The sequence below is a fragment of the Erinaceus europaeus genome, chromosome 23 (genome assembly GCF_950295315.1).
Source record: "Erinaceus europaeus chromosome 23, mEriEur2.1, whole genome shotgun sequence".
In the NCBI taxonomy this organism is placed as follows: domain Eukaryota; kingdom Metazoa; phylum Chordata; class Mammalia; order Eulipotyphla; family Erinaceidae; genus Erinaceus; species Erinaceus europaeus.
The window spans coordinates 20,844-157,580 of record NC_080184.1 but is presented as its reverse complement, the minus strand read 5'-3'; the positions used below and the strand labels follow the sequence as shown (position 1 = coordinate 157,580).

The 136,737-nt window shown below is 55.1% G+C and overlaps 6 protein-coding genes and 1 long non-coding RNA gene across 13 annotated transcripts; 6 read left to right on the top strand and 1 right to left on the bottom strand.

Moving 5' to 3' along the window:
- Positions 1–12,138: 12,138 nt before the first annotated feature.
- On the top strand, positions 12,139–14,652 carry CIMAP1D (CIMAP1 family member D). Its single transcript, XM_007524843.2, has 3 exons — positions 12,139–12,828; positions 13,257–13,370; positions 13,901–14,652. Exons 2-3 carry the CDS (start codon positions 13,346–13,348, stop codon positions 14,380–14,382), a joined length of 507 nt encoding a protein of 168 aa, XP_007524905.2. The 5' UTR covers positions 12,139–12,828; positions 13,257–13,345; the 3' UTR covers positions 14,383–14,652.
- Positions 14,653–15,532: 880 nt separating this feature from the next.
- On the top strand, positions 15,533–31,161 carry SHC2 (SHC adaptor protein 2). 2 transcript variants are annotated; one of them, XM_060181426.1, is made up of 13 exons: positions 15,533–16,374; positions 18,646–18,716; positions 19,274–19,334; positions 19,784–19,903; positions 21,247–21,300; positions 21,395–21,446; positions 21,533–21,659; positions 21,890–22,031; positions 23,326–23,383; positions 24,924–25,058; positions 25,377–25,678; positions 28,758–28,891; positions 30,495–31,161. In XM_060181426.1, the coding sequence occupies exons 1-12, from the start codon at positions 15,844–15,846 to the stop codon at positions 28,884–28,886; spliced, it is 1,782 nt and encodes a 593-aa protein (XP_060037409.1). In that variant the 5' UTR covers positions 15,533–15,843; the 3' UTR covers positions 28,887–28,891; positions 30,495–31,161. The 2 variants fall into 2 exon arrangements, with proteins under 2 accessions (XP_060037409.1, XP_060037410.1); XM_060181427.1 differs by having other exon boundaries at positions 16,262–16,374; positions 18,587–18,716.
- Positions 31,162–31,240: 79 nt separating this feature from the next.
- On the bottom strand, positions 31,241–36,091 carry LOC132535510 (uncharacterized). The gene is made up of 3 exons (XR_009547297.1): positions 35,961–36,091; positions 33,925–34,165; positions 31,241–31,361 (listed from the first exon to the last, which is right to left on the bottom strand). It is a non-coding gene; the product is annotated as an uncharacterized LOC132535510 (long non-coding RNA).
- Positions 35,378–38,943, top strand: C2CD4C (C2 calcium dependent domain containing 4C). 2 transcript variants are annotated; one of them, XM_060181428.1, is made up of 2 exons: positions 35,378–35,745; positions 37,338–38,943. In XM_060181428.1, exon 2 carries the CDS (start codon positions 37,348–37,350, stop codon positions 38,467–38,469), a length of 1,122 nt encoding a protein of 373 aa, XP_060037411.1. In that variant the 5' UTR covers positions 35,378–35,745; positions 37,338–37,347; the 3' UTR covers positions 38,470–38,943. The 2 variants fall into 2 exon arrangements, with proteins under 2 accessions (XP_060037411.1, XP_060037412.1); XM_060181429.1 differs by lacking the exon at positions 35,378–35,745 and adding an exon at positions 35,808–36,014.
- A 6,112-nt stretch (positions 38,944–45,055) lies between these two features.
- SPMAP2 (sperm microtubule associated protein 2) lies at positions 45,056–51,684 on the top strand. Of its 3 annotated transcripts, XM_060181380.1 has the most exons (8): positions 45,058–45,644; positions 45,872–45,964; positions 46,059–46,166; positions 46,281–46,342; positions 46,675–46,744; positions 47,163–47,280; positions 48,454–48,613; positions 51,403–51,684. In XM_060181380.1, the coding sequence occupies exons 1-8, from the start codon at positions 45,118–45,120 to the stop codon at positions 51,639–51,641; spliced, it is 1,377 nt and encodes a 458-aa protein (XP_060037363.1). In that variant the 5' UTR covers positions 45,058–45,117; the 3' UTR covers positions 51,642–51,684. The 3 variants fall into 3 exon arrangements, with proteins under 3 accessions (XP_060037364.1, XP_060037363.1, XP_007524903.2); XM_007524841.2 differs by lacking the exon at positions 46,059–46,166 and having other exon boundaries at positions 45,059–45,644; XM_060181381.1 differs by lacking the exons at positions 46,281–46,342; positions 48,454–48,613 and having other exon boundaries at positions 45,056–45,644.
- Positions 51,685–53,062: 1,378 nt separating this feature from the next.
- Positions 53,063–69,979, top strand: MIER2 (MIER family member 2). Of its 3 annotated transcripts, none has more exons than XM_060181424.1 (14): positions 53,063–53,129; positions 56,310–56,400; positions 57,958–58,103; positions 58,455–58,580; positions 58,669–58,777; positions 59,019–59,089; positions 65,149–65,218; positions 65,433–65,584; positions 65,701–65,782; positions 66,371–66,465; positions 67,896–68,020; positions 68,226–68,353; positions 68,454–68,805; positions 68,890–69,979. In XM_060181424.1, exons 1-14 carry the CDS (start codon positions 53,121–53,123, stop codon positions 68,909–68,911), a joined length of 1,578 nt encoding a protein of 525 aa, XP_060037407.1. In that variant the 5' UTR covers positions 53,063–53,120; the 3' UTR covers positions 68,912–69,979. The 3 variants fall into 3 exon arrangements, with proteins under 3 accessions (XP_060037407.1, XP_060037406.1, XP_060037408.1); XM_060181423.1 differs by having other exon boundaries at positions 58,663–58,777; XM_060181425.1 differs by having other exon boundaries at positions 53,108–53,239; positions 58,663–58,777.
- Positions 69,980–70,096: 117 nt separating this feature from the next.
- On the top strand, positions 70,097–79,956 carry PLPP2 (phospholipid phosphatase 2). The gene is made up of 6 exons (XM_007524839.3): positions 70,097–70,778; positions 72,753–72,904; positions 73,127–73,404; positions 74,836–74,893; positions 78,440–78,616; positions 78,836–79,956. The coding sequence occupies exons 1-6, from the start codon at positions 70,106–70,108 to the stop codon at positions 78,980–78,982; spliced, it is 1,485 nt and encodes a 494-aa protein (XP_007524901.2). The 5' UTR covers positions 70,097–70,105; the 3' UTR covers positions 78,983–79,956.
- Positions 79,957–136,737: the final 56,781 nt, after the last annotated feature.

The window sequence follows — 136,737 nt, the reverse complement described above, 5'->3', positions numbered from 1 at the left end:
GTGGAAGGAGGCAGGGAATGATCGGAGTGCAGTGCGGGGGTGCAAGGAGGATGGGGGGGGGGACGGCGGGTGCTGGCGCACCTGGTTGGGTGCACATGTTACAATGCGCAAGGACCTGGGTTTGAGTCCCGGGTCCCCACCTGCAGGTGGAAAGCTTTGCAAGTGGTGAAGCAGTGTTGCAGGTATCTCTCTGTCTCTCCCTATCACCCCCTTTCCTCTTTTTTTTTTAAATTTATGTGCCCTTTTATTGCCCTTGTTGTTTTACTGTTGTAGTTATTGATGTCATTGTTAGATATGACAGAGAGAAATGGAGAGAGGAGGGGAAGACAGAGAGGGGGAGAGAAAGACAGACACCTGCAGACCTGACCTGCTGCACGGCCTGTGAAGCGACTCCCCTGCAGGTGGGGACCCGGGGGCTCGAACTGGGATTCTTACGCTGGTCCTTGTGCTTTGCGCCACCTGCGCTTAACCCGCTGCGCTACCGCCCTTTCCTCTTGATTTCGGGCTGTCTCTATCCAATAAAAAAGAAGAGCAGAGGGGCCTGGTCCCCCTCCCCCCCACACACACACCAGGTGTGCTGCCTTTGAAGTCTTGGAGCAACAGCCTGGATGAGATGGTGTCTCATCCTGGGGAGGGAAACTGAGGCCGGGTGTGTGCTCCCTCCCCCCAGGCCCTGCCGGGAAGGCCTGGGCGGAAAGCAGTGAGGTGCGGCGGGAAGCTGGCCCTTGACCCGGGCTGGGGGCAGAGGGCTGCTGGCCATAGATTAGCTTCCCGCCCAACCCTGCCTCCCGCCCGTCACAGTGCCCACAGTGGGAGGCAGGCAGAGTCGGGGGGGACAGGTATGCCCTTAGAAGGTTCTGGCCTGAAGGTGGCACCTGGGGCAGGGGCATTGGGACCCCAGGGCTGATGGGTGGATCAGAATGGAGGCTCACACCCTAGGCCCCCAACCTCATTTCCTGAATGTCTGGTCATCCTGGGAGTTGGAGGCTAGGGGGTAGGGGTGGGATTGGGGGTGAGGTCGCCTCCACCTCCACCTCCACCCCCAGCCATCAGCCCCACCCCCTTCCTGGCACCCTTCTTCCAGGAGGAAGTGCATGGGCTGGCAGGAAGCCTCCTTCCCCTCCCCCAGGGACCCAGCCCCCAAGTCCCAACATCCTGTCTGCTGGCACCTTCCCTGAGTGGGGGCTCCGCCTTGGGCCAGGAGGTGTGGAGGGAAGTCAGCTTGGAAGACTGGTCACTCCTTGGCTCAGTAGGTCTCAGGGATGAGGGGGGCAATGGGACCCAGAGTAAGCAGGGGCCCTTCCACTCTGTCCATCACCTGTCTGTCTTCTGCCTCTGCTTCCCCCTCTCCCCAGCTGCCATCCCCCTGCCGCTCCCACTTCCTTCAGAGCTGGGGCTCCACACCAGGAGTCCCTGACCAGTGTGTGTGTGGGTCCCCAGATGGGCCAGAATGGCCTGGGACACAGGAGCTCAGCTCTGGGCTCAATTTTGTCTTTGTCTTACCAGAGCCCTACTCAGGTCTGGCTGAAGGTGATACCAGGGATTGAACCTGGGACCTCAGAGCCTCAGGTTTGAGAGGCTTTTGCATCACTCCTGTGCTGTCTCCCTGGCCCCCAGTGTTCAATTACTTATTCACGTATTCATGTGAGAGACAGAGATAGGAGCTTCCTGCAGTGCCGTAGCGCCTTGCATGCTGTGCCAGGGCTCAAGCCCAGGTGGCTCCCACAGCTGAGAGATGGCTCACTCTGAACAGAATTTACTAGGCTTGTGGACCTGGGTTCAAGTCCCAGCATCACATGGGAGCACCTACATTTTGGAAGCTTCATGAGCAGTGGAGTGGCGTTGCGGTGTCCCTTTCTATCCCCCCTTTGTCTATCTGTCTCTTGCCCTCTACCTGGAAAAATTTTTTTAAAAAAAAGTCTGCTGGGAATGGTGGAATGTGCAGGTGCGGGGCTTGAGGAAAGCCCTGATGACAAAGAAATAAATCCAAAAGTTGACGCGGTGTGGGGGAGAGACAGCATAAAGGTTATGCCTGTCTAGGCTCTGAAGTCCCAGGTTCAGTCCCCCACACCACCATAAACCAGAGCTGATCAGTGCTCTGGCAAAATAAATGAGAAAGAGAGAGAGGGAGAGGGAGAGGGAGAGGAGAGGGAGAGAGAGAGAGAGAGAATTTAGCTCTCTGAGCACAAACCCATTGCCAGGCACGCCCAGAAAGTGGATGGCATCCGTAAGTGTGGGGCCGCAATGGTGCCTCCCTCCAGAAGATGGTAGAGAGTTGAGACCAGCCAGCACGCCAAGCACACCTGCTCCTGCTGTGGCAACACCAACGAGAGGACGTGAGCTGTGGTGTCTGCAACTGTGGGTCCTGCATGAACATCGAAGCTGGTGGTGTCCAGACTCACAGCGCCACTCTGCTGTGACAGTGAATTCTGCCAGCAGACTGCAGAAATCAGACTGGTAGACGCTACCATTTGAGCATCGCTAGCCTGTGATAAATGTCGGTTTATGTAAAAAAAAAAAAAGACAAGGAAAAAATCAATGCAAAAATGGTCTCATTCAGGCTGGCAAAAGTGCACTGCTTTGCCATGTACAAGATCTCGACTTGAGCCCCCAAATATAACAAAATAAAATAAAAACAAAAACGTGGTTGAGGAAGGGGTGCAGTGGTAAAGGGTCGGACTTTCAAGCCTGAAGTCCTAAGTATGATGCCCAACAGGCCGTGTGCCAGCTGGTATCTGGTTCTCTTTTTCTCTCTCCTCTTATCTCTCATAAATAAAAATTAAAAAGCTTAAAAAATACACATTATCGGGAGTCGGGCGGTAGCGCAGCGGGTTAAGTGCAGGTGGCGCAAAGTGCAAGGACGGCGTTTGGATCCCGGTTCGAGCCCCCGGCTCCCCACCTGCAGGGAAGTCGCTTTCCCCACCTGCAGGGTCTTTCTCCTCCCCCCCCCTTTGTCTTCCCCTCCTCTCTCCATTTCTCTATCTTATCCAACAACGACGACATCAATAACAACAACAATAATAACTACAACAATAAAACAAGGGCAACAAAAGGGAATAAATATTTAAAAATACACATTATCTTATTTTAAAGATGGAGACCAGAGCTCTCTGGCTGATGGTGGTGCTGGGGGTTGAACTTCCTAGCCTCAGGAATGAGAATCTTTTGCAGAACCATTATGTCATCTCCCCAGCCCATTAAATAAAATTTCTTTTTGTTTTAAAGCGTTATACACGCCGCCTGTTCCTTTCCCAGCATTCAGCGCCACCGAATCCAGGATGGAACTACGGCCAGTGCGGAGCTTAGGGCTGCCCAGCCCCCCTCACTGGGCAATGTCCAGGGTGGATGGGGACGCTGAGAGGTAGTGGGGGTCCTCGGGGCAGGCCCGGGGCCAGGAACTGTCGGGGGGGGGGCAGGGGGCCACCGTCAGTGCCCCTACCAGACAGCCGCCCAGCGCACTGGGGTGGTCGTGGGGAAGCAGGGTGCAGGCCTACGCCTGGGGCGTCTGGAGGCGGGGTCTTGGGCAGGGGTCACGGGCAGGGGTCTCGGATCTAGAGCAGGGCAGGGGTCTCGGGCAGGGCAGGGGTCACGGGCAGGGCAGGGGTCTCGGGTCTAGGGCAGGGCAGGGGTCTCGGGTAGAGGTTATGGGCAGGGGTCTCGGGTCTAGGGCAGGACAGGGGTCTTGGGTAGAGGTTATGGGCAGGGGTCTCGGGTCTAGGGCAGGGCAGGGGTCTCAGGTCTAGGGCAGGGCAGGGGTCTTGGGCAGGGGTCTCAGGTCTAGAGCAGGGCAGGGCTCACGAGCAGGGCTCTCGGGTCTAGAGCAGGGCAGGGGTCTCGGGCAGGGCAGGAGTCTCGGGTCTAGGGCAGGGCAGGGGTCTCGGGTAGAGGTTATGGGCAGGGGTCTCGGGTCTAGGGCAGGGCAGGGGTCTCGGGTAGGGCTCTCGGGTCTAGAGCAGGGCAGGGGTCACAGGCAGGCCTCTCGGGTCTAGAACAGGGCAGGGGTCACGAGCTGGGCTCCCGGGTCTAGAGCAGGGCAGGACTCTCGGGTCTAGAGCAGGGCAGGGCTCACGAGCTGGCCTCTCGGTTCTAGAGCAGGGCAGGGGTCACAGGCAGGGATCTCGGGTCTAGAACAGGGCAGGGGTCACGGCCAGGCCTCTCGGGTCTAGAACAGGGCAGGGGTCATGGGCAGGGCCCTTGGGTCTAGAGCAGAGCAGGGGTCACGGGCAGGCCTTTCAGGTCTAAGGCAGGGCAGGGGTCTCAGGTCTAGGGCAGGGCAGGGGTCTCGGGCAGGGGTCTCAGGTCTATAGCAGGGCAGGGCTCACGAGCAGGGCTCTCAGGTCTAGAGCAGGGCAGGGGTCACGGGCAGGGCTCTCGGGTCTAGAGCAGGGCAGGGGTCACGGGCAGGCCTCTCGGTCTATTGCAGGGCAGGGCTCACGGGCAGGCCTCTCGGGTCTAGAGCAGGGCAGGGGTCACGGGCAGGGCCCTCGGGTCTAGAGCAGGGCAGGGGTCACGGGCAGGCCTTTCAGTTCTAAGGCAGGGCAGGGGTCTCAGGTCTAGGGCAGGGCAGGGGTCTCAGGTCTAGAGCAGGGCAGGGGTCACGGGCAGGGCTCTCGGGTCTAGGGCAGGGGTCTCGGGTAGAGGTTATGGGCAGGGGTCTCGGGTCTAGGGCAGGGCAGGGCTCACGGGCAGGCCTCTCGGGTCTAGGGCAGGGCAGGGGTCTCAGGTCTAGAGCAGGGCAGTGGTCTCAGGTCTAGGGCAGGGCTGGGGTCTCGGGCAGGGAGACTGCTAGGTGCAGAGACCAGGACATCTCCGCGGGTCGCGTCCTGGAGCTGTGTCAGGCGTCATCTGGGCGGGCTCCAGGTGGAGGAAGAGGATGGCCCCCAATGCTGGCGGCAGGGATGCAGGCTCCTCCCCGCTCTGAGGTTCCGGATTGTGGCGGCGGGCGCTTGCTCCACCCTTCCCTGTGCCTGCAGGGACTACACCTCCCGGCACACCGCGGCCTGCTGTTCCCACGCACCGATGCCCCCCCCCCCCGGCTGCCGCGTGAAAACTCCATCTTCCTGCCGAGAGAGAGTGCGGGGGGCCAGGGGTTGGAGCCCCAGCCCTACATGGGCGTTCTGTGAGCAACCCCCACAGAGGCTCGCTACAGCTTGTTTGGCCAGGGAGGGGGGGGGGGGCGCAGGGGTTGTGACCAGGACCGGCAGGGGATTCCAAGATGCTGTGGGGGCAGTCTCCTTTGCTACACATCCCGAACCCTGCGTGTGTCGGGGACGGGGGTCCCCAGCTCCTGCTGCCACTGGGAGCTGGGCTGCACCTGCTGTCACTGCCAGTGCCGTCCCTGCTCAGTGATCACTGCGGGCATGTGACATTTCTGATGTGTGACATTCTCACAGGAGTGAAGTGATATCTCATTGTTGTCTTGATTTGCATTTCTCTGACAATCAGAGACTTGGAGCATTTTTTCATGTGTTTCTCAGCCTTTTGGATCTCTTCTGTGGTGAATATTCTGTCCAAGTCGTCCCCCACTTTTTGGATGGGGTTATTTGTTGTCTTGTTGTTGAGTCTGGCAAGCTCTTTATATATGTTGGTTATTAAACTCTTATCTGATGTATGACATGTAAAGATCTTCTCCCATTCTGTGAGGGGTCTCTTGGTTTGGGTAGTGGTTTCTTTTGCTGTGAAGCTTTTTAATTTGATGTAGTCCCATAGGTTTATACTTGCCTTAGTCTTCTTTGTAATTGGATTCGTTTCATTGAAAATGTCTTTAAAATTTATGCGGAAAAGAGTTCTGCCAATATTTTCCTCTAAGTATTTGATAGTTTGTGGTCTAACATCCAAGTCCTTGATCCACTTGGAATTTACTTTTGTATTCGGTGAAATACAGTGATTCAGTTTCATTCTTCTGCATGTTTCAACCCATTGTTTCCAACACCATTTGTTGAAGAGACTCTGCTTTCCCCATGTAATAGTCTGGGCCCCTTTAAGGGTCAAAGATTAGATGTCCATACGTGTGGGGACTCATTTCTGGGCTCTCAATTCTATTCCACTGGTCAGTGTGTCTGTTCATGTTCCAGTACCAAGCAGTTTTGATGACAATGGCCCTATAATACACTTTGAGATCTGGGAGTGTGATGACTCCAGTTCTGTTCTTTTTTCTCAAGATTGTTTTGGCAATTCTAGGTCTTTTCTGGTTCCAGATAAACATTTGTAGCATTTTTTTCTATTCTCCTAAAAAATGTGCTTGGGATCTTGATGGGGATAGCATTAAATTTGTAGATGGCTCTGGGTAATATATTCATTTTGAGGATGTTAATTCTTCCAACCCACAAACATGGAATATCTTTCCACTTCGTGTCTTTTTCAATTTGAGTAGTGACTCATAATTTTCAGTATACAAGTCTTTCACTTCTTTGGTTAGGTTTACTCCTAGATATTTTATTGTTTTTGTTGCTATAGAAAAAGGAACTGATTTCTGGATTTCAATTTCTTCTAACTTAGTGTTTGCATAGAGGAATGCCACTGACTTTTGAATGTTAATTTTGTAGCCTGACACCTTACTGTATTGCCTGATGATTTCCAAAAGCTTCTTGCTGGATTCCTTAGGTTTTTCCATGTATACTATCATGTCATCTGCAAATAAGGAGAGTTTAACTTCTCTTCCAATCTGTATCCCTTTAATTCCTTGATCCTGCCTGACTGCTATGGCAAGAACTTCCAACACTATGTTGAATAGTAATGGTGATAGTGGGCAGCCCTGTCTAGTACCTGATCTGAGGGGAAATGCTTCCAGTTTTTCACTATTGAGTATGATGTTGGCTGTAGGTTTGCTATATATAGACTCCACTAGCTTCAGGAATTTTCCATCTATTCCCATTTTTTGTAGTGTTTTGATCATAAAGGGATGTTGTATTTTGTCAAAGACTTTCTCTGCATCTATTGATATGACCATGTGGTTTTTGGTCTTGCTTTTGTTGATGTGGTGGATCACATTGATTGATTTACGTATATTAAACCAACCTTGCATGCCTGGGATAAACCCCACTTGGTCATGATGAACAATCTTTTTGATATACTGCTGTATCTGGTTGGCTAGAATTTTGTTCAATATTTTCGCATCTATGTTCAACAGAGATATTGGTCTGTAGTTTTCTTTTTTGGTTGTGTCCCTGTCTGCTTTTGGTATCAGAGTGATGTTGGCTTCATAGAAGCTGGCAGGGAGTATTCCAGTGTCTTCAGTCTTCTGGAAGACTTTTAAAAGTAGAGGTATTAGTTCTTCTTTGAAGGTTTTGTAGAATTCATTTGTAAAACCATCTGGTCCAGGACTTTTATTTTTGGGAAGATTTTTGATAACTGTTTCAATTTCATTAGCTGTGATAGGCCTGTTCATGTTATCCACTTCCTCTTTACTTAGTTTTGGAAGTTGGTAGGTATCTAGGAAATCGTCCATTTCTTCCAGGTTCTCTAGCTTGGTGGCATATAGTTGTTCATAGAAGCCTCGCATGATATGTTGAATTTCTGCGGTGTCTGTTGTGATATCTCCTCTTTCATTTACTATCCAATTTATTTGGGTCTTCTCCCTTTTTTGTTTTGTGAGTCTGGCTAAAGGTTTGTCGGTTTTGTTTACTCTTTCGAAGAACCAACATTTACTTTCGTTCATCTTTTGTATGGTTTTCCTATTCTCAATGTTATTTATTTCTGCCCTAACTTTAGTGATTTCTGTCCTTCTGGTTGCTTTAGGGTTCCTTTGTTGTTCTTCTTCTAGGTCTTTAAGATGTGCAATCAGGCTGTTCGTGCTTTTTCTTGTTTCCTAATGTGTACTTGTATAGCTATGAACTTCCCTCTTAGGACTGCTTTAGCTGTGTCCCAAATATTTTGATAGCTTGTGTCTTCATTTTCATTGAACTCTCGAAACACTTTGGTTTCTTCCTTGATTTCCTCTTTGACCCAGTAGTTGTTAAGAAGTGTACTGTTGAGCTTCCACATTTTGGCAGTGTTACTAATCTTTTGTTGATTGTTAAGTGTTAGTTTAATTCCACTGTGGTCTGAGAAGATGCTTGGGATGATTTCAATGCTCTTGAATTGGCTGATGCTGTCTTTGTGGTCTATCCTTGAGAATGACCCATGTGGATTTGAGTAAAATGTGTATTCCAGTTTCATGGGATGAATGACTCTGAAAATGTCCAATAGTTCTAGTTTATCTATCTCTTCATTTAGCTCCCTTATGTCTTTATTGATTTTCTGCCTGGATGATCTGTCAAGTTGAGAGAGTGGGGTGTTGAAGTCCCCTACTATGATTGTGTTACTGTTAATATATTGCTGTAGCTCTTTCAGTAGAAGTTTGATGTATTTAGATGGCTTCTCATTGGGTGCATAGATGTTAATAATAGTTAAGTCCTCTTGATTGACTGATCCTCTGAGCATTAAGTAGTGTCCATTCCTATCTTTTTTAATCTTATGTATTTTAAAGTCTATCATGTCAGATATGAGAATAGCTGTTCCTGCCCCTTTTTGTGGGCCATTGGCTTGTATGATAGTTTTCCATCCTTTCACTTTAAGTCTGTGTTTGTCTTGTTGAGTTAGGTGGGTTACCTGTAGACAGCATATTGTTGGGTTGTGTTTTCTGATCCATCTTCCTACTCTGTGTCTTTTAATAGGTGAATTCAGGCCACCGACATTTATTGATATCAAAGATTGAAGATATTTTAACGCCATTCTTGTAGAGTTTTAGAGTGTTTTGATATATGTCCTATTTGTGGTGATCTGGTTGTTTATAGGAGACCTTTCAGAACTTCTTTCAGGGCAGGCTTGGTGATGGTTGATTCCTTCAACTGTTGCTTGTCTGAGAAGGTTTTGATGCCTCCATCTAGTCTGCATGACAGTCTAGCAGGATATAGTATTCTTGGCTGAAAGCCTTTCTCATTGAGCACTCGATAGATATCTTGCCATTCTCTTCTGGCCTGTAGTGTTTGTATGGAGAAGTCTGCTGCTAATCTTATGGGTTTTCCTTTGTAGGTGACTCTTTGTTTTTCTCTTGCAGCCTTCAGGATCCTTTCTTTATCCTTATTCCTTTCCATTCTAAGTATGATATGTCTTGGTGTCTTTAGGTCTGGGTTAATTCTGTTTGGGACCCTCTGGGTTTCTTGAATCTGTATGTCTTTGATGTTGTCTAGACTAGAGAAGTTTTCAGCTACTATGGCTGAATGCTTTCTACTATGGAGAATGCTTTCTTCCTCTCCTTCTCTTTCTTCCTCTGGTATGCCAATAATGCGTATATTGTTTCTTTTGAAGTCATCCCATAGGACTCTGTTGTTGTTTTCAGCATCTCTTAATCTCTTTTTGAGATCTCTTACTTCTTTTTTAGTTGTCTCTAATTCATCCTCAATCTTGCTAATTCTGTCTTCAGCCTCATTGATTCTATTCTCTCTGCCCTGTACTGTTTTCTGGAGTTTATCTATTTTGTTGCCCTGCTCTGATACTGTTTTAGCTTGTTCAGCTAGTTGCATTCTTAGCTCAGTGATTTCAGCTTTCAGCTCTCTAATAACCATGCGATAATTAGTATTTTCTTCCATATTCTCATTTGTTGTTCCTGCATTTCTGATTACAATTTTTTCAAATTCTTTACTCACTCCTGTTATTATTTCCTTAGCTAATGTTTGGATGTTGAACTCGTTATTTTGTGCTTCACCCTCTGGAGGACTTTTAGCTGGACTCTTGTCCTGGTTCGATTCTCCAATATTTTTTCTTGTTGTTTTAACCATTTTGTATATTATGTTATGAGTTCCCTTTATCAGTACTTTCCAAATTATTGATCACTATTGCCTGGATTGACTTGTGTCTAAGTAAGTTAATTAAAGGGTTCACAGTGGTAGAAGTTAACAGTTATTTCAGTCCCTGAGTTGGAGCTCAGTGGTGTAAAAGCCTCTTTTTTTTTTTTCTTCCCTGTAGGCTATGGGAGCCTGAGGGCTTTTCAGCTACCAATAGGCTTCTTAGCTTAATCTTGGACTCCTGACCAAGAGATAAAGCAGGGTGAGGCAGAGATAATCCAGTGGTTATGCAAAGAGACTTTCACAGCCCCTCAGCTATGCCACAGAGGTATAGGTCTTCTCCTGAGTTTCCTGGTTAGATCTCTGTCCCCTGGTGTCCCTCCCTGTCGCTGCTCCAGATTCTGAGGGCAGTAGCAATGGAGACTCAGAGTTGCACTTGGTGAGTCTCTGGGGAGTCCTTTCCTCCCTTCAGCTGTCCCCTTGTTGGTGGAGCAGACTGGAGGTGGTGTCTCCACTGATAAACTGCTGAACTGTTAGCAGTCACTGAATCTCTTCTTAGGCCTCTCTCTCCTCTCTGTCACCAGCCACACGTGCTTGTACTCACGGGTGATTTAATGGGTTCCTGTGGTCATTTCTAGTCCTGTCTTGTTTCAGTCCGGGTGGTCTCCATTGGTATTCCTAGTTGATCCGGGAGAGGAGAGGAGAGGAGAGAAAGCAATCTCTTTCTTTCTTTTTTGTATTTTTAAAAAGTCTACTTACTGGGTAGCCAGAACTGGAGAGGGAAGGGGAAGATAGAGAGGGAGAGCCAGACGGACCCTCCACTTGCAAAGTTTTGCCCCTGCAGGTGGGAGGACCAGGGGGCGCTAGCCAGGGTCCTTGCATACTGTAGTGTGTGCTCAACCAGGTGTGCCACCTGTCCCCTCCCTCCTTCCATTTTCTTTTCTTTCTTTCTTCCTTTCTTTCTCTTACTAGAGCCCTGTTCAGTTTGATGTTGGTGCTGAGGATTGAACCTGGGACCTCATATCCTCAAGAAAGATTTTTTTCCCCCTCTATAGCTGTTATGCTATTTCCTCAGCAGGCAGCCCTAACACTTTCACTTAAAGGTTATAACAAAAAAGCAGGACCATTCACCAGCTCACCAGGTAGGGCACCGGCTTGCCATGTGCATAGCTCAGGTTCAAACCCTGGCACTGCTCAGGAGGTGCCACAGCACCAGAGGAAGCTGTGGTGCTGTGATATCTTTCTTTCACTTTGAGTAAAAACATGGCCCTTAGAGACAGTGTCATCACACATGCACTGGGCCCCTACTAGTCAAAATGAAGTAATGATCCAAATAAGTCAACGATGCCATAAAATCAGACGCGCCACTGGGCAGGCAGCCTGGGAGGTGGAGAACCTGACCTGGGAGCAGGAGGTCCTGAGTCCCGTCCCCAGCATTGCAGGCGGCAAAGTGGCGCTCTGCTCCTCTCTTTCTCTGTCTCTCTCTCTTTTTCTTTTGCCTCCAGGGTTATTGCTGGGACTCAAACCCACCATGAATCCACTGCTCCTAGATGCCCTTTTTTCTCTTTTGTTGCCCTTGTTGTTTATCATTGTTGTGGTTATTGCTGTCATTACTGTTGGATAGGACAGAGAAATGGACAGAGGAGAGGAAGACAGAGAGGGGGAGAGAAAGACACCTGCAGACCTCCTTCACCGCCTGTGATGCAAGCTCCCTGCAGGTGGGGAGCTGGGGGCTCGAACCGGGATCCTTCTGCCGGTCCTTGCGCTTCGTGCCACATGCGCTTAACCCGCTGTGCTACCGCCCGGCCTCCCACTTCTCTCTCTCTCTCTCTCTCTCTCTCTCTCAGTAATAAACAGCAGCTGGGTGGGGATGCAGTGAAGGGTCAGGGAGTGGGAGAGGCACCTGGCCTGCCTCAGTTTCCCTGCTGAGGAACTAGCTGTGACCTTACCCGTCCCAGCTGCCAAAGGATGTGAGCCTGGTGCCCAGCTGGGACGGCTCCCTGGGGACTGGGGACACCTGATCTCCCCCGTGTCCTGGATCAGGCCTCCCAGTGACACTCCTGGAGGAGCAGCCGAGGACGGCACAGCCGGCTGGGGATTTGGGACATGGGCACACTGAGCTGCGACTCACCGGGCAGGCTGAGTCGGAGCCCGGAGGGGGCCAAGAAGACCTGCAGGATGGCTGCCCTGGACGGTAGGCTCCTGGGGTGGGGGGCTGTCCAGCTGCTCATCCCTGTCTGGGTTTTCTTGAGGCTTCCAGACCCTTCTGGAACCCTTGTCCTCTCCGTCTCTGGCTCCCCAGGTGGAGGGAAGTGAGCACAGTGGTTCTGGGGCCTTAGGCTATTTGGGGGACAGATGGCATTTGGGGTGCTGAGAGAAGCAGAGAAGGTGCACCTGTGCTAGCTAGACTCTGTCCCTGCCTCGGTTTCCCTGATGGGTCTGAGTGTGCTGGCCTGGGTTGTCCCAGTGTGAGGGTAGGCTCTGCCCCCGCCCCACCCTGTGACCCCGGTCTAGCTCACAATGCCCTCACCTCGCCACTCACAAAGTCCAGAGGCCCAGGCCAGCTGCCAGAGCCCCAGCAGGTCCTGGGGCCCCACTCTTAGGGTACCCTTGGGTCCCCCCACTCTCAGAACCCCTGACCCTGCTGCTCCCACTCTCAAGGACCCTTGACCTGGGCCCTCCACTCTCAGAGCCCCCTCTCACTCTGAGGCAGGCTTGGGCTCTCCTCCCAGGTTATCCCAGGGCCCCCTGCCTTGGCTGACTGTGATGGGGCTCTGGGCACGTTTGGGGTCCCCCCTGGCCCCACATCTCAGGCTGGCTATGATGGAGTTCTGAGCAGGCTTCCCGCCCTCCTCCCAGGATCCCCTCTTGGGCCGGAAGTGATGGGGCTCAGGGCAGGCTCAGGGTCCCTCCCTCAGGCCCTCCATTTCTTGGATTTGCTGTGACGGGGCTCTGGGCAGGCCCTGGGCTGGCCTGCACCTGCTCCCCTCAGTGGGCTTCATCTAACAAGATCTCCCTGGGCTGGCTGGCCCTGCCTTCAAGCTGCTGCATAGGCCCAGCCAGGGTAAGGCAGTGTGGGTGGGTGTCCCTGCTCTCGCCCCAGTCCCCTCAGTGCAAGCACAGGCAGTGGACCGCCCCCTCACTGCCTGTGTGTGGCCTGAAAATGTGGCTGGGGGCCTGTCAGGGACACTCAGGCTGGTGGGGGTCAGGCTGGTGCACATGGTCTGAGCATCCAGGGAAGGCTTCCTGGAGGCAGGGGCCTGGGACCCAGGGATTTGTGGGGCGAGTAGGAGTTGGATGACGACCCCATAGAAGGAGAGGACTCCAGGTGAGGCTCCTGTCCCAGAGCAGCTGAACTGTTCCCTGGGGACAGCTCCGCAAGAGCAGTGACCCTGGGTCACCCCAATTGCGTCCTCAAAGGAGGACAGGAGGCCGCCCCAGGTCACAAGCACAGGAGACCATGCAGTCACCTCAGCTCACTCCTCTCGCCAGCATCTCCGGGGGATGACAGCCCCGGGCCCATCTACTTCCTGGACCCCAAGGTTACCCGCTTTGGCCGCAGCTGTACCCCTGCCTTCTCCATGCAGGGCCGGGGCAAGTCTCGGGGTGAGTGACGGGTGGCCAGAAGCAGTTACCCTGCCGTGCACCCCCACTCACACCCAAATTCCCCCTTGGCCTACCCCCACCCAACCCCCAATTCACATTCACCCCTTGGCCCGCTCATCCCACAATTCGCCCATCCATCCTCTATCACCATCTAATCCATCTATCCATCCATCTACCCCCGCCCCCCCCCCCACAGTCACCCATCATCCACCATCCACCCACTCACCCACCCACCCTCTTATCTATATACCTGAGTCTATCACCCCCTCGCACTCCCAAGTGCCCCCAGCAGGTGCGCCCCCCCCACCCTGAGGCTGGGATAGCAGGTGGGGGAGTTGAGAGCTGGTGGCCTGGAGAGCACATGGCTGCAGAAGGGGGACCAAGGGAGGACATGGGACACTGCTTCACTCAGGCTCCCACTCCCAAGCTCCCAAGCTTCCAAGCTCCCAAGCTCCCAAGGGTGGAATGGGGACCTTTGAGCTGGGGAGGGGCTGGGCTCCCCAGACTCGTCCCCCCTTCTTCCCGCGCAGGCCTGGAGGTGACACCGGGCCCCGGGACTTACAGTCCTGAGAAGGTGGCCCCCATGCGCCAGCGGACGCCACCCGCCTTCAGCTTGGGCCCGCGCCTGTGCCCCCCGCTCCCCGCCAGCCCGGCACCAGCACCCAACGCCTACACGCTGCCGCCGCTCTGGGGTTCCCAGGTCTTCACGAAGCCCTGCAGCCCCAGCTTCACGGTGGGCGGCCGCTCGGCCTCCTCCCGGCCCCCGCAGGCCCCCACGGACACGCCCGGGCCGGGCCAGTATGAGTGCCCTGACCCCAACGCCTACCGGCCGCGACCGCCCGCCTTCAGCATGCAGGGCCGGACCCGCGCCCCGCCGTCCCCCGGCCGCACCCCCGGGCCCGCTGCGCCCCCGGGGCACCCCTGCGCACCGTCTCCTGAGCGGGGCGCGGCTCCGGCCCCGGCAGGCGGGGGGCTCCGGAGGCGGGGCCAGCGCACCCCCTTTCCCGGCTGACCCTCCAACACCCTTCCCTCGGGCTCTGTGGTGATCGGCGAACCGCCAGCGCCCCACTTCTGTCCGGGTCACCCCAGGCGCTGAAAGGGAGACTTTGCCGGCAGGTTTCCTGTGTCCCAGAACGTTGCGTCCTCCAGGCCGAAGCTCCGGTTTCTGCCAAACCGGGCCTCCAACCGCGCCCCGCCCGCACTGACCCCCGCCTCGGGAGACCTCCATCTGAGAATCCCCCTCCGTCTCGGGAGATGCGCCCCCAATAAACGCGCTGTCCCCCTGTCCCTTCTGTCCTCACGCAGGACCCCCCCCCATCCCCAATAAACGCGCTGTCCCCTGTCCCTATCTGTTCTCACGCAGGACCCCGCCCCCAATAAACGCGATGTCGTCCCCTGTCCCCTCTGTCCTCACGCAGGAGGACCCCGCCAATAAACGCTATGTCCCCTGTCCCCCTCTGTTCTCACGCAGGAGGACCCCGCCATACATTCTCGGCCCAGGGGACAGGGACCCACCCAGGGCTGTCAGTGGGCGGCGGAGGGCACACTGGGCTGAGTTTTGAAGGATGTCCAGGAGTCCCACCAGCCCCTCACAAGGGCCCACCCTATATACAGCCATCCACAGCAGACACAGCACCCCCAGGTTCTGAACGGTGCCCACCTCCCAACCATCGCGTTCAGAGGCCACGCCCAACGGACTCTAACAGTGTCCGGGCCGAACTGGTTCCCAGGACGACCCCCAAGACACCCCCTCCTCTCCTTGCCCCTCCGAGCTCAGCTCCCCTCACTCCTCACCCAGGGTTTCCACCCCTGCCCAGGTCCCCCAAAGCCCCTCCCCTCCTAGTCTTGTCTCCCGCCTCTCCCAGCCCACCCCCACGCCCCTCCTGGCCCAGTTCCTCCTCCCAGCGCCGCCCAGGGCCCCCACGCTGTCCCTCACCCAGCCCCCCCCAACCCCTTCTCGCCTTGCTCCCTCGCCCCAAGCCGGACCTCTCCGCCCCCCCCCCCCCCAGCTGATCGGCCCCTCGACCGCCCCTGTTTCGCCCCGGCCCCTCCCTTTGTTCTGGCGAGGCTGGGGGAGGGGTGCGGTAACCGCGCCCCCTGGCAGGACCCCCCACCCCCTCACCCCGAGGCCGGGTGGGGCTAACGGACCCCGAGTTCTCGACGTGCACGTGGGGTCGCGGAAACCGAAGCCAGGGAGAGGCCCCGGCCCATGGATCCCGTCGCGCGCCCCGTAGCACCCCCGCCCCCCAACAGAGCCTCGGTTTCCCAGGCTAGAGATCAACGGGAGCCTGGCTCCCCGGCCCCGGGCGGGTCGGGGGCCCCCTAGGGTGGGGCTCCATAGGGTGGAGACTCACTGGCCGCCGCCCGCCCACGACCCCGCCGGTTAGAAGCGGGGCGGCGGGCGGGTGCTGCCCCTCCCGCGGCCGGCCGGGGTCCCCGGGGCGCTGCCCCCCGCGGCTGCGCGCTGGGCGAGATGACATCACCGGGGCGGGGAGGCGGGGAGGCGGCCATGACGCAGGGTCCGGGCGCGCGCGCGCCCCCCGCGCCCCCCGCGCCCCCCGCGGCCCCCGCGGCCCCCGCGCCCCCTGAGCCCCCTGAGCCCCCTGAGCCCGAGGCGCCCCCTGAGCCCGAGGCGCCCACCACCTTTTGCGCGCTGCTGCCGCGGATGCCTCAGTGGAAGTTCGCCGCCCCCGCCGGGCTGCTGGGACGCGGGCCGGGGCGTGCGGGAGGCGCGGGGGGCGCACACCCCCAGCCCGAGCCCGCGCGCCCGCCCGGGGTCCCCGCGCTGGCAGCCGCGGTGCTGGCCGCCTGTGAGCCTCGCTGCTCCGCGCCCTGCCCCCTGCCCGCGCTCGGCCGCTGCCGGGGGCCGCGGGGAGCTCGGGGGACGCCCCCGGACGCCGCGGACGAGTGGACCCGCAAGGGCAGCTTTATCCACCGGCCGGCGCACGGCTGGCTGCACCCCGACGCCAGGGTCCTGGGGCCTGGGGTTTCATACATCGTGCGGGTGAGTGCGCTCCTAACCCCAGCCCGGGGAGAAGCTCCCCGCCTGCTTCCTGGGCACCCGGGGACACCTGTGAGTGACCTCTCAGCATCCACCCCCTCCTGGACCCCGCCTCTTAGCCAGTGTCCAGTGTCCCCTCTCTATCATGACCCCCAGCCAGTGTCCAGTATCCCCTCTCCATCAGGCCCGCCTCAGCTGATGTCCGGTGTCCCCTCTCTATCATGACCCCCAGCCAGTGTCCAGCATCCCCTCTCCATCAGGCCCGCCTCAGCTGATGTCCGGTGTCCCCTCTCCATCATGACCCCCAGCCAGTGTCCAGCATCCCCTCTCCATCAGGCCCGCCTCAGCTGATGTCCGGTGTCCCCTCTCTATCATGACCCCCAGCCAGTGTCCAGCATCCCCTCTGCATCAGGCCCGCCTCAGCTGATGTCCGGTGTCCCCTCTCCATCCCTCCTCTCCTCCAGGACCCCCCTCCAGCCAGTGTCCGGTGTCCCCTCTCCATCATGACCCCCAGCCTGTGTCCAGTGTCCCCTCTCCATCAGGCCCGCCTCAGCTGATGTCCAGTGTCCAGCATATCCTCTCCATCACGCCCATGACCAGCACCTCCAGCCCAGTTTCTTTCTTTCTTTTTTTATATTTATTTAATTTATTTATTCCCTTTTGTTGCCCTTTTTTTTTTTTTATTGTTGTAGTTGTTGTTGGATAGGACAGAGAGAAATGGAGAGAGGAGGGGAAGACAGAGAGGAGGAGAGAAAGACAGACACCTGCAGACCTGCTTCATCACCTGTGAAGCGACTCCCCTGCTGGTGGGGAGCCAGGGTTCAAACCGGGATCCTTACGCCGGTCCTTGTGTTTTGCGCCACCTGCGCTTAACTTGCTGCGCTACAGCCCGGCTCCCTCTTTTTTTTAAAAAAGAATTTATTTATTCATGAGGGAGATAGGAGGAGAGAAAGAACCAGACCTCACTCTGGCACATGTGCTGCCGGGGACCGAACTTGGGGCCTCATGGTTGAGAATCCAATCAATGCTTTATCCACTGTGCCACCTCCTGGACCACTCCAGCCCAGTTTCTATTCCACATCTTGAGAGACAGACAGGGGTAGGAGAGACACCTTAGCCCAGCTCCATCAGCTCTGGAGCTTCCCCAGTGCCATCCAGGGTGCTCCCATGTAGTGCCTGAGTTGGGACTAGGGCAGCACATGGTAAGGCATGCACTCTGTTGGGTGAGCTACCTCGAGACCCCTGGGCACTTTTTAAGTAAAATACTAATTGCAGTGTGGGAAGGGGCACAGTGGATAAAGCACTGGGCTCTCAGATGTGAGGTCCCAAGCTCCATCCTGGCATCACATGTGCCAGAGAGAGGCTTTGCTTCTCTCTTCTCCTGTCTCTCGTGAATAAGTAAATACAGCTTTAAAATATTAAATTATTCATGAGCACAAGGGGCATCACTCTGGCGCACTCGATGCCAGGGATCAAACTCCGCACCTAGAACCCTGAAGTCCTGCATTCTCATCTCTGTACCCTGCCTGGGCTGCCCTAGGATGATGAGTTCTTTTCACTTTGTGCTCACCCTCAGGTCTGGGGCTTTGACCCAGCTACCACTAAGCTGCTTCCTGGACAGACCTCTTGTTTTTACAGTGAGGGAGAGATGAAGAGGGAGAGGGGGAGGGAGGGAGTGGGAGAGCCCCCCACCCCACTTTTCCAAGCTTGTTAAGTGTTCCCTGTGCAGGTGCTCCCACATGTCTGCTGGGGGCTCAAACCCGGGTCCTCAGTTCTAGAAACCTCGGCTTCTTGCCTCTTCAGTTCTCTGCACAGTGGTGCCCTTCCTGGTGAGCCAGCTCTGCACTGCATTAACTGTTTTTCTCCCAGAGACCTTGTTCGAGTCTGACTACCTGGGAGCCTCAGGCAGGAAAGTCTTTTGCAGAGTCACTGCTATTTCCCCAGCACCCTGAATACATTTTAATTCCAGAACATTCCAGCATGCTCCCAGACAGAAGCCCCATTCCCATCAATAGCTCCCGCTGCTGGCCCATTCATGGTGGGATCATACTACTAGGGGCCTGGGCTGGGGGGAGGGTGGTCCTGGCTTCTGAGGCGGGGGTCCCTGGCCCTTGTCCTGGGTCTCTCTGTGAAGGCCTGTTCAGAGATTTCCGCCAGCCGGGCCCTGGAGTGGGGAGAGGACAGGAGCCACACCCTGTGTTCCCCTGTCCTGGAGGGAGGACAGATGGACCCAGCCTCGCAGGGGAGGAGGCTCCTGACAGCTGTTTCCCCCAGTACATGGGCTGCATCGAGGTGCTCCGCTCAATGCGCTCCCTGGACTTCAACACTCGCACCCAGGTCACCAGGTGAGCCCAGCCTGACCCCACTTAGTCCTGGCCCAGAACATCCCCCACCCCCACCCTCAGAGGGGAGGCAGCCTGGCCCAGAATGCCCTCCACGGCACTCCCCATCCTCATGTCTATCAGAGGGATACTGCCTTAGTTCAGAATGACCCAACCTCCCAGAGGCAACTCCCCCTGCCCCCCACCACAGCCCAGCTCCCATGTCCCTTCTGCAAGGAAGTCTGTCTGGATGGTTCCCACCCTGGACATCCACCCCAGGCCTGGGGTTTGGGTCTCTCTCTGGCTCTCCCCTGAGCCTCCATGAGGGGCTGGCCCAGCTTCTCCTCTCCTGCGGGTGTGTGTCCTGGGGTGTGGGGGTGTGGGGGGCAGCGGGCTCTGTGCACACTCGCTGGCCCTGTCACCTGGGCTTTCTGCCCCTGTACCTTTGAGTCTGGCTTGAGGAGGGGGGGGGGTTGCTGGGAAAACAGAGGCTAGGGAGAAGAGGGTATCCTCTGAGGCTGGCGGCTGGCTGTCCAGGGGCCCCTCCTCTGAGCATCCCTCCCCCCCCCCCCCGCCCCCAGGGAGGCCATCAACCGTCTTCACGAGGCCGTGCCTGGTGTGCGGGGCTCCTGGAAGAAGAAGGTGGGTGGGCGCCTGCCTGTTGGGGGTGCTGCAGGGCACTGTGGATCTTCCCCACCCCTGTGCCTCTCCTCCACAATCTCTGCCCTCAGCCCCCAGGCCACCTCCCAGCACGCCAACCTCTGTCCTCAGCACCCCCCCCCACCTCCAAGCACCTTAGCCTCTGCTCTCAGCCCCCAGGCCACCTCCCAGCACGCCAACCTCTGTCCTCAGCCCCCCCCCACCACCACCACCTCCCAGCACCCTAGTCTTTGCTCTCAGCCCCCAGGCCACTTCCCAGCACGCCAACCTCTGTCCTCAGCACCCCCACCCGCCACCTCCAAGCACCCTAGCCTCTGCTCTCAGCCACCCAGGCCACCTCCCAGCACCCCCAGCTCTGGCCACCTTCCAGCACCCCCAGCTCTGGCACCCAGTCCTCAGCCCTCTCGCTCATCCTAGTCCTCACCCCACAGGCCCCCAACAAGGCGCTGGCCTCCATCCTGGGAAGGAGCAATCTGCGTTTTGCTGGCATGAGTATTGCCATCAGCATCTCCATTGATGGGCTCAACCTCTCAGTGCCTGCCACCCGCCAGGTGAGAGCCACCCACCAGGTCAAGGCCAGCCAGAGATGAGACCCAGCCCAAGGTGAGGGTGAGCCCCAGATGAGGGCCAGTCCCTGGTGAGAGCCACCTGCCAGGTGATTATGCCCGCCAGGTGTGGGCCACCTCCTCAGGGTGCACCGTGCACTGGTACTGGGATAGGCATCCTTAGTATCACCGTGGGGCTAAGGAGGCTGGCTTCATTTGTGAGACTCAGGACTCCCCAAGATGACTCCCTGGGTTGGTCAGCCAAGGGGGAGACTCTGACTTACAGTCTTCTGTTAGAGAAACAACCAGAGTTGACTTGGATACTGGGGCATCAGAGAGGGCTTCCTGGAAGCAGTGGTGTCACCAGGAGATGGTTGGAGAGGGTCATGGAGGGAGCAGGGGCAGGGTGAGGAGGACAGCTGTCCAGAGCAGCTGGGGGCTTTGACCACCCGTCCCTCCCATGCAGGCCCCAGGCCCCAGCCAGTCCTCCCCAGGCCCGTGGGCAGGAGGCAACAGGATGGGGGGAGGGGCCTGGGTATTAGCCCAGCCATCACTGGCCACTGGGGCCTGGAGGGACTGAGCTGGGCAGAGGCAGATGGTATGCAGATAGATGCAGGTGACTGAATGAATGGAGCAGACATGCTGCTGACGAGTGGACGGATGCAAAGCATCATGTGAATGGACAGATGGACGCAGACGGGCATGCAGATAAGCAGACACACAGATGAGCATGCAGGCAGGGCAGAGGAGCAGGCTGATGAGCGTGTGGAGAGATGCAAACAGACATGCAAATGAGGGATCATGCACAGGCTCCTATAAATGAGGGACATGCTAATGCATATGCAGACGAGGGGTATGCAGATGAGGGTATGCAAATGCTCATACAAATGCATGACGTGCAAATACTAATGCAAAAAGTGGGCATGCAAATGAGGAGTGGCTGCAGACGTATGCAAAGGAGGACGCTGCTTTGCTGCGAGTAGACGTGTGTATGCAGATGGCATGCAGGTGGGCCCACGTGCAAGCAGACATGCAAATGAGGATGTGTGCTGGCGACCCACTGTCTCCCGTGAGTGTGATGGCTGTGGGTGGCCAGGGCTGTGAATGGCCTTAGCACTCTGGGGCCACTCTCCAGAGAGACACAGACATCATCTCCAATACCCCTCTTCCCCCCTGCCCCCCACAGCTGTGGCTCCCTCAGGTGGTGCGGGGGTTTGAACCTGGGCTCTGTTCGTGGTGAGACAGGTGCCCTGGCTGGTGGTGGCTGTCCTCACTGTGGCCTGGCTTCCATGTCCAGCCCCAGGAGAGGCTGGGGACGTCCCCACCCCCTGACCAGCGTCTCTCTGCAGGTCATTGCCAGCCACCACATGCAGTCCATCTCCTTTGCGTCCGGCGGAGACACGGTGAGGAGGGGACAGGGGTGGCTGCCTGCTGCCTGTTGCCCGTGGAGGGTTGGGCCCAGGCGGCATAGCGCCCTCCATTGCTCTGTCCCTACAGGACATGACTGACTACGTGGCCTACGTGGCCAAGGACCCTGTGAATCATCGAGGTGCGGGCCGGCCAGGGTGGGGGTGGGGTGGGAGTGTTCGGATGTGGGGTGTCCTAGCCAGCGCTCCCATCCATCCCTGTCCCCAGCCTGCCACATCCTGGAGTGCTGTGAGGGCCTGGCCCAGAGCGTCATCTCCACTGTGGGGCAGGCCTTCGAGCTACGTTTCAAGCAGTTCCTGCACAGCCCCCCTCAGACTCTTGTGCCCTCTGAGGGGTATGGCCGGTCTCCCCTGGGGATGGGCACAGGGACCCTGGGACCAGGGCTGGGAGGCCCCCGGCTGCCCTGGCACGGGCTCTGGGTGTGACCCCAAGTCCCCTGGGTGGGGCCCGCCTACGGGGCTTCGGCTCCTGGGGGTTCAACGCCTCTCCCACCAGAGCCCCCAGATTGGGTGCATCTCTCCCGTGAGCTCGCTGTCTGCCTGCCTGTCTGTGGTCTGTCCCCAGGCTGACGGAGCCCGAGGCTGCTGCCTGGGGGGGTGAAGACGCGGAGCACAACTACTACAACAGTGTCCGTGGCAAGGAGCCGCCCCCTGGCGGGCTGGTGGACTCACGGCTGGCCCTCACGCAGCCCTGTGCCCGGGGCCAGGTCAGCCACCCACTCCTGTCGCCCCTGTGGGGGCGTGGGGACAAGTCCCCAGCCTTGGGCCCCTCAGTTTCAGCCCTTCCCCCACCTCTGGCTCAGCCTCAGTCCCCAGGTCTCAGGCCCAGCATCTCCAGCTTCACCCCCCCTCAGTCCCCCAGCCTTTTCCCTAGCCTCAGTCCCCCCACCCCTGCCTCACCCAGACACTTGGCTATTCTCACCAGAGCCCCTCTCAGTTCTCTCTTTTTTCAAATACATTTTTTATAAATGTAAATGTCCTTTTTAATCGTTATATATTGGATAGAGACAGCCAGGAATTGAAAGGGAAGGGGGTGATAGAGAGGGAGAGAGACAGAGAGACACCTGCAGCCCTGCGTCACCACTTATAAAGATTCCCCTCTGCAGGTGGGGCCCTGGGGGCTGGAACCTGGGCCCTTGTGTATTGTAACATGTTCTCTCAACCAGGTATGGCCCCCGCCCCCCACACACCCCAGCTCTGACACATGTGATGCCAGGGATTGAACCTGTGGCCTCTGGGGCTAGGAGCCTACATGTGCTGTTTTGTTTCCCCAGTCCTGTATTATTCCTGAGACTACTCCTCCTTTTATTTTAAAGTGAGATTTATTTATTGAACACACAGAGAGAAGTAGAGGAGCACTCTGGCATGTGTGATGCCAGGGATAGAACCCAGGACCTCATGCTTAAAAAAATGCTATTTATTTATTATAATTATTTTTTAATTCAATCTGTTTTTCTTTTCTTTTATTTCACCAGAGCACTGCTCAGCTCTGGCTTGTGGCAGTGCTGGGGATTTAATCTGGGACTTCAGAACCACAGGCAGGAAAGTCCTTTTGCAAAAACTCCTGTGTTATCTCCCTGTCAACTCTGGCTTGAGATCCAGTTCTCTAGCCACTGTGCCCCATCCCAGGCTGCCCAATGTCCCCCCCCCCCTTTGGAAAGGGTGACAGGCAAGGTGCCACAGCCCTGCTCCGCCATCCAAGGAACTCCCCTAGGTGCCAGGGCTGAGTTACAGTGTCTCAATACACAGCGAGGCCTGTTCACTGCACACGTTGGAAGCTTCCCGGGGGCCTCTTCAGAGGGGGTGTGGGGCTGGGCTCTGACAGGTGGACTGGGCCCCTGGTGCAGTGAAGGTGTGTAGGCACAGGGAACAGTCTGGTGTCAGAGTAGGAGGGGGCGGCGTAGGCCAGGGTGAGAGATGGTATCTTCCTGCTGGGGAGCTGGGGGTGTTCTGCTGGCAGTGGGGATTCTGTGTCTCAGGGGACCCCTTGCTCTTTTTCAGGGACCATCTCCTGCTCGAAGGGATACCCATGGGCTTCAGTGGGACCTGGACCCCCCAGGTATGCTCCCTGGCTGTGCCCCTCAGTCCTCCTCTTGATGACCTGAAGACTTGGGGCACAAAGAGCCTCTGAGCCCCAGCTGCCCCTCCCAGCCCCTCTTGTAGGCACCACTGGACTCTTCCAGAAGTTTCCTTGGTTTTCAGGCTCTCCAGTCCATGCTGCCTGCCCTTCTGATGAATCCAGAATTTTGCTTGAGGGAGGGGGTTGGGATCCGCTTGTAATTGAACTTAAAAAGAGGGGTTGGAGTTGGGGGCTGCTGCGGTGTGTGAAAGGATTCACAGCGGTGGAGCTGGGAACTGGTTTAAACAATACAAGGTTTATTAGGGTGACACAGGTAAAAGGCAAAATAAGCACTTATCATCAAGGGTTAAGAGTACGCTAGGTCCAAAAATTGTGAGTATAGTTAGCAAAAGTGTAGTCCCATAAGTTAAACAATTATCAGCTCTGGCAAAGGTTGCTCCTGGCTGTAGAGGGGTCTAAAAGTTTACTGGCTAGCAGAGTCACACGTGTTCAGTTCCCAGGAGCAGTAGCCGTGCTGGCACCTCCACCGAGATGCTTCTGGCCAGGAGAAGAAGCAGCGGCCAAAGAGGCCTGCGTGCTCAGAGTCCCTTGCTCACATCCCCCCTCTCTGAAGCACCTCCTCATTTGTATGCTAATAGTCTCAAACTCCTGCTGTGGTCGCCACATCCGCTGTGCAGGACTTCAGAGTCAAGACACCAGGTGGGGTGTTAGGGCCAGAGCCCAGGCTCCGTGAACTTCACGCAGGCTGGATGTGGGTCTCAGCTCAGTCTGCCCCCTCCCACACCACCCTCCCACAGGTGGCCACCCACGACCAGTCTGTGCCCAGAGGCAGCCAGCATCCACATGCTGTCTTTAGAGCCTCCAGAACCTGGGCATTTTGCCACCTGCTGTGCCCACAGCACCATGCACTTGTGGCAGGCCATAATACACCTACCCGTGGGTACCGAGAAGATCTGCAATATTCCAGGAAGTGCCCCACTGCTCCAGGGAGAGCCCTAGTGCTGCAGACAGTCCCCAGTGCTCCAGGGAGAGCCTCAGTTCTTCAGACAGCCCCCCAGTGTTCCAGGCAGCCCCCCAGTGCTGCAGGCAGCCCCCCAGAGCTCCAGGCAGCCCCCAGTGCTCCATAGAGTGCCCCAATGCTCCAGACATCCAGTCGGTGTTTCAAGACGAGCTCCAGTGCTTCAAACAGTCCCCCCAGTGCTCCAGGGAGAGCCTCAGTGCTCCAGGAAGCCAGTTAGTGCTCCAAGGAGAGCTCCAGAGCTCCAGGCAGAGCCCCAGCCTTCTGGGCAGCCCGTCAGACCTCCAGTACCCACGCCCTCTCCCAAGTTCTACAGGCAGCCAGCAGAGACAGGCGGTGGCTGTTGTGACAGGGTTTCTGAGTGTGGAGAATGAACACATTCAGGGTGGGCTGTGTGGAAAGGAGGGGCACTGGCCAGGTGTGAGCCTGGGGATGGGGCGCTGTGGTCACAGGTGCAGTTGGGTGCCCACGTGGGTTCTGACCCAGCACCCAACCCTCCAGGGGACGGCTATGTGCAGGCTGATGCCCGAGGCCCCCATGACTACGAGGACCACCTGTATGTCAACACACAGGGCCTGGACACCCCTGAAACCCCGCGGCCTGAGGACAGCCCTAAGAAGGATCTGTTCGACATGCGTATGTGGGGTGGGGGCACCCCAGGAACCTGGGGGCTGATGGGTTGCTGGGGACAGGACACACTGAGCACACACACTGAGCACTGAGCACACACCACAGCCTCTGCAGTGATGGGCTCCGGGCCGGGGAGGCCCAGGTGGGGCTCATGTGCAGCACGGGACAGGCATAAGACATGTTCAGGCCCAGGTGGGGCACCATGCAGGGGAGGTTCCAGTGAGTACTGGTTCCCAGTCACTGCTACTAAGTTCCACCTAAGGACCTCACTCTTCTAGAACCAGTCCGCCCCTGCAGCCCGGCCTCCCGCATCCTTACCCACAGGTCCTTTCGAGGATGCCCTCAAGCTGCACGAGCGCTCCCAGGTGGCTGCAGGCCCTGCTCTCATAGAGGACCAGTGGCCCAGTCCCCCCACCCGCCGGGCACCCATCGCCCCTACAGAGGAGCAGCTGCGGCAGGAGCCCTGGTACCATGGCCAGATGAGCCGGCGGGCGGCCGAGAAGCTGCTTCGGGTGGACGGGGACTTCCTGGTACGCGATAGCGTCACCAACCCAGGCCAGTACGTGCTCACCGGCATGCAGGCCGGCCAGCCCAAGCACCTGCTGCTGGTGGACCCGGAGGGCGTGGTAAGGGCGGGGCCTCTGGTGGGCGGGTCAGGCCAGCCAGCTCCAGCACCTGCTGGTGGGCCTGGGGGCGTGGTCTTGAGTGGGCTAGGGCGGGCGGGTGGACTTAGAGGGCGTGGCCTAGAGTGTGCGACCTGGAGTGGGCGTGGCGCGTAGGCTAGCTCAACCACCTGCTGCTGGTGGGCTTGGGGGCGTGGTCTGGAGGCGGCTAGGGTGGGCGGGCGGGACCTGGAGGGCTTGGTCTAGAGGGCGTGGCCTAGAGTGTACGACCTGGAGTGGGCGTGGCGCATTGGCTAGCTCAACCTGCAGGTGGGCCTGGGGGCGTGGTCGCGAGTGGGCGTGGTCAGGGGTGGGCAGGACAGCTGGGCCAGGCCAGGCATCTGCTGTTGGGCGTGGGGGCGTGGTCTCGAGCGGGCGTGACGTGTAGGCGAGCCCAACCACCTGCTGGTGGGCCTGGAGGGCGTGTCACTGACTGGGTGAGGCTTGAGGTGGGCGGGGCAGGCAGCTTCTGCTACTGGTGGACCTTGAGGGTATTTAAAGGTTCAGTCCTGTGTAGTAGGCAAGGCCCAGGGGCTAGAGTGTCCTGAGTGTGGGTGTGTGGGTGTGCTAAGGGCAGGACAGTGGACCTGTTGGGGGCCACTGCTTGGAGGGGTCGGCAGGTGGGAGGGGGTAGGGTGACTTCCTGCGTCCAGGACCTCGGATCCCTTAGCCCCCAGCGGTCTAGGAAGTGTGTGGGGTTGCACAGGTGCCTTTGGGGGGCTCTGTGGACATCGCAGCAGCTGCAGTTCTGGGGTTTAGAGCTCGACCTGCATAGCTGGGGTCAGAGCACCTCCCCCTACAGGTCTCAGTGTGGGGTGCACCTCCCCACAGGCGACCACTCCACATACCATGCTTGCTTTACTGTGGTGCGTATGAGAGCTCACAGGCTCTGCCTCGGTTCACTGAGACTTCTTGTGTCCAGATTACTAAAATCTGATTTTTTTTAAAAGCACCAATACAGCTTGACAGCTTGAACAATCTCCATAAAGAAATAGTTTATTTTCTCTCCCACTGGGATTTTTTGCACCTGTCTCATTCCACTGCTCCCAGCTGGCTTTTGTTATTTATAGGGTGGGGGTGGGGGTAGCATTATGGTTCTGCAAAAGATTTTCATGCCTGAAACTCCAAGGTCCCAGGTTCGTTCTCCTGCACCACCATCAACTGGAGCTGAGAAGTGCTCTGGTAAAAATAAATAAACAAAATGAATATTTTTATGGAGGAGTGGGGAGAGGGAAAGAACCAGAGCATCCATCTGGCACATGCGAGTCTGGAGATAGAACTTGGACCTCATGCTTGATAGTCCAGTGCTGTAACCACTGGGTCACTTCCTAAGCTACTCTTACTTCAATAACAGAGAGGGAGAGAGAAGAGAACATTGCAGCTGTGGTCCAATGCTCATGAAACCTCCCCTTCAAATGGTGCTCCCATTTAGTGGCCAGGGGCTCAAACCCAGGCTTGTGGGCTTGACAAAATGTGTGCTCTGTGAGGATAGCCACTTCCCAGCACTCGGGAGATGTTATTTTTTAAAGATCCATCAACAGCATCTTTGAGCTGCCTTGTGATTGAACAGGGAGGCCCCCTCTCCCCACAGTCCGTGAAGTAATGTCTTTGAGTTGCTGTGCACCAGTGAGGCCTGGTGTTCTTGGCCTCTGAGGCATCTTAGACTTACCCAGTGCTTTTCAATTTATGAGTTCTGGAGTTTATGAAGCATCTCTCACATCAGAGTACCATAGATCTTGCAGGTGATTTCCCCACAGGGAAGATACCCGGCACTTGCCCTTCTGAGTCTGCCTAGTTGAGCCCAGTGGACCAGTGCACAAGGTGGGGCTGCAGCCACCCTCTCCCCTGTGTGGGGGACTGGCTTGGAGCTCACTGCTGCCTGGTCAAATCTCTTCTTCCCAAAAGGAGCCCCAGAGGGCGCCCCCCCCCCCCCCACACACACACACTGCCATGGGGAGATAGCTAGTTTCAGAGCTTCCTCCCAAATGGGGTGAAAATGCAGGCCCCAGGCCCCACCCCCAGGGCTATGGAGATAGCCTGGGAGTCTGGCCCCGAGGTGGGATTCCTGAGCCCCCTGTGCCCACAGCCCACAGCACCTCCTCGTGGCCTTGGCCTTGCAGGCAGCAAGACCCTGCTTCTCTTTCTTTTCCTGTTTTATTTGGTTTATTTTGATAGAGTGAGAGGGACAGACACAAGCAGTACTGCTCCACTGCTCATGAGGCTCCCCAGCCCTGAAGGTAGAACCTAGAGCTTGAACCTAGAGACGTGTGCACACTACTGGGTGAGCCACCATCTGGTTGGTCTCCCCCCCAAAAAATTCATTTCCTTGTTTAAGAGAGCAAGAGAGAAGCAGGGCATCATTGTGGCATAGGTAATGCTGGGGCTCAAGCTCAGGACCTGATGCTCACAAGTCATTCACTCTGTCCACTTGTGAGCTTCCAGGGACGGAAGATGGCTCACCCAGCAGGCTGCACCCCATGCACACAGGCAGCCCTGGGCTGTAGCCCCGGCACCACCAGCAGCAGCCAGAGTGGCACAGGGGAAGCTCCATGGATAATGGAGCAGGGTGGTGGTGTCTTTTCTCTGTTTCTCTGTACTATCTAGACCGTAAAGAAGGGTGGTTTGGGAGGTGGCACAGTTGCTAAAGCACTGGATTCTCAAAGCATGGTCCTGGGTTTGATCCCCAGTGTGGCATCTGTCAGAATGATGCTCTGCATTTCTTTCTCCTGTGAATAATTATGTCTTGAGAAATAGAATATACACAATGAAAATGCTGGCCTGTGAGTGAGCCCTGGCTCTTGAAAGAAGATTCTTAATTTCACCTGCAAAGATGCTTCTTCCGTCCAAACATAGACCCAGGTCTGGGGCGAGGACCTGGACAGGACTGGCGCCACTGCCCCCACCCCCCACCGCCGTGTCTCCTATAGGAGTCCCGGAGCCACCCTGCTTCTCTGCTGCGAGATCTCTGGGCCTGAGTGCTCGGGGTGGGGGTGGCAGGGCAGGGCTGGCTCTCCTGGAGACACTCAGCCTCTGGGTCCTGCAGGTGCGGACCAAGGATGTGTTGTTCGACAGCATCAGTCACCTGATTGACTATCACCTGCAGAACGGGCAGCCCATCATGGCTGCGGAGAGTGAGCTGCACCTGCGTGGCGTGGTCAAGAGGGAGCCCTGAGCCAGGTGGGTGCCCAGCTGGGCCCCTTTATACATACACGGAGAAGAGGGTGAGGCAGCACAGCCCTGGAGCTGCCCCAGGTGCCTCAGTGCCTCCCATGTGGTGCTGGGGTCAAACCTGGCCTTTGTGCAAGGCACTGCAGGTGATCTTTTAGGTGGGATGTGGGGCTGGAGAGAGACAGCCAGCCTGCTAGGCACACACTTCCCTGTGCATAAGGACCCGGGTCCAAGCTCCTGAAACGTGTTATGGGGGCGTCGTGTACAGGGTGAAGAGGTTCTGTGGTGTCTCTCTGCACCCCTTCACTGTCTCCTATCTTCCGTCTATACTTGAAAAAGGGCGGGGGAGTGATGGAGTCCTGCAGGCTGGAAAAACATCAGCGAGAGCCCAGGGGGCAGGTAGCTAGCTCATCTGGGAGGTGTCTGCTCTCACATGACCCAGATTCCAGCTCAGTCTCCCACAGCACGTCGGGAAGTGTTGGCACTGTGTTGCTCTTTCTGTCTTTCTTTCTGTCTGTATCTGTATCTGGAAAATTCAGCTCAGAGTCGGGCGGGAGTGGGGGGATGATCTTGGAACCTAGGGCCCTCCAGCGCACCCACGCAGAACCCACAACTTGGAGGCTTTGAGTTTCTTCACACAGTTATGTGACCATGCCTCATCTCATTCCAGAACTTGCTGTCTTCCCAAAGGCAGCCCCCTGCATTAGCAGCCCCCAGCTCTTTCTGGCTCCCGCTTCTGTCTGGAGGGGCCTGTTCTGCATGTTTCCAGCCCTGCATGCCTACCTGGAGCCTTGGGGATCTGGGTCTTTCCCTGACATGTGTCTGTCTACCAGCGCCTTCCTCTAGAGGAGGGCTGTCTCCCTCCTGCTGTGTGTGGGGGGGTCTTCCTGGGCGGGGAGGTAGGGGAGCCCGACTGTGTCTCCCTCTGTGCGGGTATGGGTTCTGTGAGTGGATCCGCAGTCCCTGTGGATTCCCTGGGAGTGGAATTGCTGGTTGCCATGGTAACCGATGGCGCTTGCTTTTTGTGGCTGGCTGAGCAGGAGGCACCCGGGCCCTCCCAGAGGGAGCATGAGGCTGAGTGTTGTGAGGAGGGCCGGGGAGCCAGGGTTAGGGGGCAGCAGGAGAGGAGAGTCACGGGCAGAAAGGGCTTTCCCCCAAGGACTCTGGGTACCTGGCTGTCCTCATGGCAATGCCTCCTTCCTGCCTCCTGCCCTCCAGGCCAGTGTGTCTTGGAGGGGTGCCTGCCTCAGGGGTTCAAGTCCCCAGGATAGACCCCCATTGGGGGTGGAGGCTGGGCCCTACCACCAGGCCCCTTGAAAGTGTGCTCAGAGAGAGACCCAGACCCACAGGCCTAGGTGGGTTCCCAGGGTGGAACCATCCAGAACAGGGCCCCCTGGGTGGGCTGGGGAGGACCTGGTGCTGGACATAGCTGCCTGTGGGGAGCTGGGGTGGTCTGGAGCAGAAAGGGGTATCTGCACATCCACATAGAGGATTCCAGGCTAAGCAGGTGTCCTGGTCAGCAGCCCTACAGTGGGGTGGAGGGGATCATCAGCTCTTGGGGCCCTCTGCACTCAGGTATACTGACCCCTGGTCCCTCTGCCTTGCCCCCCAGGACACGACGCTCAGCCCTGGCCCACGGGGGGCCTCTCCTGTGCCCAGGTCCCGGACTCTGCCTGAGGGTCGCCCGGGCTGCAGGGCCTGCTCATACCAAAGACAAGCCTCTGCTGGGGCCTCTCTGCACATTCAGTTGCCCAGAAACCCGGCGGGGCCTCCAGGATGTGCCCCCGCCCTCCTGGCCCAACTCTGTTCTCCTGAGAAATCAGTGCCTGTTGTCTTTGGTGGGGCTGAGCTGCCCTGGGGCCCCCAGGCCATGGCTCATACTGACTTGGAAGTAGGGGGGAGCTTGGGGCTGTGCTGAGAGAAGGGACCCCCCATTTCCTGCCAGGCTGGGGGCTGTAGGAGGGGGCCCTCCAGGTGAGTGCCTGGGCTGGACGCCTGGACTGTGGCTAGCCCTGGGGTGGCCAGAGCAGTGGGGCCCTCGGGCTGGGAGGCTGAACTGGACAGCCCTGGTGGTAGCAGGCTTGCTCCCCTGGGGCTGGAGGAGGGTACTCCGGGGTGTTCTTGGGGGTTGCTGTGACCCGAGTCCCCAACCCGACCTCTGTTTGTATCCTCCCGCAGAGACACCCCAATCTCTCGGAGGCACCCACATTGAGCTCCCATGTGCAGCCCCTTGTCCCGGACCCCCAATACACCTGCAAGTGCTTCATGTTGGCTCCACACGCTGCTCACCTTGTCTCCGCTTCTGGGGTCCCTGCCTCTCCTAGGGCCCTTGGCCTTCGGCTCTGTGCTGACTGCAAGCTGCTCTGAGGGTCCGTCCTCCTGCAGGTCCTCAGTGCGGACGGCTAATGTGGCCCCTGGTCTGAGGTGCTGGGGGGGGGTGGGGTCCCGCTTCCTCTGCAGTCAGAAGACTGAACCAATGCTATGGTGGGTCGCCAGGATGTGGCGAGCAAAAGTCACACTGATGAGCCCCAAACAGAGGGTGAAGACATTAGAAGACAGAGCTGGGGGCGTGTGGCATCACGTCTCACTTCAGAGACAAGGGGTCTGTCCCTGCAGACACCACTCTGCATCCATCTGTCCATCTTCTACCCCATAGTTAACCTTCCCATCCATCCATCTGTCCATCACATGTTCTTCCTTCTGTCCATCATCACCTAACCCTCTGTCCATCCTCTTGTCACATCTGTTCTTCTATCCATTAGTTCCTTCATCCGCTCACTCATCTTTCTATCCACCATTCACCCACCATAGTCCATCCTCCTATCCATCAGTCCATCTACCACCCATCACACGTTCATTCTTCTATTCGCTTGTTCCTTTATCTACTCACTCATATGTCCGTCCATCCATCCATGCATCCATCCATCCTTCAGTTTATCCACCTACTGACCAGTCCACCCATCACAGTCCATCCATCCGTTTATCCACCTACTGACTAGTCCATCCAGCACAGTCTGTCCATCCATCCATCCATCCATCCATCCATCCATCCATCCATCCGTTTATCCACCTACTGACCAGTCCATCCATCTGTCCATCCATCCGTCAGTTTATCCACCTACTGACCAGTCCATCCAGCACAGTCCGTCCATCCATCCATCAGTTTATCCACCTACTGACCAGTCCATCCATCCATCAGTTTATCCACCTACTGACCAGTCCATCCATCCATCAGTTTATCCACCTACTGACCAGTCCATCCATCCATCAGTTTATCCACCTACTGACCAGTCCATCCATCCATCAGTTTATCCACCTACTGACTAGTCCACCCAGCACAGTCTGTCCATCCATCAGTTTATCCACCTACTGACCAGTCCATCCAGCACAGTCCATCCATCCGTTTATCCACCTACTGACCAGTCCATCCAGCACAGTCCGTCCATCCATCAGTTTATCCACCTACTGGCCAGTCCATCCAGCACAATCCGTCCATCCATCAGTTTATCCACCTACTGACCAGTCCATCCAGCACAGTCCGTCCATCCATCAGTTTATCCACCTACTGACTAGTCCATCCAGCACAGTCCATCCATCCATCAGTTTATCCACCTACTGACTAGTCCATCCATCCGTCCATCCATCCATCCATCAGTTTATCCACCTACTAACCAGTCCATCCAGCACAGTCCATCCATCCATCAGTTTATCCACCTACTGACCAGTCCATCCAGCACAGTCCGTCCATCCATCAGTTTATCCACCTACTGACCAGTCCATCCAGCACAGTCCATCCATCCATCAGTTTATCTACCTACTGACTAGTCCATCCATCCATCCATCCATCCATCAGTTTATCCATCTGCTGACCAGTCCATCCAGCACAGTCCGTCCATCCAGTCTGTTCTTCTGTTCACTTATTCACTGGCCCATTCATCTATCTAGCACACACCCAACCTTCTCTCCACCATCCGACTATTCATCCATTGTCCATGCCTCTCTCCACTTACCACACATCTGTTTTTCCACTCATCCACCCACCCACCACCCCTCATCCCCACCTGTCAGCAAGCTGGCACTGAGCCCTCTACCAGGTGTGTATGTGTGTGGGGGGGGCTTAGTAGTGACCCACACAGATGTGCACCGTGGTGTCAGCCCTCAGGTAACTGTTCTGGAGCTCACCACAGGCTCATCGTGATGGCTGAGCTGGGGCCTGGAGCTCAGGACCCCGCCAAGAAGGGGTGGGGGCCGGGCATGTGTGCGTGGTCAGCACAGCCCACCTAGCTACCTCAGTGTCCCCCCTGGATGCATTGGATCGACCTTCTCGTGGTGCATCCTGTGAGTACCCATTTACTGGGGAAACTGACGATCCTTCCTAGCCGACTGAATCCACATGGATCCCAGTCACTTTCAAAGCCAGCAACAAGCAGACATTAGGCTCAACCTGACGCTGTTGACTGGCTACTGAAGAAGGGCAAATGCTAGAAGAAGAAGAAGTGTCCCCCTCTGGTGCTGCCTTGGCGCGAAAGTGTGCTGGGCCAGGTACACGCTTGGAGTGCTCAGGTTCTCCCGACTCTCAGAGGACACAGAAGCCAGAGAGAGGAGAGGACCACCTGGGGCTGTGCTCTGGAGGGTGGCCTTGGTTCCCCGCTTCTCCTGTCTGGTCTCCCCACCCTGAAGTCTATGTTCCTCCTAGGGCTGGGGTGATGGGATCCCGTGTCTCCAGCCTCTGCCCCCCACCCCAAACAACCTCTGCTATTCAGTCCACTAGCACAGGAGCCCCCCCCCCCCCCCGGCTCGCATCTGGGGTTCAGAGGAAACCCCTGCCTGGAACCTGGGCTCTGAGAAGGGGATCACTCTCAAGCCTGGGGAGTGGGATGCTTCCTCCACTGGCCAGCCTGACACAGGCACAACAGCTGCCCCAGAGATGCGCCCCCCTGGGGGCCTTGGGTGGATCTTCTGAGGGCCTGCCATCCTCTGGGGGAATGGACAGAGGGTCCTTCACTGTCAGGGGCTTGTGACAGGTACATAAGGACCCTTACCCCAGCTGCTTGCTTCCTCTAGGCCTCAGTCTTTCCTGGGATGGGGGACAGGGTAGGCATGTGGTTGAGGCAGGTGCTGGGGGGGGGGGGGGTCAGGACTCTGGGCCAGGCCTCCAATCCCTTTCCTCATGGAAGGAGACTCCCCTCAGACATGATGAGCTGCAGGGGAGTGGGGATCCTCAGGGGGCTCCGATGCCAGGCAGCTCTGCCTAGGACAAGATGCACAGAGAAGGCAGGACACCTGCAGGAAGCTACACAGTACCAAATGGGACTCGGGATTTGTACCTAAGTCAGCGACTCCAGGGAGCAAGTGCTCAGAGAACACTGCTGACAGGACTAGGGTGGGCCGGATCAGCCCCTGGTACCAGGAGCCCTTAGGCCCCCCTCCTCCTTGCATGCCCTCCCCCCCTCCTTGGGCTGCTGCTACAGATTCCCAAGCCCACTTGCTAATATACTCAGGGCTGATGTTACAGGCAGGGAGACTTTCCTGGAGGTGGTCTCAGGATGTGAATCTCCCCAGATGGTTGCGTGGCAGGCAGAGTGGAGCCTAGCTTAGAGAGATCCACCCTCCCCCCTGTCCCCCTGCCAGGCCCTCCTCATCTGGACACTGGAAGTGGGAGGGGAAGAACTGTGGCTATTCTGTCCTCATCCCAGTGTGGCCATGAAGAGACTGTCCCTTGCCCTTTCTCAGGCCAGAACACTCTGGAAGCTTGTCATAGAGTAAACCACAAGTCTCCCATCAGTCCCACAGCCTCCTTGTATCAATGGCTCCTTGCAAGTGAGCGTGGCTCCAGTAGGGAAAACAGAGGCTGGGAGGTGGGAAAGGCTTGAGGCAGTGGGAGGGGGGCAGGTGGGCCACACCAGGACTGGGGCCTCACCTCTGCTCCCCAGCTTCTATGTCTGCACACCTGCTCCTGTGCTTATCTAACTGCATACCTCCCTGTGAGGTACGGCTGACAGCTGAGACCCTGGTTAATTCCCACTCATGCCCCAGCTCCCCAGGGTGACAGCTGGGTCCCCACACAGCCCCTCGGGGTGACAGCTGGGTCCCCACACAGCCCCTCAGGGTGACAGCTGGGCCTCTACACAGCCCCTCAGGGTGACAGGTGAGTCCCCACACAGCCCCCTAGGGTGACAGCTGGGTCCCCACATAGCCCCCCATGGTGACACCTGGGTCTCTACTCAGCCCCCCATGGTGACACCTGGGTCTCTACACAGCCCCCATGGTGACAGGTGGGTCTCTACACAGCCCCCCCATGGTGACAGCTGGGTCTCCATACAGCCCCTCAGGGTGACAGGTGGGTCCCCACACAGCCCCTCAGGGTGACAGCTGGGTCTCTACACAGCCCCCTACAGTAACAGCTGGGTCCCCACACAACCCCTCGGGGTGACAGCTGGGTCCCCAGCCCAAGGTGACAGGTGCCAGAGCCATCCCTCCCAGTCCCTCAGGATGACAGCTCATTCACCAGCCCGCCAGGGGCTCAGTGACTCCCCAGATGAAGGAGCAGACCTCATTCCTGGGCTTCTAGAAGGAAACCTTCCTCACCCAGTGGGAAGGGGACACCAACTTGAGGACAGTGGAGCGGAGCCTGGGACTCGCGTGCGGCTGCGGCCGGCCTGTGCTCCGCCCAGGGCCAGGGATGGGGCCCCCACGAGCTCCCGCGCGTCGTTGCGCGCATACTAGGAGGAGTACGGTGGCGCGGGGCTGGGCGCTTCCCGCGCGAGCCCCGCCGCCCGGTGACTGCGTGCTGCCCGCCCGGCTTGTGCCCGCGCCGGCCAGTCCCTCGCTCGCCGGCCAACGCCGCCGCCCGCTGCCCCCAGGTGAGCCCCCCACCCCGTGACCTCCCCGCGGGGCAGCGAGCCCCCCCCAGCCGGGCCGAGGGGCTGGGGGCGAGGGGGAGGGTGCACGCGGGTCGAGAGCGCCCAGACTCACGCCCGACCTCAGCGCAGAGCGGGGACCCCCGCCCCAGCGCACCGGGAGAAGCCACAGGTGGTGGGAGGCCGGGGCGGGTGGAACTGGGGCCCTGGGGCCGCACCTCCGTCCCGGCGTCTTCCGAGCGCAAAGCCTTTAGGAGTTCGCGACCTCTCCGGTAAGAAGGGCCGCTGTCCCCCGGGAGAGCCCCGGACTCAGGCACCGCCCGCTCCCTGGGCGCCCTGGACTTCCGGCCGCGGCACCCGACCCCGAGGCGGCGGCCTGGCTCTCCCCACGCCCACGCCGCCCCTCCAACACGCACCCCCACCCCATCGCCCACCGTCGCCGCCCCGACACACCCCTGCACGCCCCGCCCCGCCCCCGGTCTCATCCAGCGCAAGGCCCGCTCCCCTCGGGCCGACCCCACCGTGCGCCCTGGACCATCCGCTCAAGTCCACCCCTCACTTATGGCCGACAACACAAGCCCACCCCTCCCCCCAGGGCCTCCACAGAGCCCACTCACTTCCACCCTGACCCCAACCAACACTCAGAGCCCAGCCCACACCCTTGGCTCATCCCCAAAGACCCAGTCCTCCGCCCATGGACCACTCCTCAGAGCCCAGACCTCCCCTCAGCCAAAGTCCTCAGACACAGCCCTCCACCCATGGCCAACCTTCCTCAGAGCCCAGCCCTCAACTCATGGCCCCCACAGAGTCACCTCCCCCCTGTCCTCGAATCACCAACTCAGAGCCCAGCCCTCCGCCCATGGACCACCCCTCAGAGCCCAGACCTCCCCCCATGGCCCACCCCTCAAAGCCCAGACCTCCCCCAATGGCCCACCCCTCAGAGCCCAGACCTCAACTCATGGCCCCCACAGAGTCACCTCCCCCCTCTCCTCGAATCACCAACTCAGAGCCCAGCCATCCCCCCATGGCCCACCACCTTAGACCCAGCCCTCCCCCCATGGCCCACCACTCAGAGCCCAGCCCTCCCCCCATGGCCCACCACTCAGAGCCCACCCCTCCCCGCATGGCCCACCCCCTCGGAGCCCAGCCCTCCCCCCATGGCCCACCCCCTCGGAGCCCAGCCCTCCCCCATGGCCCACCACTCGGAGCCCAGCCCTCCCCCCATGGCCTACCCACTGGGAGCCCAGCCCTCCCCCCATGGCCCACCCGCTGGGAGGCCAGCCCTCCCCCCATGGCCCACCCCCTCGGAGCCCAGCCCCCCAAGGCTCCTGTAGAGCCCACCACCCACCCTGTCCCCCGTCCAGTCCCTTCAGAACCCCTCCACCCACCCCCACCCACCCCCCCGCCAATCACCCCCCCCTAAGGCCCACCTGTTCCCTGGCCTACCCTACAGAGTCCACTCCCACGACCCCTGCCCCGCAGGACCACCCCTCACCCCATTCAGAGTCTGGCCGCTGTCGCTGAGCCCTGGGGGTGTGCCCTGTCCCCACTTGTCTTCCCCGTCGTGTGCGCAGCTCACCCGCCTCCCCCCGCAGCGCCGTCCCCATGAAGAAGACCCCCATGTGGTTCCTGGAGCGCCTGCGCGTGTCCGGCGAGAACGGGGCGGAGGGTGCGGACCGGGCCCGGGGGCCCGTCTACAGCAACGTGCTCACGCCCGACAAGATCCCTGACTTCTTCATCCCGCCCAAGCTGCCCGCCGCGCCTCCCGACCCCGAGGCGCCCGCCGAGCCCGGGCCCCAGTCCCCCGAGCCCGGCCGCGCGCCCCGCAGCCCGCGCCTGCCCGCACGCCTGGCCGCCGAAAGCCGCAGCCTGCTGAAGGCCGCCACGCGCCACGTGATCCAGGTGGAGAGTGCGGAGGACTGCGCGGAGGAGGCAGCCCTGCCCGCGTCCACACCCGCGCCCGCTGAGAGCCCGCGGCGCGAGGCCCTGCGCCCAGGGGAGCCCGGCGCCCCCTCGCAGGCCGGCTCCCCCGGCGCCGCGCGCCGCGCAGCCCGGCCTCGGCCCGACGGCGGGGACGCGGCGCTGCGGGGTCCCAGTGGTGGCGAGAGCGACACCGGCTCGTCGGCCGAGTCCTCGCCCTTCGGCTCGCCCCTGCTGTCGCGCTCCGTGTCGCTGCTGCGCGGCTTCGCGCTGGACGGCCAGGCCAAGGTCAGCCAGCTCACGCAGGCCGTGGCCCGGCCCGGCTCGCTGTCCGCGGACGACAGCTCCCCGCAGGCCAGCCCGGGAGCCCGCCGCCGCCGGCCCCGCCGCGCCCCCGCGCCGCCCGCGCCCCCGGCGCCGCCCGCGCCGGGCGAGCAGGCCGTGCATCTGGGTCCCCGCGGCAGCGTGCGGCTGCGGGCCGAGTACCAGGCTGCTCAGGCCCGGCTGCGGGTGCGGCTGCTGGCGGCCGAGGGCCTGTACGACCGGCGCTGGGACGCGCGCGCCATCCACTGCTGCGTGGCGCTCTGCCTGCTGCCCGGGAAGCTGCAGAAGCAGCGCAGCACCGTGGTCAAGCACAGCCGGCGCCCCGAGTTCAACGAGGACTTCTTCTTCGACGGGCTGGGCCCCGCCTGCGTGGGCAAGCTGGCGCTGCGCATCAAGGTGGTCAACAAGGGCAGCAGCCTCAAGAGGGACACGCTGCTGGGCGAGAAGGAGCTGCCGCTGGCCGCGCTGCTGCCCTGTGCCTGAGCCCGGCTGGGGTCCTGGCCCTTGTCTCTGAGCTGGAGAGGCAGAGAAAGGGAGACGCCGGGCACCCTGGCCTCCTCCAGTGCCTGGGGCAGGAATGCAACCTGGGCGGGACAGTGGCGGGGCTGTGCACTGTGTGTGGGGGGCTGTCTCACTGGTCTCTAGAGTCTTTGATGCCCAGGGGAGCTGCTTCACTGGCCTCTATTCTCTCAAGCCCAGGGGAGCTGCTTCACTGGCCTCTAGAGTCTCTCATGCCCAGGGGAGCTGTCTCACTGGCCTCTAGAGTCTCTCATGCCCAGGGGAGCTGCTTCACTGGCCTCTAGAGTCTCTCATGCCCAGGGGAGCTGTCTCACTGGCCTCTAGAGTCTCTCATGCCCAGGGGAGCTGTCTCACTGGCCTCTAGAGTCTCTCATGCCCAGGGGAGCTGTCTCACTGGCCTCTAGAGTCTCTCATGCCCAGGGGAGCTGTCTCACTGGCCTCTAGTCTCTTATGTCCAGGGGAGCTGTTTCACTGGCCTCTAGAGTCTTTGATGCCCAGGGGAGCTGCTTCACTGGCCTCTAGAGTCTCTCATGCCCAGGGGAGCTGCTTCACTGGCCTCTAGAGTTTCTCATGCCCAGGGGAGCTGTCTCACTGGCCTCTAGAGTCTCTCATGCCCAGGGGAGCTGTCTCACTGGCCTCTAGTCTCTCAAGCCCAGGGGAGCTAATTCACTGGCCTCTAGAGTCTCTCATGCCTAGGGGAGCTGTCTCACTGGCCTCTAGAGTCTCTCATGCCCAGGGGAGCTGTCTCACTGGCCTCTAGTCTCTTATGTCCAGGGGAGCTGCTTCACTGGCCTCTAGAGTCTCTCATGCCCAGGGGAGCTGTTTCACTGGCCTCTAGAGTCTCTCATGCCCAGGGGAGCTGCTTCACTGGCCTCTAGAGTCTCTCATGCCCAGGGGAGCTAATTCACTGGCCTCTAGAGTCTCTCATGCCCAGGGGAGCTGTCTCACTGGCCTCTAGAGTCTCTCATGCCCAGGGGAGCTGTCTCACTGGCCTCTAGAGTCTCTCATGCCCAGGGGAGCTGTCTCACTGGCCTCTAGTCTCTTATGTCCAGGGGAGCTGTTTCACTGGCCTCTAGAGTCTTTGATGCCCAGGGGAGCTGCTTCACTGGCCTCTAGAGTCTCTCATGCCCAGGGGAGCTGCTTCACTGGCCTCTAGAGTTTCTCATGCCCAGGGGAGCTGTCTCACTGGCCTCTAGAGTCTCTCATGCCCAGGGGAGCTGTCTCACTGGCCTCTAGTCTCTTATGTCCAGGGGAGCTGCTTCACTGGCCTCTAGAGTCTCTCATGCCCAGGGGAGCTGTTTCACTGGCCTCTAGAGTCTCTCATGCCCAGGGGAGCTGCTTCACTGGCCTCTAGAGTCTCTCATGCCCAGGGGAGCTAATTCACTGGCCTCTAGAGTCTCTCATGCCCAGGGGAGCTGTCTCACTGGCCTCTAGAGTCTCTCATGCCCAGGGGAGCTGTCTCACTGGCCTCTAGTCTCTCAAGCCCAGGGGAGCTAATTCACTGGCCTCTAGAGTCTCTCATGCCCAGGGGAGCTGTCTCACTGGCCTCTAGAGTCTCTCATGTCCAGGGGAGCTGTCTCACTGGCCTCTAGAGTTTCTCATGCCCAGGGGAGCTGTCTCACTGGCCTCTAGTCTCTCAAGCCCAGGGGAGCTGCTTCACTGGCCTCTAGAGTCTCTCATGCCCAGGGGAGCTAATTCACTGGCCTCTAGAGTCTCTCATGCCCAGGGGAGCTGCTTCATTGGCCTCTAGAGTCTCTCAAGCCCAGGGGAGCTGTCTCACTGGCCTCTAGAGTCTCTCATGCCCAGGGGAGCTGTCTCACTGGCCTCTAGAGTCTCTCATGCCCAGGGGAGCTGTCTCACTGGCCTCTAGAGTCTCTCATGCCCAGGGGAGCTGTCTCACTGGCCTCTAGAGTCTCTCATGCCCAGGGGAGCTGTCTCACTGGCCTCTAGAGTCTCTCATGCCCAGGGGAGCTGTCTCACTGGCCTCTAGAGTCTCTCAAGCGCAGGGGAGCTGCTTCATTGGCCTCTAGAGTCTCTCATGCCCAGGGGGGCTGTCTCATTGGCCTCTAGAGTCTCTCAAGCGCAGGGGAGCTGCTTCATTGGCCTCTAGAGTCTCTCATGCCCAGGGGAGCTGCTTCACTGGCCTCTAGAGTCTCTCATGCCCAGGGGAGCTGCTTCACTGGCCTCTAGAGTCTCTCATGCCCAGGGGAGCTATTTTCTGGCCCCTCTCTCTCACTGCCCCAAGCAGCTGTTTTGTTGCCGTCAGGGCTTCACTAGAGCCCTGTGCCTGCAGAACTCTCATAGGCCCTACAAGCTCTCCCCGCTTTTCCTCCAGACTGAAGGTGAAAGAGGGAAGGCGTGGCGCCACAGCACCATTCCACAGCTCCTGTGGCTGCCCTGAGCAGCTGCTCCCAGCTGCTCCCAGACTGGTGGCTCAAACTCAAATTCTCATGGCTCATAAAATGTGCACTCTGTCAGTGGTACCATTTCCTGATCTCTTCGTTTAAAACTGTTATTTATGTGTTAATTAGTGAGAGACAGAAGCAGAGCATCACTCTGGCACATGCAATGCTGGGGCGGAACTGGGGACCTCGTGCTTGAGAGTCCAAAGCTTTTATCCCCTAGGTTCGTTTCTGGGACTTCTCTCTTTTTTACTCTCCAGCTCATCTGGGCCTTGCATCTTTGTGACTCCCCTGCTTCTGCCAAATTTTGTTTTCCTTGTAATCTGAGAGAGGGGAAGATAGAGCAGGAGAGACATAACAGCACTGCTCATGGTTCATAGAACGCCCATCCACAGCCTGAGCCATCTCCTGGCCTCAGAGCAGTGCCCCCTTGCAGGGCAAGCACCCTCCACGGGGGCCTCAAAGCTGTGTATCACCCCCTCCTGCAGGTGTGTCCAGTGGCCACAGGTCCTGTCCCGAGACTGACTTCTCCCGTCCTGCCCCCCCACCCCAGCACTAGTTCCCAGGCCTGTGGCTTCAGGCAGCTGTCCATCCAGCCGAGGGTGTGCTCACAGGTGCCCTCAGGAGCCCCCCTCCTCTCCCTCTCCATGCCCTGTCCAGCCACCCTGGGGCACCCAGCAGCTCCCCTTTCATGTCAGCCCCACCCCCAGCTGGTGGCTGGTGGCTCTGTGGACCTGTGCTTGCTCTCTCTTCTCCTGCCGGCATCTCTGCTCTGAGGGGACTGGCCTGCTCCACCCCCTCGCTGTTTGTTTATAGACGCTGTTTTTAGTGCAATAAAGGTGTTTCAGAGCGTGGGGGCGGCTCACTGCTTGGTGGAGGGAGGACCTGCGGGAATCCCCAGGCTGTGGGGACACCGGTGGGTGGGACATGGGCACCCTCCTGATGCAGGGCCCGCCAGCAACAGGCTGGGCAGGGGAAAGTCTTGCTGTGCTCACGGTGGGGGCAGGGGTTTGATGGCACACATGCTGTACCACACCATGGAGCCCATTCAGCACCCGTGGGAGCCTTCATGGCCAGCACCCCTGGGACCCCCCTCCATAAGCACCCACCACTCATCGTGTTCCCCTCTTGAGCCCCCACCCACAAGGACCCTTGCAGCTAGCCTCCCAATCCCAGCATCCCTAGAACCCCCATCCATACACTCCTCATTCCGACCACCCATAGAGTCCCCTTCCTGAATCCCCACCCACCCCCAGAGCCCCCCCCCCCCGGAAACCAGCTCCCTGCTCTTGTCTGAAAGCAGGGTTCCCCAGGGCTAGGGGTCACAGACACCCGTACAAGTGAACCTTGCTGTGTTTGAGGACTTGGGTTCGAGCCTGGCCACTCAGGGCCTCTCCTTGGCACTCCGTGGTGAAGCTGGGTCTGGGGTAGGAATGGGGAGGGGGCTCCATGTCCTGCAGCTCTCCTACCCTGTACCAAGTGGGGAGACTGAGGTGTGGAGAAGGGGCTCCCCCACTTCCTGCCCACTCTTTCAGCTTCCTCAGGGTACTGGGCTGCACACACCCAGCCGTGTGCCGAGACTGGCAGGTGGCAGAGTCGAAGGGGGCGGGTGCCCGTGAGGACAAGTTTGGGGGAGAGGCCAGGCGGGTCCCCTGCCCGTCACCAACGGTCCTGTCCCCGCCCCAGCCTGCGTGTAGGGCTGCGTGTGCTAGGGTGAAACCAAGGTCCCACAGAAGCTGCCTGGAACCCATGCAACTCTAGCAGGGGCCCTGACACCGGCTCCGCTGAGGACCCTGGCACCTCACACCAGAGCTGAACCTCTTGAGGGCTCTGGGGGAAGGTGGTGAGTGCCTTGTTGCAGGAAGGTCCCCTCTAGGCCCCCACATCAGGACCTGGCTCCCCCAGACCCTAGTAGGTCTAATCCCCTGATCCGGTAGCACAGTGGGTTAAGTGCATGAGGCACAAAGCACAAGGACCGGCGGGAGGATTCCAGTTCAAGCCCCCGGCTCCCCACCTGCAGGGGTGTCGCTTCACAGGTGGTGAAGCAGGTCTGCAGGTGTCTATCTTTGTCTCTCCCTCTCTGTCTTCCCTCTGCTCTCCATTTCTCTCTGTCCTATCCAACAATGAATGAACAATAATAACCACAACAAGGCTACAACTACAAGGGCAACAAAGGGAAAAAAAAATGGCCTCCAGGAGCAGTGGATTCTTGGTGCAGGCACTGAGCCCCAGCAATAACCCTGGAGGCAATAAATAAATAAATAAATAATCCCCTGATCTCAGCGTGGCTCCTTTCCCCCTCTGTGGGTTGAGAGATGCGGGGCAGGAGGCTGTAGGGAGCCCTGGCAGCACCCCAACACTCAGTCTGGCTGAGGAGCAGCTGCTTCCTGGGGGCCTCAGGATATGTTGCTGGGGCAACCCGATGCTTCCTACCTGCTTCTGCCCCTGGTGCCAGCCTGCTTGTGCATGTGCACCGAGTGTGACACACACATGTCCTCCCATAGCCACATGCCTTGCCTGCGTGTGGTGTGTGCTGGGTGATCAGCCTGTGTGGAACACGCATGTGAGGTGCTGTGTGTGCATGCCACAGGGACCTGGGGAAGCCCCCGCCCTTGCCCTTGCCCAGGGGGTATGGGACTGTAATCTGGGGAAGATTCCCCCCCCCCTTGCCCTTGCCCTTGCCCAGGGGGTATGGGACTGTAATCTGGGGAAGATCCCCCCTTGCCCTTGCCCAGGGGGTATGGGACTGTAATCTGGGGAAGATCCCCCCCGCCCTTGCCCTTGCCCAGGGGGTATGGGACTGTAATTTGGGGAAGATCCCCCCTTGCCCAGGGGGTATGGGACTGTAATCTGGGGAAGATCCTCCCTTGCCCTTGCCCAGGGGGTATGGGACTGTAATCTGGGGAAGATCCCCCCCTGCCCTTGCCCAGGGGGTATGGGACTGTAATCTGGGGAAGATCCTCCCTTGCCCTTGCCCAGGGGGTATGGGACTGTAATCTGGGGAAGATCCCCCCCTGCCCTTGCCCAGGGGGGTATGGGACTGTAATCTGGGGAAGATTCCCCCCCCCCCCCCGCCCTTGCCCTTGCCCAGGGGGTATGGGACTGTAATCTGGGGAAGATCCCAGGAGGTATGGGACTGTAGTTTGTGCCTCCGCTCCTTCTGGCCCTGTGTAGACGGTTCCCCAGCTGGCCTACCCCCTTCCAGCTGGGTGGCAGCAGCTGGGCCCTGGACCACAGGAGTGTGTATCCCAGTCAGGTGGGGGCTGGGGGCTGGGTAAGAATAGGGGGCTGAGTGTAGGGTGGTGGTGGGGCTTGGGGTTGGGTGGGAGTTGGGGGCTGAGGTGGGGATGCTGGGTGGGGGCTGTGGGCAGGAGCCAAGGTGAGGACATGGGGTAGTGCTGTTCCCCTCAGTAGGGCCATGTAGCCCCCAGGATCAACCTGGCTTCTGTCTTCTGGGGCTTTGAAGTGGAGGAAACTTTAATAAGACACAACTTGCCCTGGAGCCTCCAGAGGTGAGAGCTTGGCTCCTGGAGGTCTGCCTTCTGTGCCCCAGTTTACCTTCTGGGCCCTTGTAGACTGTATGTGTGAGATGCACCTGGGAGTAGGGGACCGGGGACCCTCCCCAAGACTGCCTGCCCCTCATGCAGGGGTGAACCAAGGCAGGTGTGGCAGCGCCCCCCACCCCACCCCATCAGGGGCCTGATGGGGAGGAAATGGCCTGGCAAGGCTCTGGCCTCCATGGTGTTTGTTTGCTTGCTTGCTTCTCATTTTAAAAAGAGATTTTATTATGTTACTAAGAAGTATTTATTACACCCGAGGGAGACAGCGTTCCATGAGATACACAGCAGAGAAGACCCAGTTCTGTCCCCTCCTCCACAGAGGCCCAGGCCTCCTGTTGTGGTCAGAGAACTTTCCAGATGCACCAGCTATGCCCTGGCTTGCACTGAGCTGGGTCCAGGTGAGAGCCCCAGCACCACATGGGCAGTGCTTTGACACTGGAGGAAGACTGGGACTGATCTCATCTAAAGGAGCAGAGTGATGGGTCAGCACGAGACCCCAGTGGTCAAGCAGCAGGTGAGCTCCTGCCAGCTCAGGTGTGGACAAGTTCAGCAGGTGAGGGGTGACAGGGTGGGGCACTGCTTGGGCAGGTGTCCCATATGGGAGAGCACAGGGAGGGCGTTGTCAGAGCCCCACCCACAGCAGGCCTGGAATGTGGCCATTCTCTCGTTGCCTGGCAACTGTCACATGGGTGTTGAGGGAACTTGGTGGCAGGTCTGAAGCTGCTCCGTCCATGGGGGACCACAGGAGAAGCTCGCTGGACCCCCCAGCTGGCCGCTCCCAGCCAGGGTCCTTGTCCCAGGACGTCCTCCCCGGCCGCTCCCAGCCGGGGTCCTTGTCCCAGGATGTCCTCCCCGACCGCTCCCAGCCGGGGTCCCTGTCCCAGGACATCCTCCCCGGCCGCTCCCAGCCAGGGTCCCTGTCCCAGGAAGCCCAGCCCAGGGCCCAAGGGAGCCTAGAGGAGGAGGAGGACCTGAGTGTCCCGGGCACTGCATTTGAGCAGCGGGACTCCAAGTACCAGGATGTGGAGGACGGGGGCCGAGGGTCGCTTGTTCAGGAGGCGGAGCTGCCCCCCGAGGAGGAGGTGGCTGTGGAGGAGCCCTTGAACCCTGAGGAGGCCACGTCAGAGCAGCAGCAGGCTCTGAAGAAGGACACAGAGGAGGGGGTGGCTGAGATGAGGTGAGTGGGGGCTGGGGACCAGGGGCTGGGGGTCCTGGGAAGTGGGGGGCAGGGGAGCTTATATGGACAATGGGGGGGGGCTGGGGGCAGCTCAGGGAGCTGGGGTGTGGGCACAGATGGGAGAGCTGTGGTGGGGGGGCAGGGTGAGGTGGCCCTCGGGCATCAGGGGCAGGTGTGGGACCCCTGCCGGGGGCCTCAGGCTGGGTGCTGATCTGCCCTCCCTGCAGCCGGCTGTCCATCACCCAGCGCTTCCCGGGGAGGCGGCACCGGCTGCGGGACCTGGCCAGGCCCAAGACCGACTGGCAGAGCGTGAAGGACAGGTGAGTGGGGGGGCACATGGGGGCCCCACCCTGGCCCAGACCTTGGGGGCGGGGGCTGGGCAGGCCAGAGGCGCAGGGCGGGGCTGTATCACAGGAGTACCCGGCGGCGGCGGCGGCAGCGTGTCCCCAGGATCAAGTTCACGTGTCAGGGGTACACCTGGGTGTCCCCCTGCATGAAGAGCCTGCACTTCTGTATCTACTGGTGAGCTCCTCCACCGCTGTGGGCTCACCCAGCACCCTGACCCCCGCCCCTCCCTCCCAGCACGGTGGGGTGGGTGGGGTGCCCGCTGGCTCAGGGAGACCCACTGCCTTCCAGGCCGTCGGTGTACTGGACTGAGCGCTTCGTCAAGGACACCACCCTGTCCATCACTGTACCCGGTGGGTGGGTGGGCCGCTTCCAGTCTCATGGTGGGGGCTCAGGCTTGCCCGAGGTCCTCCCAAGCCTGCCCCATCCCACTGGGCCAGGTGCCTTGGGGATATATTGCCCCCTCCCCCCTCTCCTCCCCACCCTGCAAGGTGGCAGAGGAAGCCCCAGGTGACAGACCCCTGGTGACAGGTCCCTCGGGACACCTACACCCCCCTCCCCGGCAGGGTGGCTCAGAAGCCCCAGGTGACAGACCCCTGGTGACAGGTCCCTCGGGACATCTACAGCTCCCCTCCCTGGCAGGGTGGCTCAGGAAACCCCAGGTGACAGTCTGTCTCCTCTCTAGCCGTGTCCCGCCGCGTGGAGGAACTGGCTCGACCCAAGAGGTTCTACTCAGAGTATTACAACAACAACAGGTGGGGCACCGTCTCCCTGAAATGAGCTCCCACATTTACACTTGGGGGGTGTGGGTCAGGATCTGACACTCAGGGTTCAGGAGCTCAGTCAGCACAGAGCTGCGCCCCCCTTCTCCAGACTCCTGCACCCCCAGAACTGGAGGACAGAGAAGGAACTCACACACATGTACACAGTCTCACACAGGCACACTGGCAGGGCAAATGCCTGCTCACACAGTGTGTACACATGCCTTGCTCTCACACACATATTTAACTTGTACACACAGAGAGCACCCATGTGCGTGTGCTCACGGCCTCACAGGCATGCTGACACACATGAACATGCTTTCCATGCACTTGTCACATGACCCAGTGCAGGCACTCATGTGCACAAAGCTGCACCCAGCCTGGGCTCGGCCTCAAATGTGATGTCCCTCAGGAGGGCCGCAGGCTGGCCAGTCCAGCGACCCACCTTGAAGCACCAGGCATCCAGTCGTCTGCAGGAGCTGGCCACCCCAAAGCCACGGAACAACATCTGGTGCTTAGCCATGTCTCAGGTGGGTGCTGGCACCCAGGGCACTGGGATTCCCCCGGGAGATGGGGGCTGGAGGACCTACAGCAGCTGCCATGGGTCGAGGGGGTGCAGCAGCCTCCTGAGGGATGGGTCTTCCTATCACCTGGGGACACCAGGACTCCTCTCTGCAGCCACTGCTGCCAGACGTCACCCCTAATGGTTGCTGCCCCTCACAGGAGAGCCTCTGAGGGATGGGTCTTCCTATCACCTGGGGACACCGGGACTCCTCTCTGTAGCCACTGCCCTCCAGACGTCACCCCTAATGGTTGCTGCCCCTCACAGGAGAGCCTCTGAGGGATGGGTCTTCCTATCACCTGGGGACACCGGGACTCCTCTCTGTAGCCACTGCCCTCCAGACGTCACCCCTAATGGTTGCTGTCCCTCACAGGAGAGCCTCTGAGGGATGGGTCTTCCTATCACCTGGGGACACCGGGACTCCTCTCTGTAGGCACTGCCCTCCAGACGTCACCCCTAATGGTTGCTGCCCCTCACAGGAGAGCCTCTGAGGGATGGGTCTTCCTATCACCTGGGGACACCGGGACTCCTCTCTGCAGCCACTGCTGCCAGACGTCACCCCTAATGGTTGCTGCCCCTCACAGGAGAGCCTCTGAGGGATGGGTCTTCCTATCACCTGGGGACACCGGGACTCCTCTCTGTAGCCACTGCCCTCCAGACGTCACCCCTAATGGTTGCTGCCCCTCACAGGAGAGCCTCTGAGGGATGGGTCTTCCTATCACCTGGGGACACCGGGACTCCTCTCTGTAGCCACTGCCCTCCAGACGTCACCCCTAATGGTTGCTGTCCCTCACAGGAGAGCCTCTGAGGGATGGGTCTTCCTATCACCTGGGGACACCGGGACTCCTCTCTGTAGCGACTGCCCTCCAGACGTCACCCCTAATGGTTGCTGCCCCTCACAGGAGAGCCTCTGAGGGATGGGTCTTCCTATCATCTCCTCTCTGTAGCCACTGCCTTCCAGACGTCACCCCTAATGGTTTCTGCCCCTCACTGGAGTGCCTCTGGGCCCATCATGGCAGTACTGCTGGGGGCTCAGGCTTCTGGGGCGATTGCAGGCATGGGTCTGGGATGCACTGGCTTCTCAGGGACCTGCAGGCCGCTCTCCCCACTGGCTGGCCACATTCCTCTGCCCCATTCCCAGGTGTCCCAGGTCTCCAAGGCGGCACAGACAGCGGTGCCCAGTAAGAGGACGCTGCGGCTGTCCCAGCCCCGGGCCCCGGCTGCCCTGGCTGAGGAGTGGGACCCCATGCCCAAGCCCAAGCACCGTATGTCGGACTACAACCGTCTGCTGCAGCTGTCCAGTGCGTGGCCCTGGGCTCCTCTGTGTGGCCTCCCAGGAATGCAGGGCCAGGGGCCACCCTGTAGGCCACCCTGCCATGCCCCTCAACTGTGGAACAGTCTTCCACACAGCCCCCAGGGTCACATGCAGAGCTGAAAGGGCCATCCTGGGGGCAAAGTTGGGGGGAGGGAGAGAGTTGGGGTGCAGGGAGAGAGCTGGGGTGCAGATAGTGCTGGGGTGCAGGGAGAGAGGTGGTTTCAAGGAGAGAGCTGGGGTGCAGGGAGAGAGTTGGGGTGCAGGGAGAGAGAGTCGGGGTGCAAGGAGAGCTGGGGTGCATAGAGAGAGTTGGGGTGCAGGAAGAGAGCTGGAGTATAGGGAGACAGTTGGGTGCTTGGGGAGAGGGAGCTGGGTGCAGGGAGAGAGCTGGGTGCAGGGAGAGAGCTGGGGTGCAAGGAGAGCTGGGGTGCAGGGAGAGAGCTGGGGTGCAGGGAGAGAGCTGGGTGCAGGGAGAGAGCTGGGTGCAGGGAGAGAGCTGGGTGCAGGGAGAGAGCTGGGGTGCAGGGAGAGAGCTGGGGTGCAAGGAGAGAGCTGGGGTGCAAGGAGAGCTGGGGTGCAGGGAGAGAGCTGGGGTGCAGGGAGAGAGCTGGGGTGCAGGGAGAGAGCTGGGTGCAGGGAGAGAGCTGGGTGCAGGGAGAGAGCTGGGTGCAGGGAGAGAGCTGGGGTGCAAGGAGAGCTGGGGTGCAGGGAGAGAGCTGGGGTGCAGGGAGAGAGAGTCGGGGTGCAAGGAGAGCTGGGGTGCATAGAGAGAGTTGGGGTGCAGGAAGAGAGCTGGAGTATAGGGAGACAGTTGGGTGCTTGGGGAAAGAGAGCTGGGTGCAGGGAGAGAGCTGGGTGCAGGAAGAGAGCTGGGGTGCAAGGAGAGCTGGGGTGCAGGGAGAGAGCTGGGTGCAGGGAGAGAGCTGGGGTGCAGGGAGAGAGCTGGGTGCAGGGAGAGAGCTGGGTGCAGGGAGAGAGCTGGGGTGCAGGGAGAGAGCTGGGGTGCAGGGAGAGAGCTGGGGTGCAAGGAGAGCTGGGGTGCAGGGAGAGAGCTGGGTGCAGGGAGAGAGCTGGGTGCAGGGAGAAAGCTGGGGTGCACGAAGAGAGAGAGCTGGGTGCAGGGAGAGAGCTGGGGTGTATGAAGAGAGAGCTGGGTGCAGGGAGAGAGCTGGGTGCAGGGAGAAAGCTGGGGTGCAAGGAGAGAGAGCTGGGTGCAGGGAGAGAGTTGGGGTGCAGGGAGAGAGAGTCGTCGCAAGGGGAGGTGCAGTGCATGGAGAGAGCTGGGGTGCATGGAGAGAGCTGGGGTGCAGGGAGAGAGTTGGGGTGCAGGGAGAGAGAGTCAGGGTGCAAGGAGAGCTGGGGTGCATGGAGACAGAGTTGGGGTGCAGGGAGAGAGTTGGGTGTGGAGAGAGCTGGGGTGCATGGAGAGAGAGTGCTGGGGTGCAGGGAAAGAGAGAGTTGGGGTGCATGGAGAGTTGGAGTGCAGGGAGAGAGCTGGGGTGCAGAGAGGGCTGGGGTGCAAGGAAAGAGGTGGGTGCAGGGAGAGAGAGTTGGGGTGCAGGGAGAGAGCTGGTGTGCAGATAGTGCTGGGGTGCAGGGAGAGAGGTGGTTGCAGGGAGAGAACTGGGGTGCAGGGAGAGAGAGCTGGGGTGCAGGGGGAGAGAGTCGGGTGCAAGGAGAGCTGGGATGCAGGGAGAGAGCTGGGGTGCAGGGAGAGAGCTGGGGTGCAGGGAGAGAGCTGGGTGCAGGGAGAGAGCTGGGTGCAGAGAGAGCTGGGTGCAGGGAGAGAGCTGTCTGCAGAGAGAGCTGGGTGCAGAGAGAGTTGGGGTGCAGGGAGAGAGCTGGGTGCAGGGAGAGAGCTGTCTATAGGGAGAGAGCTGGGTGCAGGGAGAGAGCTGTCTGCAGGGAGAGAGCTGGGTGCAGAGAGAGAGCTGGGTGCAGGAAGAGAGCTGGGTGCAGGGAGAGAGCTGTCTGCAGGGAGAGAGCTGGGTGCAGGAAGAGAGCTGTCTGCAGGGAGAGAGCTGGGTGCAGGGAGAGAGCTGGGTGCAGGGAGAGAGCTGTCTGCAGGGAGAAAGCTGGGTGGAGAGAGAGAGCTGGGTGCAGGGAGAGAGCTGTCTGCAGGGAGAGAGCTGGGTGCAGGAAGAGAGCTGGGTGCAGGGAGAGAGCTGTCTGCAGGGAGAGAGCTGGGTGCAGAGAGAGAGCTGGGTGCAGGAAGAGAGCTGGGTGCAGGGAGAGAGCTGTCTGCAGGGAGAGAGCTGGGTGCAGGGAGAGAGCTGGGTGCAGGGAGAGAGCTGGGTGCAGGGAGAGAGCTGGGTGCAGGGAGAGAGCTGTCTATAGGGAGAGAGCTGGGTGCAGGGAGAGAGCTGTCTGCAGGGAGAGAGCTGGGTGCAGGGAGAGAGCTGGGTGCAGGGAGAGAGCTGTCTGCAGGGAGAAAGCTGGGTGGAGAGAGAGAGCTGGGGTGCAGGGAGAGAGCTGTCTGCAGGGAGAGAGCTGTCTGCAGGGAGAGAGCTGGGTGCAGAGAGAGAGCTGGGTGCAGGGAGAAAGCTGGGGTGCAGGACATGCACATGTGACCACACAGTCACAGTACACTTGTATTCACAGAAGCACAAGTTCACTCACAATCACAGTTACACATGCTGACAGCCACTGTCACACACGTGTGCGGTGCCATCCGTGCACACGCTGTCACTCGCAGCCATCTGACCCTCTTCTGGTCTGCGTCTCTTGGGACCCCAGGGTGACTCCTCCCGCCCTGACGCCCCTCCCGCCCCCCAGCACCCAAGGCCCAGTCGGAGAAGTGCGTCCCAGACCGAGACCCGCGCTGGGAGGTACAGGATGTCACCAAGAAGGCGGTAGCCAGCCCCCGGACCCTGTCCCTGGCCCAGCCCAAGGTGCGCAAGGACCTGAACGAAGGCTACGACCCCTACCACATCTCCCCCGCGACCCTGCTGGCGCGCGCCTCCCCGCGCCTGGACGAGCTCGCCACCCCCAAGAGCACCACCAGGAAGGCGTGAGCGCCGCCTGCTGCAGTTCCCAGTAAACACCCACCGAACCGCATGGCCGTATGTGTCTGGGGGTGCGGGGCGCCGCGGGAGGGGTTACATCCTCGGCACCCAGCCCCTCCTCCTCGCCTTCCCACGCCACACGCTCCACCCAGGGGCGAGGGAACACCGCACCAGGAGCACCGACGGCCCTCGCCCCTGCCCCAGGGACCCCTCGCACGAGTGCACCACTCCCAGCCAGAGAGGCCAGGCCGGAGGGCTGCAGAGAGCTCACCTGGGGGAGCATGTGCCTTATCATGCACTCAGTCCAGCTGGAGCCTCAGCACCCTATGGGTGGTGTCCCTATGGCACTGGAGGGAGCTCCCAAGCTGTGGCCTCTCTCTTATCTGTCCGAAAGCCATCATGGCCCAAAGCAGTGGGCTTGTGCAGACTAGAGGCCCTGGCTCCGTGACTATATCAACACGACAGGCAATGGCAGGGCACTCATGGTGAGGCATATGCACTATGGTGTGGGGTACAGCACCCGCCCCCCACCCCCACCCCCTCATGCAGTGATGTGGTCATTGCAATTTTCAGGCCGAGCTTCGCATATTTAGAAAGGAGAGGGAAAGATAACAGGAGCTAGCACAGCAACGCCCCACCCTATCCATGGAGCTTCCCCATTGCCGTCTGAGGTGTTCCATGTGGTGCCTGGGGGCTTATGCACCGGTTAAGTGCACTTATTAGAGTGTGCAAGGATGTAGGTTCAAGCCCCTGGTCCTCACCTTCAGGGAGAAAGCTTCACAAGTGGTGAAGCAGAGCTGCAAGTGTTTCTCTGTCTCTCTCCCTATTTCCCCCTCCATTCTCAATTTCTGTCTCTCTCCAACAATAAAGAAAAAGAGGGGGCAGTGGATGTCATGGGGGGCAGAGGGGGCACTGGGAGGACAAGGGGAGCCACAGAGCACGGGGTACAGGGCGTGGCAGGTTGAGGTCCCTGGGACACACTTCTCCAAGCTCTTATTGTGCACTTATGCAAGTCCCTGGTTCTCTCCTGAGCACACTAGCTGCATTCTCCCTAGGGCACAAGTGCAGAAAGTTCCAGAACCATCTGTCCTCTCACTTGGGGCCTTGGTTTTCTCCTTTGTCCCCCTGAGTGGTGCCCATCCTGCAACAGAAAAAGCAGGAAGTGCACGGGGTAGATTCCCAAACCCAGGACCCTGCAAGCCCTCAGGTCCCTCCTCGGCCCCGCCCCCACAGAGGTTAGCTCCGCCAGACCACGCCCCACAAAGAATAGCCACGCCCACACCCGACGCTGCAGCCAATCATCTCGTGTCGCTGCAACTCTTTGCGTCCCCGTGCTTTCCGATTCGGGCTCTGGCGGATGGCCCCGCCCCTCTCTTCAACCAATCAGGGCGCTGTCCCGGCGCCTGGTCCCGCCCCTGCCTCTGCAGCCAATGGGTGCGCAGGCCCGCATCCGGGATCCCGCAGCACCACCCCCGCGCCCACACGGCCATGGCGGAGGTGAGTGAGCGCGCCCTCCCCCGCCCAGCCGGACTCGAACCCAGAGCCAGACCGGACCTGGGCCAGACCCACCTGCCTCTCCCAGTCCGGCCCGGAGTCAGGGGCTCGAGGTTCGAGGGCGCGGGGCTTGTGGGGGCGGGGACAGCCGGGCGCTCGTCGCAGGCCGCAGTGCGCAGGCGCGGGCTCGGGAGGGGCGGGGCGCGCGGTGACCCCCGACCCCGACCGCCGACCCCTGACCCCACTTGCTTGCCGGGACCCGGGGACCCAGAGCTCCGGCTCCGGTGCGGACGTGAGACCCTCACGCCTCAGCCGGGAAGCCGGACCCTCGCCCTCGGCGCCGAACCCCGGCTGCAGACCCCGAGCCCGGCCCGCGGCCCTCAGCCATTCCCAGCACGCGGACCCCCAGACTTGGACCCGCCCGCCCCAGACAGCCCTTAGCCCGGCCCGGACCCCCGGCCCGCCGGCCCGGACCCCTGCCCTCTGCTCCGAACCCCCCCCCCCCCCCGGCGCCGCCGCCGCGCGCTCAGACGGGCTCTGAACCTGGACCCCGGCCCTGTGACTGCCAACCCCGAGCCCCCACCCCAGCGGGGCCCTGACCCGGGATGCTGATGCCCAGACCGCGGACTCCTGACCCTGGAAGTGTTGCCGTCTGCCAGCCCTGGTCCGGGGCCACCCTCGGCCCCCTGGGCACCCAGCCTCTCGGGGTCACGGCCGTGTTCCCGCACCCGATCTCGCGCCCCTGGGCCAGCTCCTTCTGAAGGAGGACCCCCGTGGTGGGGCGCCGGTCTGGGGGCGCATGTCACCGTGGGAGGAGTCGGGTTTGTGGCAGCCCACATGTGTAGAGACCTGGCCTCCACAGCGAGTCCGTCCTCACGGGGAAACAGACCTGGAGGCATGCTGCGCCCTTGCTTGAGCTCCTAGGGTCTGAGGGTGGTGGGGCGGTGCTCCCAGGAGGAGCAGTGAGGGGGAGGGGCGGTGCTCCCAGGAGGAGCAGTGAGGGGGAGGGGTGGTGCTCCCAGGAGGAGGAACAGTGATGGGGAGGGGTGGTGCTCCCAGGAGGAGCAGTGAGGGGGAGGAGCGGTGCTCCCAGGAGGAGCAGTGAGGGGGAGGGGCGGTGCTCCCAGGAGGAGCAGTGAGGGGGAGGGGTGGTGCTCCCAGGAGGATCAGTGAGGGGGAGGGGCGGTGCTCCCAGGAGGAGCAGTGAGGGGGAGGGGTGGTGCTCCCAGGAGGAGCAGTGAGGGGGAGGGGCGGTGCTCCCAGGAGGAGCAGTGAGGGGGAGGAGCGGTGCTCCCAGGAGGAGCAGTGAGGGGGAGGGGCGGTGCTCCCAGGAGGAGCAGTGAGGGGGAGGGGCGGTGCTCCCAGGAGGAGCAGTGAGGGGGAGGAGCGGTGCTCCCAGGAGGAGCAGTGAGGGGGAGGGGTGGTGCTCCCAGGAGGAGCAGTGAGGGGGAGGAGCGGTGCTCCCAGGAGGAGCAGTGAGGGGGAGGGGCGGTGCTCCCAGGAGGAGCAGTGAGGGGGAGGAGCGGTGCTCCCAGGAGGAGCAGTGAGGGGGAGGGGCGGTGCTCCCAGGAGGAGCAGTGAGGGGGAGGGACGGTGCTCCCAGGAGGAGGAGCAGTGAGGGGGAGGGGCGGTGCTCTCAGGAGGATCAGTGAGGGGGAGGGGTGGTGCTCCCAGGAGGATCAGTGAGGGGGAGGGGTGGTGCTCCCAGGAGGATCAGTGAGGGGGAGGGGTGGTGCTCCCAGGAGGAGGAGCAGTGATGGGGGAGGGGCGGTGCTCCCAGGAGGAGCAGTGAGGGGGAGGGGTGGTGCTCCCAGGAGGAGCAGTGAGGGGGAGGGGCGGTGCTCCCAGGAGGAGCAGTGATGGGGGAGGGGCGGTGCTCCCAGGAGGAGCAGTGATGGGGGAGGGGCGGTGCTCCCAGGAGGAGCAGTGAGGGGGAGGGGTGGTGCTCCCAGGAGGAGGAGCAGTGAGGGGGAGGGGCGGTGCTCTCAGGAGGATCAGTGAGGGGGAGGGGCGGTGCTCCCAGGAGGAGCAGTGAGGGGGAGGGGCGGTGCTCCCAGGAGGAGCAGTGAGGGGGAGGGGCGGTGCTCCCAGGAGGAGCAGTGAGGGGGAGGGGTGGTGCTCCCAGGAGGAGCAGTGAGGGGGAGGAGCGGTGCTCCCAGGAGGAGCAGTGAGGGGGAGGGGCGGTGCTCCCAGGAGGAGCAGTGAGGGGGAGGAGCGGTGCTCCCAGGAGGAGCGGTGCTCCCAGGAGGAGCAGTGAGGGGGAGGGGCGGTGCTCCCAGGAGGAGCAGTGAGGGGGAGGGGCGGTGCTCCCAGGAGGAGCAGTGAGGGGGAGGGGCGGTGCTCCCAGGAGGAGCAGTGAGGGGGAGGGGCGGTGCTCCCAGGAGGAGCAGTGAGGGGGAGGGGTGGTGCTCCCAGGAGGAGCAGTGAGGGGGAGGGGCGGTGCTCCCAGGAGGAGCAGTGATGGGGGAGGGGCGGTGCTCCCAGGAGGAGCAGTGAGGGGGAGGGGTGGTGCTCCCAGGAGGAGGAGCAGTGAGGGGGAGGGGCGGTGCTCTCAGGAGGATCAGTGAGGGGGAGGGGTGGTGCTCCCAGGAGGATCAGTGAGGGGGAGGGGTGGTGCTCCCAGGAGGAGGAGCAGTGAGGTGGAGGGGCGGTGCTCCCAGGAGGAGCAGTGAGGGGGAGGGGCGGTGCTCCCAGGAGGAGGAGCAGTGATGGGGAGGGGCGGTGCTCCCAGGAGGAGCAGTGATGGGGAGGCGTGGTGCTCCCAGGAGGAGCAGTGATGGGGAGGGGTGGTGCTCCCAGGAGGAGCCACTGGTGGAGGTTTGGTGCTCCCTGGAGGAGTGACAGGGTGCGGCGGTGTTTGGAAGAGTGAAGGCTCTCTCAGGCTTTGTGTGGGGGTCCCATTTGACGTTGTAGCTCCCAGACAGGCATTTTTCTGCAGTCTGGGGGACCGATGCATGGGGTGAGGCTTGAGATGAGGCCTCAGGTGACCCACGCTGACCTTTGGTACCATGCCACCCTACTTGTGGCCTGACTTCCTCCAGGCAAGTAGAGGCTGCTGACCTGCACTACTGCTTGACGGGAGGGTAGGCCACCCCAGAATGAGTGCTGCCCCTTACTGTGGAGGGCAGACCCATCTGTGTCTGGAAGGTTCTGAGCCCCAGTGCACCTCCCTTCCCCTCACAGGCCTCCTCACTGGAGCAGCAGAGCCCCGGCATGGCCTCCTGCCTGGCCCATGGCCCAGGCCCTGGTGAGCCTGGATTGCCCAGCACTGCAGGTATCAGACCCTCCCCATCCTGGGGGTCAGCTCCCCTGACGGCCCTGGGGAGAGGGGTGGGGATGCCCGACTGCCAGGGCCCTGCTGCCTGGACACTCACCTGCTGCTGCCTCCGTCCACTTGCTCTCATTGACAAGCCTCAAGTATGTGGTGAGGGCCCCCCAGGGATCATGGCCCCAATCCCCAGACTGGCTGTCCCCACAACTCTGGTCAGTCATGCAGGCCACATCCACCTGCACACCTGTGTGGACACACAGCCACACATGCAGCCATATACGTACGTAACCGCGTACATCCACACTCGTACACTCTGGACACGGCTACAAGCGTGCGTGACGTACACATCAAACGAGCCACACATGTATATGTTGCATAGGGCACACACATTGCACATAGTCGCTCACAGCCACACAATAGATGTTGTATATACAGACACACACATGCATATTGCACAAGCCACACAATACATACTGCAAACAGCTACACACATGCATACTACACACAGCCACACATGTACACTGCACAACACACAGCCACACAATGCACACTGAACACATAGCCACACATGCACACAGCACACACAGCCACACACGCACGCTGCACACACAGCCACACATGCACACTGCACACACAGCCACACACGCACACTGCACACACAGCCAAACATACACACAGCCACACATGCACACTGCACACACAGCCACACATGCACACTGCACACACAGCCACACATGCACACTGCACATACAGCCATACATGCACGCTGCACACACAGCCACACGTGCACGCTGTACACACAGCCACACGTGCACGCTGTACACACAGCCACACACATGCTGCACACACAGCCAAACATACACACAGCCACACATGCACACTGCACACACAGGCACACTGCACACACAGCCACACATGCACGCTGTACACACAGCCACACGCATGCTGCACACACAGCCACACACGCACACTGCACACACAGCCACACATATACACAGCTACACATGCACACTGCACTCACAGGCACACAGGCATACTACACACACAGCCACACATGCACGCTGCACACACAGCCACACACGCATGCTGCACACACAGCCACACATGCACACTGCACACACAGCCACACATGCACACTGCACACACAGCCACACATACAGCCACACACGCACACACAGCCACACATGTACACTGCACACATAGCCACACATGTACACTGCACACACAGCCATACATGCACAATGCACACACAGGCACACGCACATTGTGCACACAGCCACACATGCACACTGCATACACAGCCACACATACAGCCACACATACAGCCACATACGTACACTGCACATACAGCCACACGCACACACAGACACACAGACACACGCACACTGCACACACAGCCACACATGCACACACAGCCACACACGCACACTGCACACACAGCCACACATGCACACAGCCACACATGCACACTGCACACAGCACTGACAACCTGCAGTGGTGTGTGTGCACACCTGCAAACTACCTCTTGTGCACACACCTCACGTGGCTGCCACCCCGCAGTGGCCATGGGCTCTGCACACGCCCAGTTCAGCCTCGCAGAGATTCTGTCGCAGAGCTACGGTGTCCGTGAGGAGCCTGAGGAGGCCTCCAGGGCCCCCCCAAAGTCGGAGGAGGAGGAGGAGCTGGAGAAGCACCTGGTGTCCCAGGTAAGGTGGCCCCGCTCTTGGCCTTAGCACCCCACGCTCTGGGGCTGCTGGGGGTCCTGCCTGGGGTGCTCTGTGACACTGAGAAGCTGTTCTCCAGCACAGCCCGGAGGCGGGGAGGCAGTGGCATCCTGGCTGCTCGTGGTCCTTCCAGGTGCTGTGCTCCTCTCAGCCACACCCTCCGGGGCTGCACCTGCAGTCACATCACTCTAGTGGACTCTTCAGAGGGAGGGGGCGATGGGGGGAGAGCGCCCCACTACACTGCTCGAGACCCCCAAGAACTCTGCGGGTGGGGGTGCAGGGCCCCGGTGGGAGAAGCGGGCTCCGTGTGACGCTGATGGCCTGTGTCCCCAGAGCAGCGACATGCCTCTAGATGAACTGTTGGCTTTCTATGGCTACGAGGCCTCAGATCCCCTCTCAGACCGGGACAGTGAGGGCGGCGAGGCTGCCGCCCACCTCCCAGACATGACGCTGGACAAGGTGAGGCGGGGCCGTGCACAAGGGAGGGTGGGGCCGGGCTTGAGCGCTTGAGCGCTGGGGACAGACAGGTCTCTTGCCGCAGGAGCAGATCGCCAAGGACCTGCTGTCTGGGGAGGAGGAGACACAGTCCTCTGCGGATGACCTCACTCCCTCTGTGACCACCCACCAGGCCCACCTCTTCCCCGGCCAGAGTGCACGTAGGTACTGGCAGGCACCGGGCTGGGAGCAGAGCACTGCGGCCATTGGGGTGTCCAGCTCCCCCTGGCTGGATGTCATTTGGGGGACGTGTTGCTTCCCAGCATCCTCCCTCGTCCGCCTTGGCTGTGAGGAGTTTGGCAGGGGTCTCCCTGCTTCCCAGGTTGGGTATGACCTGGGGACTGGAGACACCAACGTGGCCTTGTCTGCCACTTCCCTCTGACCCCGATCTGCCTTGTCCAGACAAGGAGCCTGGCGCTTTCACCTCATCAGACACTGAGGACGACCCTCTGCCTGCCAACAAGTGTAAGAAGGTGAGCGCCGCCTGCCTTCTATGCTCAGCACTCAACAGCCCTGCTAGCTGCCCGCTGTGCTCAGCCTCATCCCTGTGCTCAGCCTCACCCCTGTGCTCAGCCTCCCTCTGTGCTCAGCCTCACCCCTGTGCTCAGCCTCCCTCTGTGCTCAGCCTCCCTCTGTGCTCAGCCTCCCTCTGTGCTCAGCCTCCCTCTGTGCTCAGCCTCCCTCTGTGCTCAGCCTCCCTCTGTGCTCAGCCTCACCCCTGTGCTCAGCCTCCCTCTGTGCTCAGCCTCCCTCTGTGCTCAGCATCCCTCTGTGCTCAGCCTCACCCCTGTGCTCAGCGTCCCTCTGTGCTCAGCCTCACCTCTGTGCTCAGCCTCACCCCTGTGCTCAGTCTCCCTCTGTGCTCAGCCTCCCTCTGTGCTCAGCCTCCCTCTGTGCTCAGTTTCCCTCTGTGCTCAGCCTCACCCCTGTGCTCAGCCTCCCTCTGTGCTCAGCCTCACCCCTGTGCTCAGCCTCACCCCTGTGCTCAGCCTCACCCCTGTGCTCAGCCTCCCTCTGTGCTCAGCCTCCCTCTGTGCTCAGCCTCCCTCTGTGCTCAGCCTCACCCCTGTGCTCAGCCTCCCTCTGTGCTCAGCCTCCCTCTGTGCTCAGCCTCCCTCTGTGCTCAGCCTCACCCCTGTGCTCAGCCTCCCTCTGTGCTCAGTCTCCCTCTGTGCTCAGTCTCCCTCTGTGCTCAGCCTCACCCCTGTGCTCAGCCTCCCTCTGTGCTCAGCCTCACCCCTGTGCTCAGCCTCACCCCTGTGCTCAGCCTCACCCCTGTGCTCAGCCTCACCCCTGTGCTCAGCCTCCCTCTGTGCTCAGCCTCACCCCTGTGCTCAGCCTCCCTCTGTGCTCAGCCTCACCCCCTGCTCAGCCTCACCCCTGTGCTCAGCCTCCCTCTGTGCTCAGCCTCCCTCTGTGCTCAGCCTCCCTCTGTGCTCAGCCTCAGCCCTGTGCTCAGCCTCCCTCTGTGCTCAGCCTCACCCCTGTGCTCAGCCTCACCCCTGTGCTCAGCCTCACCCCTGTGCTCAGCCTCACCCCTGTGCTCAGCCTCACCCCTGTGCTCAGCCTCCCTCTGTGCTCAGCCTCACCCCTGTGCTCAGCCTCACCCCTGTGCTCAGCCTCCCTCTGTGCTCAGCCTCCCTCTGTGCTCAGCCTCACCCCTGTGCTCAGCCTCACCCCTGTGCTCAGCCTCCCTCTGTGCTCAGCCTCCCTCTGTGCTCAGCCTCCCTCTGTGCTCAGCCTCACCCCTGTGCTCAGCCTCCCTCTGTGCTCAGCCTCCCTCTGTGCTCAGCCTCCCTCTGTGCTCAGCCTCACCCCTGTGCTCAGCCTCACCCCTGTGCTCAGCCTCCCTCTGTGCTCAGCCTCACCCCTGTGCTCAGCCTCCCTCTGTGCTCAGCCTCCCTCTGTGCTCAGCCTCCCTCTGTGCTCAGCCTCACCCCTGTGCTCAGCCTCCCTCTGTGCTCAGCCTCCCTCTGTGCTCAGCCTCCCTCTGTGCTCAGCCTCACCCCTGTGCTCAGCCTCAGCCCTGTGCTCAGCCTCCCTCTGTGCTCAGCCTCCCTCTGTGCTCAGCCTCACCCCCTGCTCAGCCTCAGCCCTGTGCTCAGCCTCCCTCTGTGCTCAGCCTCCCTCTGTGCTCAGCTTCACCCCTGTGCTCAGCCTCCCTCTGTGCTCAGCCTCCCTCTGTGCTCAGCCTCACCCCTGTGCTCAGCCTCCCTCTGTGCTCAGCCTCCCTCTGTGCTCAGCCTCCCTCTGTGCTCAGCCTCACCCCTGTGCTCAGCCTCACCCCTGTGCTCAGCCTTACCCCTGTGCTCAGCCTTACCCCTGTGCTCAGTCTCCCTCTGTGCTCAGTCTCCCTCTGTGCTCAGCCTCACCCCTGTGCTCAGCATCCCTCTGTGCTCAGCCTCACCCCTGTGCTCAGCCTCCCTCTGTGCTCAGCCTCCCTCTGTGCTCAGCCTCCCTCTGTGCTCAGCCTCCCTCTGTGCTCAGCCTCACCCCTGTGCTCAGCCTCCCTCTGTGCTCAGCCTCCCTCTGTGCTCAGCCTCCCTCTGTGCTCAGCCTCCCTCTGTGCTCAGCCTCACCCCTGTGCTCAGCCTCCCTCTGTGCTCAGCCTCCCTCTGTGCTCAGCCTCCCTCTGTGCTCAGCCTCCCTCTGTGCTCAGCCTCACCCCTGTGCTCAGCCTCCCTCTGTGCTCAGTCTCCCTCTGTGCTCAGTCTCCCTCTGTGCTCAGCCTCACCCCTGTGCTCAGCCTCCCTCTGTGCTCAGCCTCCCTCTGTGCTCAGCCTCACCCCTGTGCTCAGCCTCCCTCTGTGCTCAGTCTCCCTCTGTGCTCAGCCTCACCCCTGTGCTCAGCCTCCCTCTATGCTCAGCCTCACCCCTGTGCTCAGCCTCACCCCTGTGCTCAGCCTCACCCCTGTGCTCAGCCTCCCTCTGTGCTCAGCCTCCCTCTGTGCTCAGCCTCACCCCTGTGCTCAGCCTCCCTCTGTGCTCAGCCTCACCCCTGTGCTCAGCCTCACCCCTGTGCTCAGCCTCCCTCTGTGCTCAGCCTCCCTCTGTGCTCAGCCTCCCTCTGTGCTCAGCCTCACCCCTGTGCTCAGCCTCCCTCTGTGCTCAGCCTCCCTCTGTGCTCAGCCTCACCCCTGTGCTCAGCCTCCCTCTGTGCTCAGCCTCCCTCTGTGCTCAGCCTCCCTCTGTGCTCAGCCTCACCCCTGTGCTCAGCCTCCCTCTGTGCTCAGCCTCACCCCTGTGCTCAGCCTCTCTCTGTGCTCAGTCTCCCTCTGTGCTCAGCCTCCCTCTGTGCTCAGCCTCACCCCTGTGCTCAGCCTCTCTCTGTGCTCAGCCTCCCTCTGTGCTCAGTCTCCCTCTGTGCTCAGCCTCACCCCTGTGCTCAGCCTCCCTCTGTGCTCAGTCTCCCTCTGTGCTCAGTTTCCCTCTGTGCTCAGCCTCACCCCTGTGCTCAGCCTCCCTCTGTGCTCAGCCTCACCCCTGTGCTCAGCCTCACCCCTGTGCTCAGCCTCACCCCTGTGCTCAGCCTCCCTCTGTGCTCAGCCTCCCTCTGTGCTCAGCCTCACTCCTGTGCTCAGCCTCCCTCTGTGCTCAGCCTCACCCCTGTGCTCAGCCTCCCTCTGTGCTCAGCCTCACCCCTGTGCTCAGCCTCCCTCTGTGCTCAGTCTCCCTCTGTGCTCAGCCTCCCTCTGTGCTCAGCCTCCCTCTGTGCTCAGCCTCACCCCTGTGCTCAGCCTCCCTCTGTGCTCAGCCTCACCCCTGTGCTCAGCCTCCCTCTGTGCTCAGCCTCCCTCTGTGCTCAGCCTCCCCTCTGTGCTCAGCCTCACCCCTGTGCTCAGCCTCCCTCTGTGCTCAGCCTCTCTGTGCTCAGCCTCACCCCTGTGCTCAGCCTCCCTCTGTGCTCAGCCTCCCTCTGTGCTCAGCCTCCCTCTGTGCTCAGCCTCACCCCTGTGCTCAGCCTCCCTCTGTGCTCAGCCTCACCCCTGTGCTCAGCCTCAGCCCTGTGCTCAGCCTCCCTCTGTGCTCAGCCTCCCTCTGTGCTCAGCCTCACCCCTGTGCTCAGCCTCAGCCCTGTGCTCAGCCTCCCTCTGTGCTCAGCCTCCCTCTGTGCTCAGCTTCACCCCTGTGCTCAGCCTCCCTCTGTGCTCAGCCTCCCTCTGTGCTCAGCCTCACCCCTGTGCTCAGCCTCCCTCTGTGCTCAGCCTCCCTCTGTGCTCAGCCTCACCCCTGTGCTCAGCCTCCCTCTGTGCTCAGCCTCACCCCTGTGCTCAGCCTCCCTCTGTGCTCAGCCTCCCTCTGTGCTCAGCCTCCCTCTGTGCTCAGCCTCCCTCTGTGCTCAGCCTCCCTCTGTGCTCAGCCTCACCCCTGTGCTCAGCCTCCCTCTGTGCTCAGCCTCCCTCTGTGCTCAGCCTCCCTCTGTGCTCAGCCTCCCTCTGTGCTCAGCCTCCCTCTGTGCTCAGCCTCACCCCTGTGCTCAGCCTCCCTCTGTGCTCAGCCTCCCTCTGTGCTCAGCCTCCCTCTGTGCTCAGCCTCCCTCTGTGCTCAGCCTCACCCCTGTGCTCAGCCTCCCTCTGTGCTCAGTCTCCCTCTGTGCTCAGTCTCCCTCTGTGCTCAGCCTCACCCCTGTGCTCAGCCTCCCTCTGTGCTCAGCCTCCCTCTGTGCTCAGCCTCACCCCTGTGCTCAGCCTCCCTCTGTGCTCAGTCTCCCTCTGTGCTCAGTCTCCCTCTGTGCTCAGCCTCACCCCTGTGCTCAGCCTCCCTCTATGCTCAGCCTCACCCCTGTGCTCAGCCTCACCCCTGTGCTCAGCCTCACCCCTGTGCTCAGCCTCCCTCTGTGCTCAGCCTCCCTCTGTGCTCAGCCTCACCCCTGTGCTCAGCCTCCCTCTGTGCTCAGCCTCACCCCTGTGCTCAGCCTCACCCCTGTGCTCAGCCTCCCTCTGTGCTCAGCCTCCCTCTGTGCTCAGCCTCCCTCTGTGCTCAGCCTCACCCCTGTGCTCAGCCTCCCTCTGTGCTCAGCCTCCCTCTGTGCTCAGCCTCACCCCTGTGCTCAGCCTCCCTCTGTGCTCAGCCTCCCTCTGTGCTCAGCCTCCCTCTGTGCTCAGCCTCACCCCTGTGCTCAGCCTCCCTCTGTGCTCAGCCTCACCCCTGTGCTCAGCCTCTCTCTGTGCTCAGTCTCCCTCTGTGCTCAGCCTCACCCCTGTGCTCAGCCTCCCTCTGTGCTCAGCCTCACCCCTGTGCTCAGCCTCACCCCTGTGCTCAGCCTCCCTCTGTGCTCAGCCTCCCTCTGTGCTCAGCCTCCCTCTGTGCTCAGCCTCCCTCTGTGCTCAGCCTCACCCCTGTGCTCAGCCTCCCTCTGTGCTCAGCCTCACCCCTGTGCTCAGCCTCCCTCTGTGCTCAGCCTCCCTCTGTGCTCAGCCTCCCTCTGTGCTCAGCCTCACCCCTGTGCTCAGCCTCCCTCTGTGCTCAGCCTCCCTCTGTGCTCAGCCTCACCCCTGTGCTCAGCCTCCCTCTGTGCTCAGCCTCCCTCTGTGCTCAGCCTCCCTCTGTGCTCAGCCTCACCCCTGTGCTCAGCCTCCCTCTGTGCTCAGCCTCACCCCTGTGCTCAGCCTCCCTCTGTGCTCAGTCTCCCTCTGTGCTCAGTTTCCCTCTGTGCTCAGCCTCACCCCTGTGCTCAGCCTCCCTCTGTGCTCAGCCTCACCCCTGTGCTCAGCCTCACCCCTGTGCTCAGCCTCACCCCTGTGCTCAGCCTCCCTCTGTGCTCAGCCTCCCTCTGTGCTCAGCCTCACTCCTGTGCTCAGCCTCCCTCTGTGCTCAGCCTCACCCCTGTGCTCAGCCTCCCTCTGTGCTCAGCCTCACCCCTGTGCTCAGCCTCCCTCTGTGCTCAGTCTCCCTCTGTGCTCAGCCTCCCTCTGTGCTCAGCCTCCCTCTGTGCTCAGCCTCACCCCTGTGCTCAGCCTCCCTCTGTGCTCAGCCTCACCCCTGTGCTCAGCCTCCCTCTGTGCTCAGCCTCCCTCTGTGCTCAGCCTCCCTCTGTGCTCAGCCTCACCCCTGTGCTCAGCCTCCCTCTGTGCTCAGCCTCTCTGTGCTCAGCCTCACCCCTGTGCTCAGCCTCCCTCTGTGCTCAGCCTCACCCCTGTGCTCAGCCTCCCTCTGTGCTCAGCCTCCCTCTGTGCTCAGCCTCCCTCTGTGCTCAGCCTCACCCCTGTGCTCAGCCTCCCTCTGTGCTCAGCCTCCCTCTATGCTCAGCCTCCCTCTGTGCTCAGCCTCCCTCTGTGCTCAGCCTCCCTCTATGCTCAGCCTCACCCCTGTGCTCAGCCTCACCCCTGTGCTCAGCCTCACCCCTGTGCTCAGCCTCCCTCTGTGCTCAGCCTCACTCCTGTGCTCAGCCTCACCCCTGTTCTCACCCTCACCCCTGTGCCCCCCTGCTCAACCTTCACACCTTGTGGTCACCCTTTACCCAGGCCCAGACTGACTGCACCCCCATGCCCTCCCCCCTCCCTTCATGCTCTGAGGCCTGGTTTCCCTGCAGGAGATCATGGTGGGGCCACAGTTTCAAGCTGACCTCAGCAGTCTACACCTACAGCGCCAGGGCGAGAAATGTGAGTGCGTCCTGGGGAGGGGGATGGGGTTGGGGGCATGGGGACGTGGGGGTGTGTATGTGGGGAGCCACATTCTGGGCATGGCAGGACATGGGGAGCCTTATCTGGGGGCCCTTTTGGGGAGGGGTGGGCCCCTGTGGGGGCCGCATAGGAAGGAAGCAGCCCCACACCTCTGCCTGACCTGCGCCCCCCCACCCCTACCCGCTCACTCCAGTCTACGAGAACGAGGACCAGCTGCTGTGGGACCCCGGCGTGCTGCCAGAACGGGAGGTGCAGGAGTTTCTGTACAGAGCCGTTCAGCGGCGCTGGCAGGAGGCGGCCGGCCGGCAGCTGCCAGAGGGGGAGCCCGTGAGAGACAGCGAGCAGGTGGGGTGTGGCCAGGGCACGGGGCTGTGGGCGTAGGGCTGGCATGGTGCGACCGGCACCCCTCCTTGGTGGGTGAACCCTGTGCCTGCCCTGGGCGCCCCTTCCCGTGCCCCCAGGCACTGTACGAGCTGGTCAAGTGCAACTTCAACGTGGAGGAGGCCCTGCGCCGCCTTCGTTTCAACGTCAAGGTCATCCGGGGTGAGGCCTGTGTCCATCTTCCTGCCCCACAGCTGCCCTGCCTCCAGCTACCCACCCTGACTGACTGTGCCCCAAACCCCCTGTGACCCTCACCGCCTGCTGCTTCCCTGCTCCTTATGGCCCCAGCTGCCCCTGCCCTGTGCTGCCCCTGCCCTGTGCTGCCCCTGCCCTGTGCTGCCCCTGCCCCCAGCTGCCCCTGCCCTGTGCTGCCCCTGCCCCCAGCTGCCCCTGCCCCCAGCTGCCCCTGCCCCCTGCTGCCCCTGCCCTGTGTTACCCCTGCCCCCTGCTGCCCCTGCCCTGTGCTGCCCCTGCCCCCAGCTGCCCCTGCCCTGTGCTGCCCCTGCCCTGTGCTGTCCCTGCCCCCTGCTGCCCCTGCCCTGTGCTGCCCCTGCCCCCAGCTGCCCCTGCCCCCAGCTGCCCCTGCCCCCTCCCGATCCTGACTCCCTGCTGCCCCTCACCCCTTCCTGACCCTGACCCCAGCCCCCACTGCCCAGACCCCCTGCTGCCCCTGACCCCTTGTTGACCCCACCTCCTGCTGACCCGGCCTCCACTGCCCCTGACTCCTGCCCTCCCACTGTGCCGCTGCAGATGGCTGCTGTGCGTGGAGCGAGGAGGAGTGCAGGAACTTCGAGCATGGCTTCCGCGTGCACGGGAAGAATTTCCACCTCATCCAGGCCAACAAGGTGGGGTGCCCCCTTCTTTCTGTCCCTCCCCTCTTCTCCCCCTCCTTTTGTATCTCCTCCTCCTCCTCCTCCTCTGTTCTCTCTCATCCTGATAGGTTCTGCCATCCCATTCTGTTCTGCTAGACCCAGGTCCTCCGATTCCTGTCCCTAGACTTGGGTTCCCTCATCCTTCTATAACCGGGCCTGTCCTTATCCTCATCTTTGCAGGTCTACATCTCCCAGTTCTGTCCCCAAGACTTGGGTTCCCTCATCCTTCTATAACCGGGCCTGTCCTTATCCTCATCTTTGCAGGTCTACATCTCCCAGTTCTGTCCCCTAGACTTGGGTTCCCTCATCCTTCTATAACCGGGCCTGTCCTTATCCTCATCTTTGCAGGTCTACATCTCCCAGTTCTGTCCCCTAGACTTGGGTTCCCTCATCCTTCTATAACCGGGCCTGTCCTTATCCTCATCTTTGCAGGTCTACATCTCCCAGTTCTGTCCCCTAGACTTGGGTTCCCTCATCCTTCTATAACCAGGCCTGTCCTTATCCTCATCTTTGCAGGTCTACATCTCCCAGTTCTGTCCTTCTAGACTTGGGTTCCCTCATCCTTCTATAACCGGGCCTGTCCTTATCCTCATCTTTGCAGGTCTACATCTCCCAGTTCTGTCCTTCTAGACTTGGGTTCCCTCATCCTTCTATAACCAGGCCTGTCCTTATCCTCATCTTTGCAGGTCTACATCTCCCAGTTCTGTCCCCTAGACTTGGGTTCCCTCATCCTTCTATAACCGGGCCTGTCCTTATCCTCATCTTTGCAGGTCTACATCTCCCAGTTCTGTCCCCTAGACTTGGGTTCCCTCATCCTTCTATAACCAGGCCTGTCCTTATCCTCATCTTTGCAGGTCTACATCTCCCAGTTCTGTCCTTCTAGACTTGGGTTCCCTCATCCTTCTATAACCAGGCCTGTCCTTATCCTCATCTTTGCAGGTCTACATCTCCCAGTTCTGTCCTTCTAGACTTGGGTTCCCTCATCCTTCTATAACCGGGCCTGTCCACTGCACCACCTCCCAGACCACGTTTTTCTTCTTTTTTAATGCTTCCTTTATTTACCTTAATGAGAGAGAGAGAGAGAGAGAGAGAGAGAGAGAGATGCCCTAGAGCACTGGTGGTGCCAGTGATTGAACCTGTGATCTTGGAGTCTCAGGTGTGAAAGTTGTTTGCATAACCATCATGCTGTTTCGCCAGCCCTCCTCTGTGATCAGGGCCCTCCCAGTACCGTCCTAGACTCAGGCCTCACCTCATAGACCTGAGTGCCCCCAGTTGGACGAGGTGGTCTGTTTACACACACCGCTGTGGGTCTGGCCTCACAGACCTCCCCTCATAAGCAAACCTGTGTCCTGTGCGGCAGGATTGGCTGTCAGGGAAGTGACTGGTCACGCTGATCCCTGCAGGTGCGTACACGCTCCGTGGGCGAGTGTGTGGAATACTATTACCTGTGGAAGAAGTCTGAGCGTTACGACTACTTCTCCCAGCAGACACGTCTGGGCCGGCGGAAGTATGGCCCCTCGGGGACCACGTGCGTGAGCGCCCTATGGGGCTGGAGACGGGGCCTCGGGGCTTGGGGTCCTAGGGCTGGGGGCTGGGGAGCCTGGGAGCCTGGGGCTGGGAGGCTGGGGGAGGGGAGATGGAGACGAGACGGAGACTGGGAACCCGGGGCTGGGGATAGGTTTCTGGGTTTCCAGTGGGATCCCCCTTGCTCCTCATGAGCCCCATCCCTGCAGGGATGCAGACCAGGATTTGGAAGGCAGTGACCCTGAGGGCACCAGCCGCCCCCGCCCATGCCCACGCCTTGCCCCTGAGGCTGCTGTCCTGGGCTCTGAGCAGCACTCCCTGGCACCCATGTGTACAGGTGAGCAGTCCAGTGGGCTCAGCAGGGTGGTTGCCCGTCTTGGTAGACTGGGGTGCCTGGCTCCTAGGAAGGGTTGGGCCTCAGCTGTCTGTCCCCACAGAGCCGGCCACTGAGGACACGCAACCCCTGGACACCCCTGATGGTCTGCCTTCCACAGAGCCGGCTCCCGTCCAGGCCCTGGAGGTGCCGGCAGAGGAGCCCCCTCCCCAGCAGCCCCCCTCCCCGGCCCCCTCTGCCCCCCACCTCCCTGGCAGCAGTCCCCGACCGGCCGAGCACTTGGCCCTGCCTGGGGCCCTCCCGGAGGAGCTGGCCCTGGCAGCCACCAGTGGGGACCAGGAAGTGAAGGCCACGGCGCCCGCGCAGGTGGCTCTGTCCGTGGCGGAGTTTGGACTCATCGGCATCGGGGATGTGAACCCCTTCTTGGCAGCCCGGCACACAGAGCCACTGTCACAGTGAGTGACCTGCCCTCCCGCCGCTCCTACCCTGCATGTGTGTCCCTGCCAGGCCTTGCCCTCCATGCTGTCTTCTCCCCACAGCTGCAACCTGATGACCTGCTGACATGGCCATGGCTGATCTGCTGGACCTCCCCCAGGAGGCCATGCTCACAGACTCACTGGACAGCCCCCAGGAGGCCATGCCCGCAGACTCCCACTGGACAGCCCCCAGGAGGCCATGCCCACAGACTCTCACTGTACAGTACCCTGGAGGCCATGCCCACAACGACCCACTCGATGGTGCCTGGGAAGCCTCTTCAGTGCAGACCTACTGGACAGCCCCCAGGAGGCTGTGCCTACAGACTCCCACTGGACAGCCCCCAGGATACCATCCCCACACAGACCCACTGGACAGTGCCCAAGAGGCCATCCCCACACAGATCTACTGGACAGCCCCCAGGAGACCATCCCCATACAGACCCACCGGACAGCCCCCAGGACACCATCCCCACACAGACCCACCGGACAGCCCCCAGGACACCATCCCCACACAGACCCACCGGACAGCCCCCAGGAGACCATCCCCACAGAGACCCACCGGACAGCTCCCAGGAGACCATCACCACACAGACCCACCGGACAGCCCCCAGGAGACCATCCCCACACAGACCCACTGGACAGCCCCCAGGAGCCTGTCCCCACACAGACCCACTGGACAGTGCCCAAGAGGCCATCCTTGTGGCAGATGGACCAGGACACCAGGACGGTGCCCACTGCCCACTTGGAGGCCTGTCCTGGGCAGACCCGTCAGGAAGGTGCCGAACATGGGCGACGCCCCACCAGCAGCTTCCGGGCGCTCGTTCCTGGCTCCCCCTCCCTGGCTCCCCCCTCAGCTCCCCTGTCCACCCCCACTGGGCCGGCTGCCCCTGTGCCAGGCCGGGCACAGCCACATACCTCCATGGCCGCCGACCTTCAGGAAAAGCCGCACTTTAGCTGGCCTCATGGCTCCGGACCCGCGTCTGTCGCAGTTCCCCAGGACGTGTTGGGACCTGGCCCATTGTCTGTTTCTGTTTACAAACTGGAGTGGGGTCCTGGGGGTGGCAGTGCCCGCCTTGTCCCAGGAGAGGACCACACTGTGAAGAGCCGCCGCCTTGAACCCCCGCTCTTATTTATTAAAGCTGGTTGGACGCTGGCAGCTGCATATGGGTGGTGGCCAGCTCCAGGTCTGTCGGTGGGTTTCGTGGGCCAGGTGCTGGGGGCTTTCCTCCCTCCCACTCAGGAGCCCTGACCCCAATCCCCGCCTGACCTAATTCCCCTGATGCTGAGATTCCCCTGGGCCTTCATCCCTGGCCCCAGGCAGCCCCTCCCGGCTTCTTCAGCACCATGGGTGCAGCACCCATCTTCCTCAGCACGTAGGTGCTGGTGGACCCGACTTGACCCACGAGACATCCCACTGAGGTGTGCAGGCTTCTGTGGGACTTGGCTGCCCTCCCTCCTGCCATCCTGCCCTGGAGGGAGGCAGTGTGCTGGACCCCCCCCCCCCCAGCTGGCAGACGCCCCTGGGCAGGTGCAGGTGACCGTGAGACGCCCAGGAACAGCGCAGGTCTGGGCGGAGGACGCTGCCCAGCTCCTGGCTTCTGGGGCCTGGAAGTGGGAGCTGTCCCGGGTTCCCTCACCTTCCCTGAGCCTCTCGCCTGTCGTTGTCCACTGTGTCCGGCCCAGCCCACCCAGAGGGTGCCAGGCTGCTGCGGGCCAGGGCCAGCTGTCGCCAGCTGGGGTCAGGCCACTCCACTCCCGGCTGTCGGGGGCACCCCCAGTGTGCACCAGACCGCTCTGCCAGACACGCCCTGGGCTCGCCTGCCTCCAGGGGCGGAGCGGGTCAGAGTCCGCCCTCCGGCCGCCATGTCACAGGGAGGCCGGGACGGGGCGCAGGGGCGGCATGGAGCGCAGGTGGGTCTTTGTGCTGCTCGACGTGCTGTGCCTGCTGGTCGGTAAGAGGGGCGCGCCCACCGCTGTGGGGAGGAGGGCTACAGTGCCCCGGACTTTACCTGTCCTTGGTGTGGGGAACAGGGAAGCCCAGGGTGGAGAAAGGGGTGCCCCGCGGGAGGGGCGGGAAGGGAGCCCCTGGCCTGGTGCGAGGGGTGGGCGGCAAGGCCCCTGGGCCCCAGGGTGCTGCCCCAGCCAGACCCCTCCAGCCTGTGCTTCTGTTCAGCTGTGGGGCATGGAACCCGTCGGGTGGGTTTTGTCCCTCCCAGACCTGCAGGGAGCCGCCTCTGAGTGGACATTGACCCGCAGGGGCCTGCGCTGCTCCCCTGGGATGGGCTGGGTGGCCCTTTGGATGGGGCGCAGGCGGCAGTCCCCCCCCCCAGATCTTTGTGGTTGCCTGGCCAGGTGACCCTGGGTGCTGGGTGGTGGCCCCAGGGCCTGGGCCATAGGGGGTTCTGGGCAGCACCCTGATTCCTCCTGGGGGACAGAGTGGAACTTGAGCCTGCACTGGCGTGTGTGTTCCCCCCACCCGGCCACTCTGGGGAGATGCCCTCCAGCGCAGACCCTCATTTAAAAGGACTTTTTAGAGTATGGGGGTAGGTAGTATAATGGCTCTGTAAGAGACTCTCCTGCCTCAGGCGCCAAGGTCCTAGATTCAGTTCCCCATACCAGTATAAGCCAGAGCAGAACAGTGCTCTGGTTAAAAAAAAAAAAAAAGGCCCAGGAGGTGGCACACCTGGTTAAGCGCACATACTATAGTGGCAAGGACCCAGGTTCAGGCCCCTGGTCCCCACCTGCAGGGAGAAAGCTTCAGGAGCGGTGAAGCAGAGCTGCAGGCGTCTCTGTCTCTCTCCCTCTCTATTGCGCTCTTCCCGCTCAATTTCTCTGTCTCTGCAATAATACATAAAGATAAAATGCGTAGAGAGACTCACTGGGGCTGGGCACACCTGTTAGAACACAGGTGTCACAGGCACGAGGATTCTGGTCCGAGAAATAGGACTGCTGGTGTCTTGCTCCCTATCCCCCATTTCTTCTCTTTAATATTTTATTTTATTTTTAAAATATCTATTCCCTTTTGTCGCCCTTGTTGTTTTATTGTTGTAGTTATTGTTGTTGTTGTTGGATAGGACAGAGAGAAATGGAGAGAGGAGGGGGAGAGAAAGACACCTGCAGACCTGCTTCACCGCCTGGGAAGCGACTCCCCTGCAGGTGGGGAGCCGGGGGCTCGAACTGGGATCCTTATGCCGGTCCTTGCACTTTGTGCCACGTGCGCTTAACCTGTTGTGCTACTGCCCGACTCCCACTTTTAATATTTTAAATGCACCCCCCCCCCCCATGCACACAGGACACTAGAGCCCTGCTCAGTTCTGGCTGATGGTGGTGCTGGGGATTGAACCTGGGACCTCAGAGCCTCAGGCATGAGGGTCATTTGCAGGACCATTAAGTTGTCTCCCCAGCCCAGTTGTATGTAGTCTTGATGTTATTTTAATATTTTATTTCATTTGATAGAACAGAGAGAAATTGAGAGGGTGGGGGAAATACAGAGGGAGAAGACAGAAAAACACCTGTAGTCCTGTTCTACCACTTGTGAAACTTCCCCAGTGCAGATGAGGATGGGGGTTTGAACTCCGGTCCTTGTGCATGGTGACATGTGTGTTCAACCAGGTGTGCCATCGCTCAGGCCCTTGCTTTTTCTGTTTCTTATGAAAAGATAGTTACTTATTTCAGGTGGGAGAGTGAACAAGCAGAAGGGAGCGTCACTGCTTCATCCTCACCACCACTTCCCCAGTTCCCCGGCCACATGGGACCCGTCCTGGGGGACTCCTCAACCCTGCTCTGCCCCCCATGGCCTGAGGGCCACAACCCTGGGCAAAGGTGGTGAAGGAAGGTGGCTTGGCTCCCTAGCTCTGCTGGAAGGAAAGGCAGTTAGTGCTGTGTGGTGGGGTTTGGGCCCCACGGACCAGTTGCTATCCCTCCAGCCTCACTGCCCTTTGGGGTGCTGACCCTGGTGAACACTCCCTACAAACGTGGCTTCTTCTGCAGTGATGACTCCATTCGCTACCCCTACCGGCCAGACACTGTCACCCATGGGCTGCTGGCGGGGGTCTCCGTCACAGCTACTGTGCTGCTGGTGAGGGACCAGGGTCTTACCCCCCCACCCATCCTCCCCCCCACCTGGGAGATGCCCTCCATCCTGGGAGGATAACTCCACCCTTTTCCTGGAGACTCCCTCCCATTCTGGGCCGCCTCCCCTTTCCTGGGAGATGCACCTCCTTTGTGGGAGACACCTGGTCCCCTTTCCTGGGAGGGTACCCCCCTTCCTGGGAGACACCCCCAGCCCACCTGTCTGCAGGTCTCCACTGGGGAGGCCTACCTGGTCTACACTTCGCGCCTCTACTCACACTCCTCCTTCAACAACTACCTGGCTGCACTCTATAAGGTGCTGGGCACCTTCTTATTTGGGGCAGCGGTCAGCCAGTCGCTCACCGACCTGGCCAAGTACACGGTGGGCCGCCTGCGTCCCAACTTCCTGGCTGTGTGCGACCCTGACTGGGGCCGCTTCAACTGCTCGGGCTACCTGCTGGCGGATGGGCTGTGTCAGGGCAGCGCTGCCAACGTCACGGAGGCCAGGTGGGCACCTGGGGAAACCCCACCTCCCTGGCTCCCCTACAGACTCCTTCACCCGCCTTGGGACTCCGGAGCTTCTGCCCCCCAAAATCCCCCTCAGCTCTGCTCCTCCAGCTCCCCCTGTCTGTCCCCCCAGCTCTGTCCCCCCAAATCTGTCACTGTCCCTCCCCAGCTCTGTCGCTCTGTCCCTCCCCAGCTCTGTTGCTCTGTCTCCCAGATCTGTTCCTCCCCAGCTCTGCCCCCCTACCTCTGTTGCTCTGTCCCCCCAGCGCTGTCACTCTGTCCCCCCAGCTCTGTCGCTCTGTCCCCCCAGCTCTGTCGCTCTGTCCCCCCAGCTCTGTCGCTCTGTCTCCCCAGCTCTGTCACTCTGTCCCCCCAGCTCTGTCGCTCTGTCCCCCCAGCTCTGTCGCTCTGTCCCCCAGCTCTGTCGCTCTGTCCCCCCAGCTCTGTCGCTCTGTCCCCCAGCTCTGTCGCTCTGTCCCCCCAGCTCTGTCGCTCTGTCCCCCAGCTCTGTCGCTCTGTCCCCCCAGCTCTGTCGCTCTGTCCCCCAGCTCTGTCGCTCTGTCCCCCCAGCTCTGTCGCTCTGTCCCCCAGCTCTGTCGCTCTGTCCCCCCAGCTCTGACGCTCTGTCCCCCAGTTCTGTCGCTCTGTCCCCCAGCTCTGTCGCTCTGTCCCCCCAGCTCTGTCGCTCTGTCCCCCAGCTCTGTCGCTCTGTCCCCCCAGTTCTGTCGCTCTGTCCCCCCAGCTCTGTCGCTCTGTCCCCCCAGCTCTGTCGCTCTGTCCCCCAGCTCTGTCGCTCTGTCCCCCGCAGCTCTGTCGCTCTGTCTCCCCAGCTGTGTCACTCTGCCCCCCACCTCTGTCCCCTTGCAGCTCTGTTGGGCTGTGTCCCCCAGCTCTGTCGCTGTCCCTCCATCTATCTCCCCCAGCTCTGCCCCCCAGCTCTCCCCCTGACTCTGTCCCCTTCTCTCCCCAACTTGCCCCCAGTTTTCTGTTCCCCTGATCAGTTCTTTCTCTTTCCCCCATCATCTCTCTTCCTATCACCTTTGTCCCCTCTGTCACTTCTCTGTCACCTCTCTGCCCCTCTGTCACCTCTCTCCCTTTACTACCTCTGTGCCTCCCTTTCAGCTCTGTGTCTTTCTCACTTCTGTCATCTCTGTGTCCCCATGGCACTTTTCTGTCATCACTCTGTCCTCCTCTGTCCCCCTGTATTACCTCTGTGCCCCTGTCTTCGCTGAGTCCTCTTTCAGCTCTGTGTCCCCTTCTGTCAGTTCTGTTATCTCTCTGTCCCCGTCATCCCATTGTCCCCTCCGCCACCCCTCTGTCATTTGTTTGTCCCTCTGAGAGTCTGTGCCCACTACTACTTCACCCAGTGAGCCAAGCCGGCTGACCCTGGAGCTTGGTAGGTTCAGGGGGTCAAAGTTCTCTGTCCCCCAGGTTGTCCTTCTACTCGGGCCATTCTTCCTTCAGCATGTACTGCATGGTGTTCCTGGCGGTGAGTCTGTGCTGCAGGTGCCTGTGGGCAGCTGGGGTTTCAGCTTCTCCACATGACAGTGGGGTGCCATGTTGACTAGAAGTCAGGCAGTGGGGGATAGTGTTTGAGATGTAGGTGGTGGGAGCTCAGATGCTGGGGAGCAGACACGGGGTGCAGGCAGTGGGGGCTCAGGTCCTGGGGAGCAGACACGGGGTACAGGCAGTGGGGCTCAGGTTCTAGGGAGTAGGCACAGGGGGAGCAGGCAGTGAGTCTCAGGTCCTGGGGAGCAGACACGGGGTACAGGCAGTGGGGCTCAGGTCCTGGGGAGTAGGCACAGGGGGAGCAGGCAGTGAGTCTCAGGTCCTGGGGAGCAGACACGGGGTACAGGCAGTGGGGCTCAGGTCCTGGGGAGCAGGCACAGGGGGAGCAGGCAGTGAGTCTCAGGTCCTGGGGAGCAGACACGGGGTATAGGCAGTGGGGCTCAGGTCCTAGGGAGCAGGCACAGGGAGTGCAGGCAGTGGGGCTCAGGTCCTGGGGAGCAGACACGGGGAGCAGGCAGTGGGGCTCAGGTCCTGGGGAGCAGGCAGTGGGGCTCAGGTCCTGGGGAGCAGGCAGTGGGGGCTCAGGTCCTGGGGAGTAGGCAGTGGGGCTCCGGTCCTGGGGAGCAGGCAGTGGGGGCTCAGGTCCTGGGGAGCAGGCAGTGGGGGTTAGGTCCTGGGGAGCAGGCAGTGGGGGCTCAGGTCCTGGGGAGCAGGCAGTGGGGGCTCAGGTCCTGGGGAGCAGGCAGTGGGGTTCAGGTCCTGGGGAGCAGGCAGTGGGGTTCAGGTCCTGGGGAGCAAGCAGTGGGGTTCAGGTCCTGGGGAGCAGGCAGTGGGGGCTCAGGTCCTGGGGAGCAGACACAGGGTACAGGCAGTGGGGCTCAGGTCCTGAAGATCAGGCAGAGGGGGTGCAGGCAGTGGGGCTCAGGTCCTGGGGAGCAGGCACAGGGGGTCCAAGCAGTGGGGCTCAGGTCCTGGGGAGCAGACACAGGGGGTACAGGTAGTGGGGGCTCAGGTCCTGGGGAGCAGACACAGGGGGAGCAGGCAGTGGGGCTCAGGTCCTCGGGAGCAGACACAGGGGGAGCAGGCAGTGGGGCTCAGGTCCTGGGGAGCAGACACAGGGGGAGCAGACAGTGGGGCTCAGGTCCTGGGGAGCAGACACAGGGGGAGCAGACAGTGGGGGCTCAGGTCCTGGGGAGCAGACACAGGGGGAGCAGGCAGTGGGGGCTCAGGTCCTGGGGAGCAGACACAGGGGGTGCAGGCAGTGGGGGCTCAGGTCCTGGGGAGCAGACATAGGGGGAGCAGGCAGTGGGGCTCAGGTCCTGGGGAGCAGACACAGGGGGTGCAGGCAGTGGGGGCTCAGGTCCTGGGGAGCAGACATAGGGGGAGCAGGCAGTGGGGCTCAGGTCCTGGGGAGCAGACACGGGGGGTGCAGGCAGTGGGGCTCAGGTCCTGGGGAGCAGACACGGGGTACAGGTAGTGGGGGCTCAGGTCCTGGGGAGCAGACACAGGGGGAGCAGACAGTGGGGCTCAGGTCCTGGGGAGCAGACATAGGGGGAGCAGGCAGTGGGGCTCAGGTCCTGGGGAGCAGACACAGGGGGTGCAGGCAGTGGGGCTCAGGTCCTGGGGAGCAGGCACAGGGGGAGCAGGCAGAGACTCTCAGGTCCTGGAGATCAGGCAGAGGGTGTGCAGGCAGTGGGGCTCAGGTCCTGGGGAGCAGACACAGGGGGAGCAGGCAGTGGGGCTCAGGTCCTGGGGAGCAGACACAGGGGGAGCAGGTCCTGGGGAGCAGGCAGTGGGGGTTCAGGTCCTGGGGAGCAGGCAGTGAGGTTCAGGTCCTGGGGAGCAGGCAGTGGGGATTCAGGTCCTGGGGAGCAGGCAGTGGGGGTTCAGGTCCTGGGGAGCAGGCAGTGGGGGCTCAGGTCCTGGGGAGCAGGCAGTGGGGATTCAGGTCCTGGGGAGCAGGCAGTGGGGTTCAGGTCCTGGGGAGCAGGCAGTGAGGTTCAGGTCCTGGGGAGCAGGCAGTGGGGTTCAGGTCCTGGGGAGCAAGCAGTGGGGGCTCAGGTCCTGGGGAGCAGGCAGTGGGGCTCAGGTCCTGGGGAGCAGACATAGGGGGAGCAGGCAGTGGGGCTCAGGTCCTGGGGAGCAGACACAGGGGGTGCAGGCAGTGGGGGCTCAGGTCCTGGGGAGCAGACATAGGGGGAGCAGGCAGTGGGGCTCAGGTCCTGGGGAGCAGACACAGGGGGTGCAGGCAGTGGGGCTCAGGTCCTGGGGAGCAGACACGGGGTACAGGTAGTGGGGGCTCAGGTCCTGGGGAGCAGACACAGGGGGAGCAGACAGTGGGGCTCAGGTCCTGGGGAGCAGACATAGGGGGAGCAGGCAGTGGGGCTCAGGTCCTGGGGAGCAGACACAGGGGGTGCAGGCAGTGGGGCTCAGGTCCTGGGGAGCAGGCACAGGGGGAGCAGGCAGAGACTCTCAGGTCCTGGAGATCAGGCAGAGGGTGTGCAGGCAGTGGGGCTCAGGTCCTGGGGAGCAGACACAGGGGGAGCAGGCAGTGGGGCTCAGGTCCTGGGGAGCAGACACAGGGGGAGCAGGCAGTGGGGGTTAGGTCCTGGGGAGCAGGCAGTGGGGGTTCAGGTCCTGGGGAGCAGGCAGTGAGGTTCAGGTCCTGGGGAGCAGGCAGTGGGGATTCAGGTCCTGGGGAGCAGGCAGTGGGGGTTCAGGTCCTGGGGAGCAGGCAGTGGGGGCTCAGGTCCTGGGGAGCAGGCAGTGGGGATTCAGGTCCTGGGGAGCAGGCAGTGGGGTTCAGGTCCTGGGGAGCAGGCAGTGAGGTTCAGGTCCTGGGGAGCAGGCAGTGGGGTTCAGGTCCTGGGGAGCAAGCAGTGGGGGCTCAGGTCCTGGGGAGCAGGCAGTGGGGCTCAGGTCCTGGGGAGCAGACAGGGGGTACAGGCAGTGGGGCTCAGGTCCTGGGGAGCAGGCACAGGGGGTCCAAGCAGTGGGGCTCAGGTCCTGGGGAGCAGACACGGGGTCAGGCAGTGGGGCTCAGGTCCTGGGGAGCAGACACAGGGGGTGCAGGCAGTGGGGCTCAGGTCCTGGGGAGCAGACACAGGGGGAGCAGGCAGAGACTCTCAGGTCCTGGAGATCAGGCAGAGGGTGTGCAGGCAGTGGGGCTCCGGTCCTGGGGAGCAGGCAGTGGGGGTTAGGTCCTGGGGAGCAGGCAGTGTGGGTTCAGGTCCTGGGGAGCAGGCAGTGGGGCTCAGGTCCTGGGGAGCAGGCAGTGGGTCTCAGGTCCTGGGGAGCAGGCAGTGGGTTGAAGGTCCTGGGGTGCAGGCAGTGGGCTGATCCTGAACCAGGATCCCTGCATGGGACCTTTTACTTTGTACTATCTTTACTTAACTGGGATGTGACCCCCCAACCCCCATCCCACCGCTTTGTGGATGAGTAGGGGGTATAGCCAGACTGACAGTCTTAGCCACAAAACAATTCAGAAGCAGGCGACTGTACTAAAATCTAGGACTCCGGCCCCCAGCTGTACGTGCACGCGCGCCTGTGTGGGCAGTGGGCCCGGCTCCTTCGCCCCACAGCTCAGTTCTTCCTAGTGGCCTTCGCTGTCTACGTGGGCTACACCCGTGTGTCTGACCACAAGCACCACTGGAGTGATGTCCTCGCTGGTCTCCTGCAGGGGGCACTGGTGGCTGGGCTCACGGTGAGTGCGGGGACCCACGTCAACAGCCCCCTCAAACCCCCATCCTTTAGCTGGCTCTGCCACCACAGGACCCCCCTCAGCTGCCCTGTGCCCTAGGAAACCCCATACACCCCCTCAGCTGGCCCTGCCCCACAGGTCCCTTCCTCCCCTGTCAGCTAACCCCCCACCACAGCCCCCTCAGCTGGCCATGCCCCCCAGTACACCCTGTCTCCCCCCCAGGTCCGCTACCTTTCTGACTTCTTCAAGCTACGTCCTCCCCAGAGCTGTGTGGAGGAGCAGCTGCATCGAAAGCCAAGCCTGGCGCTGACCCTGACCCTGGGAGAGGCTGAGCACAACCACTACAGTTACCCTGCCCCCAGCTCCTGAGCCTACTTGACCATCCTGCCCACCTGCCCCCTCCATGCCCAGCAAGTCACCCTTCCTGCCCAGTGGGCCGACCTTCCTAACCACTGAGCCCCTTCCCTGTCCACTGAGCCCCCCTCCCTGCCCAGTGAATTACCCTCGTTGCCCACTGGGCTCCTTCTGTGCCTACTGGGCCTCTTTCCCTGCCCGCCAGACCCCTCAGTGCCCACTGAGCCCCTTCCCTGAAACCCCTTCCTGCCCACTGGGCCCCCATCTCCCTGCCCAGCTGCCCTTCCCTGCTGCCCAGTTGGCCCCCTCCCTGCCCACCAGGGCCCCCTCTCTGCCCAGTGGACCAGCCTGTGTTCCCCTGCTGCCCCTCTGACTGGGCTTGGAAGGAGGAGAATCTGAACTACTGTTTTCTAAGCTGTCACGTGTGGGGCTTGAGTAAAACTTGGGTGTGGTTTATGTCCCCCGCACCTGCGTGTCCCGTCCCTTCTGAGGCCGCATCCCTGTCTGGGAGGGACAACAGTTGGACTCAGAAGCTGGGCAGGTAAACAAGAGGAAGACATCTATTAAGCTGCTCAGTGATCTTGGCAATAATGCTGGTTTTAAAGAAGACTCACAGAGTGGCGGCACAGCTGGCTCAGCGTACACAGTACAGAGCACAAAGGACCCAGGTTCAAGCCTCTGGTCCCCACCTACAGGGGGAAAGCTTCATAAGTGGTGAAGCAGTGTTCCTGGTGTCTCTCCTTGTCTCCATCCAAAAATAAATAAAACAATTAAGAATTTTTTATTTAAAAGGATAAATACAGAACTTCACTCCAGAATCCTGATTCTAGTGGGAAGATAAGGAAACAGTTGGTGCTTCACTATCTGCAGCCAGCACTGCAGCGAATTCCAGCTTCTGACCTTTTCCAGTACAGTAATAAATAGTGTAAAGGAGGTTAAAGCCTCTGAATTCTCTCCCTAGTCTGGGTACAGAAATCTTTCGCTGGGAGTCAGGCAGTAACACAGCAGGTTAAGCGCACGTGGTGCAAAGCGCAAGGACCAGCGTGAAGATCCCGGTTTAAGCCCTCGGCTCCCCACCTGCAGGGGGGTCGCTTCGCAGGCAGTGAAACAGGTCTGCAGGTGTCTGTCTTTCTCTCCCCCTCTCTGTCTTCCGCCTCACTCTCCATTTCTCTCTGTCCTATCCAACAACGATGACATCAATAACAACAACAATAACTACAACAATAAAACAAGGGCAACAAAAGGGAATAAATAAATTATACTAAAAAAAAAGAAATATTTTGCTACCAAATAAAGTCACTTTTCAGTGACTATGCCCCTTTCCACAAAGGAAATCCAAAAGAAGGTTCTTTGCGTGTGAGACTGTCATCTAGTGTGGATGAGCAGAACTTGGTGATGAACCCTGACTGACTGCAAAGGGGGTGGGGTGGGGTGGGCTGGGATGGGGGAGGGAGATGTGTCTAGGAAACGACTTATCTTGTGTTCTTTTCAACTGAATTCCCTTTATATGTAAATACTGATTCATAAGACTGGGCTTATCTTTTGGATAAACTTTACTGAAATTTAAAATATATATATAGTTGTGTTCTCTTCATGACTTTAGTTTTATTTTAAAAATGTATATTTTATTTAATTATTTATTCCCTTTTGCTGCCCTTGTTGTTTTATTGTTGTCGTTATTATTGTTGTTGGCATTGTTGAATAGGACAGAGAGAAATAGAGAGAGGAGAGGAAGACAGAGATGAGGAGAAGCAACTCCCCTGCAGGTGGGGAGCCGGGGACTCAAACCAGGGATCCTTATGCTGGTCCTTGCGCTGTGCTCCATCTGCGCTTAACCCGCTGCGCTACCGCTCACCTCCCTTTAAAAATGTTTTCCGTATTAATGAGAAAGATAGAAGAGAGAGAAAGAACCAGACATCACTCTGGTACTTGTACTGCCAGGAATTGAACTTGGGAGCTTGTGCTTGAGAGTCCAGTGCTTTATCCACTGTGCCACCTCCCGGATGCTTTTGGTTTTACGTCTGATATGTTTCCATCATTGTCTGCAGCATAGTTTGAGTTCCAGGTTTTTGTTTTTGTTTTTTTCTCCAAAGGCCATCTAGGAATCTCCATGAGAAGACAGAACTACTTACTTTTTAGGGTGAGAGAATATGACTTCTTAATCCAGAAGTCACCAGGGTGAAGCATAGGTTTACACTGATATAGTTGTCAAACTGTATCACTGAAGTTCCCATAGTCAATGCAGATTAACTGTCTTCCAGAAATTGTGCTTGCTCCTGTCCCCTGAGTGGGGCTGGAGATGCTGCTGCAAGGCAGAGCAGTGACCTTGGGGTTGGGTGGGTGAGCCAGACCGCAGCACCTCAAGTGCTCCCACGGTCATGGCCGGTAGCTGTTAATGAGAGTTAGTTCTGAACTGTGAGCATCACCCACACAGCCCTGAAAAAATGGGGCACTGAGATCATAGGCTGCAGACCACCGTGACTTGCTCAGACCTGCACTGTGCCTTACGCTTATGTCCTCCTCTGACTCCCTCTTACCCCTGTGCCCCTCACACCAGCGTCCCTGACACCTGCACCCTGCTCTGACCCTCTCTGATCTCTGTGCCCTGCTCTACCCCTACCTCACCTCTGCTCCTTACACCTGCACCCTGCTCTGACCCTCTGATCTCTGTACCCTGCTTTGACACTCTGATCACTGCCCCTCACATCTGCACCCTGCTCTGACCCTCTGTTACCTGTGCCCCTCACTCCTGCGCCCTGCTCTGACCCTCTCTGACCTCTGTGCCCTGCTCTGACCCTCCCTGTGCAAGTCCCATGCACGCACTTTCCTGCCTCCCGGCTGAGGCTTCAGTTTGCTCAGAAGTGGCGGGTTTCTCAGTTCTGCTGTGGCTTCAGGAAACTTTCTCTGAGGAAGGTGAGCAGGATGTGTCTAAGCTTGTGGATTTTATTCCTTCATACTTTGCTCAGTTTGATGCAGAAACTGCTGTTGTTAGTTAATTAGCAGGGAGTGTGAATACCCGAGTCCCCACCATCTTGTGAGGTGCAGAGGGAGGCAGCATCTGAGGAAGCAGCTCTGCTCTGGGGCCTCCTGGCTCTGGTGTCTGTGACTCAGGGCTGAGTCCCAGGAGGTGGGTTAGTGCTGCAGCATTCTTGGTGTGAATCAACAATCTGTGGGATCAGGATGCAAGAAAAACCTTGGAGGCTGCACAGTTAGCACAATGGTTATGAGGAGTCCTTCATGCCTGAGGTTCCAAGGCTTCACTTCATTCCCCAGGTCTCCACCAGGAGTCTGAGCTCAGCGAGTGTTCTGGTTTCAATGTGTGATCTTTCTTTCTTTCTTTCTTTTTTTTTTTTTTTTTGCTTTTTCTCCAAAGCAGATCTCAGCCTTACGTGATGGTTTTGCGGGCACTTCAGAGCTTCAAGTAGGAGAGTCTCTTTGCATCCCCATTCTGATATCAACCCCTGCCCCTCAAACTTTTTATGTATCTGTAGCTCTCACTACTAAACATTAAACTTAAAATAAAATATAATAAAACAGTAAATTAAAAAGTTGAGCTTGGGCAGGAATGACTGCCTAGTAGTGATCACCTTTGTCTCTGTAAGCCTATCTCTCAGGACTAAAAATAGTAACAAAGTTGAGTAAAATAAAAATACTAAAAGTCTGTGCTCTGAGTGACAACATAGTAGATTGCATCTCTCTGTCTCTCTTTGTCTCAGGAATGAAATATAATAGTACAATAAAATGTTTTTTTTAGACAGAAATGGAGAGGAGGGGAAGGCAGAGGGGGAGAGAAAGACAGACACCTGCAGATCTGCTTCACCTCCTGTGAAGCAACCCCCCTGCAGGTGGGGAGCTGGGGGCTCGAACCAGGATCCTTATGCGAGTCCTTGCGCTTTGTGCCACATGCGCTTAACCCGCTGTGCTACCGCCTGACTCCCCAAATACAAGTATTTTAAATAAGACAACCATGGGCATAGAAGCTGACTTGGGAGTTCTGCTTACCATGGTGCAGTGGATTGAACCTGGGACTTAGGAGCCCCAGGCAAGGGAGTCTCTTTAGCTATTCTGTTATGGACCCTGGCATTCAATAAACTTTAAAAAGCCTTTGCAGCTGCCTTATTCTTTCTCTCCCAGATCCCCTGCACATCACATGCAAAATATGTCTTCACAGGTTGCTACAAACAACATGTCCCTGGACAGCCAGACAACAACTTTGTTGCTCATAGAAGATTTGGATCATAAGAGTCAACAGATGCTAATTCAGTTTGAAGAGAAGAGTGAGTAAATAAAAAAGAAGGGATTGAAAGAGATGGTTAGGTGGTCTCTTCAAAGGAGCATGAATAGAACAATTGTTCAGTACAGAAAGTGTTTTAATGTAATTGTCATCTGTAGCCACTTGTGCTCACTAGTTCTGTATTTTTTTTTTTTTTTTGCCTCTAGGTTTATCACTGTGGCTCAGTGTCTGCACTGGGAATCACTGCTCCTGGAGGCTATTTTTTCCCTTTTGTTATCCTTGTTGTTTATTGTCATTGTTATTATTATTGATATCATGATTGTTGGATAGGACAGAGAGAAATGAGAGTGAGAGAAAGATAGATACCTGCAGACCTGCTACACCACTTGTGAAGCAACTCCCCTGCAGTTGGGGAGCTGGGGTCTCGAACTTAAGCCAGTCCTTGCCCTTAGAGCCATGTGCACTTAACCTGTGGCACTACTACCCGTCCCCTAGTTCTGTATTCTCTAGGTCAGATAATATTTACTTGCTAATCTTCCAGTAGATGTTGGTCATCATTTCTCCTTTGGCTAATTCTGCTTCTGTTTCTATCTGTGTCATCACGCCTGGTTCCCCTGCATTGCTTAACACTGTGGTCTATTTACAGAATCATTGTTTTGTTTGAGACCTGCCCACGCCTGCAGGGCATTGGTTTAATCCCCATTGGTTTAATCTCCACTGGTTTAATCCCCACTGGTTCCCCCTCTTTTTCCACTCCTCCCCTTTATCCTACGTACTCCCTTTTCCACCCTACCACTTCCTTCCTGTAAAGTATAAATGCAGATTATTTTCTCAATAAACATTAGCTTGCATTCACGCTCAGCTCAGCCATGAATCCCCCGGTCATCTCTCTCCCGCCCGCAAAGCTAGCGGTCATCTCTCTCCTGCCCGCAAAGCTAGCCCGGCAAGTAGAGACCCTCAGATTCTCTTCCTTTTCTTATTTACACAACAGGGAGATTGTGAGTTCGGAGGCCCAGTCCAAAGGCGGAGGAGGCAGTTCTGCCACAGGTTTAAAAGATGGGAGGAGGGTGAGGGGAGGATCGCTGCTGCTTGAGGAGGATCGCCACTGTTGGCAGCACGCCCTTTTGAAAAAGAATAAATGCCTTAAATCAACTGCTTTTCTTTTGACTTGACACAAATTTTTTCCTTGGATGCTATTTACAATAAATTGCGCTCATTTTCTACTGATTCAAAAACTTGACATAATACCATTCTACAGGCGATTTGGCAAAATTAATGAGAACTGTGGTAGTGGTTCATTTAACACACCACCAGAGCCTCACGCATGGGTCATTTCTTGGCTCCAGTGCCACTTTTCTAACTCGTTTCCTCTAGATAGAGACAGAGGGGCAGCACAGGAACTGAATTCACCTGGTGGACTGGTGCTCCCCTGTGGTGCAGGGGTTTGACCTGAGGACTCTGTGAATCAGGGCACACAGCCTTCACCAGCCCTTGGTTCTGGTTCTCGAACTGAGTAAAACTGATTTATTTGATATATGAAGATATATAAAGTCTGCTCAATGAAACCTCTTCTGTTGTGAATTCCTGTTAATACTAGAATCAGAATTATGAGACATAGTTCCAACCAAATGTTGCTATCATTATCTTCCGTTCCTTTTTGGCTTGGTTTCTTTTTTTTTTTAAATTAATTAATTAATTATTTATTTATAAAAAGGAAACACTGACAAAACCATAGGATAAGAGGGGCTACAACTCTACACAAGTTCCATCACCAGAACTCCATATCCCATCCCCTCCCCTGATAGCTTTCCTATTCTTTAACCCTCTGGGAATATGGACCCAAGGTCATTGTGGGTTGCAGAAGGTGGAAGGTCTGGCTTCTGTAATTGCTTCCCCGCTGAACATGGGCATTGCCAGGTCAATCCATACTCCCAACCTACCTCTCTCTTTCCCTGGTGGGGTGGGTCTCTGTGGAAGCAGAGCTCCAGAACATATTGGTGAGGTCATCTGTCCAGGCAAGTCTGGTCGGCATCATGCTGGCATCTGGAACCTGGTGGCTGAAAAGAGAGTTAACATATAAAAACAAAACAAGTTGTTGATTAATCGTGAACCTAAAGGCTGGAGTAGTGCAGATGAAGAGTTGGGGGGGTGTCTCCATTTTGTAGAGAGGTAGTAGACATATTTTAGTCATATTCCAAAGGGCCTGTGGCTATAATAGGTTTTTTTTCCCCCTGTTGGCTTGGTTTCTTTATCTTGCTTATAAATATGTCATTGGAACTGAGAGACCTGAACAGGGGAGGGAAGGGGGAAAACTGAGGTGGAAGGACCCAGGGCCACATGTATGCCCTGCCCACTTCACTCCCAGGTCAGACTGTCTTCCTCTGTCCTCCTGGAGCCTGTGGGGGGGGGCGTTATAGGACCCAGGCCTCATGTATGTCCTGCCCAGTTCACTCCCAGGTCAGACTGGCTTCCTCTGTCCCTCCTGCCCCACCCCCAGCCTGTATGTGAGTGTGTGTGTGTTGGGGGACGTTTACAGGACCCAGGCCTCATGTATGTCCTGCCTACTTCACTCCCAGGTCAAACTGGCTTCCTCTGCCCCTCCTGCCCCACCCCCAGCCTGTGTGTGTGTGATTGGGGGGTTACAGGACCCAGGCCACATGAATGCCATGCCCACTTCACTGCCAGGTTAGACTGTTCCTCTGTCCTCTCCTGGAGCCTGTCTGTGTGGGGGTGTGGGTAAGTTTCCTGATGCCAGACCAGTCTCCCTGGAGTGTGATTGATAACTGCTTTTTGGCAAGACAGCTATTTTAAGAAATAATCCTGGGGGCCTGATTGTGGTGCACCTGGTTGAGCACACATGTTACACAGTGCACAAGGATCCAAGTTCAAGCCCCTGGCCCCCATCTGCAAGGGAAATCTTTCTGAGTGGTGGAGCCATGTTGCAGGTGTCTCTGTCTCTCTTCCTATCACCCATCTTCCCCCTTAATTTCTGGCTATTTCTGTCCATTAGGTAAATAAAGATAATAATAAAAATAAGTCTACATGATAGTTTACATCAAATTGGCATTTGCAATAAGAAAGCTCTTTTTTGAGGTTCCCTGTTATGGGCCCATGAGTGGAAACACAACTGTCGTTCTGTGGGAACTTAGCTGTTGTGGCGGGTGTGCCGTGCCCTCAGTGGTGAGACTGGAAAGGGAGCTGAATCCACTAGAGGTTGGAAGAGCAGACAAAGAGGGGGTGAGGGTGTTTATAAAGATGGAAATGACCACATACCCCCCAGCACTAAAAAAAAAAAGATTATGTATTTACTGATTATGTTTGTTTCTTCTTTTTCTTCTTTTTTTCCCTTTTCTCTATTTTATTTTTTATTGGGGAATTAATGTTTTACATTCAACAGTAAGTACAATGGTTTGTACATGCATGACATTCCCCAGTTTCCCATATAACAGTATGTTTTTTCTTTTAACCAGATAATTGCTTAGCTCTGGTTTATGGCATTGCTGGGACTGAACCTGGGACTTCTGGAGCCTCAGGCATGGGAGTATTTTTGCATAAATGTTATGTTATCTACCTCCACCCACAAATTATGAGATATATAAAGATCACATATTTATATGATGTGATCTGAGCTTGAATAGACAACTTTTTGTCTTACATATTTAGTCTTTTTATTTTATTTCTCATTGCTACAGCTAGACCATATCCATTAAATATAGAAAAGTGTGATAGCATTATTTTAGTTAAAAATATTTATTTATTTATCAGATAGAGACCTCCAGGAATTGAGAGAGAAGAAAGAGGAAGAGATGGAGAGAGATAGAGAGATACCTGAAAACCGCTTTACCACTCATGAAGCTTGCCTCCTAGCAGATGGGGTGTGGGGTCATGAGCCCAGATCCTTGTGCATGGGAGCCTGTGCATTTAGCCAGGTGCACCACCACCTGGCCCCAGAATTAGTATTTAGTTAGAGCTGGAGATTCATAGTGAAGAGACCACAGCAGCCAGGGATTGTCCAGTATGGTGAGGACCCGGCCAAACCTGGATCACACACAGGACAAAGTGGCACACTGCCCACATGAGCTACTTCACCACCTTGGGTGTCATCATGTGTTGTTGAGGTGGTCTGGTGTCGGGCTGCACCGTGGAGAAGAGAGCGGACGTCCAGAGCAAAGGGGTACACAAATCTTTATTATAGGATGGGGGGGTTTGGTTCAGACCACGTGGAGCCAGCCAGCAATGGCCGACCACGGGGGGGGGGAGAGCAGGGAGTGAGACCTCAGAGAGGGAGAGCTGAGAGTCCAGAGAGAGGGGGGCGGTGAGGGGGCTTTTTATTGGGTGACAACCAGAGGTGACGTGTAGGGCCAGGATTGGTTGAAGGGGGCAATGCTAGGGTTTCACGCAGCGTAGTAAAACCTGGGGGTGGAGACTGCATCAGAATAACTCCTCAGCAACATCTCCTCCTATCCCTTTATATCTAAATGGACACAGTAAAGAAAAATGGAATGGAGCAGGCTTAAATGTTTTAGAGGAATGCCATGCTCAGGTGGGAAGATGTAGGACTTTCTGTGGAGGATGGAAGGCTTAAATGGCTGCGAACCTTGTGAAATTTATGCGTCCTCCTGTGCTCAACCCCTCTTTAGAGAGAGAGACTTACCTGGAGAGACTCATCTCATAGGTTTAAGCGCAGCCTGCTCAACCATCTCTTCACAATATCTCTACATCTCTTCTATCTTTCTATCTAGTAATTGCATAAGATGTACAAAGTCTGTAAAAGACTATCATGGAGCAGAAACCTTTTGGGCATAAGCCTAAATGATATAACAAAACAGGAAGGGACAAGTAGGGGAGTAGTAAAAGCCAGTGTGGTGTGAAGGGAAGGATTGGTGTGTAAAGGAACATTCCCTGCTTGGGGGGGGAGGGCAAGGGTACATAATGAGGGGGAGGCGGGAGGCGTGACCCACCAAACAGAGGGGCTATTTGGCATTGTATAGTCCTCAAGGCAACAGTCTGTAAAGTCTATGAACTACTCAGGATCAGTCTATGAAAAACCAGCAGTGTGAAGGGAAATAAGCTGCTTTAAAATTGTGTAAAATGTATATAGGGTATGTCAGAAAGTCCGATACAAGTCTCAGTCTGAAGTAGATGGCTAGGGGAAGAATTGGCAGGGGATGCAACGCTGCATGAGGGTGGTCAGCCGCTGGAATGTTGCTTTTCTGTAGATAGCCAGCTGGAACTGCCAACACGTGACAAGCAGGTCAGAAGCAGGAACGGTAACCAGGCATGAAGAAAGTTCTGTCCTTGGAGTCTATGTGTCAGGTTCTTCAGATCGCGTTGAGTGACATCTAGGGTTTCGGGGGGTGTGCCACGGTAGTCGTGCCATGTAGTGGGTGACGTCAGGGTGTGCAGGGGTTCAGATGGTTTTTCCGGGATTCCTGTGAAAGAAACACAATCTGCTTCTCGTGGTTAATTTGAACTTGTAACAAGTTATAGGTTTGTTATAGTTGATACCTCGATGATTATAATTGGTTTAAAATCTCTTTATGATTTTATTTAAAGGTCACCTAATGTGACCTCCTGTAGCAGCCTCTACCGCAGGATCTTGAGACCAATTTTAGCTAAAATATGTATTTTAAACAGACTCAAATTGCTTAGAGAGTTAACGCATATTCGTGACAATGATTTTAACGTTTACAGTGCCAGATTGATGCCAGATCTGTTGTGGATTAATTTCCACAAGATAGTTTACAGGGCACCTTTGGGGGCCCTTCAAAGGTGTCCTGTATATAAAATTTATATAGTTTAGTTTTGGGAATGAATAGTCACGTTGAACATTTAGACTTTTACCTAAATAGTAAGTTACCTTAACAAATTAATTTTTACCTTGTCTGGTAAAAGTGTAGCTGCAGGGTTACACTTTTGACCGTTAAGTTAGTGTTACCAAACTTGAGACATACCCATAAACATTTAGTTATAACAAACTGGAGGAAAAAGAACTTTTGTTATAAAAACACATTATTTAAAAACAAATTTAAATCTGTCATTAGTCACACAGTTTAAGACTAAACACTTACATATATACCAAAACTATATATAAAAATCAAAAGAGGGAGAAAGGAAAAATTTTTTGGAATGTTTCTGGATGTCTCCAGAAACTTTGGCTGCGTCTAGCATTTTTATATAAAGCCAATTACCTTTTAGAGTACTCCGAGCAGATGGGTCATGCAAAAAAAAATTTTTTTTTTGTCATTCAACACACTCACTCACAAAAACAACTGGCCAGTTATAACATAAGACATACAGGGAAAGGGTAGGAGAGAGGTCTCTGTGAGCCAGATTTTGTAGGTTCTGCCATGTTGTATTACGGGTCCTGGGATGTATCCTGCATCTGGTCCTCTTGTAGTATTTCTTGTTCTTCAGGAATAACAGCACCATCCTGTGGGTATTGTCGGACATGGCGGGCAGGAACCCAGACAGGTTTAGAGAAATTTTGAGGGAAAATGCATGCGAAACCCCTTCCCATGGTCAATAATGGGTCAGGCCCTTTCCAAATTTTATCAAGTGGGTCTCTCCATTTGACCTTAATAGATGGGAGGGTAGATGGTGTTTGCCAGTGAAGAATAATAGGGGGTAAGGCCGAGTTATTGTAAATATTAAAGAGATTTAACGTAGTTAAGGCTTTTGCTAGCTGGATATTGGGGGGATATGTTCCTCCTTTATCTTTATTTAGTTGAGCCTTCAGAGTTTGATGGGCCCTCTCGACAGTGCCTTGTCCCTGTGGATTGTAGGGAATGCCCGTGGTATGAGTAATATTCCAGAGGGAACAAAAATCTTTAAATTGTTTGCTTGTAAACATAGGTGCATTGTCTGTTTTCAAAAATAATGGGACCCCCATAACGGCAAAACAAGAGAGCATATGGCTTACAAGCTTTTTAGCACTTTCTCCTGTCTGAGCTGTAGCCCACATAAATTTAGAAAAGGTATCAATTGAGACAAACACATATTTTTGTTTGCCAAAGTTTGGTATGTGGGTGACATCAATTTGCCAAATAGCATTAGCTTTTAAACCTCGGGGGTTAACCCCAAGGGTCTGGATAGCAGGTGTCTTTATAAGACTTGCACAAGAAGAGCATGTAGCGAGGATATGTTTTAACTGTGGTACAGGAACATCAGGGAATTGAGCTCGAAGGCCTTTAAGATTAACATGGGTTAGAGAATGAAAATTAGCAGGATCAGAGACAGAGACTGGGAAAGTTCCTGTGGAGGCAAGGCGGTCAACTGCGGCATTCCCTTCGGACAGGGAACCAGGAAGAGGGCTGTGGGAACGAAGGTGTTGAATATACAGTGGTTGGGTTCGAGAACAAAGCATAGAGGTGATTTGAATCAAGAGAGGGGAAAGTGGGTTGTCATCAATTTTCACATACGAACGAGCAAGCCATGGAAGTAAGTTAACAGTATACACACTGTCAGAAAAAAGGTTGAAGGATTCTGGTACAGCTTTTAGTGCAAGGAAAACAGCATAAAGTTCTTTGTACTGAGGGGAATTCTCAGGAAGCTCAGTAAAGAGAGGTTTAGGAGATTGTTTGTCTGGGTAATATATAAGGGCAGCAGCTCCCCCTTTTCCGCCATCAGTAAAGATTGTAGGAGCAGAGGGAATGGGATCCCAAGAGAAAGGTTTAGGTTCTAGTAGAGGCAGAAGAGGTAAAGAAGCTATCAATTTATTAGAAGGAAAATGGTTATCTATTTGTCCTGGAAACCCCATGAAGCTTATTGCAAAGTGGGAATGATGGCGTATAAGCCACTCTGTATCTGTGAGAGAAAAGGGCAGAATGATTAAATCCGGTTCTTTCCCTAAGACCTGCACAGACCTATTTCTCCCTTGGCGAACCATGAATGCTAACGCATCTATCTCAGTGAGGAATCTTGGAGCTCCTCCTACTGGCGTGTGAAGCCATTCGAGAACCCCATGGTCTTGCCACAGTGCCCCCACTACTGTGGGGGTGGAGTTGAAGATTAGAAGGTTTACCGGAGAGGAGGGGGAGAATCAAACAAGGTGCATGTCCTGGAGGGCCTGGTTAACCCTTTCCAGTGCCAAGGAGGCCTCAGGAGTTAACTTATGTTTTGAAGAGGGCTGTTTGTTTCCTTTCAACAGGTCAAACAGTGGTTGAAGGCAGCTTGTGGGCAGATAGAGATACTGCCTAAGCCAATTTAAATTTTCTAGAAAACTTTGTAAAGAAGCAAGAGTAAGGTTAGAAGGGAAGGTAACATTAGGTTTCAAGGGACGAATTTGCATTAGAGAAATCTCTGAACCTAGGAAGGATATTGGAGGGATTAGCTGTATCTTCTCAGGGGCTACATTAAGGCCGCTTTTCTTTAATGCAGAAATGAGAAAATCACGTAAGGCATAGAGATCTGTATATGATTTTCCCCATATTAAAATATCATCTGTATAATGAAAAATATTAAGGCCCTTATGAATATATGGGACAAGGGCAGATTTAACAGCCTCCTGACAAATAGTAGGACTATTGGCCATACCCTGGGGCAGCACCACCCATTCAAATCTATCAGCAGGGCTGGCGTTATTAATAGAAGGAACAGAGAAGGCAAAACGTTTACAATCTTGCGGATGCAAGGGAATAGAGAAAAAGCAATCTTGTATATCAATAGCTATGATTGGAATTCCCGTGGGAATTGCAGAAGCAAGAGGCAAACCCCTTTGGAGGGAGCCCCAGACCTGCATGGTTTTATTTACTGTACGGAGGTCTTGAAGGAGGCGCCATTTTCCCGAGCGCTTTTTAATCACAAAGACAGGAGTATTCCACGGGCTTCGAGAATGACGAATGTGTCCCAAGGACAACTGCTCTCGGATGAGCTCTTTTAAACTTTTTAGCTTATGCCTAGGTAAAGGCCACTGTTCCACCCAGACAGGCTCATTAGAAAGCCAGCCTAAGCGGGGTGTTTGGCTATGAACAGTGGCATTTATTATTGGGGGTACTGAATAGACCTGGTATCGCGGGAACGAGTTTTACGCTCTGCAGAGTCGTCTGTGGATATCCTAACATCAAGACATTCCAGAAGATCCCTGCCCAGTAAGGTGGTGCTAATATTAGCTACCAAAGGGCGGAAGTGTCCAGTAGAACCTTCTGGATCTTCCCACATGGGCGAGTCCTCTGAAGCAGCCCTCTGTTTCTCAGCAGATGTTTTCTATATTTCTGCTGTCATCATGTCTTCCTGTGGTCTTTGTTTTTATTTTTGATTTTTTTCAAATCCTCCTAGATCATTCCCATTTATTTGCATATTTATTTATTTATTTAGTCCGATATCACATGAGGGGTCATTTCTTCTGCCTGATAGATTTTCTCTTATAATTGAAGGAAAATTTTGACACGCAATACATTTCCTTTTGCAGATACTACACACTACTACAACTACTACTGCACTGTTTTTGACAGTGACATCCAATGCACAATGGATTAGTATTGCATGGCTCTAGAGAATGTTCACTATTTTACCTACAATGTTTTTAACCTCACAAATATTTATTCTGTTCTTTCTTGGGGGATGAATGGTTTACAGTCAACAGTTACATGTCATAGTGGGCACGGGGGGTAATTTTTCCCACTATCCCTGTATTTCTGTACATCCTTTGTAACTTTCTTATTGAGGAGTGTTGTTAAAATTTCGGATGCTCTTGCCGGCCGGGTTGGCTTGCTTCACGGTGGTGAACAGAGACGCGGAGACAACGGCTGGGCAGGGAAGCTGTATTTCTTTATTCAGGAACAACGATTCATAAACTAAGACAAACTAATCACCAAACAGAACTCTGCTGTCTCTTTGCGGCGGCGCAAGCACTCTTTCTTTTACTCTGGAACTCAGGAACCCTCTCCCTTACTCTCGAACTCAGAAACTCTCGCACTCTCGCACTCTCGCACTCTCGAACTCCGGAACTCAGTCACTCTGTCACTCTGGAACTCTCGGACTCAGGAACCCTCTCTCTGGGTTCCTTTTGGTGGGGCCAAGCAGGCCCGCGAAATTAACAGGACTCATCCAATTCTCTTGGGGGGGGGAGGGCTAGAACAAACCAATGTAAAGCATACGACAATTCCCCCTTTTCTTTTTAACTAAATGACTATAGTATCAAGGGTGTGGGGTGAACAGAAACATATATAACAAAAACCAGCATGTTGCCAAGGGAAGGCCTGAGGGGGCCATATCTGAAAAAAAACCATTTCTTGCCTCGGGGGGCTACTTGCCTCAACGGGCAATTGCATGGGGGCGGGGAACGGCCTAGGGTCCCACAGGCAGCTGGCTGCAACTTACTTACTATGAAACAAAACTTGTTATTAGCATATCTACTGCACGATCCAACGTTTCTAATAGAGAAGGAATTTGAGACTTTTACATATCAACAACGTCTTTTAACCTTTTGTTACACCCATTCAAGATGGAGACACACCCTAGGTGTGGGCCTGAGAGGAAACCTCAGGCATGAGAATAATTAGCATAGCCATTGTGCGATCTACCATTTCTAATAGAGAAGGTAGTGTTTTACATATCAACAAGTCTATTTAACCTTTTGTTTAGACCAACTTAGTTAAAATATATTGATTGTTAACTAATTTTTACCTTAGACTTTAAATGTAAGTTAATTTTATCTTTATGAGAATTATATTGAAAACCTTTTTCATTTAACTTTGACTAGTAAGAATTTAGCCTTAAAGCTACTGTTTATCAAACTTTAAACATACACATAAACATGGTCATTAATACACAAGGAGAGAAACCTTTGTTACGAAGACATGTCATTTTAAACACGAATTTAAATCTGTACTGTCTTAGTTGTTGGGGGGGGTTCACCATCCGGAGGTGGCTTCCCGTGTAGCTCCACTTCTAGGAATTGCAGGTTGCGATCTCTGCACGAATCTCTGCGTACTCCAGCTTGTCTGCCTTCAGACCGGACCGGCGGCTGGAGATCTCGTGTGCCCAGTTTCGGCAGGGAGCCCGGGGGTCCGGGAGGCCCGGGATGGTTCCAGAATTCATAGAAAGAGGGCAGGCAGGCCAGCTTTGCAGAAGGCGTGGGCCTAGGTGCCCAGGGGTGGCGGCCATGATGGGCCGCCGCGGCCCTGCCCCATGGCCCTGTCATGTCTGCTGCCCTGTTTGCAGTGGCCGAGCAGCGTGGAGGGATCACGCGTCCAGTGCCCTGCGCCACGCAGTGGAGAGCCGGCTCCTGTGGGCTGGCCTCGGGCTCTTGCATGTTGGCCTCGGGCTCTTGTGTGTTGGCATAGGGCTCCAGCATGTTGGCATTGGGCTCCTGGGGCTTTTGTGTGCTGGCATAGGCCTCCTGCGGGCTGCGGGGCTGCGGGGCTGCGGGCGCAGTGCGTGGGGTTGTCTGGGCGCAGCCGGCTGGCTGACTGTTTAACCAGGTGGAAACGGCAGCTCCGTGCCTTGTCTCCTGCCCGCTGGCTCTTCCCGCTGGCTGTTCTGAGTCCGCCCGAGCGAGTAGAAACCACAGAGTGGTCCAGAGATAAATGTTCCAGAAACAGCAAAACAGTCTCGTGAAGAAAGAGCAGAGGCCTTTGGAGATCTCTTCACAAGCAGAAGAGAAGGCCATCGTGCATAGGTAGCCAAATTGTCTTTACTTATCTGAGAGATGCGCAGGTCAGGTCCACGTGGGTGCCATTTGTTGTTAAAATTTTCGGAGGCTCTGGCCGGGCTGGCTGACTTCACTGTCGGGTAACAGAGACGCGGAGACAACGGCTGGGCAGGGAAGCTGTATTTCTTTATTCACCAAACAGAACTCTGCTGTCTCTTTGCGTTGGCGCAAGCACTCTCTCTCTAACTCTGGAACTCAGGAACCCTCTCCCTTACTCTCGAACTCAGAAACTCTCGCACTCTCGCACTCTCGAACTCCAGAACTCAGTCACTCTGTCACTCTGGAACTCTCGGACTCAGGAACCCTCTCTCTGGGTTCCTTTTGGTGGGGCCAAGCAGGCCCGCGAAATTAACAGGACTCATCCGATTCTCTTGGGGGGGGGAGGGCTAGAACAAACCAATGTAAAGCATACGACAGAGGAGAAGCAAACAGTCATAAATTGAGAGAGCAGGGCCCAAGCAGGAAGAGAGACAGAGAGAAAGCTGCAGCTCTGATTTGTCACTAGCCCAGCTTTTCCCTAGCTGGGTAAGTGGTGACCAGGGGTTCAAAACACGGTCCTGGGATTCCACATAGTTCCCTGGCAGCTCCACCAGCTGTCCCTCCAACCCATGCTCCCTTCGTTGTCCATGTAACTATCGATCTGCTCTAGGCATTTCTCACCTTCATATGCCAGAAACTTAACACTTCTCCCTTCCACCCATGAAACTTTGACCTTTTGCTAGGGTGCAAAACAGCAACTCCAATCCAAGTTATTTTAGGGACAAGTGTGTACGTCTCTGTGGCAAGGTGTGTGTGTGTGTGTGTGTGTAAGTGTGCATAAGTGTGTTTCAGTTATGATTACCGCTGTTGTTTCTTTATTCCTGACGCAGGGACTTAGGAACTGGGTTGTGTTATGACAAAGGAAGTTTCCACTGCACAAGTGGTTTTTCAAGTATGAATGGCACATTGGATTGTGGACTCTGTTGTGCATTCTCCCAGGTGGTCCTCAGATGGGTTCTTTCCTTTGCTATTCCCATGCTGTGTGTAATTTTCTGGGTAGACTCAAAGAGGAGTGGCATGGGGAGCTCAGCTGCATTCTGCTGTATGTCCACAAGGTGGCAGCAAAGACCATAGTTGAGTGTAGTGATTCTGTGGAATGAGGAGAACTCTAGGAATTGTGGCCCGTGGACAGCAGGGTTGAAATTGACATAGAGTGCCCTAGACATCTGTTCTTTCCTGTGGGGTGGGGGGATCCCCCATTTGGCTTTGCAAGTGGAAGGGGTTTCTCTCTTTGTCTGGGATGACTCTACTGGGAGCTTGTGAATCCCTGTGCTCAGCTGCATTCTGCTGGGTGTCCACAAGAGGGCAGCACCAGGGCGGGACTAAGGCTCCATGGGGCAAGTGCCCTGAGGCACTGGGCTAGGAGAGTGGCGACAGTGTTTCTGGGTGTGCCCCAAGAGCATGGCCAGCCTGGCGCAGGCAGGCAGTGTCCTAAGGACGGGCCCAGACAGGAGCTGTGGGGGTCGTGTTTGCAGAAACAGGGCCTTCAGAGGATGGCAGAAAGTCCCCGGGGGCGGGCCTCAGAGCCCGTGCCCAATGAGCCTGAGGGGAGGGCCCAGTGGGTATTCATAGAGACAGCTGGCCAATCAGAGAGGAGGAACGTCACCCTCAGGGGCGTGAACCAAGAGCTGGCCAATGAGAACAGAGGAGGAGTTGCGAGGGTGGGCCTCAGAGAGCAGCGCACCAATGAGAGCCTGGGTGCTGGCTCTGGGTGGGCGTACCCCTGGAGGTCAGCCAATCAGGGTCCAGCGGAAGTGCCTGGGGGGCGGGCCCTCGGGAGGCTGTCCAATGAGCGCCTGGGGCGGGCCTCGTGGGCGGAGCCCAGGAGGCTGGCCAATCATGGGGCAAGGGCGGTGACCTTCCTGGGCGTGCCTTAAGAACTGGCCTATCAGAGGGCGTCCCTCGGACAGCAGCCGTCAATGGGAGCCAAGAGAAGGCTGGCTGGGGGCGTGTCCCTGGGACACCAGGCCAATCAGGGTCGAGCGGAAGTGGCTGGTGGGCGGGCCTTCCAGAGGCTGCCCAATGAGCGTGCTGCAGGGCCGTGTGGGCGGTGCTCAAGGCCGCTGGCCAATCACTGACTAGGGTCCTGGACCCTCCTGGGCGTGTCCAAGCACACTGGCCAATGAGATTGCTGGCAGGGGCTCTGGGTGTGGCCTAGGCCTCTGGCCTATCAGAGCCTGGCTGGCGCCCTGTGGGCGGGCCTTCTGAAGGAAGCCCGCCAATGGGAGCTCAGAGCTGGCCTTAAAAGGCTGGGCGTGCTTCCAGGAAATGCGAAGCAGGGTTCAGCCCAGGGCCCTTCCTTGCAGAAGCTGTCCAGTGCGCATGTGTATAACTCCGTTTGTGCCTGTGCCTCTGTGGATGTGTGCCTGTGTGTGACTGTGAGAGTGTGTGTGTGCGTGTGCGTGTGCGTGTGTGTGTGTGAGGGAGGGAGAGAGAGAGAACAACAGAATCACTGTGGCACAGGAGATTTTGTGCAAAACACTTGGCACATTCTGATTTACAGCTCAATATTGACACCAGGGCAGCTCTCCTTGGCCCTTGGTCACTTTTCTTCTTTTCAGATGTAAAGACACTGAAGAGGGAGAGGTTTTTGCCCTGAGGCTTGCACTGGGAACTAGCAGCTGCCCTGTTTGTGTTGCCAGACTAGGAAACCTGTGGTGCCTGTCCATGTGGAGATTCTCCTGGATGAGTTCCTTCTCGAGCCTTTTTCGCTCGGTCCTGTTGGAGCTGCATATAGCTAATGATTTGGAGATTTTACTCCTTTGGACAATTCTTTTCCTGATGCAAAGTTTCTCTCCAGGTTTTAGCAATCAATTGTCTGAATGTCATATCGAATCCATTGTAGAAAATGACTACATCAGTCTCTCTCTCTCTCTCTCTCTCTCTCTCTATATATATATATATGTATATATATGTATGTAACATGTAGAGGTCTGAAAATATTTTTTAGCTAGAGATCTGCACATCTCTGGATTAGGGTAGCAATGTGGATACACCTGGCCCTTCTGAGCCACAGTCATGAGAGACATCTCACAGAGCCATATCGTATATCACTCTACAAATCTCTCTCAGCACAAACTACCGCTGCCAAATCATCTACTTCCCTCTTGCTCTTTTTGTCCACCGAGTCTTATCCCAAAACTGTAAATCAAAGAAGAAATAGACATAGTGCAGTTCCCTGCACACAGGACAGGCTGAGGCTGGTCCAGGGAGATGCAATATGCCAGCCTGCATCTTGGCTGGAGCATCACTAAGACTACTTCCAATTTGGAGAGGCGAGGGCAGTTTTGGAGAGTGGGCTGCCGGCCAAGGGTTGCTTCTCAGAGTGGCTAAGACCTAGATGTTCTAAGTGTTACCTTTCCTCACAAACATAAAATAGCAATGCTACTTGTAAGAAGTATGCATGGGCATGGAGGGTTTGTCTTCAGTGCTCTGGCACTGATCAACACAGGGCCAGAATTTCAGTCCTTGTCTGTCTCTGTCATTCTGTCTCTCTGACTGTCTCTACGTGCCTTCTTCACTGGGCCCTTACTGGAAGTCAGTGCATGCATCGTGAACTCAGCCTTCCTGGTGTTGAAATTTTCCTTTCTTTGCCCTTTGGATTATTTAGTCTCCTGCACATGGTGTAGTACAGAGGGGAACTGTGGAGACAGCGTTGCTGCTGCAGGATCCAGGCATATGTCCATCTCCAGCTGCAGCTGTCCAGGCCCTCTGTGCTTGACTCCCATTCTCCAGGGCCCTGAGGCTGACACTCAGCCTAAATGCAGCCCTCCTCACCTTCCTGCACAGTGTCCTTGTCCTTATTCCATGAGAGCCCAGGTCAAGAGAAGTGAAACTCTATCCCCCTGGCACACACACTGTGCTTTCCCTCTATTAAGCCGAATGTAAAGGATCTGTGGTACTGATGGGGCCACACCAGTGTCCAGATTTTCCATGCAAAACGGAAGCTTCCAGGGTTCAGAAAGAGGGTGTTTTGATGGCTGTGAAATGTCTTTTCCAAGTGCCTCATGGGGTTTCAAATCCTTTTGAAACCTGAAGTTCTTTCTTGTGTCTAGGGAATATTTTCACCACTGGCCAGAAGGGCCGCCCAACTAGGAGCACAGCTATCCCGGGGTCAGGAGGTCTGCCAGCCTGCTAGCTCCTGGAGGGATTCCTGAGTATGTCCTCAGGGCCCAAGTGTAAAAGGTGTTTCCAATTGCCTTTATTAGCAGCAGCCAGGCCCTCAGGTGAGGGGCGGGGCTGTGATCTCCACTGGAAGCTCCTAATTCAGCCAATGGAGGCATCCATATTTCTTTTGTCTGTCCATAGCAAGGGCCCGGGGAGTTTGTGCTTCCTGCAAGCAGAGCGACATTGTATGGGACACTCATGCATGCCTACTTCTGGGAATCTCTCTGAGTGTGATGTGTGGACACCAGGACACCATGATCAGGGATGTGAGGCCACTGGAGCAATTGCCTTAGCCGGACCCAAAGGGTAGGTGTAAGGGGCCGGGTTCATCCACTATTGTTTGGTCCAACACAGTTCCCATCTATGTTGAAACACAGCCCTTTCTGGGTACTTTCTGGGCTTGTAATCTGCTGCCCTGAGCAGTGGACTGAGAGCCTGGAGGCTGAGTAGGAAGCCAAACATGACTGGACAGGCTCATGCCCCTGAATTCTGAGGGGTGCCCCAGCTTCCCCCGTTGGCAGTGTTTGGATGATAGTGAGGCATGGGATTGAATCGGGAACTCAGGAGAGCGAGACATGAGAGTCCCTTTGCATATGCATTCTTGCTTAGCCAGAATCTGGGCTAGCTGGCTTGCCCTGACCAGCTAGGTTCTCTGTACATAAGTTGCAGGTGATGCTGGCTACCTTGCCACCCATGCTCTGAGACTACTACAGGTGAGCTCTGAGCACACACACACACACACACACACACACACACACACACACACACATTACTGTCAGGTCTGGTAGTACAGGATATGGTGAAGGCTGGGGCTGTCTGGGGTCTGTGGGCATGAGAGCTGCTGCCTTACAATCTCTACAAGCCAGGTTTGAACCTGTCATCAATGAACACAGTGTAGGAGGTTTTTGAATTCTGGTCTCTTTCCAACTCATCTATTTCTCTTCTCGCCTTCTCTGTCTCTAACTCTCACACACTCTGTCTTCACTCATTAATATTTTACTTAGATTCTTATTTTACTGACAGGCCCAGATAGACAAAGAGAGTTACCAGAGCACTGCTGAGCTCTGGCTTGTTGTGTTGGCGATTTCACCTAGGCTACTGGAGCCTCAGTTTGTAAGTCTTTCTGACACAAGCCATATTCTGTCTCCTCATTTCCATGCCAGTATCACTCAGAGTTTATAATAAAGATATACATATATATATATATATATATATATATATATATATATATATATATATACATATATATTTATATATCTGTCATTTTTAGAATGGTCGACCTATGTATTTGACCTTAATTCAGAATTACCACATTTATAACAGCCTAGTTTTTCTGAAATAAGTGGCCATATAGTTGGAGCAGGATTCCATACAATTATAAATAATGGAACCTTCCAGTAGCATTTCTAATCGTGTTTCTATCAGCATCCTTATTGTAATTATCATGGCCCAGATCTTCCCTCCTTTTTCTAGTGTAAGCTTCAATACGTATGTGTTTGTTTTCTTTCTCCGGAAATCTTAATTTCCCTGGACCCTGAAGTGTTAGGGAATTTTTGAAGCAGCCCTCTGTTTCTCAGCAGATGGTTTCTATGTTTCTGCTGTCATCAGGTCTTCTTGTGGTTTTTGTTTTTATTTTTTTTATTTTTTCAAGTCCTCCTAGATCATCCCCATTTATTTGCATATTTATTTATTTAGTCAGGTATCACATGAGGGGTCATTTCTTCTGCTTGATAGATTTTCTCTTATAATTGAAGGGAACTTTTGATGCACAATACATTTCCTGGGGCAAATACTACACACATATGGTGAAGGCTTGGGTTGCCTGGGGTCTGTGGGCATTAGAGCTGCTGCCTTAAAATCTCTACAACCCAGGTTTGAACCTGTCATGAATGAACACAGCCTGGGGGTTTTTGACTTCTGGTCTCTTTCCAACTCTTCTATTTCTCTACTCGCCTTCTCTGTCTCTGATTCTCACAGGCTCTCACTCACTCTGTCTGAACTCAGTAATATTTTACTTATATCCTTATTTTATTGAGAGGCCCAGATACACAAAGAGAGTGGCCAGAGCACTGCTGAGCTCTGGCTTGTTTTGTTGGTGATTTCACCTAGGCTACTGGAGCCTCAGCTTTGTAAGTCTCTCTGACTCAAGCCATATTCTGTCTCCTCATATCCATGGCAGTATCTCTCAGACTTTATAATAAAGATATACATCCATATACATATATAAATATACATATATATATATCTGTCATTGTTAGAATTGTCAACCTATGTAATTGATCTTAATCAGAATTAACACATTTATAACAGCTTCCTTTTTCATTAATAATTGGCCACATAGTTGGAGCAGGATTCAATACAATTATAAATAATAGAAGCTTCCAGCAGCATTTCTAATAGCATTTCTATCAGCATCCTTATTGTAATTATCATAGTACAGAACTTGCCTCCTTTCTCTAGTGTAAGCTTCAATACCTATGAGTTTCTTTTCATTCTCCTGAAATCTTAATTTCCCTGGACTCTGAAGTGTCTCGGAACTTTTGAAGCAGCCCTCTGTTTCTCAGCAGATGGTTTCTATGTTTCTGCTGTAATCAGGTCTTCTTGTGCTTTTTTTTTTTTTTTTTCATTTGTTTCAAATCCTCCTAGATCACCCCCATGTATTTGCATATTTATTTATTTATTTATTTAGTCCTATATTACATGAGAGGTCATTTCTTCTGCTTGATAGATTTTTCCCCCATAATTGAAGGGAACTTTACACTCACAATATATTTCCTGTCGTAAATACTACACGCATATGGTGAAGGCTGGGGTTGTCTGGGGTCTGTGGACAGGAGACTGCTGCCTTACAATCTCTACAACCCAGGTTTGAACCTGTCATGTATGAACACAGTGTGGGAGGTTTTGGACTTCTGGTCTCTTTCCAACTCTTCTATTTCTCTTCTTGCCTTCTCTGTCTCTGACTCTCACAGGCTCTCACTCACTCTGTCTGCACTCATTAATATTTTACTTACATATTATTTTACTGACAGGCCCAGATATACAAAGAGAGTCACCAGAGCACTGCTGAGCTCTGGCTTGTTTTGTTGGCGATTTCACCTAGGCTTCTGGAGCCTCAGCTTTGTAAGTCTCTCTGGCCCAAGCCATACTCTGTCTCCTCATAGCCATGCCAGTTACCCTCAGATTTTATAATAAAGATACACATACATATATTTACATATATATATATATCAGTCATTTTTAGAATTGTTGACCTTTTTATTTAATCTCAATGCAGAATTACCACATTTATAACAGCCTCCTTATTCATAAATAATTGGTCACATAGTTGGAGCAGGATTCACTACAATTATAAATTATAAACCTTCCAGTAGCATTTCCAATAGCCTTTCTATCAGTATCCTTATTGTAATTATCATAGCACATCACTTGCCTCCATTTTCTAGTGTAAGCTTCAAAACGTATGCGTTTCTTTTCATTCTCGGAATTCTTAATTTGCCTGGACCCCGAAGTGTCAGGGAATTTTTGAAGCAGCCCTCTGTTTCTCAGCAGACATTTTCTATATTTCTGCTGTCATCAGGTCTTCCTGTGGTCTTTGTTTTTATTTTTGATTTTTTTCAAATCCTCCTAGATCATTCCCATTTATTTGCATATTTATTTATTTAGTCCGATATCACATGAGGGGTCATTTCTTCTGCCTGATAGATTTTCTCTTATAATTGAAGGGAAATTTTGACACGCAATACATTTCCTTTTGCAGATACTACACACTACTACAACTACTACTGCACTGTTTTTGACAGTGACATCCAATGCACAATGGATTAGTATTGCATGGCTCTAGAGAATGTTCACTATTTTACCTACAATGTTTTTAACCTCACAAATATTTATTCTGTTCTTTCTTGGGGGATGAATGGTTTACAGTCAACAGTTACATGTCATAGTGGGCACGGGGGGTAATTTTTCCCACTATCCCTGTATTTCTGTACATCCTTTGTAACTTTCTTATTGAGGAGAAGCAAACAGTCATAAATTGAGAGAGCAGGGCCCAAGCAGGAAGAGAGACAGAGAGACAGCTGCAGCTCTGATTTGTCACTAGCCCAGCTTTTCCCTAGCTGGGTAAGTGTGACCAGGGGCTCAAAACAGGGTCCTGGGATTCCACATAGTTCCCTGGCAGCTCCACCAGCTGTCCCTCCAACCCATGCTCCCTTCGTTGTCCATGTAACTATCGATCTGCTCTAGGCATTTCTCACCTTCATATGCCAGAAACTTAACACTTCTCCCTTCCACCCATGAAACTTTGACCTTTTGCTAGGGTGCAAAACAGCAACTCCAATCCAAGTTATTTTAGGGACAAGTGTGTACGTCTCTGTGGCAAGGTGTGTGTGTGTGTGTGTAAGTGTGCATAAGTGTGTTTCAGTTATGATTACCGCTGTTGTTTCTTTATTCCTGACGCAGGGACTTAGGAACTGGGTTGTGTTATGACAAAGGAAGTTTCCACTGCACAAGTGGTTTTTCAAGTATGAATGGCACATTGGATTGTGGACACTGTTGTGCATTCTCCCAGGTGGTCCTCAGATGGGTTCTTTCCTTTGCTATTCCCTTGCTGTGTGTAATTTTCTGTGGCGACTCAAAGAGGAGTGGCATGGGGAGCTCAGCTGCATTCTGCTGTGTGTCCACAAGGTGGCAGCAAAGCTCATAGTTGAGTGTAGTGATTCTGTGGAATGAGGAGAACTCTGGGATTTGTGGCCCGTGGACAGCAGGGTTGAAATTGACGTAGAGTGCCCTAGACATCTGTTCTTTCCTGTGGGGTGGGGGGATCCCCCATTTGGCTTTGCAAGTGGAAGGGGTTTGTCTCTTTGTCTGGGATGACTCTACTGGGAGCTTGTGAATCCCTGTGCTCAGCTGCATTCTGCTGGGTGTCCACAAGAGGGCAGCACCAGGGTGGGACTAAGGCTCCATGGGGCAAGTGCCCTGAGGCACTGGGCTAGGAGAGTGGCGACAGTGTTTCTGGGTGTGCCCCAAGAGCATGGCCAGCCTAGCGCAGGCAGGCAGTGTCCTGAGGACGGGCCCAGACAGGAGCTGTGGGGGTCGTGTTTGCAGAAACAGGGCCTTCAGAGGATGGCAGAAAGTCCCCGGGGGCGGGCCTCAGAGCCCGTGCCCAATGAGCCTGAGGAGAGGGCCCAGTGGGTATTCATAGAGACAGCTGGCCAATCAGAGAGGAGGAACATCACCCTCAGGGGCGTGAACCAAGAGCTGGCCAATGAGAACAGAGGAGGAGTTGCGTGGGTGGGCCTCAGAGAGCAGCGCACCAATGAGAGCCTGGGTGCTGGCTCTGGGTGGGCGTACCCCTAGAGGTCAGCCAATCAGGGTCCAGCGGAAGTGCCTGGGGGGCGGGCCCTCGGGAGGCTGTCCAATGAGCGCCTGGGGCGGGCCTCGTGGGCAGAGCCCAGGAGCCTGGCCAATCATGGGGCAAGGGCAGTGACCTTCCTGGGCGTGCCTTAAGAACTGGCCTATCAGAGGGCGTCCCTCGGACAGCAGCCCGCCAATGGGAGCCAAGAGAAGGCTGGCTGGGGGCGTGTCCCTGGGACACCAGGCCAATCAGGGTCGAGCGGAAGTGGCTGGTGGGCGGGCCTTCCAGAGGCTGCCCAATGAGCGTGCTGCAGGGCCATGTGGGCGGTGCTCAAGGCCGCTGGCCAATCACTGACTAGGGTCCTGGACCCTCCTGGGCGTGTCCAAGCACACTGGCCAATGAGATTGCTGGCAGGGGCTCTGGGCGTGGCCTAGGCCTCTGGCCTATCAGAGCCTGGCTGGCGCCCTGTGGGCGGGCCTTCTGAAGGAAGCCCGCCAATGGGAGCTCAGAGCTGGCCTTAACAGGCTGGGCGTGCTTCCAGGAAATGCGAAGCAGGGTTCAGCCCAGGGCCCTTCCTTGCAGAAGCTGTCCATTGCGCATGTGTATAACTCCGTTTGTGCCTGTGCCTCTGTGGATGTGTGTGTTTGTGTGTGTGTGTGTGTGTGTCTGTGTGTGTTTGTTTGTGTGAGGGAGAGAGAGAGAGAAAGAACCATAGAATCACTGTGGCACAGGAGATTTTGTGCAAAACACTTGGCACATTATGGATTACAGCTGAATATTTTACCATTGTAGCTCTCCTTGGCCCTTGGTCATTTTTCTTCTTTCTAGATGTAAAAACAATGAGAGGGAGAGGATTTTGCCCTGAGGATTGCACAGGGAATTAGCAGCTGCCCTGTGTGTGTTGCCAGACGAGGACATTTGTTGCGGTGCCTGTCCATGTAGAGAATTTCCTGGATGAGTTCCTTCTCGAACCATTTTTGCTCGGTCCTGTAGGAGCTGCATATAGCTAATGATTTGGAGATTTTACTACATTTGACAATTATTTTCTTGCACAATTTTCTCCCAGGTTTTAGCAACCAGCTGAATGTCACCTCGAATCCATTGTAGAAAGTGATTACATTACTGTTATATATATACATATATATGTATATATATACACATTCATACATACATATATATATATATGCAACACACAGATGTCTGAACAATTTTTTAGGTAGAGAACTGCAAAGCTCTGGTTTATGTTGGAAATAGGGCTTGACCTGGCTTTTGCCAGCCACACTTGTTCTTCTTGCGTTTGCCAGCCTCAGTTATGAGAGGCATCTCACAGAGCCATCCGTATTCCTCTAATCACATTTCAAATCTCCCTTAGCTCAAGCTACCCCTGAGAAATCATCTGCTTACCTCTTGCTCTTTTTGTTCATCTAGTCCTATCCGGAAAATGTAAATAAAATAAAAGAAATAGACATAGTATAGTTACCTGCACACAGGGCAGGCTTGGCTGGACCATGGAGATGCAATCAGCCAGCCTGCATCTCTTGGCTGGAGTATCACAAAGACTACTTCCAATTTGGAGTGGCAAGGGAAGTTTAGGAGAATGGGCTGCATGCCAAGTGTTGCTTTTCAGAGTGGCTGAGACCTAGATGTTTTAAGTGTTCCCCTTCGTCAGAAACATAAAATAACAATACCACTCGTAAGAAGTATGAATGGACATGGAGAGTATGTCTTCAGTGCTCCAGCACTGATCAACACAGGGCCAGAAATTTTGTCTACTTCTGTCTCTGTCTTGGTTTCTCTCTCACTGTTTCTACTTGCCTTCTTTACTGGTCCCTTACTGGAAGTCAGTGTCTGCATCATGAGGTCAGTCTTCCTGGTATTGACGTTTTCCTTTCTTTGCCTTTTGGATTATTCAATCTCATGCATATCAAGTAGTTCAGAGGGGAATTGAGGAGACAGCCTACCTGCTGCAAGTTCCAGGCATATGTCCATCCCCAGCTGCTGCTGTCCAGGCCCTCTGTGCTGGACTCCCCATCTCCTAGGCCCCGAGGCCGTCTCAGCCTAAATGCAACCCTCCTCTCCTTCCTGCACAGCATCCTTGTCCTTATCCCAGGAGAGCCCAGGTCAAGAGAAGTGAAACTCTATGCCACTGGCACACATATTGTGCTTTCCCTATATTGGGTTGAATGTAAAGGATCTGTGGCACTGATGACCACACCAGTGTGAAGATTTCCACCACGCAAAGCTGAAGCTTCCAGGGTTCAGAAAGAGGGTGTTTAGATGGCTGTGAAATGTCTTTTCCAAGTGCCTCATGGGGTTTCAAATCATGTTGAAACGTGAAGTTCTCTCTTGTGTCTAGGAAATATTCTCACCTATGGCCAGAAGGCCCGCCCAACTCGGATCACAGCTCTGGGCCAATAACCCGGCATCAGGCAGTCAGCCATCCTGCTGGCTCCTGGAGGGATTCCTGGGTATCTCCTCAGGACCCAATTGGTAACAGGTGTTTCCAGTTGCCTTTGTTAGCAGGATCCAGGCACTCAGGTGAGGGGTGGGGCTGCGATCTCCACTGCAAGCTCCTGACTCAGCCAATGGAGGCACCCATCTTCCTTTTGTCTCTCCATAGCAAGGGCCCAGGGAGCTTCTGGTTCCTGCATACAGAGTGACTTACCTGGGACACTCATGCATGCTCTCTTCAGGAAATCTGAGTGCGATGTGTGGACACCTGAACACCAATGGATGGGTCTGTGAGAGGCCACTGGAGCAATTCCCTTAGCAGGACCATAATGGTAGGTGTAAGGGGCTGGGTTTATCCACTATTGTTTGGTCAAACAGAGTTCCCATCCATGTTGAAAACACATCTCTGCCTGGGTGCTTGTTGGGCTTGTAGTCTGCTGGCCTTAGCAATGGACTGAGAGTCTGGAGGCTAAGCAGGCAGCCAAACGTGACTGGCCAGGCTCATGCCCCTGAATTCTTTGGGGTGCCCAGCTTCCCCTGGTGACAGTGTTTGGATGATAGTGAGGCATGACTCATATTCCAAGATGTGGGACAGGAATGAAGCGAGCCACTTCTTTGAAGCACCTGTAGGAGTCTGCAGAGGGGATAGAGTTAATTGGAATTGCAGGAATAGATTTGTTGGTAAGATCACTGAATAGACGCCAGTTTTCTTTCTGAAAGTTCCATCTTAGTTTCTCCCAGCACAGAATCAGTGGGAGCTGGAGACCAATGTGGATGATAGCTGGGCGGTGATGACTGTGTGGGAAGATCTTGAGAACTTGTCTCGTAGCGGGAAAGGCTTGGCCATTGACTGTGCTGATCCAGCACAGGTCGGGTGACGAGTCCTTATTCCATCTAGCACTGTGAAAAGAGCCTGGCTGTTTGGGATCGTATAATAGGGAGAGGTCATTCGCTGAAGCCCAGTGGCTAAGATAGAGCCTTCAGCACGAGTGGAGGAATATCCCCAGTCTTGGTGATGACTATTAAAGTCTCCAACGTAAACGGCTGGGTGATTCGGGCTAGGCAGGACCTCGTTATCCCATGAGGCACTGGGAGGCTTATATACATTGACGAGCTGAATAGTTCCAATAGTAATGGAGTCGTAGAAGGTCGAAGAGGCCATATGGTAAACGTCCGCAAGACACGATTTGGCTCGGCCATGTTTAGGATGGAGATTATAGCATATTAAATCGAATCCACTGATGGTGAATCGAGCAGCTTCATCGACTGCTATATGTGTTTCTTGTAGGCAGATAACATCTGCCTGATGCTGAATCGCCAATTGACCAATAAGAACGCATTTGGCAAAGGACAGCCCCCTGAACATTAAGTTGGAGGACTCAAAGAGCAGGACCAACAGCTTGAAAGCTGGCAGGAGCTGCTTGTTGCTGGCTTTGAAAGTGACTGGGATCCATGTGGATTCAGTTGGCTAGGAAGGATCGTCAGTTTCCCCAATGAATGGGTACTCACATGCGAAGATTATAGCGGTTTTGAAACCAAAGAAAGACCCAACACTGGCCGCCAGCTATAGACCGATTTCTCTCCTCTCCATATGTTACAAACTCCTTGAGAGGCTGCTTCTGTCACGTATTTCTCATCTTACAGAGAAATTCCTATCACCCGCCCAAGCTGGTTTCCGCCCAGGAAGATCTACCTGCGAACAAGCCCTGGCCCTCTCAACTTACATTGAAAATGGATTCCAGAAGAATTTAAAGACGGGTGCTGTCTTTGTTGATCTCACAGCAGCCTATGACATGGTCTGGCACCGTGGTCTCCTGGTCAAGATCTCAAGATGCCTGCCTCCATGGGTGGCCAACACTATATCGTTTCTTCTCCAAAACAGAAGATTCCGGGTACATCTGGGTGACAAGTCTAGAAGATGGAGACTTGTTTCAAGTGGCCTCCCCCAGGGCTCTGTTCTGGCTCCTACGCTATTTAACATTTACATCAATGACCTCCCAGAAACTTCTTCAAGGAAGTTCATCTACGCTGATGACATCTGCTGTGCAACTCAGGCATCAAAGTTCGACATCCTTGAGGAAACACTCACGAAAGACATGTCTCTGATATCTGATTACTGTAAAAAAATGGCGACTAATCCCTAGCACTGCAAAAATGGTATCATCTGTTTTCCATCTACACCATGCCTCGGCCTCGTGTGAGCTTAATGTGCAGCTTGGCGATACGAGAATCCGGCATGAAGCCCAGCCAGTCTATCTTGCCGTTACTCTGGATCACACTCTGTCATTTCACGAACATCTCATAAAAACTGCAGCAAAGGTGGGCGCGAGGAATAACATCATTGCAAGACTGGCCAGCTCCTCATGGGGCGCGAGCGCTTCCACACTACGATCATCATCTCTGGCATTATGCTATTCCACTGCAGAATACTGTGCCCCAGTATGGTTCTGTAGCCCCCATGTCCACTTGGTCGATTCCAAATTATATTCCTCCATGAGGATAATTTCTGGAACCATCCGTTCCACCCCGGTTCCATGGCTGCCAGTTCTTAGCAACATCGCCCCGCCAGATATTTGTCGGGATGCAGCATCATCTAAGTTCAGTTCCCACGTCTACGCTTTACCGGACCTGCCAATATAAGCGGATATCTTTGCCCACCCTGTCCAACGCTTGACGTCTCGTCACCCAATCTGGTCCCCTACGCCTACACTGAACTTCTCTGTTCCAGTCTCTTGGAAACAGAGTTGGCAGTCAGCTGAGGTAAAGAACAAACACCTCATCACAGACCCCTGCAAGCATCAACCCGGCTTTGACATCGCACGTTATGATTGGGCCCTCCTCAATCGCTATCGAACAGGCCATGGCCAGTGCGCCGCTATGTTCCATCGCTGGGGAGCCAGAGACGACCCAAACTGCCCCTGCAGCTCCAGACAATGACCCACATAGTCAACGACTGCCACCTCTCCAGATTCAAAGGAGGTCTCGAAACTTTACATCAGGCTCAACCTGATGCTGTTGACTGGCTACGGAAGAAGGGCAAACGCTAGAAGAAAAGTGAGGCATGAGATTCAATGGGGAACTCAGGAGAACAAGACATGAGAGTCCCTTTGCAACTCCATGCAGTCATGCTGCTTTTCTAAATCTGCTTCTCGGAAGAGGGTAGCCGGGTTTCAAGTGGATGGGGCTACAAATTGTATTCTTGGGGAATCTAGGAGGCGGCCTTAAAAGTGGGTTAGTCTGGCATTGCTCATCCACTTTCCTGGGCGTTGTTTCAATACCCCTTCAATAGCATGTGGAGTGGTAATCTTTAGAGCCTGCCCCAAAGTCAGTTTATCTGTGTCTTTTACCAATGTAGCTGAGGCCGCTATTATTTGTAGGCAGGGTGGCCATCCTGCTGCCACTGGGTCTAGTTTTTTTTGATATATAAGCGACTGGCCGCTTCCAGGGTCCCAATACCTGGGTCAGTACTCCTTTAGCTATCCCCTTTTTCTTATCTATGAACATCTGAAATGGCTTTGTGGGGACTGGGAGGATCAAGGCAGGTGCCAACAGGAGGGCTTCTTTGAGCTGATGGAAAGCCAAGTCCATAGCCTCAGTCCACCCCCACTCTCCTTTTTCAGCTGCACCTTCATATAGGGGTCGAGCAATTTCTGCAAACCCAGGGATCCTTAAGTGGCAGTACGCCACCAATTCTAGGAACTCTCGCACCCCCCTCTTATTGGTGGGGGTCAGTATGCCCAGAATCATCTGCTTCATTGCTTGGGTGAGCAATCTCTGCCCACCTCTCAGTTTGTATCCCAAATAGACAACCTCCTCTTTGCAGATCTGTGCTTTCTTCATGCTGGCCCTATATCCCAGCTGTCCAAGTGTCTGCAATAAGTCTTTAGTCCCTTCCATACACAGTTCTTTATCTGGGGCAGCCAGGAGAAGGGCATCAATGTATTTTAAAAGCGTCAGCTGTGGGTGGGCATTTCTGTACTCACTCAGGTCTCAGTGTAGTGCCTCGTTGAACAAAGTAGTCGAATTTTTGAATCCCTGAGGGAGCCTGGTCCAGGTCAACTGTCCTGAGATGCCAGGTCAACTGTCCTGTGATGCCACAGGACTCATCGATCCACTCAAAGGCAAAAACTTCCTGGTTTTTAGGTGCCAGTGGCAGGCTGAAAAATGCATCTTTCAATTCCAGTATAGTATACCAAAGATGAGTTGGGGTCAGAGCCAACAATAAAGTATAAGGGTTAGGTACTGTGGGGTATGTGTCCATGGTCCTGTCATTTACCTCCCTTAGGTCCTGTACAGGCCAATAATCTCCAGTTCCAGATTTTTTTACAGGCAAAAGGGTATTCCATGGTGATCTGCGTTGCCTCAATATTCCCAGATCTAAAAGGTGTTTTATGTGAGGGGTGATTCCCTCCCTTGCTTCCAATGTCATTGGGTATTGTTTAATGTGGACTGGTTCAGCCCCAGGTTTAAGTTCTATGAACAGGGGTGCCTGTTTCACTACCAATCTGGGACCCCCTGTTTCTGCCCATGCCTGGAGATAAGCTTGCAGCCACCATCCTGATAAGGTTTCCCCAGCCTTTGCTGTATCATAGAGGCGGTATTCATCTACCAATGACATGGTCAAGACCTATAGGGGCTGAGTTTGGCAGTCAGTTACTCTAATTTTTCCTTTCAAAATGTATCCTAGCCCCGACCTTGTTCAGGAGGTCTCATCCTAGTAGTGGTGCTGGACATTCCAGAATGACCATAGAAGAATGTGTGACCTGGCCTACGCTTAGGTTAACCCTTCTTTTAGTAGTCCAGTTATAGATCTTCTTCCCTGTGGCTCCCTGTGCCCAGCTCTGTTTATTGTCTAATTGTCCTAGCGGCTGGGTGAGGACTGTGTTGGGCCCCAGTGTCCACCAGGAAGCTCACAGGCTGCCCTCCACTTCTAGTGTTATCTGCGGCTCAGGGAGGGACTCTGAACCGAGACATCCCTAGTCACTATCTTCCTCTGCCAGCAGGACCTGCTTAAGTTTGTTTGTCATGGTCTTCTTTTGGCACTCTTTTGCCCAATGTCCCTTCTCTTTGCAGTAAGCACACTGGTCTTTCTCTAACCTTTTTCTCTCTCCCCCCTTTTTTTCTTCTTTCTTTTTTTCTGTCCTGACCCCCTATCTCTTTCTCTTACATGTCTGTCTCCTTGAGTGACGGCATACAGGATTTTTGTCAATTCCCTACTCTGCTTCTTCCCTTCAGCAGCCCAGTACTTCCTTCTTCAGCTCTCAGCTGCTCCTCCCTCTCCTCAGGGTTTTCTCTGTTGTTATAAACTTTCTTTGCCACCTCTACCAAGTCCCTCAAGGATTTTTCCCCTAGTCGATCTACCTTCTGCAATTTTTTTCCGATGTCTAAAGCCGACTGATTGACAAATGCCATTATCACAGCTGCCTTGCTTTCCTCTGCTTCAGGGTCCATGGGTGTGAACTGCCTAAAAGCCTCTATGATTCTTTCTAGAAATGCTGCAGGAATTTCTTGCAGTCCCTGCCTCATGTCCCGCACTTTGGCTAGGTTGGTCGGCTTCCTAGCTGCTGCTCGGGGCCATTAGAGTCTGGCGGTAGACACGGAGATGCTCCCTACCTTCTGCTGAAATGAAATCCCAGGAGGGTCGAGTCAATGGGAAAGCCACTGCGATTAGGTCTGGATTTTGGGTGGGCTTCCCATTGGGCCCAGGGATGGCTTTCCGCGCCTCATTCTGGATCTTTTCTCTCTCGTCCATGGTAAACAAGACCTCTAAGAGCTGCTGCAAGTCATCCCAGGTAGTTGGATTTGTAAAGATAACAGAATCTAACAAGTTAATCAATGTCTTAGGTTCTTGAGAGAAGGGAGGGTTCTGAGTTTTCCAATTATACACGCCAGAGGTAGAGAATGGCCAATAATAGAGTGTCTGGTTCCCTTCCTCATCTGGGGAACCTACTGCTTACAGCAGGAGTGCCTTAGGGACTGAAGTGGGTTCTGACAATGTGGGCTCCCTCTGCCCCTGCTGGGGCTGGAGGCCAAATGCAGGTCCTGAGGCATGCTGATCTCCCTCATCTGGAGGCAGAGGAACTGTTGGCTGTTGACAGGGAGGGTGGTTGTTCTGTCCTCTGGTACCAGCGGAATAAGGTGGGGGAAGTTCTGGCCCTAGATCAATGAGATCGGAACAAGGGATGGAGTCTGAGAGCACCATTGGCTTCTTGGAACTCAGCCACTTAGCCTCTGCCACCAATACTTTTGGAGGAACCTGTGAGGGAATCAAAACCTTGATCCATGTGGGGGGGTCTTTGGAACTGGGTTGTGCTCTGACAAAGAAAATTTCCACTGCACAAGTGCTTCTGCAAGTATGAATGGCACATTGGATTCGGGATACTGTTGTTCATTCTCCCAGGTGATCTTCACCTTGGTTCTTCCCTTTGCTATTCCCAAGCTGTGTGTAATTTTCTGTGAAGACTCAATTGGGAGTGGCATGGGGAGCTCAGCTGCCTTCTGCTGTGTGTCCACAAGGTGGCAGCAAAGCCCCTAGTTGAGTGTAGTGATTTTGTGGAATGAGGAGAACTCCGGGATTTGTGTCCCATGCAGAGCAAGGTTTGAAATTCACATAGACTGCCCTAGACATCTATTCTCTCCTGTGGGGTAGGGGGAACCCCCTATTTGTCTTTGCAAGTGAATGGGGTTTCACTCTGGGATGACTCTACTGGGAGCTTGTGAATCCCTGTGCTCAGCTAGCTGCATTCTGCTGAGTGTCCACAAGAGGGCAGCACCAGTGAAGTACTGAGGCTCCTTGGGGCAAGTTCCCTGGAGGCAGTGGCCAAGGAGAGTGGCAAAAGTCTTTCTGGGTGTGCCCCAAGATCATGGCCAGCCTAGTGCAGACAGTGTCCTAAGAAAAGGCCCAGACAGGAGCTGTGGGGGGTTGTGTGTCCAGAAACAGGGCCTTCAGAGGATGGCTGAAAGTCCTCAGGGCCGGCCCTTAAAGCCCATGCTCAATGAGCATGAGGGGAAGGCCGTGTGTGTATTCATAGAGACAGCTGACCAATCATAGAAGAGGAGCATGATCTTCAGGGACGTGAACCTAGAGCTGGCCAATGAGAACTGAGGAGGAGTTGCGAGGGTGGGCCTAGGAGAGCATCCCAGCAATGAGAGCCCGGGTGCCTGCTCTGGGTGGTGTGCCTCTGGATGTTGGCCAATCAGTGTCCAGCAGAAGTGCCTGGGGGCTAGGCCCTCGGGAGGCTGTCCAATGTGCACCTAGGGTGGGCCTTGTTGGTGGAGCCCAGGAGGCTGGAAAATCAAGGGCCAGGGGCAGTGACCTTTCTGGGCATGCCCTAGGGCCTGGCCTATCAGAGGCCACCCCCTCAGAGAGCAGCCCACCAATGGGAGCCAAGAGAAGGTAGCTGGGGGCGTGTCCCGGGACACCAGGCCAATCAGAGTCGAGTGAAAGTGGCTGGTGGACAGGCCCTCCAGTGGCGGTCCAATGAGCATACTGCAGGGCCATGTGGGCGGTGCTCAAGGCCGCTGGCCAATCACTGACTAGGGGCCCTGAGCCTCCTGGGCGTGGCCAAGAACACTGGCCAATGAGATTGTTGGCAGTGGTTTTGGGCGTTTCCTAGGCCTCTGGCCTATCTGAACCTGGTTTCTCCCTATGGGCGGGCCTTCTGAAGGAAGCCCACCAATGGGAGTCCAGAGCTGGCCTTAAAAGGCTGGGCGAGCTTCCAGGAAGTGTGAAGTGGAGTTCAGCCTATGGCCCTCAGGGCCCTCAGTGCCCTCAGTGCCCAGCCTTGTAAAAGCTGTCCATTGGGCATCCCTGTGTGGATGCGGGCATGTGTGTGTGTGTGTGTGTGTGTGTGTGTGTGAGGGAAAGAGAGAGAGAACCACAGAATCACTGTGACACAGGTGATTTCGTACATAACATTTGGCACATTATGGATTACAGATGAATATTGTCACCATTCTTGCTCTCCTTGGCCCTTGGTCACTTTACTTATTTTCAGGTGTAAATACACTGAATAGGGAGAGGTTTCTGCCCTGAGACCTACACTGGGAACTAGCAGCTTCCCTGTGTGTGTTCCCAGACTAGGAAGCTTGTTGTGGTGGCTGTCCATGTAGAGACTTTCCTGGATGAGTTCCTTCTCGAGCTTTTTTTTGCTCGGTCCTATAGGAGCTGCATATACCTAATGATTTGGATATATTACTCCATTTGACAATTCTTTTCTTTATGTTAAGTTTCTCTCCAGGTTTTAACAATCAATTGTTTGAATGTCATATCGAATCCACTGTACAAAATGGTTACATCAGTGTAATGTAATATATATATGTATATATATATACATAACATACAGATATTTGAACAGTATCTTTTAGTTAGAGCACTGCTCAGCTCTGGATTATAGTGGTTATAGGGAGTGACCTGGCCCTTCCCAGCCACAGTCTTGAGATTCATCTCACAGAGCACTTCGTATTCTTCTTATCACTCTTCAAAACTCTCTTAACACAAGATACCTTTGACAAATCATCTACTCACCTCTTCCTCTTTTTGTGCACCAAGTCCTACAAGAAAATGTAAATAAAAGAAGAAATAGAGTATAGTTACCTGCACACAGGACAGGCTGAGTCTGGACCAGGGGGATTCAATCAGCCAGCCTGCATCTCTTGGCTGGAGCATCACTAATACTACTTCCAATTTGGAGAGGCAATGGCAGTTTAGGAGAATGGGCTGCATGCCAAGTGTTGCTTTTCAGAGTGGCTGAGACCTAGATGTTTGAAGTGTTACCCTTTGTCAGAAACATAAAATAACAATACCACTCATAAGAAGTATGCATTGGACATGGAGAGTATGTCTTCAGTGATCCAGCACTGATCAACACAGGGCCAGAATTTTTGTCCTTTTCTGTCTCTGTCATTCTGTCTCTCTCACTGTGTCACATATTTCTCATCTTACAGAGAAATTCTGCCTCCATGGCCTGCCTCCATGGGTGGCCAACACTATATCATTTCTTCTCCAAAACAGAAGATTCTGGGTACATCTGGGTGACAAGTCTAGCAGATGGAGACTTGTCTCAAGTGGCCTCCCCCAGGGCTCTGTTCTGCCCCTGCGGCTCCAGACAGACTATGACCCACATAGTCAATGACTGCCACCTCTCCAGATTCAAAGGAGGTCTTGAAACTTGACATCAGGCTCAACCTGATGCTGTTGACTGGCTACGGAAGAAGGGCGAACGCTAGAAGAAGAAGAACTGTGTCTACATGCCTTCTTCACTGGGCCTTTACTGGAAGTCAGTGCATGCATCGTGAACTCAGTTTTCCTGCTGTTGAAATTTTCCTTTCTTTGCCCTTTGGATAATTTAGTCTCATGCATATGGGGTAGTTCAGAGGGGAACTGAGGAGACAGCATTCCTGCTGCAGGTTCCAGGCATATGTCCATCCCCAGCTGCAGCTGTCCGGGCTCTCTGTGCTTGACTCCCATTGTCCAGGGCCCTGAGGCTGACACTCAGCCTAAATGCAGCCCTCCTCTCCTTCCTGCACAGCGTCCTTGTCCTTATTCCATGAGAGCCCAGGTCAAGAGTAGTGAAAATCTATCTCCCTGGCACACACATTGTGCTTTCCCTCTATTGGGCCGAATGTAAAGGATCTGTGGTACTGATGGCCACACCAGTGTCCAGATATTCGATGCAAAGCTGAAGCTTCCAGGGTTCAGAAAGAGGGTGTTTTGATGGCTGTGAAATGTCTTTTACAAATGCCTCATGGGGTTTAAAATGATTTTGAAACCTGAAGTTCTTTCTTGTGTCTAGGCAATATTCTCACCTATGGCCAGAAAGCCTGCCCATCTAGGAGCACAGCTCTGGGCCAGTAACCCAGGTCCAGGAGGTCAGCCTGCCTTCTGGCTCCTAGAGGGATTCCTGAGTGGTAACAAGTGTTTCCAGTTGCCTTTGCTACTAGGATTCATGCACTCAGGTGAGTGGTGGGGCTGCAATCTCTCCTGGAAGCTCCTGACTCGGCCAATGGAGGCACCCATCTTCCTTTTCTTTCTCTGTCTCAAGGGCACTGGGGAGCTTCTTGTTCCTGCATGCAGAGTGACTTTGCATTGGACACTCATGCATGCCCTCTTCTTGAAATCTGAGTGTGATGTGTGGACACCTGAATACCAGCGTTTGGGTCTGTGAGAGGCCACAGGAGCAATTCCCTTAGCAGGACCCAAAGGGTAGGTGTAAGAGGCTGGGTTCATCCACTATTGTTGGGTTGAACAGAGTTCCCATCCATGTTGAAAACACAGCTCTGCCTGGGTGCTTGCTGGGCTTGTAGTCTGCTGCCTGGAGCAGCGGACTGAGTCTGGAGGCTTACCAGGCATCCAAACACGACTGGCCAGACTCATGCCCCTGAATTCTGTGGGGGGTGCCCCAGCTTCCCCCGGTGACAGTTTTTGGATGACAGTGAGGCATGGGATTGAATGGGGAACTCAGGAAAGCAAGACATGAGAGTCCCTTTGCATATGCATTCTTGCTTAGACAGATTCTGGGCTACCTGATTGCCCTGACAGCTGGGTTCATTGTAGGTAGATTGCAGGTGAGGTTGGCTACCTAGCCTCGTATGCTCTGAGACTATTATAGGTGAGCTCTGAGCACACACACACACACACACACACACACACACACACACACACACACACTACTGTCAGTTTGGTAGTACAGCATATGGTGAATGTTGGGATGTCTTGGGTCTGTGGGCATGATAGATGCTGCCTTACAATCTCTACAATGCAGGTTTGAACCTGTCATGAATGATTATTCAGTCTCATGCTTTATCGGGGTGTTCTGAGGTTAACTGAGGAGGCAGCTTTCCTGCTGCAGTTTCTAGGCCTTTTTCCTTCCCCAGCTGCAGTTGCCCAGACCCTCTGTGCTTGACTCCCCTTCTTCAAGGCCCGGTGACTGACACTCATCCTAAACCCTGTCCTCCTCTCCTTCCTGCACAGCATTCTTGTCCTTATCCCATGATAGCACAGGTCAAGAGAAGTGAAACTATATGCCACTGTCCCAGTGTGCTTTCCCTATATGTGGGTCGAATTTGAAGGATATGTGGCACTGACGACCACACCAGTGTCCAGATTTCCATGCCAAAGGTGAATAAACTTCAAGTGTTTAGAAAGAGTGTGCTTTGATTGACCTGACTTCTGATGTGAAATGTCTATTCCAAGTGCCTCATGAGGTCCAATCATTTTGAACTGTGAAATTTCTTCTTGTGTCTAGGCAATATTCTCATCTATGGCCAGAAGGCCCACCAAACTCGGAGCACAACTCTGGGCCAATGAGCCGGGGTCAAGAGGTCAGCCAGTCCACAGGCTCCTGGAAGGATTCCTGAGTATCTTCTTAGGGACCAAGCTTTAACAGGTGTTTCCAAGTGCATTTGTTAGAAGCAGCCAAGCACTCAGGAGGGTGCGTCTGTGATTTCCACTGGAAGCTCCTGACTCAGCCAATAGAGGCACACATCTTCCTTTTGTCTTTTGTCTTTCCGTAGCAAAGTACTGGCCAGGGCAACTTCTGGTTTTTGCCCGCAGAGCGACATTGCATGGGAGACTCATGCAAGCCCTCTTTTGGGAATCTCTCTGAGTGTGATGTGTGGATACCTGGACAACATCTGTCAGGGCTGTGAGAGGCTACAGGAGCAATTTCCTTAGCAGAGCCTGAAGGGTAGGTGTAAGTGGCCGGGTTCATCCACTGTTGTTTGCTCAAGCAGAGTTCCCATCCATGTTGAAAATACAGCTCTGCCTGGGTGCTTGCTGGCTTGTAGTCTGATGCCCTGAGAAGTGGACTGAGAGTCTGGAGGCTGAGAAGGCAGCCAAACAGGACTGGCCAGGCTCATGCCCTTGAATGCTGAGGGGTGCCCCAGCTTTCCCTGTGGGTGAAAGTTTCTGGATGATAGTGAGGCAGGTGATTAAAGTGAGAACTATGGAGAGTCAGACATGACTGTCCCTTTACATATGCATTCCTACTTAGGCAGAATCTGGGTTACCTGGCCTGTCCCTGACCACGTGGGGTGTCTGTAGTTAGGTTGCAGGTGAGGGTGGCTACCTAGCAGCCATGCAGTGAGACTAGTATAGATGAACTCTGAGCACACACACACACACACACACACACACACAGGCACACATGCATACACACATGCACACACACATATTCACACTTGTCCATGCCTGGTAGAAAATTATATGGAAAGCCTAGTGTAGGTCTGGGGGTCTGTGGGCATGAGAGTTGCTGCCTTACCATCTCTACAACCCAGGTTTGAACCTGTCAAGAATGAAAGCAGAGCAGGAGGTTTTGGTGCTATGGTTTCTTTCAGGGTCTAGTTCTTCTCCAACATTTCTGTCTCTACCTCTCAGATGTTCTCACTCATTCTGTCTCCACTCATTAATATTTTACTTATATCCTTATTTTACTGACAGGCCCAGATATACAAAGAGAGTTACCAGAGCACTGCTGAGTTCTGGCTTGCTGTGTTGGTGACTACAACTTGGCTACTGGAGCCTCAGCCTTGGAAGTCTCTCTGGCACAAGCCATATTTTGTCTCCTCATATCCATGCCTGTATTTTCAGAATTTATAATAAAGATATATATATATATATATATATATATATCACCCAGAGAAGCAGCCAGGACTAGAGAGGGTGGCAATTATACCTGCAAATTCACAATACAGGTATATGCTAACTATCACTGAGTTTGTGAATATTTATCTGTGTCTACATATATATATCTTTTTTAGAATTGATGACCCATGTATTTGATCTCAATTTGGAAATACCACGTTTGTACGAGACTCATTTTTCATAAATAAGTGGCCACATACTTAGAGCAGGATTCACTACACTTATAAATAATTGAACTTTCCAATAACATTTCTAATAGCATTTCTAGCAGTATCCTTATTGTAATGATCATAGCACAGAAATTGCCTCTTTATTTTCTAGTCTAAGGTTCAATACATATGTGTTTGTTTTCATTCTCCATAAATCTTAAATTCCCTGAACACTGAAGTGTCAGGGAACTTCTGAAGGAGCCATCAGTTTCTCAGCAGTCTGTCTGGACAATACTGCCATCATCTGTTCTTCTTGAGCTTTGCATTTTTAAGTGTTTGCCAAATTTTTTCCTAGATCCTCCCCATTTATTTGCATATTTATTTATTTAGACAGGTATCCCATGGGGAGCATTTTCTTCTGCTTGGTATATTTTATTTTGTAATTTTAGGGATCTTTTGATGCACAATACAATTCCTGTCACAAATTCTACACATTATCTTAGTTCATGTTAGTGACATCCAATGCACAATGGATTTGAATTGCATGGCTTAAAGAATTGTCACTATTTTACTTAAAATGTTTGTAACCTCAATAATTCACTGTTCTTTACTGGGGGTGAATGGTTTACATTCAGCAGTTAAATATAACAGTGGGCACAGGGATAATATTTCTCACTTTTCCTGTATTTATGTACATTATTTTAATTTTTCTTATTTACTAGGAGATGGTCAGAAATTGATAGGGCAGGGAACCAATCAGGAAGAGAGGAAGAGAGACAGAGAGACAGCTGCAGCTCTGATTTTCCACTAGCCCAGCTTTTCCTCAGCCAGGTAAGTGGTGACAAGGGGCTCAAAATGGGGTCCTGACACATTGTTTTCTGTGAACTTAACCAGGTGTCCCTCCACCCAGGCTCCCTTCATTAACCATGTAACTATCTAACGGCTCTAGGCACTTCTCTTCCTTCATATTCCAGAAACTTAACACTTCCCTCTCCACCCATGAAACTTTGACATTTTACTCGGCGACAATACAGCAACTCCAATCCAAGTTATCTCAGGAAAAATTGAGTGTGTGTGTGTGTGTGTGTGTGTGTGTGTGTGTGTGTGTGTGGTAGAGTGTTGGTTATCACTGTTGTTTCTTTATTCCTGCCTTAGGGTATTATTAACCATTTTGTGCTATGTCAAAGGTAGTTTACACTGCACAATTTGCTCTTTGCAAATCCAGCCCTCCTCTGCCTCCTGCACAGCGTCCTCCTTATCCCATGAGAGGCCAGGTCAAGAGATGTGAAACTACATGCCACTGGCACATTACATTTTCCCCATATGTGGGTCGAATTTGAAGGATATGTGGCACTGATGACCACACAAGTGACAAGATTTTCACACAAAATCTGAAGCTTCCAGGGTTTAGAAAGAGGGTGCTTTGATTGACCTGTCTTCTGATGTGAAATGTCTTTTCCAAGTGCCTCATGAGGTCAAATTGTTTTGAAACTTGAAGTTCCTTCTTCTGTCTAGGCAATATTCTCACCTATGGCTAGAAGGCCACTAAACTAGGAGCACATCTCTGGGCCAATAACCTGAAGGCTCCAGGAGGGATTCCTATGTATCTCCTCAGGGCCAAAGCTGTAAGAGGTGTTTCAAATTTCCTTTGCTAGCAGGATCCAGGCACTGTCAGTCCTTGAAATTCTTAACAGAAACTTAGTGCCTGCTGACATTTATCAGGAGATGGCTGGATTCCCCAAGGCCAGCTCTTAAACCCCTGGCAGCCCTCAGAATGTTCAGGGACTGCATGCCAGCTTGACTTTACTGTACTTTCATTAGCCAGAGATGCCTGGCTCCACCCAGGGACTGGAAGGGTCAGTACTCTTCCTGAGTGATTGGCATTTAATGTCCAGAACCACCTACATTGTGCCCCCCATAAGTTCCTTGTTAATACCTCTGTGAGGACCCATTGAAGCACTTCTGCTTGACTCTGATTGGCTGGTTTTCAGATACATGCCCCCAAGTGTAGGAACCTGGGCTCTCTTATGCCAGCTGTTCTGAGCCCAACCCTTGGCCCACTACCTTTGCTGATTGGATCGTTCTTAGGGACCCCCTAGGAAGGTCAGTACTCTTGGTTTTTGATAGATCAGAAGACTGAAAGACAGCCTACCCAGCCCACCCCTCACGCTCCCTGATCAGGTCTATAAGGCCCCTTTGCTGGACTCTTACTGGCTTGTTCTTCTAAACATGCACCCCATAGCCCCTATCTGGGTTCTCATTGGAGGGCTATTTTCTGAGACCCGCCTTACAGATGATGCCTGCACTTTGATAAGCAATGCTCTTCAGCCATGCTCAGAAGCCCTGTCAGTAATCTCCTTGACAAGTGCCTCTAGGGAACGTTCAAGGAATCTCTCTTCTGCTTTTGTGCTGCCCTCTTGTGGACATACAACAGAATTCAGCAGAGCACAGGAATTCAGAAGCTCCCAATGGAGTCTCCCTAGACCAGTAAAGAAACCCCATCCACCTAGAAAGCAAAACGGGGGATCAATACACCCTAGAAGAACGATTTTTGGGAAACGTGTGTGCAATTCAAACGTTGACATCTGTAGTCGACAATACCTGATCTACTCTCATTTTACAAAACATATACACAGAAGTACATGGGTTGCTGCCACCTTGTGGTCACACAGCAGAATGTAGCTGGGCTCCCATTTGGCAACTCCCAATGGAATCTATATTTAATCTTCATTTTCCCTTTTGTTGTCCTTGTTGTATTTTTATTGTTGTTGTAGTTATTGTTGTTATTGATGTTGTCATTGTTACATAGGACAGAGAGAAATGCATAAAGGAGGGGACGACAGCAGGGGAGAGAAAGATAGACACCTGCAGACCTGCTTCACCGCCTGTGAAGTGACTCCCTTGCAGGTGGGGAGCTGGGGGCTCGAACGGGTATCCTTGAGGCAGCCGTTGTGCTTTGCACTGCTTGCGCTTAACTGCAGTGCTTAACCGCCCGACTCCCCAATAGCATCTATAAAATGACAGGAAGCATAGGCATGGGAAGAGCCATGTTGAGAAATGACTTCGGGAAAGAGACAGTTTTGTGAGTCCAATGTGCCATTCATTCATGCAAAAGCACTTGTGCTGAGGGAATTTGCTAGGCCAAGCAGTGGCACACATATTGAAATACACACATCACAGAGTGAATTTGTATTGTCATGGGCACAACCAAGGATGAAGCCTAGTCCCTAACACACTGAGGTATACTTCTGAGCTATATATATATATATATATATATATATATATATATATATATATAATTTGCAAGAGCATTATAAGTGAGAGGAGGAGCATAACAGAGCTTCTTTCTGGACTGTGTGATACTTGGGCTCAAACTCAGGGAGTCTTTGGCAGCAAGCCTCAGAGGTAACTTAATCCTGGTTGAAATATAAATAAGTAAACAAACAATAAACAAATATATAATAATGCCAGGAAATGGTACATGGATAAGTTCACATGTCACAGTGCACAAGGACCCAGGTTCAAGCTTTGATCTAAACCTGATAGGGGAAAGATTTATAGAAACAGAAACTCATGCCATGCTTCTTCTGAGAGCTGTGAGGTGCCTCCTGAGGGCTGGGGGGGGTGAGTTTATACCTGCTCAGGGATTAGGGAGATTTCCTGTGCCCTTGCCCTCTCCCCCTAGCTGCTCCAGTATCCACTGGATTTGCTGCTAGGGGGACTCAGTGATAGACAGGAATCCTCTATCTGCTCCTGGTCCTGAATGGGTTCCCAGTAGCCTCTTCCCAGTGGGTATGGCAGCAGAGGGACTGACTCAGAGATGGGACACACCTGGATCATCATTCATGGCTGGAGCCCAAGTCCCCTACCCACAGCCTGGCCTGGTGGGTTCTACCTTGGTCCTGCCTATGGGGGACCAGCATGGCTGTTGTCTGAAGGGGTGGGAGCTGTGGCTAGCTGCCATGAACTAGATTCCAGCCTCAGAGGCCAGCAGCAGCCAGGAGTGGCTTAGGGCAGTGACAAACCTCCTGGTGCAGGCAGGGCCCTTACCTGGCTAATCTCCCTGGGCCACGTGGCACAAGCCAGTGGGTCATGTTGTGCAACCCCTCCTGCTAGGTCCCCACATGAGTGAGGCCCAGTTTGTGGGCAGCTAGGAGAGCTGGCATGGCCTGTCCTTGAGCCTGGATCATCAGCCTCACCTGCATCACCATCACCTGACATATGCCATGCCAGGAATCAGGCTTCGGATCTCATGCTCAAATTTCCAATACAGTGATCCCTTTTGGACAGCTATAGCAATAGATTGTCAGCCTCCCCCCCCCCAATTTTCTGAGGACCTCTAGGTGCAGAACTAAACATCAGTTGGTGAACAAAGGTCAATCTTATCAGTTTCATATGTATTTTTCTTTTTTTCCTGTTTAATACTCAAATATAGTGGAGATGATCTTTTTCTTTCATTTGTTCTTCAGAGACAAATTCTGAGGTAGAGAGGGAAAGATGATGGGGGAAGAGGCAGGGAGAGGTCCTGAGTATAGAACCTCAATCTGAGGCTGGTTCATGTCATGCTGGTATTCAAACTCAACCTCATAATTGAGAGTTCAGTTCTCTGTCCACTTAGCTTTCTTTCTCTCTCTCACTCGCTCACTCACTTTTCTTCAGTGGCATGTGTGTGTCTACAGGTGTAATATAATGTTTTTATTTATATATAATTTAAAAGAAACAGAGCAGAATGGGAGAAGATGGGAAGACAGAGACACCTGCAGCCCTACTCCAACACGTGAAGCTTTTCCCCTGTAGATGTTGAGCCTGACACCTTGTGCACTTCAGTGTGTATACTTAAGCAGATGTGCCACCACCTGGTCTCTCATTGGTATAATATACTGGAAAAATTCAGCCTAAAATAATGAAACCCAAGTGATGATGAATACACACACACACACACACACACACACACACACACACACTCCAGAAAGGAAAACACAAAGCAGAATTTGCTTTTCCTGCTCCTCCCCTGGCAGCCTCCACTGCAATGGAGGGAAGGAATGAGGGTGGGAATGGGACTGGGGTCTGATCACCTTCCCACCCCACGCATCTCCTTTCTCTAGCCCCAGTTTCGGAGGGCGCCATGCTGCACGCACCTCAGCTAGCTGGGGGATGGGGGGCATCTGGGCCTGTCTCAGCCTGGGACTAGAGACAAGGCTTGCAGACAGGTGGCTGGACCCCTATGGGCCAGCTGCGGGCTGTAGGCGGGGCTGGGAGCAGCTCAGCGGCCTTATTCAAGGTGAATCATCAAGGCCAGGCCCTGGCACCTCCCATGCAGCCTGCACCTGGGCCAATGGCGCGGCATGGGGGGCGGGCGGGGCTCAGCGGGGGCCCACTTTCTCCATGCCCTGGGCAATTATTCACGCGCCTGGTCCATTGCTTGCACCGGATGCTGCTGCTTGACCACCTTCCTTGGTCGCTCCATCCAGGCCTCAGCACAGCCTCTCCCTGGGTTCCCGCACCCTCTCCTGCACCGCCCCGAGCGGGAAGGCAGCGCAGAGCCCAGACTGGAGTTGGAGGTGAGTGTCCATGGCGGGGCAGAGCTGGGGTGGGAGGGAAGGTGGCGCCAGACAGGCGGTCAGTCCTCTGAGCAGCCAGGCTTCGGGGTGACTCGGCGGCGTGGTGGCCCGAACTTGGGGCCCCATGAAGCCTGCGCCGGGCCCTGGTCGCCCGCGGGGTGAGTCGGGGGCTGTGCTTTGCGGGGACAGAGAGGTCGGGGGCTTCCAACACCTCCAGGAGGTATGGAGCCCGGTCCCGGCACCTCAACGGCCTGGCGGGTCAGGACCAGGTCTACTGCTCCCGGGAGTTGCTCTCCGGCCACGCCAAGCCCGGCCCCAGGAGGAGAGAGGGGCCTCCAGCGCACCACCCCTATTGCAGGAGCACGTGGCTGGGATCCCGCACATCACCCCAGGAGCTTGGGGGGCCCTGAGCTCAGCTCTTCGTGGGGGGCGACTGGAAGGGGCGCACCCCGCGGGCACACGCCGCCCTGCCCGAGGCTGGTTTGGGAGGCTGTCCCCAGGGCATGGGCGCTCAGGTCCCCCATCTCCAATGCCCCGCCCACAGCCCCACCATGCTTCTGCTGAATGCCGGAAGGCGAGGGGGGATTAGGGGGATTAGGGAGATTTATGTGACCTCGCCTCCTCCCCCTAGCCACCCCGTTGGCTAGGTGAAGCCCCAGCTGCCTGGCTGCTTGAAGCTGGCGATTAAATGCTGCAATTCATCCCGGTGCTGGGTGGTGGCTGTGTATTGTGCTCCTCCCGCCCCACCCCTCGGCGGGGTCACAGCCTCCAACTGGTGCGCCCTGTGATCAGGACAGTGTATGGTTTCTCAGTCCAGGCGGCACTGCTGACTGTGGACTAGAAGCCTCAAGCAGGAACCTCTGGCTTGCTTTTACCATTAGGCCCCCTTCCAGTCTCCTGTCCTGTGGTTGTGAGAGAGCAGGGGAGGGACAGGCCAAAGAGCTGTGTCCTCAATTCTGTGAGATTTCAGTATGTAATCTAGAGCCTCCCACATGCAAGGTCTGCACTCTGCCTGCAACACTACAGGGATTCAGGCCTGGTCATCTCAGCCCAGCCTTCGTGCTGTCTCCCACCCCACATTCAATGTTCCTAAGAGTGTTAGTATAGTACAAGGGATAAGAAAGGGGGAGAGAGGGAGCGACACCACAGCACTGCCTCGTTTGAGTTTTAAGTTGCAGGTTTCACTGGCTTTACCACCTTCTCTGCTCATTAAATTCTGTTTATTGTTTAGTCCACATTTTGCATTATTCTTTTAAAACTATGTTATTTATTTGGAAGACACAGATCAGTTGTGGTGATAGAGACCTGTAGTACTGTTTCACTTTTTGTGAAGTTTCCCCCCTGCTTGGTAGTACTGAGGCTTTAACCCAGTGCATTATAACATGTGTGCAGCACTCTCCTACCCCTACTGTATTTATTTTTCTACTAGAACACTGGTACACTCCAGCTCATTGTGGCAAAGGGAATAGAGCCTGTGACTTTGAAACCTCAGACATGAGATTCTTATTGCATCAGCACTGTGCAGCCTCCCCCATCCTGATGAGTCTCAGCTGGCTGTGCTTACGGCTAAATTTCCCACAAGTAACCTCGTGCCCCACCTGCAGTGAGTCAAATTCAAGAGTGAAGCTTGTTCACAGGTGTATATCTTTTTGTCCTCTCTCCCTAACCCTTCTATTTTTTATAGTCTATCTAATTAAAATGAGAAATAATGGGAGTCGGCGGTAGCGCAGTGGGTAAAGCCACGTGGCGCAAAGCACAAGGACTGGGGTAAGGATCCGGGTTCGATCCCCCGGCTTCCCACCTGCAGGGGAGCCCCTTCACAGGCGGTAAAGCAAGTCTGCAGGGGTTGAATATCTTTCTCTCCCCCGCTGTCTTCCCCTCCTCTCTCCATATCTCTCTGTCCTATCCAACAACAACATCATCAATAAGATACAATGATGATAAAACAAGGGGGGAATTAAAAAAAAAGAAATATTAAGAAATAAAATGAAAATATGGCCACCAGGACTAGTTCATCCGTACTTGCTGTGCCCCAGTAATAACTTTGTTGGCCATATAAAAGAGAAATTTCTCTTTGTTCATAATTTCCACATCCAATGTAAACCTGTTTTAAAGCTCAAAGTCTTAAATGGTTATAATGCTTACTTTTTTTTCAGAGAGAGACACAGTACAACACTGTATCTTCCCTCGGGATGATGGGGACTGGGATTGAATTTGGGTTGTGCCCATGATAAAGGAAGTTCACTGTCCCAAGAAACTCTCCAGTCAGCCCACATTTAACCCATTTTGAGTCAATCATCTGCCATTTTTTGTCTCAGATTTTACTTCTCTGCACTTTCTCAGTTGTCTGTTGTTGCAATTTCATGAAAACACTGTCGCGGTGTTGTTTTCCTTATCCAAACCATAGACTATGGGTGGATCCTGCCTATTTTTATAATTTCTGTTGATATCTATATCTCCTGGGATTACAGCATCTCACTAGCTAATATTGTATTTTTGTCAGTAGGAATCTCTTGGTTTGATTTTGCTTTTCAAGATAGACTTATTCTTAATTAGACTCTTAATATTCGGTCTGAATGTTTACATCTCCTTTAACTTTTTTAACCAGGGAACTGGAAATTTTAATCGGAATTATCTTAAATCAGCAGATGGTAATAATGTACTGTGGCCATTTTTTTTCCATTGTATGAGCATGATTGCCTTCACATTTATTTAGGGATCATGTGGTTCCTTTGGGTATTATTTCATAATTGTTAGGATGTGAGTCGTATGTATATTCCAGGAAAGTGCTTTAGTTGTGCAGCCTTATTTTGCACTTCTGAAATACAAATTTTGATTCTTGATAATACATACATGTTTTAAAATCAATGTTGTCTTTATTTTAAATGTTTACACAAATTCTCTAGTCTACTCCAGATCACTTTGAATTTTTAGCAGGATATGTAAATGGTGTGACATGGTCTGTGAATAGGTACTGCTATATTTTCTCTCTCTATCTCTCAGTGTGTGTGTTATATTTCCTCACTTCTCTGGATCAGGTTTTAGGAAAGTATGAAGTGATAGCAGGTGTCATGCTCTATGAAGAGAGTTCTGTTTAGATCTCATAGTATATATGCTAATAAAACTTTCTCTGTGTGAAGTAAATATTAATGAAGATAATATGCTATTTGAGTTTAACTTATAATATCAGTGATAAATATCTGTTTGTGGTATTTGCAATAAATATCCACTGTGCCTACTCCCAGACCACTATGTTGATATTTTATAAAGTTTAAAATATTTGTTACTTTTTAAATATTTTATTTATTTATTTTAATTTTCAAATATTTATTGATTTTACTATTAAATATTTTATTTATTCATGCATTTCAATATTTTATTTATTTTAAATTTTATTATTTTACAAATTTTATTTGTAAAATTTTAAATATTTAATTTATTTATTTTACTTAGCAATAAATACAGAAGAAGCAACAGATTAGGCCAGCAGTGCTCATTTCTAGTTGTTGTTGGTGCTGTGAATTGAACCTTCAGACATAGAAGTCTTTTTGCATAGCTATTTTGCTATAACAGAGCTCTAAAATTATTCATTAAGATAGAGATGAGCAGAGGCCCAGACTGACACCCTGAATCTTATGATGCTGGACCTTGTGTTTTAGATTTCAAAGTGTTATACACTGTTTAATCAACCCAACCACTTCATTCTGAAACAATAATGACTATAAAGAGCATTGAACTTCTTAAACCAGAGCTAAACCATGCTCTGGTGTTTCTGTTTATTTATCTCTGTATCTCTCATTAAAAGTAATAAAACATTTTAAAAAGAGTATTTCATCTTATGTTTTCTGTACTCTAATATTCCTTGTGGTATTAATGAATTCTACTTGGCTTTCATGTTACTGGCTAAGTGTTAAATTATTAATTAGGGATTAAGAGATGTTACAGTTTCTCAGGCTAAGGATTGTGCATTAAAGCCTAGCATAAATTTGTATTATTTATCCTTTCTTTTTGGCTCCAGGGTTATTGCTGGGGCTTGGTACCTGCACTGCTCCTGGAGGCTATTTTTCTCCTTTTATTGCCCTAGTTGTTTATCATTGTTGTTGTCATTTGCTATCATTGGTAGATAGGATAGAGAGAAATTGAGAGAGAGAGGAAGGGAAGACGGGGAGAAAAAGATAAGACACCTGCAAACCTGCTTCCTGGCTTGTGAAAGGACCCTTCTGCAGGTGGGGAGAAGGGGCCTCAAACTAGAATCCTTACACTAGTCCTTATGCTTTGCACCATGTGCACTTAACTCACTGTGCTACTGCCCAGCCCCCAAATGTGAGTCATTTATCTGTTATAATTGTAGTGAATATCCTGTACTAGGATTATTAGCAGAATGTTATTCCTAATATGTAAAGGTCATAAGTCAAAGAGATACATTTCACAGTTAACAGGGCATTGTTCTGTCACAGGAATGGATCTTAAGTGATTTAAAAATTAATTTGCTGAGGTATTTTTTTGTTCTTTAAATCTTTATTTTTTTGATGTTCCATATACAACCACATGCAAGTTTGTTTGATAACTTTCAAAACCAATGTAAAATACAGAGCTTTAAATTTTGTGCTTCTAAGAATATTTTTCTGAGTCTTTCTTTAACTTTATATATATTTTCTATTAGGAGGCTAGTGGCTTATGATTCAGTTGTTAGCACATGGGCCAAATTATTCAGCTTTCCATGATACGTGTCTGTAAATCACGTCACAGGCCAGCCCAGGTCTTAATCTGTTCTAATATGGCTCATGTGTGATTGCAGGTGGCCGCATTAATAATCCTACAAGATGCATTTGTGACCACAGACTTTGCAGTCTGGGTTACACATAGCCCCAGTTAAATTTCTTTTTAATTTTTTATTGGGGGATTAATAGTTTACATTTGATAGCAAAACACACTAGTTTGTACATGCATAACATTTCCCACTTTTCCACATAACAGTTCAACCCCTACTAGGTTCTCCTCTGCCATCATGTTCTTGTTAAAAATGTAATCAAGTACTGGTGAACACACAATCCAGGTAGATTCTAGGGATGTTGTCATGGTACTCTGGAATGTCCTTTTATACACAATTAACTTTAACTCGGCCATCTTTTCCAGGGACAGGCTCTTTTCTCCAGGTTGAGAATTTTTTTTCTCCTTGGGTGAGGTCTATTCTTCAGTGCGTGTGGGAAGTCTTTGGAAAGTCTATATAGGACAACACATCTTTTTTAGCATTTGTTGACTATATGTATATTTTTAACCCCTTTGTGTATGTGCCCAATGATAAAATGAGTGATGGTTTAAATCAGTGTTAGCAGACAAGCTCTGCTCAATGATGGTTGTCTGTCTGAATCACAGGATGTTATGAATATATCTATTTGCACTACTTTAAAATAAATATTTACTTATTTATGTGTTATATATTTTATTTGTTGGATAGAGACCGAGAGAAGCTGATTGGAAAGGGTCCATAAAAGCTGTTTCACTTGCATCATTGATTTATGGTTCTGAAACTCACCCCTCACTCAGCACCACAGGTGGGCACCCGGGAGTTGAACACAGGTACTTGCACATAGTAAGATCAGTCTTCAGCTAGATGCCAAACCTGGCCTCTCGTTTATTTTTTAACACCCTGTCTGACCTGCCTGCTTTGACCCACTCTGAGATTCTGTGCACCTGTTCTGACTTTCTTTGTGCGTGATCTGCTGGGCTCTGACCTGATTTGGTGGTTTCTGACCTGTGCACCTTCTCAGACTCTCTGTGCACCTGTGCTATGTGCTCTGACCTGTGTGATTTCTGCCTGCATACTCTTCTGATTCTTTCTGTGCAAGTACCACCCGTGTGATTTCCTGGGTCCTAGTTAAGGCTTCAGTTCTCTCATGAGTGGTTGGTGTTTCAGTTCTGCTTCAGCAGAGGAAACTTGCTCTGTGGAAGTTGGGCAGAATGTGGAATTTCTGCCATCTTGTCAAGTAGGATGGAGGCAGCTTCTGAGGAAACAGGTCTGCTTTGGGGGACTCTCTGCTCTGGTTTCTATCACAATGACCTTCTATGCTCCTGCACTGTCTCCCTCTAATCTTCCTTTGCCTTCTCTGTGCCCCTCTGACCTTCCCAAAGTCTGCTCTTACCCCTTTTGACCTTTCTTTAACCTGTTCTGTAGCAGTCCGACCTTCTTTGTGCATGCAATGTCCCACTGTTACCTGAGCATCTGCACTGATCCCAATTCACCTCTGTGCACAGGCTGGCTCTACTTCTCTGACCAACACTGTACCTGCTCTGGCACCCTCTGACATTTCTTGGGCTTGCTCTGACTCCATCTAATACTTTTCCAGGGCCTGCTTTGTAACCCTAAGACATTTGTGCAGCTACTTTGACTCCTTCTGGCATTCTGCGTGCCTGTTATATCACTGTCTGACCTTTGCTGTGCCTGCTTTGTTTCATCTGACATACTGAATGATGGCAGTGTCTCACTTTGACCTTCCACCTTCCTGCTTTGTCCCTCTCTGACCTTCTGTGTGCCAGGTCTGACACCCTCTGACCTTTTGTACTCCTGCTGTGACACTCTCTGACCTTCTGTGATTTCTGTCTGTACACTACTCTAATTCTCTCTGCTCAAGTCCCACCTATGTGCTTCCCTGCCTATGAGTTGAGACTTCAATCTGTTCAGAATTGGCTGGTGTCTCCTTTCTGCTGTGGCTTGAAGAAACTTGCTCTGTGGGTGGTGAGCAGAATGGAAGTCCTGCCATCTTGTCAAGTGAGATGGCGGCGTCCTCTGAGGAAACAGGGCTTATCTAGTGGCCTGTCTACTCTTGTTTCTGTTACAGTGATCTTCAGTGCTCCTGCTCTCTCCGCCTCTAACCTTCCTTGAGCCTGATCTGTTCCCCTCTGACGTACGCACCTGCTGTGATATCCTCTGACCATCTATGTGCATGCTCTAAGCATCTTTGACATCTGTGTACCTGCTCTGTCTAACCCTAACCCTAACCCTAACCCTAACCCTAACCCTAACCCTAACCCTAACCCTAACCCTAACCCTAACCTGGGCCAATGGCACGGCACGGGGGGCGGGCGGGGCTCCCTCTTCAAGCAATTAATCACAGGCGGGATTCATTGCCTGCCCCGCAGGCTGCAGCCTGCTCACCTCCCTCCTGCCGCGCCGTCCTGCCCCCGCACCCTCTCCTGCGCCGCCTCTCATGCCCAGTGGTGGCGGCTCCTCCCTAGGTGTCCCGGCAGAGGCCTCCCCCCCCCCCCCCCGCGGCTGTCTCCCGACAGTCAGGTAGCGTGGCCTCAGCTGGGCTCCCTCTTTGTTCCCCCACCGGGGTCTTGGCTCTGGCGCCACCTCCTCCCGTGCCCCTCCAGGGAGTTCTGGGCGCTGCGTTCAGCCCATGCCCCTCGGCTTCACTTCCATCACTCTGCCTGCTGCGGAACAGGAACCCCCCTTTTATTTATTTTTATTAATTTTTTTTAGCAGAGCACTGCTTAGCTCTGGCTTATGGTGGTGTGGGCGATTGAACCTGGGACTTGAGAGCCTCAGGCATGAAAGTCTCTTTTGCATAACCATTATGCGGTACCCCACCTGTTTTTTTTACTTCTTTTTTGCCTCGTTTCCCTCCGTGTGGCCAAAGAAGGGAGCTGGAAGGCGGTGGTGGAGAGCCCAGACTGGAGTGCGAGGTGAGTGTCCAGGGCGTGGAGCAACAGGGGCGGGAGGGAAGGTGGCGCCATGCGGTTGGTATGTCCTCTGAGCCACCATCCTTCGCGGTGACCGCGGCGTGGTGGCCTGAACTTGGGGCCCATGAATCCTGCGCCCGGCCCTGGGTGGTCACCCGGGTTGATTCGGGCTCCGCTTGGCCGGGACACCCAGGTCGGGGGCTTTAGAAACCTCCCGGAGGGATCGAGCAGGGTGGCTGACGCCTCAGACTTCTGGCGGGTCAGGCCCAGGAGTAGCTCTCTGGCCAAGGCCAAGGTCCCGGGGGAGAGGGGGCCCACCGCACCTCCCCCAGCGGAGGAGCACGTGGTGGCTGATATCCCGCCCGTCCCAGTAGGAGTTTGCGGGGCCCCTGAGCTCAGCTCTGCGTGGGGGGTGACTGGAAGGGGCGCACCCGGCGGGCACGTGTCCCCTAGACCTTGAGGCTGGTCTGGGAGGCTGTCCCCAGGGCATGGATGCTCAGGTGCGTGGAGCCGGCCATGCTGAATCCCCCTCCCCCATCTTCAGTTCCCCCCACCTGCTGCCCCGCCATGCTTCTGATGAGGGCTGCAATGTACCTCCTGAGGGCCGGGGGAGGCCCTTATACTTGCGGAGGATTAGCTATTTGGGTTTAACTGATAATATCTGTGAGAAATAGGTGTTTCTGGTATTTACAGTAAAGTTTCAATAAAAAGCATTGTGGGAGAGCACACAGTTCACTGACATGTTAGCATTTCTGAGGTTTTCCCATCAAGCACCCTACACCCCAACTGAAGAGTAGGAGCTTAATAAGTGGTAAAGCACATATATTTTATTACAGTGCTATTTTGACTAATTTAAAGACAGTATATCAAATCGCATTGGGTTTTGTTTAAAGTTTTTTTTTTTTTTTTTTTTAACCGGAGCACTGCTCAGCTCTGGCTTATGGTGGTGCGGGGGATTGAGCCTGGGACTTTGGAGCCTCAGGCATGAGAGTCTCTTTGCATAACTATTATGCTATCTATCCTCTGCTCTAACATTTCCTAATCTACATAATTAATAGAATAAGTTGTTGCCTTGGCTTGGGACTGGGGAGCAGGCTTGCAGGCAGGCTGCAGGACCCCTAGGGGCCAGCTCATGGCTGTAGGCGGGGTTGGGAGGGGCGCCATGGCCACATTCAAGGTGAATATTCATGACCAGCCATCAGCCCCTCCTCCGCCGCCTGCACCTGGGCCAATGGCGCAGCACGGGGGGGCGGGCGGGGCTCCCTCTTCAAGCAATTAATCCCACGTGGGACTCATTGCCTGCCCCGCGGGCTGCAGCCGGCTCACCTTCCTCCTGCGGCACAGTCCTGCCCCCGCACAGCTTCTCCATGCGGTCCCGCACCCTCTCCTGCGCCACCTCCTGCCCAGTGGTGGTGGCTCCTCCCCAGGTGTCCCGGCAGAGGCCTCCCCCCCGTGGCTGTCTCCCGACAGTGAGGTAGCGTGGCCTCAGCTAGGCTCCCTCTTTGTTCCCCCACCGGGGTCTTGGCTCTGGCGCCACCTCCTCCCGTGGCCCTCCAGGGAGTTCTGGGCGCTGCGTTCAGCCCATGCCCCTCGGCTTCACTTCCATCACTCTGCCTGCTGCGGAACAGGAACCCCCCTTTTATTTATTTTTATTAATTTTTTTAGCAGAGCACTGCTCAGCTCTGGCTTATGGTGGTGTGGGCGATTGAACCTGGGACTTGAGAGCCTCAGGCATGAAAGTCTCTTTTGCATAACCATTATGCGGTACCCCCACCTGTTTTTTTACTTTTTTGCCTCGTTTCCCTCCGTGTGGCCAAAGAAGGGAGCTGGAAGGCTGCGGTGGAGAGCCCAGACTAGAGTGCGAGGTGAGTGTCCAGGGCGTGGAGCAACAGGGGCGGGAGGGAAGGTGGCGCCAGGCGGTTGGTAGGTCCTCTGAGCAGCCATCCTTCGCGGTGACCGCAGCGCGGTGGCCTGAACTTGGGGCCCATGAATCCTGCGCCCGGCCCTGGGTGGTCACCCGGGTTGATTCGGGCTCCGCTTGGCCGGGACACCCAGGTCGGGGGCTTTAGAAACCTCCCAGAGGGATCGAGCAGGGTGGCTGACGCCTCAGACTTCTGGCGGGTCAGGCCCACGAGTTGCTGCTCCCAGGAGTAGCTCTCTGGCCAAGGCCAAGGTCCCTGGGGAGAGGGGGCCCACCGCACCTCCCCCAGCGGAGGAGCACGTGGTTGCTGATATCCCGTCAGTCCCACTAGGAGCTTGCGGGGCCCCTGAGCTCTGCTCTGCGTGGGGGGTGACTGGAAGGGGCGCACCCGGCGGGCACGTGTCCCCTAGACCTTGAGGCTGGTCTGGGAGGCTGTCCCCAGGGCATGGGCGCTCAGGAGCGTGGAGCCGGCCATGCTGAATCCCCCTCCCCCATCTTCAGTTCCCCCACCTGCTGCCCCGCCATGCTTCTGATGAGGGCTGCAATGTGCCTGCTGAGGGCCACGGTAGGCGCTTAGATCTGCCAGGGATTAGCTATTTGGGTTTAACTGATAATATCTGTGAGAAACAGGTGTTTCTGGTATTTGCAATAAAGTTGAAATAAAAAGCATTGTGGGAGAGCACAGGTGGTGCCACAGTTCACTGACAACATGTTAGCATTTCTGAGGATTTCTGATCAAGAACCCTTGTCCCCAACTGCAGAGTAGGAGCATGGTAAGTGGTGAAGTACTCTATCTTGCCTTTCCCTGTTTTTTTTGTAATCTATATCCCATAAAGGAATGAATAAATAAAAATTATAAAGCAGGGAGTCGGGCTGTAGCGGAGCGGGTTAGGTGCAGGTGGCGCAAAGCACAAGGACCAGCATAAGGATCCCGGTTCGAACCCTGGCTCCCCACCTGCAGGGGAGTCGCTTCACAGGAGGTGAAGCAGGTGCAGGTGTCTGTCTTTCTCTCCTCCTCTCTGTCTTCCCCTCCTCTCTCCATTTCTCTCTGTCCTATCCAACAACAACAATAATAACTACAACAATAAAACAACAAGGGCAATAAAAGGGAATACATAAATAAAATAAATATTTTAAAAAATGATAAAGCAATACTAGATAAATTAATTATTCTAAACTTGATGTTGATTTCAGGAATAGATATTAAGACTGCTTTCAAAAACATCTATCTTTTTACAATGCTATTTTCATTCTAATTTAAAGACTGAGTATATCAAATCACATTGGGCTTTGTTTAAAGTTTCTTAATCTACATAATTAATAGAATTAATTATTTTAAATCATTGTACTGTAGGATTTTGATAAGACTCTTATTCTGGTGTAATGACAGTGGCTTGTGAAGAATATATCCTACATATCTGTTTGAGTATGTTGATATCTTTATTTTTCAGATTATTTCAGATTATTTTCAGATAGACACCTGCAGATCTGCTTCACAGCCTGTGAGGTGACTCCCCTACAGGTGGGTAGCAGGTGGGATCCTAATACAGGTCCTTGTGCTCTGCGCCACATGCACTTAACCCACTGTGCTATTGCCCGACTCCCCTCATTCTGTTTTATTACAACAAGGAGGCAGCAAAGCACATAACTGTAGAGATTTTGTGCAGTGAGAGCTCAGGATTTGTCCCCGGTGCATGTCAAGGTTTGAATTACACATAGACTCCCCTAGACATCTGTTCTTTCCTCTTAGGTATGGGGATTCCGAATTTGGCTTTCCAAGTGGATGGGGCTTCACCATGGGGAGTTTGTGAATTCTCTTGCTCAGCTGCATTCTGTTGAGTGTCCACAAGAGGGAAGCACAAGAGAGGGACTAAGACTTCAGGCTTCTTCAGTAGTCATTCTATTGCATTTCT

Bases quoted from the DNA above. Each gene is read 5' to 3' on its own strand.
- CIMAP1D (XM_007524843.2), top strand. From the start codon at position 13,346: ATGCAGGGCCGGGGCAAGTCTCGGG. The intron at 13,371-13,900 runs GTGAGTGACGGG...CTTCCCGCGCAG, and splicing joins GGGCCGGGGCAAGTCTCGGG to GCCTGGAGGTGACACCGGGC.
- SHC2 (XM_060181426.1), top strand. From the start codon at position 15,844: ATGACATCACCGGGGCGGGGAGGCGGGGAGGCGGCCATGACGCAGGGT. The intron at 21,301-21,394 runs GTGAGGAGGGGA...CTGTCCCTACAG, and splicing joins TTGCGTCCGGCGGAGACACG to GACATGACTGACTACGTGGC. The intron at 22,032-23,325 runs GTCAGCCACCCA...GCTCTTTTTCAG, and splicing joins AGCCCTGTGCCCGGGGCCAG to GGACCATCTCCTGCTCGAAG.
- C2CD4C (XM_060181428.1), top strand. From the start codon at position 37,348: ATGAAGAAGACCCCCATGTGGTTCCTGGAGCGCCTGCGCGTGTCCGGC.
- SPMAP2 (XM_060181380.1), top strand. From the start codon at position 45,118: ATGTGGCCATTCTCTCGTTGCCTGGCAACTGTCACATGGGTGTTGAGG. The intron at 46,167-46,280 runs GTGAGCTCCTCC...ACTGCCTTCCAG, and splicing joins CTGCACTTCTGTATCTACTG to GCCGTCGGTGTACTGGACTG. The intron at 47,281-48,453 runs GTGGGTGCTGGC...CCCCATTCCCAG, and splicing joins GGTGCTTAGCCATGTCTCAG to GTGTCCCAGGTCTCCAAGGC.
- MIER2 (XM_060181423.1), top strand. The intron at 58,104-58,454 runs GTAAGGTGGCCC...CTGTGTCCCCAG, and splicing joins AGAAGCACCTGGTGTCCCAG to AGCAGCGACATGCCTCTAGA. The intron at 59,090-65,148 runs GTGAGCGCCGCC...GTTTCCCTGCAG, and splicing joins CTGCCAACAAGTGTAAGAAG to GAGATCATGGTGGGGCCACA.
- PLPP2 (XM_007524839.3), top strand. From the start codon at position 70,106: ATGCTGAGATTCCCCTGGGCCTTCATCCCTGGCCCCAGGCAGCCCCTC. The intron at 70,779-72,752 runs GTAAGAGGGGCG...CTATCCCTCCAG, and splicing joins CGTGCTGTGCCTGCTGGTCG to CCTCACTGCCCTTTGGGGTG. The intron at 78,617-78,835 runs GTGAGTGCGGGG...TCTCCCCCCCAG, and splicing joins CACTGGTGGCTGGGCTCACG to GTCCGCTACCTTTCTGACTT.